Source organism: Staurois parvus, unplaced genomic scaffold, assembly GCF_062004578.1.
Source record: "Staurois parvus isolate SC_StPar_1 unplaced genomic scaffold, SC_StPar_1.0 ptg000154l, whole genome shotgun sequence".
NCBI lineage: Eukaryota > Metazoa > Chordata > Amphibia > Anura > Ranidae > Staurois > Staurois parvus.
In genome coordinates, this window is record NW_028317950.1 from 22289860 (window position 1) to 22430730 (window position 140871).

A 140871-nucleotide genomic window follows, 5' to 3' on the forward strand; every position below is an offset into this window, starting at 1 on the left:
GACTGGGGGATGGGTTAGTGACTACACTCTATTGTTTAGCTGCAGTGAAGAGTAAGGTCGCTGTCCCAGTTGAGCTTGGTGGTGTTCCTGGTTCACAAGATTGACCAAATGTGTTTTTTTATATATCTTTTGACAGATCAAACAATTCATGGATATGTATTTCAGGTGTACATTTAGACATTTACCTGGTGTTCTTTAAGTAATTCAAAATACTACAATAGAGGAAAAAAAGAAAAGGGGGGCACATGCGCGACGAGGGACGATGACGGCTGCATCTTCCTGAGGATCCGTTCATCCCCGACATTAGCAACTCACCCACGGCGCAACGGTAGCCTCCAGGCGTCCCTGGGTGAGTCACACCAGCCCTGCACCCGGCACAGCACAATAAGGGGAGAGATAATGGGGAAGACCGGGCGCTGGAAGCCCCCTTCCCCACCGCCACATGACCCACGGCCCTCCCCGCTGCAGCAGTTCCTCAATAGGCTGCGATCCCGAGGACGAGCTCCGGACCCCCAGCGGCGGCCGGAGTTACTACAGCTACATCCCACACTGTGCAGCCAACATCCCCAACCTCTCCTAACCCCCAGATGGAGGATCCCGAGCCCCTGACATTGGTAGGGGGGGGGGGGCATTAGAACACCCTTCATTGAGTCATCCTCTCTCCACTCCTTCCACTCCGCATGTTTCACCTTCTCTCACGGTATCTGCGTTGGAGGAAAAATTACAAGTATTTTTACGCATATTACTGCCTCTATATCCGCTGAAGTGGGCAAATTGGCTTTGTATCTTAGAGGGGAAATAGCCCAGATTGGTGAATGTGCGGATAAATTGGAGAATAAATTTGACGAATTGGTGCAATACGTCCATGTCTTAGAAGAAGATAACGCGTATCTGAAGCACACCATGTCACAAATCCAGCTCCAACAAGAAGATTTAGAAAATGGAACGCCGGCAGAATATCTGTATTCGCGGTATGTCTGAATCTATTGCCGATTCCCAACTCCACCGACATCTCTTGTCATTCTTCACCGCAACCGCCCCGATGGTTCCAGAAGCAGATTGGTGCCTGAACAGGGCCCACCGATCACTAGGCCCTAGACCTGCTGACGGCACCAGACCACGCGACATCGTCCGCTTTCATTTTTTTTGAGAGCAAAGAAGCCTCTGTACGCAACAAGCCTTCCTTGGAATTTAAAGGGGACAGGCTCCAGCTCTTTTGTGATCTCTCTCCGATTACCCTGGCCAAAGGGCGGGCACTGAAGCCAATCACCACACATCTTCAACATCACCATGTCCCCTATCGTTGGGGTTTTCTCTTCAAGCTGGTCGTCTCGAAAGATAATTCCCAAGCTATCCTACGTGATGTTTTAGAGGCAGACTCATTTCTGAAGCAATTGGGACTACCTCCTTAATCGGAAGACGCCTCATCATTACCACCTACTCCATCTCGTCTTTCCATTACCCCCAAGATTTGGACACCAGTTCATGGGGGCCGGAAGCGTCTTTCCCGTACTCCACAAAGTCCTCGTCCTCCTCGTTCCAGCGATGAGCCTACCTGATGCTCTTCTAGGGTGTTCTTCTGTGGATACTTCAGGGTTGTACCCTTCCCCCCTCCCCTTTCCTTTCCCTCCTCCCCCCTTCCCTCTCCTCCTCCACCCTTTTATCCAGGAGTCCCATTTGAAAACAACAGGCTCCTTTCGTTTTGCCTCAAGGTTTTTTTTCCAAATCCTATTCGGCCTTTGACCCATTTGGGAAGGCTGGAGTGGCAATTCTGATTCGTACACATTGCTCCCTTCGGGTCCTTTTCTCCAGGGTCGATCACCATGGTCCCTTCATTATCTTAGAATGCATGCTTCGTGACACCCCCCTTATCTTGATGAATCTATATGCCCCAAACTCAGGTCAGTTACAGTTTCTTACACAAACACTCACCAAATTAGGTTCCTTCTCTACTCCACACATGATTATAGGGGGTGACTTTAACTTAATCCTCTCACCACACAAAGATAGGAAGGTTCTCTTCGAGTCCACTCCTTCGAAGCGGCAATGCTCCTCCTCGAAATCCTTTTGCAAATTGATCAGGGAACATCATCTCTTTGATGCCTGGTGGATTCGGCACCCTCTCCATACTCCACCCCTCATCGTAGTTACTAACGCCTAGATCGCTTTTTTATTTCAGCCCCACTGATCCCTCTCCTGGTTTCCTCTGACATCAACCCTATCACATGGTCTGATCATGCCTCCTTGACCTTAAGTCTGTTATTCTCTAATGTTATGACAAAGACTGGCCATTGGTGCCTCAATGAAACATGGAACATCTCCGTGCTGACCTCTCACAGGGACTTGACATGTACTTCCACCACAATGTAGGCTCTTTACCATTTACCTCGACCATATGGGAAGCCCACAAAGTGGTATTTTGTGGTCTTTGTATCTCCATGGGTTCTCACTTGAAGATATCCTCAGAGAGTGCCAGGATTACCCTAGTCCGCCAGTTAACCCTGGCTGAACGTAGACGTCTCGCAAAGCCGTCTATTTCTGGGCTGCATAAAGTGACCTCTCTTCATGACCAAATCAAGGCCCTTGTTGCCTGTAAGTCCACAAAATCTCTTCTCTGGGTCAAACAGAAATTCTACGAATTCTCTAACAAACCTCACCGTATGCTCATCAATAAACTCAAAGCAAAATCTCCCTCTACAATGCCAGACCATCTTATCCAGCCGAATGGGGACCCTACTTATGACCCCCATGTAATGGTCTCCCTTTTTGGCTCATATTATGAGTCCCTTTACAACTGTTTGACCCCAGATTTCCATCTTCTCCTCACAGAGACTTCTTTTGATAAGTTTTTTTAATCCTCTACTATTACCGAAGATATCGCCTTCTGACATCTCGGCCCTTAACGCTGACATTTCATCTGAAGAACTATTTGATACAGTCAAACATCTCCCCTCACGCAAAACCCTGGGATAAGATGGACTTCCCTACTCTTATTACAAGACCTTCATTGGTATCCTGGCTCCCCATCTCTCCCCAAGCTGACTTCTCCCGTGCATATATCTCTGTAATTTCCAAACCTGACAAGGATCATTCTATCTTAGATAATTACTGTCCTATCGCTCTACTAAACTCTGATTACAAGACTTTTACTAAGATCCTAGCCAATCGGCTGTCCAGGCTCATCTCCAAGCTCATACAGAGACCAAGTAGGCTTTGTTCCTGCCAGACATGCAGCAGATAATACCAGGAGATCCATTGATCTGGTTGACTTGGTTAACCGGTCTTCCACCCCCACCATTTTATTGAGCTTAGATGCCCAAAAAGCTTTTGACTGGCTCAGCTGGCCTTATATGTTTATGGTCTTGGAGAAGTTTGGCTTCCGTGGCAGCTTTAAAAGCTCTCTACTCTTATCCTTCCTCACAGGTCAGATTGGCCTCTTTTCTTTCACCCCCTTTCCAGATGTTGAATGGTACGCAACAGGGATGCCCACTCTACCCTCTACTGTTTATCCTCTGCTTGGAACCATTGGCTATTGCAGTCCGGTCCCACCCCAACATACAAGGGATAATCTCTCATGGCCATGAGTACAAACTATCCCTGTTTGCGGATGATATCCTCCTTACACTCTCGAATCCCCAAATCTCTCTCCCAGTATTGCATAAAATTTTACGTCAGTTCGGGACCCTCTCAGGTTACAAGGTTAATACCTCCAAAACTGAAGCACTCACACTTGACATCCCACCAGCTGTTCTCTCGTCCCTCCAAGAATCCTCCCCTTATCGATGGTGCACCCATTCTCTAAAATACTTGGGTATTAGCCTTACTTCCTCCTACTGTTCTATCTCCCGCTCCTTGAAATTTTGGAATACTCTACCCATATCATTCCTGGGACGCATCAACGTCATAAAAATGACTGTACTACCCAAACGCCTGTATTTATTTGTGACTCTCCCTGTTCCTATGTCCAAACTACACTCCCTCCAGAAATCCCTTCTACACTTCATTTGGCATAATAAGCGGCATAGAATCCCACTTAGTGTACTACTTTCTCTGCGTTCTAAGGGAGGCCTAGGGGCACCGGATATCGTGACCTATTACTATGCTACCCACCTCCACTTCCTTACATCATGGTCCACCCAATTCCCTCCCACCTGTGGACTGAGATCGAGTCCTTACAACTGACTCCGACTCGTTCTTGTTCTCTCCTCTGGTCGACCTCGGCAGACCTTACCCACATCTGTCGTTTCTTCCTTTGCCCCATGCAATTCTCCATGAGTATTTTGCAGAAATGTAGGACTAGGTTTGCATTGACCTCAGACTGCTTCCCACTGACTAATATCCTCTTTAACCCCAACCTTCCAGATAGTTTGGCCATGCCCCGGGTGCTCCCTTGGGTCACAGCCCAATCTCTTCCAACTATGCCACCTAGTACATCCTGTGACTCAGAAGCTGCAACCATTCTCATACCTCCAGAAAAAAGATCTACCTTCCCAACATTTATATATCTACCTCCAGATACACCACTTTTTCTCTACCATGTCCCCCACATTGACTCTTGGGAAACCCACTCCTTTTGAGCTTCTGTGCATAGAAGGTCCACATCAAAAGGGCATAATTTCTAATACATACAAACTTCTTATGGATGCTTCCCCCCTCTCTAATGACATTCATCATTACATGTGCAAGTGGTCCCAGTTTTTGCAATGTGACATTGATCTGACGCAGTGGAAGAAAATTTGGGAAAACACATCTAAATCTTCTGTCTGTGTGGTTTATAAGGAAAATACATACAAAATTATGATGCTATGGTACAATACTCCCGATGTAATTCATGCCTTTAACCTGAATGCTTCTTCTGCCTGCTGGTGTTGTGAGAGACTTTGGCTCCCTCTTCCACATTTTTTGGACTTGTGGACCCATTGTTCCTTTCTAGGAAGAGGCTTTGTCCTTTTTACAATTGTTATTGCATACCTCTCTCCCCTTTGAGCCTCTGTACTTTTTATTGAGCCTGCCATTCCCAGGTCTTCCCAAAATGGCCAGGAAACTCACCACACATATTCTGACTGCGGCCAGAAGAAGCATTCCTATGTGTTGGCTATTTTCTATACCTCCTTCGATGCCAACTCTGTTTAAAATTATTACTGATGTGAGACAGATGGAATACCTGACTGCTCTACACGCCTGTTCGATTTGCTGTGTTCGAGGCAGTGTGGCACCCATGGGATAATTTCACCTACTCCCACCTTTCTCCAACTGTACAGTTCTGATGGCCTCCCCACTGTTACTATGTGACATTATTATGTTTGTAACCATGCAGCTTTCACCATCGATGTGCTCCCTCTTTCTCCTGTGTTCCTCTTTCAATTTACTGTTTGTATGTATGTATGTATGTGTATATATATATATATATATATATATATATATGTGTGTGTGTGTGTGTGTGTGAAAACCAATAAAAATTGTTAATATTAAAGAAAGAAAAGGTGATGAGAAAAAAAGGACTGGGTTTACATATCTTGTTACATTGCTCATCCCATGCACATTTATCATTTTACATCATCACCCAAATTGTTTATAAGCCATGAAGAGAAAAATCAGTTTCCTTTCTAAATACATTTAATTTTATGTCCTGGTCTCCTTTAGTTTCCAGGGGTCCTCCTACAATTGATTTTTACACCCCCACCCATTTATTGCAGAATGACTAATTCTCTCTGCTTGTAGTGAATGTTTCTTCTTTGGAAGAGGCAGATGTGATTGGCCAAGCTAATTAAATGGACATCTGTCATTCCCTCTGGCAAAGTGATTGGTGTGCAGGACTTGGACAGCGCCATAAGGAAATGTGACTCCTGCATGGGTCACGCTAAGGCCACATCATATAAAATGGAAGCAGAACCAAGATTGACTGAGGCTGATAGTACTGTCAGGACAGTGGGCAAAGTATTGGTGAACCATAATGAGACAGAAAAGGAGACATTGCATATTCCATAACATGGTTTAGGTCCTGGATAGATAGTACACTGCATACATGGGAGATTGGTATAACCTGGGATATACAGAATATGATATATTACATACAGTCATGGCCGAAATTGTTGGCACCCTTGATATTTTTCCTGAAAATCAAGTATTTCACACAAAAAAGGTATTGCATTAACACATGTTTTGCTATACACATGTTTATTCCCTTTGTATGTATTGGAACAAATATAAAACAGAGGCAGAAAAGCAAATATGACATAATGTCACACAAAACCCCAAAAATGGGCTGGACAAAAGTATTGGCACCCTTAACTTAATATTTGGTTGCACACCCTTTGGAAAACATAACTGAAATCAGTCGCTTCCTATAACCATCAATAAGCTTCTGACACCTCTCACCCGGAATTTTGGACCACTCTTCCTTTGCAAACAGCTCCAGGTCTCTCTTATTGGAAGGACACCTTTTCCCAACAGCAATTTTAAGATCTCTCCACAGGTGTTCAATGGGATTTAGATCTGGGCTCATTGCTGGCCACTTCAGAACTCTCCAGCGCTTCTTTGCCATCCATTTCTGAGTGCTTTTTGACGTATGTTTGGGGTCATTGTCCTGCTGGAAGACCCAGGATCTTGGACGCAAACCCAGCTTTCTGACACTGGGCCCTACAGTGCGACCCAAAATCCTTTGGTAATCCTCAGATTTCATGATGCCTTGCACACAGTCAAGGCACCCAGTGCCAGAGGCAGCAAAACAACCCCAAAACATCATTGAACCTCCACCATATTTTACCGTAGGTACTGTGTTTTGTTCTTTGTAGGCCTCATTCCGTTTTCGGTAAACAGTAGAATGATGTGCTTTACCGAAAAGCTCTATCTTGGTCTCATCTGTCCACAAGACGTTTTCCCAGAAGGCTTTTGGCTTACTCAAGTACATTTTGGCAAACTGTAGTCTTGCTTTTTTATGTCTCTGTGTCAGCAGTGGGGTCCTCCTGGGTCTCCTGCCATAGCGTTTCATTTCATTTAAATGTCGACGGATAGTTCGCGCTGACACTGATGCTCCCTGAGCCTGCAGGACAGCTTGAATGTCTTTGGAACATGTTTGGGGCTGCTTATCCACCATCCGGACTATTCTGCGTTGCAATCTTTCATCAATTTTCCTCATCCGTCCACGACCAGGGAGATTAGCTACAGTGCCATGGGTTGCAAACTTCTTGATAATGTTGCGCACTGTGGACAAAGGCAAATCTAGTTCTCTGGAGATGGACTTGTAACCTTGAGATTGTTGATATTTTGCCACAATTTTGGTTCTCAGGTCCTCAGACAGTTCTCGTCTCCTCTTTCTGTTGTCCATGCTTAGTGTGGCACAGACAGACACACAATGCAAAGGTTAAGTGAACGTCTCTCCTTTTTATCTGCTTTCAGGTGTGATTTCTATATTGCCCACACCTGTTACTTGCCCCAGGTGAGTTTACAGGAGCATCACATGCTTGTAACATTCTTATTTATCCGCAGTTGTGAAAGGGTGCCAATACTTTTGTCCAGCCCATTTTTGGAGGTTTGTGTGACATTATGTCGAATTTGCTTTCTTTCCTCCCTTTTTTTGTTTTGTCCCAATACACACAAAGGGAATAAACATGTGTATAGCAAAACATGTGTTAATGCAATACGTTTCGTGAGAAATACATGATTTCCTGGAGAAATATCAAGGGTGCCAACAATTTCGGCCATGACTGTAAGTAATTGCTGTTGGTTTGAATCCCAACCACGGCACCACCTGCCTGGAGTTTGCATGTTTTCCCTGTGCCTTAGATTGTACGACCCTTGAGGATTAGGGACTGATGTGAATGTAAAACATATACACTTGTGTTCAAAATAATAGCAGTGTGTTGAAAAAAGTGAATAAAGCTCAAAATCCTTATAATAGCTTTTATTTCCATACACAAATGCATTGGGAACACTATACATTCTATTCCAAATCAAAACATGAAGAAAAATATATCAAATTTGTGTTGTTCCTCTAAAACAATTGAAGAAAAGTGAATATTAGACTGTTCAAAAAAATAGCAGTGTTTGTATTCTTCTTTACAAACTCAAACATTCCCTATATAAACTGAAAAATGTTTGAAGATTTTGCTTTCCTTTCAATCACTTAATAAATATTTCGTTGTATAAGCACTGTTTCTGAGAACTGCTGTACATCTGTGTTGCATGGAGTCAACCAACTTCTGGCACCTGTGAACAGGTATTCCAGCCCAGGATGATTGGACTACATTCCACAGTTCTTCTCTATTTCTTGGTTTTGCCTCAGAAACTGCATTTTTGATGTCACCCCACAAGTTTTCTATCGGATTAAGATCCGGGGATTGGGCTGGCCACTCCATAACGTCAATCTTGTTGGTCTGGAACCAAGATGTTGCACGTTTACTGGTGTGTTTGGGGTCGTTGTCTTGTTGGAACACCCATTTCAAGGGCATTTCCTCTTCAGCTTAAGGCAGCATGACCTCTTCAAGTATTCTGATGTATTCAAACTGATCCATGATCCCTGGTATGCGATAAATAGGCCCAACACCGTAGTATGAGAAACATCCCCATATCATGATGCTTGCACCACCATGCTTCACTGTCTTCACAGTGTACTGTGGCTTGAATTCAGTGTTTGGGGGTCGTCTGACAAACTGTCTCCGGCCACTAGACCCAAAAAGAACAATCTTACTTTCATCAGTCCACAAAATGTTGCGCCATTTCTATTTAGGCCAGTCAATGTGCTCTTTGGCAAATTGTGACCTCTTCAGCACATTTCTTTTTTTCAACAGTGGGACTTTGCGGGGGCTTCTTGCCGATAGCTTGGCTTCACATAGGCATCTTCTATTTGTAACAGTACTCACAGGTAACTTTACACTTTCTTTCATCTTCCTGGAGCTGATTGTTGGCTGAGTCCTTGCCATTTTGGCTATTCTTCTATCCATTCGAATGGTAGTTTTTCGCTTTCTTCCACATCTTTCAGGTTTTGGGTGCCATTTTAAACCATTTGCGATTATTTTAGCTGAGCAGCCTATCATTTTCTGCACTTCTTTATATGTTTTCCCCTCTCCAATCAACTTTTTAATCAAGGTATGCTGTTCTTCTGAACAATGTCTGGAACGACCCATTTTCCTCAGAATTTCAGAGAGAAATGCACTGTAACCAGCATGTACAACATTTGCTGCCTTCCTTCCTTAAATAAGGGCAATAATTGCCACCTGTTTTTCAAAGAATGAATGACCTCACTAATAGAACTCCACACTGCTATTATTTTGAACATGCCCCTTTCAATTAGTGATTCAATTACACAGAATCAGCAGCATGCATGTCATGACTGTTGGATTTCTATTACTCTAATACACCTGCTAGTAAATTATTTGCCATGTAGAAATATAATTTCTACCAAAAACAGTGATTGATCAGGTTAATGATGTCTGACTGCTATTATTTCGAACACAACTGTATGTAAATTGATGGCGCTATATAAGTACCTGAAATAAATAACCCAGAGTAGCTGGCAGTTATGAAAGAAAGCTATGCAGGACATTGTTTAATTTTGGGAAATATAGGCTATATGGGATGGCAGAACTCTGGTGGGCAAGGGTGCAAAGTGCTGACACATGCACAAGATCACAGGACAGGAAAAAGGAATGCTGCATATGAGATATAAAGGATAAACGGGCCTAATCTGGGGTCTTGAGGGGCAGAAGAAATATTTAGAGAAAAAACTATATATATATATATATACACTATGTGTATATATATATGTGTGTATATATGTGTGTATATATATATATATATATATATACACGTGGGGCGTTCAAGTCAAACCTGGACTTTTAATTTTGCAGGTATAAAAAGGGATGCTAGAGCAGCGGTACTACACGCAGTAGTAAGTGGAAAATGTGACCTGATAGGTGTTGCACATACCGCTTCCCGTCCGCCCTATAGCAGAAGTACAGCTACAGGGCGGCATGCGTGCGCAAATATATACGTGTGTGTATATATATATATGCGATTTTGCATTTCCGGGTAGGGGGCGCATGCGCCCCATCCGTGCCACCATTCGCAGCTACCGGCTGGTGATTACTCGCTGGCATCCAGTAATTGCCGAGCATCTCTGATGGGGGGTTGGGAGAACCATTTGTAAACAAAAGCATGCACACAGCCCCACAGTAAAACAGCACACAGTTAACCCTTTGATTGCCCCACGTTAACCCCTTAATGCCCAGTACCATTAGTACAGTGTCAGTGCTAGTCAGTGTCAGTGACTCCAAGTCAGTTTTCCCCCCAGTGTCAGAGTGCCCGCTGCAGTCCCACTATAAGTCGCTGATCGCTGCCATTACTAGTAAAGATTAAAAAAAAAAATCCCAGTATATATACCGCCATTTGTAAACTCTATCTCTTTCACGTAAACCAATTAATTTATTTGTAAAGCTCTATTCATGAGAAAAAAGGACGTAAATTTCATTTGGGTGCAGCGTTGCATGACCGCAAAATTGTCAAAGTAACGCAGAGCCGTAACATGCAATTGCACAAGAGACTAATCTTTCTTTGGGAACGCTGAACAGAATCATTCACAAACATTTGTATTATCAAAAAGTTAGCGCACATTAGGTATCAAGACATCTTTTCATTTCTGACTGGCACAGAATAGTTGGAAGTCTGAACTGTGTTGAAGGAGTGTTTTGACAAGGAAGGCCAGGATTTTCAGACTTGCATCATTACATGTGACAAAACCTGGGCGCATCATTTCACTTCAGAATCAAAACGAACATCAAAGGAGTGGAAACATGCAAACTCGCCACCAACCAAAAAAAAATTTGAACAATTGCCTCTTCGTAAAGTAATGGGAAGTGTTCTCTGGGACAAACATGGCCTTATTCAAGTGGGTTTTCTACCCCATGGTACCACTATCAACAGCGAATATTAGCATTATATGTTTAAAAATAAGTGCAGTTTCCACTCCTTGAAATTTGATCTTTTATTATTCATAACGTATTTAGACCCTCTTCACTTTTTCAATGTTGTGTTGCAGCCTGATATTACAGTTGTTTAAATTAATTTTTTGTCTCCTTAATCTACACAAAGTACCCCATAATGACAAAGTGAAAACAAAATTTTAGAAATGTCTGTGAATTTTTTTTAAAAAGAAAAAACTGAAATACTGTATCACATTTGCATAAGTATTCAGACCCTTTGCAACAGCATTTGAAATTTAGTTCAGGTGTCTCTCATTTCTCTTCATTGTTGCTGAGATTTCTACACCTTGATTGGAGTCCACCTGTGGTAAAATAAATTGATTGGACATTATCTGGAAAGGCACACACCTCTCTATAAAAGGCCTCACAGCTGATAATGCATACTGTATCTAAGCAAAAGCAATGAGATCAAAAGGAACTGCCTGCAGAGCTCAGAGACAGGATTATTGCAAGGCACAGATCTGAGGAAGGCTACAGAAAATTTCTGCTGCACTGAAGCTTCCCACAGTGACCTCCATAATTATCAAATGGAATAAGTTCGACAAAACCAGGACTTTTCCAAGAGCTGGTCGCCCAGCCAAACTGAGCAATCTGGGGAGAAGGGCCTTAGTAAGATACAGTAAGGTCCATAAATATTGGGACATCGACACAATTCTAACATTTTTGGCTCTATACACCACCACAATGGATTTGAAATGAAACAAACAAGATGTGCTTTAACTGCAGACTGTCAGCTTTAATTTGAGGGTATTTACATCCAAATCAGATGAACGGTGTAGGAATTACAACAGTTTGCATATGTGCCTCCCACTTGTTAAGGGACCAAAAGTAATGGGACAATTGGCTTCTCAGCAGTTCCATGGCCTGGTGTGTGTTATTCCCTCATTATCCCAATTACAATGAGCAGATAAAAGGTCCAGAGTTCATTTCAAGTGTGCTATTTGCATTTGGAATCTGTTGCTGTCAACTCTCAAGATGAGATCCAAAGAGCTGTCACTATCAGTGAAGCAAGCCATCAGTAGGCTGAAAAAACAAAACAAACCCATCAAAGAGATGGCAAAAACATTAGGTGTGGTCAAAACAACTGTTTGGAACATTCTTAAAAAGAAGGAACGCACCGGTGAGCTCAGCAACACCAAAAGACCCGGAAGACCACGGAAAACAACTGTGGTGGATGACCGAAGAATTCTTTCCCTGGTGAAGAAAACACCCTTCACAACAGTTGGCCAGATCAAGAACACTCTCCAGGAGGTAGGTGTATGTGTGTCAAAGTCAACAATCAAGAGAAGACTGCACCAGAGTGAATACAGAGGGTTCACCACAAGATGTAAACCATTGGTGAGCCTCAAAAACAGGAAGGCCAGATTAGAGTTTGCCAAACGACATCTAAAAAAGCCTTCACAGTTCTGGAACAACATCCTATGGACAGATGAGACCAAGATCAACTTGTACCAGAGTGATGGGAAGAGAAGAGTATGGAGAAGGAAAGGAACTGCTCATGATCGTAAGCATACCACCTCATCAGTGAAGCATGGTGGTGGTAGTGTCATGGCGTGGGCATGTATGGCTGCCAATGGAACTGGTTCTTTTGTATTTATTGATGATGTGACTGCTGACAAAAGCAGCAGGATGAATTCTGAAGTGTTTCGGGCAATATTATCTGCTCATATTCAGCCAAATGCTTTAGAACTCATTGGACGCCGCTTCACAGTACAGATGGACAATGACCCAAAGCATACTGCAAAAGCAACCAAAGAGTTTTTTAAGGGAAAGAAGTGGAATGTTATGCAATGGCCAAGTCAATCACCTGACCTGAATCCGATTGAGCATGCATTTCACTTGCTGAAGACAAAACTGAAGGGAAAATGCCCCAAGAACAAGCAGGAACTGAAGACAGTTGCAGTAGAGGCCTGGCAGAGCATCACCAGGGTTGAAACCCAGCATCTGGTGATGTCTATGCGTTCCAGACTTCAGGCTGTAATTGCCTGCAAAGGATTTGCAACCAAATATTCAAAAAAAGTGAAAGTTTGATTTATGATTATTATTCTGTCCCATTACTTTTGGTTCCTTAACAAGTGGGAGGCACATATGCAAACTGTTGTAATTACCTACACCGTTCACCTGATTTGGATGTAAATACCCTCAAATTAAAGCTGACAGTCTGCAGTTAAAGCACATCTTTTTTGTTTCATTTCAAATTCATTCTGGTAGTGTATAGAGCCAAAAATGTTAGAATTGAGTCGATGTCCCAATATTTATGGATCTGACTGTAGGTGACCAAGATCCCAATGGTCAATCTGATTGAGCTCCAGAGATCCTGTGTGGAGATGGGACACAGTTCCAGAAGGACAACCATCACTGCAGCCCCCCACTGATCTGGGGTCACTTGAAGTTAGCAAAATATTTTTACAAACCCTTTCAGTTTTTTGCTAGCTTCCTCGAGGGATGGATATAATTTCTCTGCTTGGAAAAGGCCTATCATGTTTTGTTAGTATGCATGCCTGTGTGTCCCTATTTTTCTCAGTGCTTCTTACACTTTGCTGTGGGTCATCAGTACTTCCAGTTTGTTGTCCTGCCACACGGCCTACCTTCAGCACCCAGGGTGTTTACCAAGGTACTGGCCTTACTGCACTCTCAGGGTATCCCTGTCATGGTGGGATATTTACACAACATCCTATCAGCCTAGGTTCCAGTGGACAAGATAGCCCTAACCGTCCAGACCTTGCAGAGGCTTGAAATGTGAACCTTCAGAACTCAGCACAGGAACCGTCTCTTTGCTTGGAATATCTGGAGGTCTAGTCCTAGGCACCGCTCAAGCCAGAGCTTTTCTCTCCAGGAGTTACTTCAGACTTTCCGCTCTGTTAGTGCAGAGGATTGGGACATTGAGGGTATCTTGTCTACCATTCAACATTCTGGAACTTTAGGTATATTTCGTCATCCCACAGCAACTGGATTCAGGAAGATTCATCCTTGCAGCTGGAGGTGTTCCCAGGACCTGTGTCACAGGTGGACGATGCCAGCTGTGGATCTTCTGGTGACCAGGTTCAACCTTATTAAACTGGACAGGCTTGTCTCCAGGTGGTTTCTTGCCTCCAACCTTTCAGTGTCACTTCACAGATTAACAGGTCTCATTTGAGCCCTTGCCGGTGTTTTAGTTCAATCTTATTGAGATTTTTACATAGAGGTTATAAATACAGAATACAAAAAAAGGAATACAGGTATACAGTGCTTTCAGAACATATTTAGACTTCACTTTTTTACATTTTTTAATGTTGCGGCCTGATACTACAGTTGTTTATTTTTATTTTATACTCAATACCCTATAATGGCATAGTGAAAACAGAATTTTAGAAATATTTGCAAATTTATCTAAAAGGAAAAACAGAAATATCACATTGGCAAAAGTATTCAGACCCTTTGTAACAACACTTAAAGTTTAGCTCAGGCACCTCCCGTTTCTCTTGATTGTTGCTGAGATTGTTCTACACTTTGTTGTAAATTAAATTGATTGGATGTGTCTTGGAAAGGCACACACCTCTCTATAAAAGGCCTCACAGCTGCCACAAAGGAACTGCCTGCAGAACTCAGAGATTCTCAAATGGATAAATTGGATAAATAACTCTCAAATGAAAGTTGGCACAACCAGGACTCTTCCAAGAGTTGGTCGCCCGACCAAAGTAAGCAATCGGGGGATAAATGCCTTAGTATAGGCAGTGACCAAGAACCCCATGGTCACTCTGACTGAGCTCCAGAGATCCTGTGTGGAGATGGGACAACGTTCCAGAAGGACAATCATCACTGCAGCCCTCCACGAATCTGAGCATTATGGCAGAGTGGGTAGACAGAAGCATCTCCTCAGTGCAAAACACATGAAAGCCCACAAGTTTTCTGCAAACTCCAAAGAGGTCCAAGTTTTATTTTAATTTTTTTAACTGCTCTTCTCTGTCATTTTCCTGCGAAAACATATGTTCTAGGTCTCTGATAGAGTCACGTTCACTTGCCTATTCTGCAAGGGAATGTATGGTTGTAGTTTTCCAGTGATGAGGTATAACCAAAAAAAAGGAAAATTGCCCGTGGCACTCGTTCACAAATCAGGTGCTGTTAGTGGATTCAGTGGAATGAATCACTGCTAGTTTTAGTAGCAGCGTGGTCTACTCATTAACTGAACTTTGCAACAACTTAAGAGCAAACACGCATAATACAGTGTAACAGATTCTTCATACTGAGACATGGAAAAATAAACATAATCCCAGAGGGAAGGCTGTATATCTAGAAATATGTACTGGCACTAATGGGACCAGGCTGCTGACTCCATTCTGGTTTGGGAGGACCGATATCTGAAATAAATAAATGGGTGGTGACTCCAGGCTGTCCATCCCTTCCTGCACGGCAGTCCTTTGCAGCGAAACTCTAGTTCCAGAGGTCTTCTGATCCACTGCTTCACTAGTTAATGAGGCGACTGAAGCGCTTGAATGTCTTGCCAGACTTTTGGCTTTGTATTCCGCTCTCCAAAATGTCCATCCTCTCTATAGCTTTAGCCCGCTGCCAGCTGGAAACAGGTCACAGGAGTGCAGAACGAACTGCACTCCTGGGATTCATAGAAGTATAGCCAAAAAAGTTTGGCCATACTACTCCTGTAAGGGAACAGTTGACACTCGGCTCTGTAAAACATTCTGTTGACTGTTCAGATGTTACAGCAATCCTGATGGATCCTGACCCTTCTGAAATTATTGCTGGAGCTGAATCATTGAAGTATGTGGGGTCTAGACCTTGACACAGCTCAGGCCAAAGTGTTCCTACCACAGGCAAAACCTTACAATCTCTGGTCTCAGATTTAAATTTTTCAGTACAGCAGTCATCCAACTCTTTCACTCTTTCTCCACTGCAATCCAAGATTTGTGGGTCAAGTGGATCTGGTCTATTGATTTGTCTGTTGCCAAGAACCAGGCTGTCACTTACTTGGTAGTCTAGAAATCCAGCACTGGAGTCAGAAGGCCTTTCTGCATTCAGAAAGATTCTTGCAATGTATCTCAACAGAGCTGCTATTAGAAACCACGGGGCCCCATACAGCAAACCTGACAGGGCCCTCCCCACCCCCCCAAAAGATGGGAGCATGTTCACCAATCTGTGAAAAGCTGTGTCTAAAAATTGTCATTCAATTTCAGAATAATGTTCCTTAATGTAAAATTGCAAAGACTTTAAATATACATTATATTGCCAAAAGTATTGGTACGCCTGCCTTTACACGCACATGAACTTTAATGGTATCTCAGTCTTAGTCCGTAGGGTTCAATATTGAGTTGGCCCACCCTTTTCAGCTATAACAGCTTCAACTCTTCTGGGAAGGCTGTCCACAAGGTGTAGGAGTGTATCTATGGGAATGTTTGACTATTCTTCCAGAAGTGCATTTGTGAGGTGAGGTTCTGATGTCGGACGAGAAGGCCTGGCTCACAGTCTCCACTCTAATTCATCCCAAAGGTGTTCTGTCGGGTTGAGGTCAGGACTCTGTGCAGGCCAGTCAAGTTCCCCCACCCCAAACTGGCTTATCCATGTCTTTATGGTCCTTGCTTTGTGCACTGGTGTGCAGTCATGTTGGAACAGGAAGGGGACATCCCCAAACTGTTCCCACAAAGTTGGGAGCAAAATGTCTTGGTATGTTGATGCCTTAAGAGTTCCCTTCACTGGAACTAAGGGGCCAAGCCCAACCCCTGGAAAACAACCCCACACCATAATCCCCCTCCACCAAATTTTACACTTGGCACAATGCAGTCAGACAAGTACAGTTCTCCTGGCAGCTGCCAAACCCAGACATGTCCATCAGATTGCCAGAGATGCACAATTCCTCACTCCAGAGAACATGTCTCCATTGCGTCCATTTGCGCATGCTTTACACCACTGCATCTGACACTTTGCATTGCACTTGGTGATGTAAGGCTTGGATGCAGCTGCTCGGCCACGGAAACCCATTCCATAAAGCTCTCTACGCACTGCTGTTGTGCTAATCTGAAGGCCACATGAAGTTTGGAGGTCTTTTGCTATTGACTGTGCAGACAGTTGGCGACTTCTGAGCACTGTGCGCTTCAGCATGCACTGACCCAGCTCTGTCATTAAGTGTTCTTGCATGGCAAGACCACTTACTGTTTTCTCACATATATATTCTTATTATTATAGCCAAATTTACCACTCTAACTCCTCCCACAGTTTTTACACTACATAGACAGTAATATACCGAAACGTGCGAATTGTTCCCGATTGTTGTGCTATTACTTTATGGAACGTTTCGCCGAAGGGTTCACGAAATATCAGCATTTTTGGTGAAATTGGTCCCATAGGAATGAATGGTGGAATGTTCAAAACTAGAGTGGGAGCTGAAAAATCAGGACATGATTTCTAAACTGCCATCACTCCCTCATTTTCAAGCCACTCCACCCAGTTACTCCGCCCACTCCAGTTGTAGACTACTGGTGGAGGCAAGAACACTTCACACAATTTCCCCAGAAATTGTAGCTTTTCTAGTTTTATGTGGCCTACCACTTTGTGGCTGAGTTTCTGATGTTCCCAGTTGCTTCCACTTTGTTATAATACCACTAACAGTTGATTGTGGAATATTTAGTAGCAAACAAATGTCACGGATGGACTTATTGCACAGGTGGCAGCCTATCACGGTACCACGCTTGAATTCACTGAGGTCCTGAGAGCGACCCATTCTTTCACAAATGTTTGTAGAAGCAGTCTGCATGCCTAGGTGCTCACCTGTGGCCATGGAGGTGATTCGAACACCTGAATCGAATACTTTTGGCAATATAGTGTAATATCAGCTACAGTATATAATATCATCAAAAGATTCACAGAATCTGGAGAAATCTCTCTGTGCAAGAGACAAGGCTGAAACACAGTACTGGATGTCTGTGTTCTTCTGGCCCTCAAAAGGCACAGCATTAAAAGCAGGCATGATTCTGTGATGGACATCACGGAGGCTCAGGAATATTTCCAAAATCACTATCTTTGAATACAGTTCACTGTGCTATCCAAAATGCATCATAAAGCTCTATCATCTAAAGAAGAAGCCATATCTGAACATGATCCAGAAACTCTGATGTCTTCTCTAGGCCAAAGCTCATATAAAATGGTCTGCTGCAAACTGGAATACTGTTCTGTGGTCAGATGAATCAAAATTTGACATTCTTTTGGCAACCATGGGCACTGAGTCCTCTGGACTAAAGAAGAGAGGGACCTTCCTGCTTGTTATCAGCACTCAGTTCAAAAGCCTGCATCTCTGATAATATGGGGATGGATTAGTGTGTATGGAATGGACAGCTTACACATCTGGAAAGGCACAATCAATGCTGAAAGATGCATCCAGGTTTCAGAGCAGCATAAGCTCCCATCCAGACAATGTCTTTTTCAGAGAAGGCCTTGCATTTTTCAGCAGAACCATGCTAAACCACATACTGCATCTATGACAACAGCATGGCTTCGTAGATGAAGAGACCAGGTGATTAACTGGCCTGCCAGCAGTCCTGACCACCAATTGGAAATATTTGGTGCATCTTGAAATTAAAAATACGACAAAAAAAAACCCAGAACAGTTGAGCAGTTTGAATCCTACAGTATATTAGGCAAGAATGGGACAACATTCCTCTCCCAAGACTCCAGTAACTGGTCTCCTCAGTTCCCAGACTTTACAGTGTTGTTAAAAGAAGAGGGAATGTTACACCAAGGTGAACATGACCCTGTCTCAACTTTTTTGAGATATGTTGTTGTCATTAATTTCAAAACTATCCTATTTTTTTTCTTAAAATGTTAATTTTGTTAATTTACACATTTCAGATGTTTTCTTTTTTCTATTGTGAATAAAATATGGATTCATGAGATTTGCAAAACATTGCATTCTGTTTTCATGTAAATTTTACAGTGTCCAAACTATTTTAGAATTGGGGTTGTGGATATATGTACATAACCTGTCTCATACAGGATATTTTATGTCACTTATTGGAATATTATACATGCTATGGCACTGAATATCAGGGATAATAACCGTGAGATACACAGAATATAGAGTCCTGGATCCTGATAATTTTGGCATTATGGCCTCATTCATATGGGCAGAAAAAACTGCCGCTGTTAGATGGGTCTGGCATGTTTTATTTGCCTCCTAAACTGGCCATACACATATAGACTTTTGCCCGAAACGTACCGTTTTTGGAAAGTTCATTTGACATTTGTGCCATTAGCGTACTCATGTTTACCGTTTATTTTCATCAGCTATGATTACTTTAGTATCATCAGTATAGCTACCATTAACCCTGCATCCTTAAACATTAGGTTGCTCACTTCACATTTATGATGTCACCCTTAGGCGCATGCGTTCGACCGAATTCCCAGGCACCTGTGTCTATGGGTCCTTCATTGGTCACCCATTTTTCATTCAGTTTCCATATATGTGTGTGTATGTTTATGTATGTATGTTTTTTTACCAGAAAGCAGTTACTCATATGGATGTGTTACACACACATGTGCGCACGCATGTGGTCCAGTGAGCTCTCTCCGAGCACTGCTTTCCTGTCATGCAAGTGCTTGTTCCATAACACCTTTGACATCTATATAATTCATATATATAACACACATTAATATCTTTTATACATTTTTTACATAATTATTTAAAAAAATGTATTTTTCTTTTTATTTCCAATATATTTATATTTCTTATGCTTCCATGTTTATGCATACACACGTATACCATACACTATACCAATTTTATCACATATTATACTATATTGTGACAATACTTATTTCATTTTATTTAAACTTTGTGAACCATATTAAGAAGTTTTTTGTAACATTTTATATCAACATTTATGTTTATACTAGTGATTTATCTCCTTTGTCCCTGTATATAGTATTGCATATGCATATCCATCCATGGTGCACTCCATTGCCACACATATGACTATACTAGAATAATAGTACACACCCTGTAGGCTGCATTTCTATGAATTAATAAGTGTCTCTGCTGGGTTTCAGATCTATTTTCTTCATTAAATCCATGTCCCATGGTTGTCTATGGCAAGCAGAGCACTAGGCAGCTTCGTAGCGTCGTTCATCCATCCATTAATTTAAAGGCGAGCAGTGCAGTGCATCACCAGGGAAGGATTTTTAATATTTAATATATATGTGTAACTTTCTACTTATTTATTTTTAATTTGCACACTTCTGATGGTTCATATGATTTTATGATTGTCACTAGTTTCAATGGTTTTATTTATACATATATATTTATATATGTGTTTATAGATCTTTTGTGTTTACTTATACTATCTCAATTGCCCCTGTGACTCCTCCACCTGCATAGGGGAGTGTCCAGGGCGGCCCATGTGACCTTTGGTTCAACTAGTAGTGAGAATATAAAAGAGGGAGTAGACATTTGGTCAATTGGCTCTGAGGAAGAGGCAAGTCCTCGAAACGCGTCAGACTATTTAATGTCTACACTCCCTATTGCGGACTGTTACTCAGCACGGTGTTGACCCAGCTGTTCTTTATGATGTGCCTTGACTATATTGTCGTTTGTGAGTACAACACCTACTTTATTTTTTATTAAACATTTTTATGGTAATGCACTAGGCCTGTGCGCCCTCTGTTTTTTCTTTCCTCATTCAGTATATTTGGATTCCCCCGGTCTATTTGAGGGCAGCAAGGTGTGCATGTTCCAGGACATTCTTAATGTGGTTGTAGCCTGCATCGAGTCCATCCCCAAGCGCAGGAGCATTTGTGTTTGCTGGTAATAATCCATAGAATGGATCCTGATGATGATGTTGGATATATGGGATGCCCGGTATTGAAGTATGATCTATGGATATCAGAGGTAATATTCCATAGAATGGATCCTGATGATGATGTTGATTATATGGGGTGCCCGGTATTGGAGTATGATCTATGGATATCAGAGGTAATAATCCATAGAATGGATCCTGATGATGATGTTGGTATTATTGGATATATGGGATGCCCGGTATCGGAGTATGATCTATGGATATCAGAGGTAATAATCCATAGAATGGATCCTGATGATTATGTTGGTATTATTGGATATATGGGATGCCCGGTATTGGAGTATGATATATGGATATCAGAGGTAGTAATCCATAGAATGGATCCTAATGATGATGTTGGATATACTGCATGCCCGGTATCGGAGTATGATCTATGGATATCAGAGGTAATAATCCATAGAATGGATCCTAATGATGATGTTGGATATATGAGATGCCCGGTTTCAGAGTATGATCTATGGCTATCAGAGGTAATAATCCATAGAATGGATCCTGATGATGATGTTGGTATAATTGGATATATGGGATGCCCGGTATCGGAGTATGATCTATGGATATCAGAGGTAATAATCCATAGAATGGATCCTGATGATGATGTTGGATATATGGGATGCCCGGTATCGGAGTATGATCTATGGATATCAGAGGTAATAACCCATAGAATGGATCCTAATGATGATGTTGGTATTATTGGATATACCGTATGCCTGGTATCGGAGTATGATCTATGGATATCTATGGATATCACAAATCTACTAAGCGACATATCAGCATGGATGTCACATCACTACCTTAAACTCAATCTTTCAAAAACTGAGCTTGTAATATTTCCTTCTCCCCGATCCCCCACTCACGACTTTACCATTAAGATCAACAGCACAACCATTGGTCCTTCCCCTCATGCCAGGGTGCTAGGCGTAATCCTAGACTCTGACCTCTCCTTTGGGCCCCACATCCACTCACTGGCTAAATCCTGCTGTCTCAACCTACGGAACATTTCCAAAATCTGCCCCTTCCTGACCAATGACACCACAAAACAACTTATCGACACCTTGGTTATATCCCGACTCCATTACTGCAACTCCCTCCTCACTGGTTTACCGTTACACAGGCTATCCCCCCTTCAGTCTATTATGAATGCTGCTGCTAGACTCATACACCTTACCAATCGATCAGCGACTGCTGCCCCTCTCTGCCAATCCCTTCATTGGCTTCCACTAACCCAATGTATAAAATTCAAAATACTAACCACAGCTTACAAAGCCATCCACAACACTCCCCCCAGCTACATCACCAACCTCATCCACAGATACTGCCCAAATCGCCCACTCCACTCCTCCCTTGATATCCTCCTCTCTAGCTCCCTCATCCCCTCCTTCCATGCTCGCCTTCAGGACTTCTCCAGAGCCTCTCCCATTCTCTGGAACTCCCTACCACAGCATGTCCGGTCAGCCCCCACCCCGTGTGCCTTTAGACGATCTTTGAAGACTCACTTCTTCAGGGAAGCCTACCCCACCTCCACCTCCACCTAAGAACTGTACTTGAATCACCTCTGCCAGATCATCCCCCGCAGCTATCACCTTCTGTATCACCTCCCCCTTCCTTTAGATTGTAAGCTCCACAAGCCGGGCCCTCACATTCCTTCTGTACTGAAATGTATTGTAATTGTACTGTCTCCCTTATATTGTAAAGCGCTGCGCAAACTGTTGGCGCTATATAAATCCTGTATAATAATAATAAAATGGATATCAGAGGTAATAATCCATAGAATGGATCCTGATGATGATGTTGGATATATGGGATGCCCGGTATCGGAGTATGATCTATGGATATCAGAGGTAACAATCCATAGAATGGATCCTAATGATGATGTTGGATATATGGGATGCCCGGTATCGGAGTATGATCTATGGCTATCAGAGGTAATAATCCATAGAATGGATCCTGATGATGATGTTGGTATTATTGGATATACTGTATGCCCGGTATTGGAGTATGATCTATGGATATCAGAGGTAATAATCCATAGAATGGATCCTGATGATGATGTTGGATATACTGTATGCCCGGTATCGGAGTATGATCTATGAATATCAGAGGTAATAATCCATAGAATGGATCCTGATGATGATGTTGGTATTATTGGATATATGGGATGCCCGGTATCGGAGTATGATCTATGGATATCAGAGGTAATAATCCATAGAATGGATCCTGATGATTATGTTGGTATTATTGGATATATGGGATGCCCGGTATTGGAGTATGATATATGGATATCAGAGGTAGTAATCCATAGAATGGATCCTAATGATGATGTTGGATATACTGCATGCCCGGTATCGGAGTATGATCTATGGATATCAGAGGTAATAATCCATAGAATGGATCCTAATGATGATGTTGGATATATGAGATGCCCGGTTTCAGAGTATGATCTATGGCTATCAGAGGTAATAATCCATAGAATGGATCCTGATGATGATGTTGGTATAATTGGATATATGGGATCACCTCTGCCAGATCATCCCCCGCAGCTATCACCTTCTGTATCACCTAATGATGATGTTGGATATATGAGATGCCCGGTTTCAGAGTATGATCTATGGCTATCAGAGGTAATAATCCATAGAATGGATCCTGATGATGATGTTGGTATAATTGGATATATGGGATGCCCGGTATCGGAGTATGATCTATGGATATCAGAGGTAATAATCCATAGAATGGATCCTGATGATGATGTTGGATATATGGGATGCCCGGTATCGGAGTATGATCTATGGATATCAGAGGTAATAACCCATAGAATGGATCCAAATGATGATGTTGGTATTATTGGATATACCGTATGCCTGGTATCGGAGTATGATCTATGGATATCTATGGATATCACAAATCTACTAAGCGACATATCAGCATGGATGTCACATCACTACCTTAAACTCAATCTTTCAAAAACTGAGCTTGTAATATTTCCTTCTCCCCGATCCCCCACTCACGACTTTACCATTAAGATCAACAGCACAACCATTGGTCCTTCCCCTCATGCCAGGGTGCTAGGCGTAATCCTAGACTCTGACCTCTCCTTTGGGCCCCACATCCACTCACTGGCTAAATCCTGCTGTCTCAACCTACGGAACATTTCCAAAATCTGCCCCTTCCTGACCAATGACACCACAAAACAACTTATCGACACCTTGGTTATATCCCGACTCCATTACTGCAACTCCCTCCTCACTGGTTTACCGTTACACAGGCTATCCCCCCTTCAGTCTATTATGAATGCTGCTGCTAGACTCATACACCTTACCAATCGATCAGCGACTGCTGCCCCTCTCTGCCAATCCCTTCATTGGCTTCCACTAACCCAATGTATAAAATTCAAAATACTAACCACAGCTTACAAAGCCATCCACAACACTCCCCCCAGCTACATCACCAACCTCATCCACAGATACTGCCCAAATCGCCCACTCCACTCCTCCCTTGATATCCTCCTCTCTAGCTCCCTCATCCCCTCCTTCCATGCTCGCCTTCAGGACTTCTCCAGAGCCTCTCCCATTCTCTGGAACTCCCTACCACAGCATGTCCGGTCAGCCCCCACCCCGTGTGCCTTTAGACGATCTTTGAAGACTCACTTCTTCAGGGAAGCCTACCCCACCTCCACCTCCACCTAAGAACTGTACTTGAATCACCTCTGCCAGATCATCCCCCGCAGCTATCACCTTCTGTATCACCTCCCCCTTCCTTTAGATTGTAAGCTCCACAAGCCGGGCCCTCACATTCCTTCTGTACTGAAATGTATTGTCATTGTACTGTCTCCCTTATATTGTAAAGCGCTGCGCAAACTGTTGGCGCTATATAAATCCTGTATAATAATAATAAAATGGATATCAGAGGTAATAATCCATAGAATGGATCCTGATGATGATGTTGGATATATGGGATGCCCGGTATTGGAGTATGATCTATGGATATCAGAGGTAACAATCCATAGAATGGATCCTAATGATGATGTTGGATATATGGGATGCCCGGTATCGGAGTATGATCTATGGATATCAGAAGTAATAATCCATAGAATGGATCCTGATGATGATGTTGGTATAATTGGATATATGGGATGCCCGGTATCGGAGTATGATCTATGGATATCAGAAGTAATAATCCATAGAATGGATCCTGATGATGATGTTGGATATACTGTATGCCCGGTATCGGAGTATGATCTATGGATATCAGAGGTAACAATCCATAGAATGGATCCTAATGATGATGTTGGATATACTGTATGCCCGGTATCGGAGTATGATCTATGAATATCAGAGGTAATAACCCATAGAATGGATCCTGATGATGATGTTGGTATTATTGGATATACTGTATGCCCGGTATTGGAGTATGATCTATGGATATCAGAGGTAACAATCCATAGAATGGATCCTGATGATGATGTTGGATATACTGTATGCCCGGTATCGGAGTATGATCTATGAATATCAGAGGTAATAACCCATAGAATGGATCCTGATGATGATGTTGGTATTATTGGATATACTGTATGCCCGGTATCGGAGTATGATCTATGGATATCAGAGGTAACAATCCATAGAATGGATCCTGATGATGATGTTGGATATACTGTATGCCCGGTATCGGAGTATGATCTATGAATATCAGAGGTAATAACCCATAGAATGGATCCTGATGATGATGTTGGTATTATTGGATATACTGTATGCCCGGTATCGGAGTATGATCTATGGATATCAGAGGTAATAATCCATAGAATGGATCCTGATGATGATGGATATACGGGGTGCCCGGTATCAGAGTATGATCTATGGATATCAGAGGTAATAATCCATAGATTGGATCCTGATTTTGCTGTTGGCATTACTGGATATATAGGATGCCCGGTATCAGAGTACGATGTATGGTGACACTGGAGAATGATGATGATTGCCCGATCTACACACACACACTGTATACACCAGCCGATAGATGGGTAATGTCATTAGAGCATCTCCAGGGAAGATGATGCAGCGCGGAGGAATCTCCATCTCCAGCCTCATCACCAAGGTCATCCACCCTGTCCATCCTCCGCTGACACAGCCGCCCGTTCCCCGCCCCGCTCAGCCCTAGTCGCTCCGGTCATCTTCCGGTAGCCCTCAGCCCCCTCCCCCCGCCTCTCCCCGCCCTCTGCCTCTCCTCCCGGACTCCTCCTGCCGCCCAGGGCCCCGGCTCTTCTTCGTGAACTACTTGTCGTCGCGGAGGCAGACAGGGCGGTGCTGGTGTGCAGCCATCTTTGGTCCATTTCAGTAGAGCTGTGCTAGAGGCAGAGGAGCTCCCTCCCGGCACCGACACAGGATGGATGAAGAGTACGATGTCATTGTGCTGGGCACCGGCCTGACAGTGAGTATGGGAGGGGGAGGGGGCTTCATTGTCACAGGACTGGCCTCTGCAAGGGGGCTCTGCCATCCTCTGGGGGGGGATTCATGGAAGACTACAAGTACCAGCATGCCCTGATCAGAGGTGCAGTCAGTGGGCTCTTACACCCCCTGTGCCGTCAGCTGGAATGTATTGTCATCAGAGGTGTGCCATATATGCAGGATAGGCCTTGCAGCCATTGAAGAACTACAAGGATCAGTATGCCCTGCTTCCTTGTACAATGACTGGGCACTGCCATAGGCCACCAACACCCCCTGTGCCATCAGATGGGTCATTAGTCATTGTGGGGGTTCCACAGATGGAGGACAGGCCTTGTAACCATTGAAGAACTACAAGTACAAGCATTCCCCGATCAGAGGTGCGATCAGTGGGCTTTGGCACTCCCTGTGTCATCAGCTGGAATGTATTGTCCTCAAGGGGGTTCTGTATATGGAGGACAGGCCTTGTAGCCATTGAACAACTACAAGGATCAGCATGCCCTGCTTCATTGTACAATAACTGGGCACTGCCACCAATACCCCCTGTGCCATCCCATGAGGCATTAGTCATCATGGGGGTACCATAGATGGAGGACAGGCCTTGTATTTATTAAAGAACTACAAGTAACAGCATGCCCTGCTTCATTGTACAATAACTGGGCATTGCAATAGGACATTGACACTCCCTGTGCCACCACATGGGTCATTAGTCACTGTGGGGGTTCCATAGATGGAGGACAGGCCTTGTATCCATGGAAGAACTGCAAGGTTCAGCATGCCCTGCTTCATTGTACAATGACTGGGCAGTATCATAGGCCACCAACACCCCCTGTGCCATCAGATGGGTCATTAGTCATCATGGGGGTTCCATAGATGGAGGACAGGCCTTGTATCCATGGAAGAACTACAAGTACCAGCATGCCCTGCTTCCTTGTACAATGACTGGGCAGTATTATAGGATACTGACACTCCCTGTGCCATCAGATGGGTCATTAGTCACTGTGGGGGTTCCATATATGGAGGACAGGCCTTGTATTCACTGAAGAACTACAAGGTTCAGCATGCCCTGCTTCATTGTACAATGACTGGGCACTGCCATAGGCCACTGACACTCCCTGTGCTATCAGATGGGTCATGTAGTCACCTTGAGTATTCCATATATGGAGGACAGGCCTTGTGTCCTCTGAAGAACTACATGCATCAGCATGCCCTGCTTCATTGTATGATGAGCCCCATCGGCTGGGTGATTTGATGATGGGGGTTCCGGTAATGGAGCAGGCCTTGTACATGGTGGAGGAATGGAGGTATCAGTGTGTCCTGCCTCCATTGTGTTGTACTGAGCTCTGTAACCAGACACTGCTGTCAGCCTCTGTCTGATGGATCATCATGGGTGCTGCATTTATTGGGGCAGAACTACAAGTGTCAGCATGCCCTGGCCTACCGTGGGCTCTGCCATCTCCCATGCAGTCAGTAAACCTCATGGATTGTATAGTCATGGGGCTATACCTGTCCTCAATGAATGGGCACTCCTTTGTTGCCTGCTCTATATGGCCATGTATGGTTGGGGGACTACAAGGCTCAGCCTGCTTTCTGTCAGTGATATACAGATATTTCCATATGCAGCAAAGCTGTAAACATGGCCAGCTGTCAGGGAACTACAAGCACCAGCACGGCCTGATTAGCTGGTCTTCTCTGCGCAATGACTGCCTAGCACTGGGCAGTGCCCTCTTAAAGGCTAAACACATCATCAAGGGGATAGTAAGGTCTCCCTGTTTATTGAAGAACTACAAGCTCCAGCAGGACCTGACACCATCGTAGAACACTAATGTCACCTTTGTGGTCCGTTACAAGTTATTATATACAATGCATTTGTTAATGATTGGAGAACTACCAGTATCAGCATGGCCTAGCAGCTGGGCTGTGCTATCTATTGTGCCGTGCCCTGCCTGTTTATGGAGTCAGCTTAGAAACAAATGAGTCCCATGTAATCTATATATTTACATTTGGGCTTGTGAGGTACTACAAGACACAGCATGACCTGGCAGCCTCCCCTTATTGTGCAATGACTGGCCCCCTAGATTCCACTATTGTCTAAATCAGGGGTCTCCAAACAAGATGTGGTCCTTTACTTGCCTTTATACAGCCCTTTGGGCACTGTTGGGGGCTATTCCTCTCACTGACACCAATGATGGGGCACCATTCCTCCCATGACACCAATGATGGGGCACTGTTCTTCCCACTGACACCAATGATGGGGCACCGTTCCTCCCACTGACACCAATGATGGGGCAATATTTTTCCCACTGACACCAATGATGGGGCACTATTCCTCCCACTGACACCAATGATGGGGCACCATTCCTCCCACTGACACCAATGATGGGGCACCATTCCTCCCACTGACACCAATGATGGGGCATTATTCCTCCCACTGACAACAATGATTGTGCACTATTCCTCCAACTGACACCAGTGATGGGGCACTATTCCTCCCAATGACACCAGTGATGGAACACTTTTCTCTCACTGACACCAATGATGAGGCACCATTCCTCCCAATGACACCAGTAATGGAACACTTTTCTCTCACTGACACCAATGATGAGGCACCATTCCTCCCACTGACACCAATGATGGAGCACCATTCCTCCCACTGACACCAATGATAGGGCACCATTCCTCCCACTGACACCAATGATGGGGCACCATTCCTCCCACTGACACCATTGGTGCGGCACTATTTATCCCCCTGACAACAATGATTGTGCACTATTCCTCCAACTGACACCAGTGATGGAACACTTTTCTCTCACTGACACCAATGATGAGGCACCATTCCTCCCAATGACACGAGTGATGGAACACTTTTCTCTCACTGACACCAATGATGAGGCACTATTTATCCCACTGACACCAATGACGGGGCACTATTCCTCCAACTGACACCAATGATGGGGCACTATTCCTCCCAATGACACCAGTGATGGAACACTTTTCTCTCACTGACACCAATGATGAGGCACCATTCCTCCCAATGACACCAGTGATGGAACACTTTTCTCTCACTGACACCAAGGATGTAATATTTTTTACTCCCACTGACCACCAAGCCTATGGCATTGTTTACTCCCACCAATGCCTTGGCATTTCCCACTCCTGCTGGCCACAGTCCAGCCCCCTAATATTTGAAGCCCTTTGTTTCAAAAGTTTGGAGACCCCATTAGTTGTAGTGTGTATTTGGCCATTATAGGCTCCCAGCTAGGGGGAACTATAAGTCCCAGCCTTTGAGTACTGCTTTCCTGCCATCTTTGTGCCCTTAGTGGATGTTTCAGGGAGGCGCTGTCATTTTCAGTGCAGTTCATGACAACCAACAAACGTGCATGATCATGGTGGTTGGGTGCTGTTATAGAACTAGAAAGCCCAGCATGCCCTGTGAGCACATGCCTTCCCGCTTCATAATATCTTGTGTGATGCAACAAGCTGACATGTTTTGATGACTCCGATTTATTAGACAAAGCAAACAAGATCTGCGGTGCCGGGAAATGTGAATTGCAGTGCAGGGTTCCATATACTGTGGAATAAAGCCGAGTGCTGAGACTGGGGGGTGGTACTGTGCTTTCTCCTGTACAGCGGAGGGGAGCGGCGATAGGCCATGGACTGATGCAAGCTGCTGGCTTTCTGATGACAGCAACTGGCTGATTCAATGTATGAAGCAGTGGTGATGTGTCATGTGCAGTAACCTCTAGCAACCAATCAGACTCCTCATTACTACAGGCAGACGTGAGCAGCGATTGGCTGCTGAGCAACTTTGGAACAAGCCAGCAGTTTGGCTCTCTCCGTGGTGCTGGATGAGTTAATGAGCTGATGGGTGGCTGGCAGATTGCAGCCAGGGAGTCAGTACATTGGTAGTGCTGGTTGTATGTCTACCAAATGATTTCCAACCTGCCTGTGTGTATGGGTGGGGGCCCTTACCCTGCCTGTGTGTACTGGGTGTCTGTGTCTATGGTGGGGGCCCTTACCCTGCCTGTGTGTCTGTGTCTATGGTGGGGGCCCTTACCCTGCCTGTGTGTACCGGGTGTCTGTGTCTATGGTGGGGGCCCTTACCCTGCCTGTGTGTACCGGGTGTCTGTGTCTATGGGTGGGGGGCCCTTACTCTGGCTGTGTGTACCGGGTGTCTGTGTCTATGGGTGGGGGCCCTTACTCTGGCTGTGTGTACTGGGTGTCTGTGTCTATGGGGGCCCTTACCCTGCCTGTGTGTACCGGGTGTCTGTGTCTATGGGTGGGGGCCCTTACCCTGCCTGTGTGTACCGGGTGTCTGTGTCTATGGGTGGGGGCCCTTACCCTGCCTGTGTGTACTGGGTGTCTGTGTCTATGGGTGGGGGCCCTTACCCTGGCTGTGTGTACCGGGTGTCTGTGTCTATGGGTGGGGGCCCTTACCCTGGCTGTGTGTACCGGGTGTCTGTGTCTATGGGTGGGGGGCTCTTACCCTGCCTCTGTGTACCGGGTGTCTGTGTCTATGGGTGGGGGCCCTTACCCTGGCTGTGTGTACCGGGTGTCTGTGTCTATGGGTGGGGGCCCTTACCCTGGCTGTGTGTACCGGGTGTCTGTGTCTATGGGTGGGGGGCTCTTACCCTGCCTCTGTGTACCGGGTGTCTGTGTCTATGGGTGGGGGATCTTACCCTGCCTGTGTGTACTGGGTGTCTGTGTCTATGGGGGGGGGGGCTCTTACCCTGCCTGTGTGTACCGGGTGTCTGTGTCTATGGGTGGGGGATCTTACCCTGCCTGTGTGTACTGGGTGTCTGTGTCTATGGGGGGGGGGGGGGCTCTTACCCTGCCTGTGTGTATCGGGTGTCTGTGTCTATGGGGGGGGCTCTTACCCTGCCTGTGTGTACCGGGTGTCTGTGTCTATGGGTGGGGGATTTTACCCTGCCTCTGTGTACCGGGTGTCTGTGTCTATGGGGGGGGGGGGCTCTTACCCTGCCTGTGTGTACCGGGTGTCTGTGTCTATGGGGGGGGCTCTTACCCTGCCTGTGTGTACCGGGTGTCTGTGTCTATGGGTGGGGGATTTTACCCTGCCTCTGTGTACCGGGTGTCTGTGTCTATGGGGGGGGGGGCTCTTACCCTGCCTGTGTGTACCGGGTGTCTGTGTCTATGGGGGGGGCTCTTACCCTGCCTGTGTGTACCGGGTGTCTGTGTCTATGGGTGGGGGATTTTACCCTGCCTCTGTGTACCGGGTGTCTGTGTCTATGGGTGGGGGATCTTACCCTGCCTGTGTGTACCGGGTGTCTGTGTCTATGGGTGGGGGCTCTTACCCTGCCTGTGTGTACTGGGTGTCTGTGTCTATGGGGGGGGCTCTTACCCTGCCTGTGTGTACTGGGTGTCTGTGTCTATGGGGGGGGCTCTTACCCTGCCTGTGTGTACTGGGTGTCTGTGTCTATGGGTGGGGGATCTTACCCTGCCTGTGTGTACCGGGTGTCTGTGTCTATGGGTGGGGGCTCTTACCCTGCCTGTGTGTACAGGGTGTCTGTGTCTATGGGGGGGGGCTCTTACCCTGCCTGTGTGTACCGGGTGTCTGTGTCTATGGGTGGGGGCTTTTACCCTGGCTGGACACTCACTGATCAGTGTCAGGTTTCTGCCAGCAGAAAGGATCTCCACATCCTGGAAATCCAGCTAAACATAAGCGCTCATGCAAACCTGCCTGCCAGGGTGTCACCAAGCAATACGACACTCTGAGGAGTCACGTGGCATTGTGACACTCTCTATAAGTCTTTGTCACAGAGTAATAGGATGTCCCTGTCTATAGTGTTGGGGTCACACACTAACTGGTTGTCTCTGTAGAGAGTGTTGGGGGTCGCATAGTAACAGGTTGTCTCTGTAGAGAGTGTTGGGGGTCGCATAGTAACAGGATGTCTCTGTAGAGAGTGTTGGGGGTCACATAGTAACAGGATGTCTCTGTAGAGAGTGTTGGGGGTCACATAGTAACAGGATGTCTCTGTAGAGAGTGTTGGGGGTCAAACAGTAGCAGGGTGCCTCTGTGGAGAGTGTTGGAGGTCACATAGTAACAGGATGTCTCTGTGGAAAGTGTTGGGGGTCACACAGTAACAGGATGTCTCTGTAGAGAGTGTTGGGGTTACATAGTAACAGGATGTCTCTGTAGAGAGTGTTGGGGGTCATATAGTAACAGAATGTCTCTGAACAGAGTGTTGGGAATCACATGGTAACAGGATGTCTCTGTAGAGAGTGTTTGGGGGTCACATAGTAACAGGATGTCTCTGTAGAGAGTGTTGGGGTTCACATAGTAACATAATGTCTCTGCAGAGACTGGGGTGGTCACATATTAACAGGATGTCTCTGTAGTGATTGTCGGGGGTCACATAGTAACGGGATGTCTCTGTAGAGTGTTGGGGGTCACATAGTAACGGGATGTCTCTGTAGAGAGTGTTGGGGGTCACATAGTAACGGGATGTCTTTGTAGAGAGTGTTGGGGGGGTCACACAGTAATAGAATGTCTCTGTAGAGAGAGTTTGGCGGGTCACATAGTAAAAGGAAATCTCTGTAGTGAGTGTTGGGGGGATCACATGGTATCAGGATGTCTCTGTAGAGAGTGCTGGGGATCACACAGTAACAGGATGTCTCTGTAGAGAGTGTTGGAGGTCATACAGTAACAGGATGTCTCTGTAGAGAGTGCCGGGGGTCACACAGTAACAGGATGTCTCTGTAGAGAGTGTTGAAGGTCATACAGTAACAGGATGTCTCTGTAGAGAGTGCTGGGGGTCACACAGTAACAGGATGTCTCTGTACAGAGTGTTGGGGGTCACACAGTAACAGGATGTCTCTGTAGAGAGTGTTGGGGGTCACACAGGAACATGATGTCTGTGTAGAGAGTTTTGGGGGTCGCACAGTAATTGGATGTCTCTGTAAAGAGTGTTGGGGGTCACACAGTAACAAGATGTCTGTGTAGAGAGTGCTGGGGGTCACACAGGAACATGATGTCTCTGTAGAGAGTTTTGGGGGTCGCACAGTATAAGGATGTCTCTGTAGAGAGTGTTGGGGGGTCAAACAGTAATCGGATGTCTCTGTAGAGAGTGTTGGGGGTCACACAGTAATAGGATGTCTCTTTAGAGAGTGTTGGGGGGTCACAGTTATAATTTGTATTTCCTCTACAGCTCTAGTTCCTTTCCATACCCCTGATGGAGGATGCCCCATGGTGTGCAGGCTGCTGGATTCTGTAGACATCTTCCTTCAGGGCCGCCCTGTTATAAACCTCCAGTACTGTGGGGGGTTAACAACATCGGGTCTCCCGGCTCAGCTGCACTGAAGATGATCCTACATGGACACGCCCCCTTCTGCCCTCTCCTCCATTGAGGAAAGTTCATTGTCAGTCCATGGCAGCTGGCACTCTTCCTCACCCTCACCGCAGGCCTCACTGCAGGTTCAGGCCAATGTCATCACATATAATGTAGGACCAGAGTTGTCCGCTAGTCCTGCTTTCTATGTGATGGTGGCAGGGGACTGATAAAAAGACTGGAAAAGAGGAATGGCCTCATAGGACCGATCATCCATACCATCCATACCAGAACTATTGAATATTAAGAACCTAGACTAAGGCAGCTCATAGATGAATCCTTTTTTTTTTTTGCTCAACCAGCGGGCTAAACAAAAAAGACTTGACTGGACTAACCCATCCACACACTGATTGTGGATGGGGGAATCCTGCCTGCTGTGTCATTGTATCTGACAGCACGAACACTTCCCCACTGTCAGAATACATTGATCAGAGTTGCAGGCTATAGCTTGACTTCTGTACAATCACAAGTGCCCATACATGGATCGAAATTCAGGTGGCCCCTGTCAAACTTGCTGAATTTTGATCTATGTATGGTCAGCTTACAGGCCCCCTTGACTAAATAAGCATTAGATCCTTAAAGTGGTTGTAAACCCTTACATTTACCCAGTGAAGTGACTGGTCTTGGGTGATACACAGAGATGAAACAAATCCTCCTATATACGTTGTACCTGTTTATCTGCAGTCTCCTCTTCTCTACACCCATTCAAAGTATTGCATTTATAAAGCTTGTCTGAGAGTTCAGAAAAAAAGGGGACAGAGAAGTTACACTTTGCAGATCTCAATGAGGAGAGCTCTGACAGCTGATTGGAGGGAAGAGACCCCCCCCCCCTTCACAAAGCACACAGGAATAGAGCTGAGGCTGTCAATCTGCTGGAGCTCCCTTCCCTGTCACAATTTTCTCTTGGTGTCAGGAAAACTTGTCAGAAGTGATTTATGCTGATAGCAGAGGAACAAAGCAGTAGACAGTAATTCATTCTTAATTGAGACAAACACACACTATAGAGGGATATGCTTTGTTCATATTTCATGTACAAGGTTTACAACCACTTTATATGTAAAAGAACATGCAGTACAACTCTGCAATATGTGCACATGTCCTGATGTTTTATCTCTTTTGAAGACCCTGCAAATGCAGAAAAATATCTGTTATCAATTTGTTCAGCTCCTGAAGCTGATCATACACATATAGATATTTTCCATTCAGCCTGATCTGATTCCTCCATCCACTCTACACAGTGCGGATGGACGAATCTCCCTGCAACTTTTATATTTTGACAGCTGGCCCTGCAGCCGTCAAATTCCCTGAATAACATCTGCATCTGATTGGCTGCAGCTGCTGTTTGTCTGACAGTTTTTAACCCGAATTGTTTGTTTTTGCAGCTGAGAACCACCCACTGAATGACTTTTGGCTGGGTTATCAGAAACTGGCCAAAATGTACTCTTTGTATGGCTAGCCACCCAAAAGGGGAAGTTCTGCTTCAAGCCTTTGTTCCCCGCTCCTCATTCAGGATTGGCACCTTTGGGGCGCGGGGGTAGGAGCGGGTACCCAAATTTGACAGGTACCCGCTCCCACTTCCACTGCGATCACCTAAGGCGATCGGAAACAGAAGTTGTTCTCCCTCCCCATAGTCTTCTGGGACACGTGACAGGTCCCAGAAGACTACGGGGCACATGACAGGTCCCAGAAGACCACGGGGCACGTGACAGGTCCCAGAAGACCACGGGGCACGTGACAGGTCCCAGAAGACTACGGGGTACGTGACAGGTCCCAGAAGACCACGGGGCACGTGACAGGTCCCAGAAGACCACGGGGCACGTGACAGGTCCCAGAAGACCACGGGGCACGTGACAGGTCCCAGAAGACCACGGGGCACGTGACAGGTCCCAGAAGACCACGGGCACGTGACAGGTCCTAGAAGACTACGGAACCATTCACAAAGCGCAGCGCTTCTCGTGCATGCGCAGTGGGCACCCGGCTATGAAGCCGCAAGCTGTCACAGCCGGGTGCCCACACTAAAGATGCCTGCGCCAGGGAGAGAAGATGGTCGGTGAAACCAGCGGTGGTGAGGACACCGCTGGACTGAGGGACAGGTAAGTGTCTGTATGTTAAAAGTCAGCAGCTACAGTTTTTGTAGCTGCTGATATTCATTTATTTTTTTCAACTGGAACTCCGCTTTAAGTCCTGCTGTGGGCTGATAACACATTTTTGTGGACTAAGTGGTGTCATCCATGACCAAGTTCTTGTTTGCTAAACCGTTTCATGACCATTTGTTCATGTTCACAACATAAGTATTAGTTGATGATTAGTCCCAGAACTAGGAGGTCTAATCATGTTCCTCAAGATAACACAGGAAGTGTCCACAGGACACAGGACAGCCCTGAATTCCTGACGAGATCAGCAGGTTTTTTTTTACTTATCAAACAGATATAACAAAACACTTTTAATGGCATTTTAAACAGACCAAAAGGGAATAAATAAAAGATGATTGTCAGAGTTTCCGTCACTTTAATATACAGGGGGCAGCCCACATGGAGTTTTTTTTTATAGCTGACCAAAGTTAAGCTTTCAAATTAATTTCTTGAACCACTTTTCAGCAAGGGTGCTGACTGCACTGTCTGACACACATATATCCACAATAGGGAAAATCTGAGCATAAAGTCTAAACTACAGCAGAGTATTAAAGTGTTACTAAACCCAAGGCCCTGCATTCACTATATCTGTCTCCCACAGTACACACAACATGGAAATGCAGTTATTGTAGTAAATATAACCTGCTAATTACTTTTTCTCATCAGCAGTTAGAGAAGTCTTGTGACTTCAGCAGATCACCGCCGCAGATGTCAGTCGCCGGGTCACAACCGCTCCTTAGTGGCTATGTCCCGGCGATCGGCGGCAAACAGTGACAGAGAGCACAGCTGCAGTAGCTGTGCTGTCTGTCACTTCCCTGTCAGCTCGAGGATGAGCTGATCGAGAAAGAACAGTTTCTCTTTCTCGATCAGCCTTGTCCCACCCAGTACACACTCCCGCCCCCTAGTAAAACACTCCCCTCACTCCTATAACCCTTCCCTGCAAAATAAAGTTAACCCCTTCCTCCCCATTGCCATTAGTACAGTGTCAGTGTTTTTTTTTTTTTGCACTGATCACTGTTTTAGTTTTTTTGGGGATGTCAGTGACCCCAAGTCAGTACCCCCCAATGTCAGAATGTCCGCCGCAGTCCCGCCATAAGTCGCTGGTCGCTGCCATAAGTCCCTGATCGCCGCCATAATTCGCTGATCGCCGCCATTATTAGTATAAATAACCCCTAAAAATCCCAGTATCTTTCCCGCCATTTGTAAACGCTATAACTTTCACGTAAACCAATTAATTTACACGTATTGGTTTTTTTTTTAACAAAGACATGTCGCAGAATGCATTTTGGCAGAAATTTATGACTAAATTTGATTTTTGCATTTTTTTTTACTGGACATGTCTTATAGCAAAAAGTCCAAAATATTGGTTTTTTTCCTCAAAATTTTCAGCCTTTTTTTTTATAGCGCAAAAAATAAAAACCGCACAGGCGATCAAATACCACCGAAAGAAAGCTCAATTTGTGGGGAAAAAAAGGATGTAAATTTCATTTATGTACCGTATTGCATGACCGCGCAATTGTCTGTTAAACTAGCGCAGCGCTGTATAGCAGAAAAATGGCATAAATTGCAGTATTTATACCATAGTTTGTAGACGCTAAAACTTCCACACAAAGCAATCAATATACACTTATTGGGATTTTTTTTACCAAAAACATGTAGCAGAATACATTTTGGCTTAAATTTATAATCAACTTTGAGTTTACTATATATTTTTTATAGCTGAAAGTAAAAAATATTGTTTTTCTTCAAATTTTTGGCTTTTTTATGTTTATAGCGTGAAAAATAAAAAGCGCACAGGTGATCAAACACCACCAAAAGAAAGCTCTATTTGTGTGAAAAAAAGGACGTAAATTTCGTTTGGGTACAGCATTGCATGACCGCGCAATTATCAGTTGAATTAGTGCAGCGCCGAGTAGCAAAAAGAGGCCTGGTCATTAAGGGGGGTAAATCCTCTGGAGCTCAAGTGGTTAATGTACAAATGGAAAGTGTTACAAGAAAATGTACATTCCATAATGTGCACTCATTGAAAATACTGGATGGTAGATAAGACCTTCTCTAACTTATGTGAATCTTGTAATGGAATGATGAGTTGTGTTTAGCTGGCTGACATGGATTCTGTGCATTTCAGGAATGTATTCTGTCCGGTATTATGTCTGTCAATGGAAAGAAGGTCCTGCACATGGATCGGAACCCCTACTATGGCGGAGAGAGCTCTTCCATCACCCCTCTGGAGGAGGTACGCATCCTGTCCACTGATCTCTTCATTGTATGCATTTAAAGAGGACCTGTCACTAACATAACATGAGCAATTGTACAGCAAACGTGAGGATGCCCCTGGGTTGGTTTCTATATGAAAATTCCAGGCCACATCCCTCAGTGCATTGCATATGTCTGTGTATAATTTATTATGGTGCACTGAATTGTTCTAGAGCTGCTAGAGTTCCAGATTGGCATAGCACACAGAATGGTTTTTCATGGGTTGGTTGGTAATAGATATCTATTACCAACCAACCCATGAAAATCATCTGTGAGTGAGATCTTGGTGTATTGGAGACGGCGAGTGTCATTGAATGGGAGGTGATCCTCTTCCTTTAGGATATACATCTTTAAGCTATGTAGCCAACCATGAGAATGGGGGGCATGGCAGTCTGGTGAGTGTACGCCCGAAAGGGGGAACACTGTATCTATTTTGCACACGTGGTGACTTGTGTTGGAGAATTGGAAGACTTTGTGGGCCTATTTAGGTCTTTTTCTGGACTTTTTCACATTAGCCACCTCCCGTCCGGCTGTTGTATATAAACGGCTGGACGGTGGCACTGCAGGGTCAGGTGGCCGTTTATAAATGGCCTCCCCACTCCCTGCTTGTGCACGCTCCCTGGGAGTGTGCAGCACTGCGATCCGGTGCCCGCTGTGTCCTCCAGACACAGTGGAACACCGATCGTCGTACGGGACCTCTGTGCGAGTTCCCGATCATGTGATCACTGATTGGCCAATCAGTGATCACATGCAGAGTAGTAAGCAAGATGTCACTTCTGACATCATTGCTTACTACCTGTGAAATCTGAATGATCACAGAGGTCACAAGGTACAAGGCTTGTACCATGTGACAAGCTGTGACCAATCACAGCTCACACAGTAGTTCTCAATGGCTGCAAGAATGCAGCCAGAGAGAAGGAGAAATGATTGCTTTTACAGCCTTTATGGGTGTAAAAGCAATCAGTGTAAAAAAGCTGTACACTGTACTGCTAAGATACACTGTACTGCTAGGGTTACAGTATGTAAAATAAAACCCATAAATAATAATATAAAAAAAAAAAATGTTTAAAAATTATAATTTTTGGTTATAAACTAATTTGTTTTTTTTTTTACTAAAAAGATAACGGAATAAATTTTGTCCAAGATTTATGATGAAATATTATTTATTTGCAAAATGTTATAAGAAAAACACTTTTTTTCAAAATGTTTGGACTTTTTCATTTACATAGCAAAAAAAATAAAAATCCCAGTGGTGAATAAATACCACCAAAATAAAGCTTTATCTGTCTCAAAAAATGCTAAAAAATTCATATGGGTACAGTGTTGCATGACCGTGCAATTGTCATTCAAAGTGTGATAGCGCTGAAAGCTGAAAATTGGCCTGGACAGGAAGGTGGTAAAAGTGTCCGGACTTGAAGTGGTTAAGAGTTTTATTCTGTGGTCCTATTAAGGACTTTTTCTGAACTTTTTCACATTAAGAGTTTTATTTTTAATGTATGTGTTATTTTGTGCTACTGAATCACTTTGAAGTTTCTGGTTATATTATTTTATTATAAGTGGCAGCAATTATTTGAATATTATTCACATATCTTGTTTGGCACTAATTTCTAGCGCAGTTTTTTGTTTCTTTATGCACGCAGTTATCCAGGATGGTTTGCTAGATACAGTTGCTGTCTGGAGAAAACATTGTGTTGATCTAGACAGGAGGGTACCCCATAGATGGCGGGGGTCTCATCACAGTTACATGGTTTGCAATGACTTTGGCTACAACCTCGGTCACCTTTACACAAACCGAAATTTCTCCCCTGACAGTGACGGTGCTTTAATAGACTTCTCAAGCATTATTGTCAATTCAAATCTGCAAGTTGTCTGGTTGTTATATACACCATATTTCTAATAGTCTCATAGTCCAGGCACTGAGATAGGGTGGAGGCAGTACACAGTGTGGGTGGTGCAAAGATAATGTATAGAGAAATAACTGTTGGCTCAGAAAATGTGCAGAATTATAGGAGAAACTGATAGAAACAATCCATGGGTGCAGAGAAAATTCAGAATATTTACAGGTGGGCTATGCTGTTTTAAAAGAAGTTGGGCTGTTATCAGTTTTGGAGATGGGTTAGAAATTCTGTCATGGCCCCCATTGGGGAGATTCTGATTCACTTCCTGTGCGGTGAGTAGGACAGGAAGTCAGAGGAAAGCTCTTCTACTGGGTTAAGGACAACAATAAAAACTGTCAGAGATTGTGTCCATTATCTACTTAAAAATGAAAGTAAAACAGTTGTAGCCCAAGTTACATTTAACTCTAATCTCCAGGTTTTAGTGAACTAAGGTGGTCCAAACAAACAACAGCAAGTCAGCCATGAAGTGGTAGGCCAGGTGAAATGACAGTGCGGGGTCAGCGCATGCTGAAGCGCACAGTCCTCAGAAGTCGCCAACTGCAGAATTAATAGCTGAAGACCTCCAAACTTCATGTGGCCTTCCAATTAGCACAACAACAGTGTGTAGAGAACTTCATGGAATGAGTTTCTATGGCCGAGCAGCTGCATCCAAGCCTTACATCACCAAGTGCAATGGAAAGCGTCAGATGCAGTGGTGTAAAGCACGCCGCCACTGGACTCTAGAGTAGTGGAGACGTGTTCTCTGGAGTGACAAATCATGCTACTCTGTCTAGCAATCCGACAGACGTGTCTAGGTTTGGCGGTTGCCAGGAGTACGGTACTTGCCTGACTGCATTGTGCCAAGTGTTAAGTTTGGTGGAGGGGGGATTATGGTGGATTTTGGTGGAGGGGGATTATGGTGTGGGGGTGTTTTCCAGGGGTTGGGCTTGGCCCCTTAGTTCCAGTGAAGGGAACGCTTTAGGCATCATCATACCATGACATTTTGGACAATTTCATGCTCCCAACTTTGTGGATGACCCTTCCTGTTCCAACATGACTGCGCACCAGTGCACAGAGCAAGGTCCATAAAGACATGGATGAGTGAGTTTGGGGTGAAGGAACTTGACTGGCCTGCACCTGAACCTCAACCGCATAGAACTGAATGAATGAATTAGAGCAGAGACTGCGAGCCAGGCCTTCTTGCCCAACATCAGTGCCTGACCTCACAAATGTGCTTCTGGAAAGCAATCCCATAGACACACTCCTAAAACTTGTGTACAGCCTTCCCAGAAGAGTTGAAGCTGTTATAGCTGCAAAGGGTGGGCCAACTCAATATTGAACCCTACAGACTAAGATTGAGATCCCATTAAAGTTCATGTGCGTGTAAAGGCAGGCGCCCCAATACGTTTGGCAATATAGTGTATGTCCCCACTGGGGAAATTCATCCTCTTTTTTTTGTGTCCTGTGACCAGTAAAGGAAATAATGGGGAATACAAAATGTTGGGGTTGCCACCAGAACAGTAGCGGAGGGGAAATCTCCTAATAGGGACACCTCTACCTGTAACATCTGTCCAAGATGGGATGTCCCCTAGTTTAGAAACATTTTCTCTTACTCCCTGTTGTGTCCTTGGAACAATGAGTAAAGGGAAATCTCTCCAATTAACAACTGCTAGGTTTTATATAATTTAGACTCGAAAAAATGTTTTGTCTTTAGATACACTTTATAGCCATGTAATAGGTATCACATTCTTGGGCAAGCTTTGCATAAACTACTAGATCCAGCATGGCCAGGTACCTTATCTTGTATATTGTTTATAACCTGCTTTTTTACCTACAGCTTTATAAAAGGTTTGAAATCAATGATGGGCCCCCTGAGAGCATGGGAAGAGGACGGGACTGGAATGTGGACCTGATCCCCAAGTTTCTCATGGCTAATGGTGAGTATATACTGTACTACATCCCATATGCATTGTGGAAAGGAGATCTACTGAAAGGCTTGAATTAAGTGTTTGCACAGAACAGGTGCAGTGTTCAAATTTGTCTCTAACATCAAGGCCCCCCTCCACACCAGTGCATTATGGTAACACGTGCTTTACTGTGCATTGCGTGAGCGAGTGGCACTGTGTGCAGTCTTCATATAGAATGGTATTCCAGTGCCGATTAGAGTAGGTGCAGTTGGGCCCGCACCGCAACGCTTATGGGCTCTTTCACACGGACGTTCCGATCGGTTCTGCCTGCCCGTTTTTTAAAGTGGACCTGATCAGATCCACCATTCTCCTCTATGGAGCAGTGGGTATAAACGGACATGTGTCCATTTACACCCGCCGACATCTGATCCGATCCGCCAAAAAGGGACGGATAGGGATCCAATTCCCCTTCCGTCCATCGGATCGGGTCGGATGAAAGTGGATAGGCGGTCTGTTTTCATCCGACCGCCCATTGAGGAGAGCGAGCATCTCTGTGTCTGTTCTGCAGCAGCGAAGCAGATACAGCGCTGTCATCCGCTTGCTTGGCGAGGATCAGCAAAGAGATCCCTCGCTGAGCAAGTGGATCCGCTAAATGGGTCTGCTTCATGTGACAGGACCCTAAACCACGTGGTGTGGTATGCGGTGTTAAAAGAAAAAATCAGGTCCTGTTTTTGTACCATTGCTGTGCTTGGCAGCACATTCTAAATTAATGGACTGCTTTATATATATGTAAAAAACATTATAGAAAACTTTTTTTCCCCCCTTTTTTTCATAAGTGATCACATACTCTCTCTTCTTAGCTGCATAAGAGCTGGGGGAGGAGAAACAGCTGCAAACCGGTCATCCCAGTGAAAGGATGTGCAGGGGGGAGTTGTGCCAGCAGAAGTCTGATCATTGGAGGAGAGCAGACTTAAGTTTCCAGCAGAGGTAGAGAACTGATCACAGTGTGTTCTACTGCTTAGTGTGGTCAGTTTATAATAGGAAAGCAGAGGGACTGGCAGGAACACAAGGGATTTCACACAAAGGAAGCAATATAAAGAGAACAGGATACTTTTTCATACAAGTACATGGTACAGCAGGCACATAGCAGGAATATTGAAAGTTGGGTTTACATCAGGGGTGTCTAACAGGTCGCCAGCAGCTACACCTGTTTGCGGCTATTTACACAGCCAGTGATTGCCTGCGGTGATAGCTCCTGGATGCAGACAAAGTGCATCCAACAGTGATAACCACAGGTAATTGCTGGCTGTGTAGAGAGCTGCAAATAGCTGCACCTACCTGCTCAGAGCCACAGGATCTCTTAGATTGTAAGCTTCAAGGAGCTGTATTATTATACAGGATTTATATAGCGCCAACAGTTTGCTCAGCACTTTACAATATAACGGGAGACAATACAGCAACAATACAGTTCAATACAAGAGGGATAGGAGGGCCCTGCTCCTTGGAGCTTACAATCTAAGATAATATAATAATAATGAACTGCCGCTAAAAGTTGTGCCAGTTCTAATTGCCAGTGTGAATGTAGCCTAATTGTGTGCTGTATTCGGGGGGATTGTAGGTTGTTGACTTTGGGGGGCAGGGGCCCAATTAAAATCTGGGGGGGCACAGCCCACCCCAGCACCCCCTAGATCCAACAATACAGCATCTACTTACTTGGTGCCCCTGCATTCCCTGCTGCCATTGCAAAAATGGCAGCCCCAGCATCCCTCCAGACAGGCATTTTCCTGGCTTGACAATGTAGGCTGCCTATGTTGCTATGTTTGCATGGCATCCCTAACATCCCTATAGACAGGCTTGCCTGTGTCGGCCACGTTGGCTGCTGTACTTGCATGGTATCCCTAGTGTTCCTCCAGACGGGCCCCAGGTCTCAGGCTAAACTCTCTGGGGCCGTGGGTTGGACACCCATGGTTTACATATTCTTTATTAAACAATCTAATCCAAACTGATTGGCTACAGCTGATTACTGGCTAATTATTGGCTACAATGATTGGCTAATTGAAACTGATTGGCTACAGCTAATTATTGTCTACGATGGTTGGCTAATTGAAACTGATTGGCTACAGCTAATTATTGGCTACGATGATTGGCTAATCGAAACTGATTGGCTACAGCTGCACCAGATGCTGAGTGCTCCAGTTCTGGAAAATCTCCCCCACAGTGTCTTTATTTCTGTCTAAGAAGAAAACAAAGCTGCTAAAAAACATGCCCTTTTGGTCTGCTTTGCAGTTAACCACAATATGAAAAAGTTGAGTAAACCAAAAACAAAAATGATGACTGCACATTGTTGTAAAACAGGAAACAAAATCTGAACACAATGTTGAAACCGAGCCACAGAAGAGGAAGCGCCTGGATTGCAGCTGTGTCAGCTTTGTCAGTGCGGGGCTTCGAAGAATTGTGATGCAAACAATGGTTGCTTTCCTGGGTACTTCTAATCTTCCCCTGTTGGTCTACCACCTAATCCGCCACAAATACTCCTCAGTTGTTCGGCTTCACTTTTACATCTACTTCTCAGAAGTACCCAAATGTTGGCAAAAAGCAATTACCTTAAAACCCCCCCCCCTTCCTGCAGTAGCGAGAAATATTTCTGTGGGCAACAAAGGAACTGTTTTGTTTCCTCTCATTTTTTCAGTTTTTTAAACATGAGATCAGTGTCATCCCAGCATGTGCAAGTACCGTTAGAAGGCTTTCACTAACACATACTGCTCTCGGGGAATAAAAGGGACCATCTTATAGGTTTTTGCACATGCACAGGCATATTAAATAATTCACAGGCAGATGAATGAAAGTGTCTTTTTTATGCTGAGCTTTTATTCCAAAGTTCTTGCTTCATCCTGCCAACTCCATTTATTTTGGGAGGTCTGCAGAACCTCACATCACCATTACATACACAGGTGCAAAAGCAGTAAGTGTCATACCTACTGTTGGGATGACCAACACTCCATGGGTCTGCCGCGCACAAAGTAAAACAACTAGGGTTACCACCTCATCCCTTTAAAACCGAACACATATTAATTACACAGGTTCTGAGGCTAATTTAATGCAGATAAGGCGCTAAGTGGGTTTAATTACCACCTTAATCAGCCACAGAACCTGTGTAATTAACCTCCCTGGCAGTATTCCCAAGTGTAGCTCGGGGTAAAGTTTCAGCACCAAAAGCGGTAACCCCGAGCTACACTCGGGAATACCATGCAGCGCTGCTCTGGGATCTCTTCTTCACTTACCTCTTCCTGCGCTCCCGCGATTTCCCCCCTGCAGCATCCCCGGCAATGTCCTCCGGCCGATGCCGGCATCTGTCTTCTAGGTTTCATTCCCTGCGACGTCAGGACGTACAGGGACGGAACGGTGGGAAATTTGAAAATTGTAGAAGTGACATTCACTAAAATCACATAGTATAACATTACTGTATCAAACCATTTCACATACATTTTGTCCTGAGTGCTTTGTCCTGTGCCCTGCCTGCATTTTTACCGTTGGCGTCCAAAAAGCGCCCTTTAGGTCAAAAGCGGTTTTAGACCAGCTAGAGAACAGCGATAGTAAATCAGAACTACTTGCAGAATTGAGTGATAATGATTCGTGGAGAAATTCGTCATCAGACACTGAAAACGATTTTGCGACTTTTGCTCAGTGATGTGCGAACTTGGCGCTATATTTCAAATTTCAGTGTTTTTGGTTTGATTATATTATTGAATTAAATGTAATATTATTATTTTTATGATTATTTATTAAATTATAATTTATGATTTCGTGTTTCAAATTGTAACATACCTGGGATGTTTACTAGACTCTTGTTCAGACAGATTTCAGTGAGTTATTCCTAAAAATTACAGGCCTACAATACAAAAACAACATATTTACATGCAAAAAAATGTACCGCTTTGAGCACAGAAATATGAACATAATCAGACCGCTAGGGAGGTTAATATGTGTTCTGGTTTGAGGTGGCAACCCTAGTAGCAACCGATTAGCAACCTTTCATCATTTTGACTGCTGGAAACACATTAACCATGATATCTAGGTCAATGCCCTTACACATTATCAATGCATTGAAGTATTAAAAAGGGCAAATTGTATGAAAGGAAACAATCAGTGAGCTCAGTCAACCAATCAAAAGCTGCCTTTCTTTCTCATTCATTGATGGACACAGTCATTCACCGCCTCCAAGTGGATTGAACACTGGGAAACAAAAAACTTTAGGCCAGCATAGAAAAACAACCTCCTACTACCAACATGCCTCAGTTTTTTCACTAGTGTCCTAGGAGGGTGGACCTTTTTTTTCAGCTTTGTTATGTAAAAGATTAATCTATTTTTGCTAGCACATTTTTTCTCACGCTTAATTTACATGGGCGCTGAGGCCTGTCCAGCATGAATGAGCGATTTGTTTATGCAGCTGGAGCTGCGTGCAGGTAGCCTATGTTACTGAATGGTAGTCCAGCAACTGCAGTTGGATAGACCCGCTCTAGCAGCAGTGCAAGGGTGGACCTGCCCATGCATGTATGTCTGATTAGGAAATGGTTGTGTCTGCTGTTCAGGCCTCAGCACTGATGTGAATGAAGCCTTACTCTTTATTTTTTCTTCAGTCAAGACTGTTTTCCACCCTCTTTGTACAGCTTTGCTATAAAACTGAGGTATCCTGGTAGTAAGAGGGGTTATCCTGGGCTGGGATACAATGTTTTTTGCCAGTATTCATTCATCCAGTAGGCAGCAGTGTAACCTGATGTACTGTGAGTATAAAAATGCCTGTTTTACTGGTCTCACTACACTGAACTTCTAAATGTTTGTCATTGAGTTTTTCTTTATTCCACTTTGTATTTCAAAGCAGCAATGGGCATAACATCATGGCTGTAAAATGCAGGGGATGAGACAACCATGTTTCAAGTTTGTTGGCTTCAGAGTCACTACATACATGACTACATGTCAGGATGTGTTGAGGAATAAAACAAACAAACATGTTACCTCTAATCTTAACTAAAGATCACAATCATCATGTCTTACTACAGATTTCCTGGTATTTTGAGGCAAAGCCATGGAAACCTGCTTAGCCGTTAATAAAACTGTGATTTCTTTATAAAAGGAGTAAAAAATGCATCAATACAGGTGCTTCTCAATAAATAGGAATATCATCAAAAAGTTTATTTATTTCAGTAATTCCATTCAGAAAGTTGAAACTCATATATTATATAGATTTATTACACACAGAGTGATATATTTCAAGCATTTCTTTCTTTTAATTTTGATGATTATGGCTTACAGCTAGTGAAAACCCAGAATTCAGTATCTCAAAAAATTTGAATATTACATAAGACCAATAAAAAAAGGATTTTTAATACAGAAATGTCGGCTTAGTGAAAAGTATGTCCATGTACAGTATAGTATGCACTCAATACTTGGTCGGGGCTCCCTTTGCATGTACTACTGCATCAGTGCTGCGTAGCATGGTGGTGATCAGACTGTGGCACTGCTTAGGTGTTATGGAAGCCCAGGTTGCTTTGATAGTGGCCTTCAGCTTGTCTGCATTGTTTCGTCTGGTGTCTCTGATCTTCCTCTTGACAATACCCCACAGATGCTCTATTGGGTTTAGGTCAGGCGAATTTACTGGCCAATTAAGCACAGTGATACCCTGATCATTAAACCAGGTATTGGTACTTTTGGCAGTGTGGGCAGGTACCAAGTCCTGCTGGAAAAGGACATCAGCATCTCCATAAAGCTGGTCAGCAGAGGGAAGCATGAAGTGCTCTGCAATTTCTTGGTAGAGGGCTACACTGACTTTGGACTTGATAAAACACAGTGGACCAACACCAGCAGCTACCCAAATCATCACTGACTGTGGAAACGTCACACTAGACCTCAAGCAACTTGGATTCTGTGCCTCTCCACTCTTTCTCCAGACTCTGGGACCTTGAAACTCACTCTTCCTCTCCAGTTCCTACTATGTTTCCATTGCAGCATTGAAAGTATAACGAGAATATAGTTAATATGGGAACCACAGACCCGAGAGAGACCGTATTCTCAGAACATAGTAAGAATAATCAACTTTCCTAATATAAACAAATAATAGTTCTGTTTTACACTTAATTTTCTAGGCCAGCTGGTAAAGATGCTTCTATACACTGAAGTTACTCGTTATTTGGACTTCAAAGTAGTGGAAGGGAGCTTTGTCTACAAAGGAGGAAAGATCTACAAGGTGCCATCAACCGAGACTGAGGCTCTGGCATCCAGTAAGTGAACATTGGAGTCTTGTTAATACACCTCAGGAAAATTACTGGAACTGTAATTATATCCCAAAATCTCTATTATAGCAGAGCCACATACAGCTTTCTTTTATGGGGTGATCGTAAAATATAGAAAGGTTAACATATGTCAGATTATATTGGATTAAAGATGGGGTTGGGACTTGGGTTTAATTCCATTCCACCAACTTGATTTTCTGCAGACCTCATGGGCATGTTTGAGAAGCGACGCTTCCGCAAGTTCCTCGTTTTTGTGGCCAATTTTGATGAGAATGACTCAAAGACATTCGAAGGAGTGGATCCCAAGAGTACAACCATGAGAGACGTCTACAAAAAATTTGACTTAGGCCAGGACGTCATTGACTTTACAGGACACGCTCTGGCTCTATATCGAACTGATGAGTAGGTAGATTTATTAAAATGCATTTGCATGGTGTCTTGTCCTGTTTAATCTTTGAGTCAGACCTTTCCTTGGGGGGGATGAAATGTCCAATAAATATAATTTGTGTTTGGGTCATTGCTAATCTGTATTTTTTCTATTTCAGCTACCTGGATCAGCCATGCCTGGAAACTATAAATCGTATCAAACTATACAGTGAGTCTTTGGCGAGATATGGAAAGAGCCCCTACCTGTACCCTTTGTATGGACTTGGTGAACTGCCACAAGGGTTTGCTAGGTGAGGTGACATTGGGTCTAATAAATGTAAATGCAGATCAAACATTTAGGGGGGTTTTAAGTTGCTCTAAGCAACTAGTCAGTTGTTTGGGTCATTGTTTATTCTGTAATACCTGGACATTTCATTGCTTCCCTTAGACATCAAATAAGTCTTTGACTGTGTTTATTCTCACAGGCTGAGCGCGATCTATGGTGGAACATACATGTTAAACAAGAGTGTAGATGAGATTGTAATGGAGAAAGGAAAGGTGGTGGGAGTAAAGTCAGAGGGAGAGGTAAGTTCTGAACCAGTGACTGGAGGATATCAAAATGTAGTGTTTTAATGTTTGGGCTAATGGTGGATTTTCAAAGTCTGTGAGTTTCTTAAATGTTTATAAAGAGTACAAGACCTGGGTTGCTGAATTGTAAATAGATTTCAGTAAAATTACTGTTGGAGTCTAGACATCCGGTGAATCTCTAAACAGTGCCTGTAGGCCTGTTGGAACATTGAGCTGTGACGGAATATCTGGCTGGTTTCAAATCAGTGGCTGAAAGTTTTAAAGGTTTTTAAGAAGTATAATGGAACCTTAAATTCAGCAGTATCTAGATAAATATTAGATACCGAACATTAGATGCAAGTTCCTAAATAGTAATACCATATGGTATATATAAAGATAGGCACTTGCTATATTCCTAGTAATACATCAAAAATTCATGTGCACATATTTGTACAAAATGAATTCACTTAAAAGCCCACCAGAGTGCATAGCCCAATACCAAACAATGATGTAAGTCTTTCAGTGGATGTGGGATAAAACCAATCTCCCAAACTTTTCACAACTTGTGGCCATAAAAAAAAGTGCGCACTCACCAGAGGGTTTTGACCCCTTTTTACAGGTAGGTAAAACTGAGTATGATCTCCCAAGGGTGCCTAATACAAGAAGTGGATTCCAGATCCTTCTTCAGACCATCAGCTTCATATAGCACACTCAGTAATGAAGCAGGGAACAATCATTAACAGCGCCTAAGTGTAGTATTTATTGAAGGCCTCACACATACAAAAGTAAAAAATAATATACACTCACATTGCAAAGTGCTTAAAATACAGGCACCAGTGTATACAGCCTCTATTAGAGGTTAGTCACTGTGACACGACGTCATACGTGACCTGGAAGTGACGTCTGACCTGCGGAATAGAGGATTGGAACACATGGCGGCCAACGGAGTAGGTGCGGTGACTAACATCTAATAGAGGCTGTATATACTGATATAAGCTATATGTACGTTACCATAAATAAATACTACACTTAGATGCTGTTAATGGATGTTCCTTGCTTCATTACTGAGTGTGCTATATTAAGCTGATCGTCTGAAGAAGGATCTGGATCTTCTTGACTTAAGCACCCTTGGGAGATCATACACAGTTTGACCTACCTGTAAGAAGTGTCACAACCCTCTGGTGAGTGCGCACTTTTTCATGGACACAAGTGGTGAAGAGTTTAGGAGATTGGTTTGATCCCACATCCATTGAAGGACTTACATCATTGTGTGGTGTTGGGTTATACACTCTGGAGGACTTTTAGTTTATTTTAACACCTTCCCAATCTGCTATAGGCCGGGCGGGATACTCCTCCTTCTGACTGGGCATCATATGACGTCCTGTCAGAAGGAGCCACTCACATGGCCGCGCAGCGGCACAATCTGTCACCGGCTGTGACACGGGACACAGCCGATGACATATCACTACACCAGCCCATTGCCAGTGTCATTTGACCTCTGTGACCAATCACAGCAGATCACATGTCAATTGTATACAATGGATGGCTTTCTGTCATGCCATCCATTGTATACAATTATGTTGTTAGCTGTGATTGGTCAAAGCAATCACATGGTACAGACAGGCCCAATCACAGCCCATCTGTATCATGTGATCAGCTTTGCCCAATCACAGCTAATCACAACAAAAGGCTGAATGAAAAAGTTTCATTCAGTAACAATGATTGCAAATATCAATGAAATACATTGATATTAGCAATCATAATATGTAAAAAAAAAAAGAAAAATCCTGATCACTTGCCCAGAGTAGTTCAATGTTACTATGGTTACATTGTATTGCTTTGGTCACAGTGTGCTAAAAAAAACGAAGAAAAGTGTGTTTTTTTTTTCAAAAGTTTCAGAAATTTTTGTTTTATTTAGCAAAAAATAAAAAACTCAGTGGTGATTAAATACCACCAAAAGAAAGCTCTATTTGTGTAAAAAAGATGATAAAAATTTCATATGGGTACAGTGTTGCATGACCGCGCAATTGTCATTCAAAGTGCGACAGTGCTGAAAGCTGAAAATTGGAAGGGGGTAAAAGTGCCTGGTATTGATGTGGTTAAACAATGGGTTGCATTTTAGATAAATTTAAAAAAAATGCTGTATTGAGCTTTTTCAAGCTGCGGTGTGCAAGAGGCCTAACCCCCCCCCCCTCCCCCAATGTACATGGTCTTTTTTTCAGATTAAAAGTGAGAAAGGCTGCTGGGAGGGGAGAGCAGGATGAGCTAAGCTGCTGAGAGAACTAGTTAGACAAGTGCTTTTGCTGTAAACTTTAAGGATCAATTGCTGGAGTGCTTATTTACTGCATCTTAAAAAGTAGTACACACAAATGTCCATAACCTAGCCAGAAATTCACGTCAAGGTCTGGTGAGTTTTTGAGCATCGTCCGAATGAGTCTTGAGCTCTTAGTGTTTGGACATGTGGTGAAGTTCCTGAGCAGTACTTAGATGTCTGGGGGGTTTCTGGGCAGTGTGTAGACATCTGGTGAGATCTGAAACTCTTACTTCTTTCAAGAATAAGGGAACATAACTATCACGTTATGCCTGTATCATGTAGGTGGCACGTTGCAAGCAGCTGATATGCGACCCCAGCTACATTTCCGACCGAGTGCGCAAGGCTGGTCAGGTCATACGCGTCATTTGCGTCTTGAGTCATCCTATCAAGAACACCAATGATGCCAACTCTTGCCAAATCATCATTCCACAGAACCAGGTCAACAGGAAATCAGGTGAGACCAATAAAACAACGATGGAGTTGTTAATTGTACAGACTCATGAGGATTCGATCATCAATAACAAGGAAACTTTGCACTTATGTTCCAATGCAGACATCTATGTGTGTATGATCTCCTACGCACACAATGTGGCCGCACAAGGAAAGTACATTGCTATTGTCAGCACCACAGTGGAGACACAGGAGCCCGAGAAGGAAATCGAGCCAGCCCTAGAACTGCTGGAGCCTATAGACCAAAAGTAAGACTCTTCATGACATCTGCTAAGATCTTTTCCTGAAATCTGTGATTTTCACTGTGAAATGTGCATGGATAAACTTGCGGAAATATATCTTGCCTGATCACTACATACAATCAATGAGTACTCCGACCTCCTTTGTTATGATAGGGATCAGCTAGTATTCAAAGTCATAGCTGCCCAGTAACTGACAACTTCACAGTCTATATAATCTATGTCTGCTCTCTTCAAATACTAAATGACAGTACATCTCATGTGCTAATGGAGCAGGGAAGCCTTACTAAGGGCTTGTGCTGTTAATGAGCAGATGCAGTTTGCTTTCAGGTGCATTCAGCCTGCATTTGACAGCAATTTGAGATGCATTTGAGATCAGATTTCATTGACAGGTGCATTTGACCTGTAGTTGATCTCTTTCTGACCTGCATTTGACCTTCTAAGCTGGATCACTTTCCTTCAAGCTGCTTTTGCATCCCATTCACTTCTACAGTAAGAGCAGCAGTTCTGATGCAGTACCGCCGACACATGCCCTAATAGAGTTAAAGCGGAGCTCCACTTAAATTTAAATAAATAAAAGTCAGCAGCTACAACAACAGTGTGATGAGTAATTAGCAAGCAATCAGGATTCCAATGGGGTCAGCAGCATGTGCACTAAAAAGGAACCCAAAGACCTTATATAACATAAACAAACAAGTGCAGCGTTAAAAAATTAATATATAAATTGTATGTAAAAAATGTAAAAATGGTGGTTCAAATAAATAAACACAAGTGATAAATTGAAAGTGCTTCGCTATAATAAGCGCAGATAAATACGGGCAACTGTGAAAATCAATAAACAAACAAAAAATGTTCATATAATGGTGAAAGTCTGACAGATATCGGTCAGAGAATTGTGCAGTATAAAGATCCTGTTGCACAGGTGATAGCAAAGGATTTCATGTGACTAATCCATGTGACTTTAAATCGTGCAGGGGATATGATAAAAATGCGCACTCACAAGATGCTCATAGTAAAAGCGCAATACGTTGAATCATATAATGATTGTTAGGTCTGCAGGAAGCCCCCTTTAAGTGGTCCAGACAAGCAGCATAGGAAGAGACTCCCTCCTCTGGATCTGAGACTGCTCTGCAGCTGTTCTCCAGATAGAGTCCTGGAAATTGTTTAGATCGATTCAGAGCCAAGAAAGAAGGTGCCCATAGTGTAGTAATTGAATCTAATTTATTATGGTATAAAACAATATATCCACGTGGAGAAAAAGCACCAAAAAGCAGAGTTTAAAATCAATTAAAGTGATCAGCCACTCTCTAAGATGGCCGCCGGACCTTCGCGAGGCTCTGGCGGCGTGACATCACGACTTACAGCTCCTCCTTAAAACTGTAGCTGCTGACTTCTTAAAAAAAGACACTCACCTGACCCTTGATCCAGTGGTGTCCTCACCACAACCGGGTTCATCAGCTGCCCTGTGTCCCCGGCTTGCGGCTCCACAGCCGGGTGCCCACTGCGCGAGTAGCACTGCGCTTTGTGAATCGTCTTGTAGTCTTCTGGGACCTGTCACGTGTCCCAGAAGACTACGGGGAGGACAACAACTTTCACTTCCGATCGCCTAGGTGGAAGTGGGAGCAGGTACCTGTCAAATTTGGGTACCCCTGTTCCCCAAAGGTGCCAATCCTTAACGGGAAGCAGGGGACGAGGCCTAAAGTGGATGTTCCCCTTTTCGGTGGAGCTCTGCTTTAAATAATAAAACATAGATCTGCTGCCCTGCAGCTTCTAAGTAACTTCTGAGCTGCTTTCTGCAAGAAAATAAAGGCTGGCTTAGGATTTTGTCAAGTGAAATGCATGCATTGTTAGAATGTATAGTTTTAGTGACACGCTGAACTGAGATGTGTTGGCAAAGCCTTTTTCCTACTGCATCTCATGTGCTAAAATTTTTGTTTACTGAATAGAGCCCTTAATGAAAAGTGTTAAAAATGCATCCAAGCTTGCACATTAAACCATTTGCATCTACTGTAAACGTACCCTAAAAGTGCAATGCAAGCCAAAATCTTAATCCTAAAGTATAGAACACCAGTGATCATCGTCAAGCATGGCTCATTCATGAACCATGTGTTATATTTTATTTATTTCAGGTACTTATATAGCGCTGTCAATTTACGCAGTCCTTTTACATATATATTGTATATTCACATTAGTCCCTAACCCTCAAGGAGCTTACAATATAAGATCCCTAACTCACATTTATACATACACATACTAGGGCCAATTTAGACAGGATCCAATTAACCTACCAGCATGTCTTTGGAGTGTGGGAGGAAACTAGAGTACCTGGAGGAAACCCACGCAGGCATAGGGAGAACATGCAAACTCCAGGCAGGAGGTGCCGTGGCTGGGATTTGAACCAACGACCCTAGTACTGCCAGGCGGAAGTGCTAACCATTTAGCCACTGTGCTGCCCATATATGTTGCTACCTTCAGGTGATTGCACACTGACAAATGCATTGCACCCATATAACCCCACCTACTTTTGTGAGACTCCATTTTTCTCCTGCTAAAGAAGAGTTTTGTCTATTTTTCCAAAATTTAATTCTCCTTCTTAAACTGGCACTTCTATCAAGATCTGACTACTTATTGCCTTGTGGCTCACCAGCAGTTTCCAGACTGGTTACCCTCAATGTATTCCATTGAGAACCATACCCAGACCCTGCAGGATCAGACCAGCCGGTCGTTTTTGCTTTAGGCATGGATCCTGTGTTTGGAGCTTACCTTGACACTTGATGCAACTACTGGGTTAGCCACAGGATGATATACAGGTCCAGGGCTGTGGCGCTTTTCCATGGCACCCTGAAGACCCCTTTTGGGTATGCCCACCATGACGGGCAAAGCCTAGATCCTGGACAGGAACATTGAAGTAGATAAGATAAGAGTTTCCCTGTAACTTTACATTCTGGTTCCTGACTATACATGGCTTGTTTGAACATCACCTGGATCTGTAGTACACACTACATCATATCCTTTCATCCTACAAGACATACTGTGCTGCTAGGCACACAAGCAGTTTTGAAAGCACAGGTGATAATCTACACTTTGAGTATGTTCTCCCTAGTTTTTATTGTCTTTATTTGACACTGTAGGTGTCTTTATTGTATCAATTTGGCGGTCTTTTCTGCCCCCTAACTACCGGAAAATCTCCGCTAGCTAGTGACGTAGTGCTTATAAGAATTCTAACTGTGCACTTATGGGATACAATTTCCTTTGATGACGCAAGCTAATCATTCGCTGTTGCACCTGTTGCCAGATACATTAATGACACAGTTACTGGAACTCAGTTAGCACCTGGGTTATTGCAATTCCTTCACACCAGACACGCTGAATCCCCTCAGTTCATATTCATTCCTTAAGTACCCCACATGGAAAGATCCTCACTTAGTCATGGCGGTTTATAGGAGCTTGGAAATGGGAGTACATGGAACAAATAATTACAATTATTTGCCCTGAAGAAACTACAAATTCCTCCCAGGTTGGTAGCTGTTCCCTTGTTTCGGTGCCAAGTCTTATACTGACACCGGTCTATTTTCCAGAATCAGGCTCCCTCGCAGACACACAACACATAGCCTATCTGAATTAAATAAAATTCATTGTTAGTATGTCTGATCTATTCCAAAGGCTATCACCACTTTTGGAAACGGCTGATGTCAGCAGCTGTAAACATCATTCTACCTCTCCTCCCCTTGACTATATTTATGGGTTATAACCTGATTTGACTGGCACACTTACACAATGAACAAGGGAGATTCAGACATCTTTGCAGAGTCTGTTAAAGATTTTTCACCACCAACATTTTGTGAAGTTAATTCTTTAGCTTCTCACTACATGCTGGTCATAGTGGACTCATTGATTGAGGCAGTGTGTTCTAGTCTCTGGCTAGACACAGCTTGTTCTACACTGCCTCCTCATATTCTAGAAAAGGGGTTACCAAACTTTCTAAACAAAGGGCGAGATGACTGTCCTTCGAACTTTAGGAGGGCCGGACTGTGGCCAGTGGGAGTAGAAACTGTCTTGGGTCAGTGGGAGGAATAGTGCCCCATCGTTGGTGTCAGTGGAAGGAATAGTGCCCCATTGTTGGTGTCAGTGGGAGGAATAGTGCCCCATCGGTGGTCTCAGTGGGCTGAATGTTGACCCATCGTTGGTGTCAGTGGGAGGAATAGTGCCTCATCAGTGGTCTCAGTGGGAGGAATAGTGCCCCATCATTGGTATCAGTGTGAGGAATAGTGCCCTATCGGTGGTCTCAGTGGGTGGAATGTTGCCCCATCTTTGGTGTCAGTGGGAGGAATAGTGCCCCATCCTTGGTGTCAGTTGGGAGGAATAGTGCCTCATCATTGGTGTCAGTGGGAGGAATAGTGCCCCATCACTGGTGTCAGTGGGAGGAATAGTGCCCAATCGGTGGTCTTATTGGGAGGAATAGTTCCCAATTGGTGGTGTCAGTGGGAGGAATAGTGCCCAATCGTTGGTGTCAGTGGGAGGAATAGTGTCTCGTTATCAGTGGCAGGAACTATGTCCCACTGTTACTGACAAAGGGGGAATAATAGCCCAAGAGCTGGATAAAAGGAAGCAAGGGGCCGCATCCAGCGCCCAGGCTGTAGTTTGGAGACCACTATTCTAATAAATACAAAAAAAGAAAGTAATTCCTAGAAAGTCTTTTCCTATTCTTGAGCAAGCTGATTGGGCTTTACATAATGATTGGCCACTCCTCTGGGCATTTTTGCTGTCTATGTCTATTTGCTGGCTATGGGAGAAGAATTCAAAAAGAAATCGACTGTTCCCACTGTGGCTATTCTTGCCTTAACCATCAATCTACTGTTTCTACTGAGAGTATTCTCTTATTTTAGAATTCAGTTGATAGGTGTAGGTATCATGGCAATAGAGGTTCCATGGTTAGCTTCGGGCAACATGCCAGAGGGGTTGTTGCCCCCCTGTTGAGGTCAGTGGGAGTAGACAATAAAAGGGAAGGAATAGGCAATAGTATTTCAGTATATGGGTAAGAGGGTAGAGAGGAAGACTGAGGGTGAGGGGGTAGAATAGAAAGATGGAAGAGAGCACAACACCTAGCCAGTATCTGTTTCTGGGATATGTCTCTGGTATATATTCTGCAAAGAGGTGCCAAAGTAGACTCAGTCATTCCACACCCATTCAAAAGCAGTGAGAGTTTTGTTCATTCTTGCTGTAAGAACTTTCATGAGTTTGACTTCTTGAATGTGAGAGTATAAGTCAGTATATTGTCAGCCCATGTGTCCCCTTCCAATGAGAAGTGATCAGGCATCTAATGGCAGTAAGTACATGCAAAAGTAACTTACTGGCATCTTTAGAGGTTGCAGATGGAGGAAGACCCTCCAAGTGAATGGACGGATCAAGTGAACTTTTAATTGAGGGATTCTACCCTTTGCCAAAATGGCCTTTATCTTTGAGCGAAGAGGGTTCCTTCTCCAATATCCACAATCACACCCTATTTAGCTGTCCTCCTCTACCTTACATGTATTTTGTGTTTGCGTCATGCAGGCATCATTATCTACTACAGGTTCATCCTTTTCATGGCAGCCCTTTCACTTCTAAGCCCACTGGACCTGCTCAGGAGCCTTCTTCCCATTGAAGGTTTGCCCCGCCTGAAACATAGACATCCCAATCAACCTGTTTTGGAGAGATACACAGTCCCAGAGAGTCCCTATTGCTGTTCTCTTTCTGTTGCTTTCATGCTTTTAAAACACTCGTCCTAGCTACTACAGCTGCTATACTTCTGCATGGTCTCCTGTAGACCTGCTACTATGTCTATCTGCCTATAATAGCAGACACAAAGTGATGGGTTGTACTCCCTATCTATTCCATATCAATGTAGTTCATTCAGTTTAAAATAGAAATACAAGCAAACCACGCGTGTGTGTGTGTGCGTGCGTGTGGGTTAATGTGTCATATAAGCGACTATGAGGCTAAGAGAGAAGAGGGCGGAGACTCCTTGTGACGATAGGGTTGGGCGTGACAGAAGCAGAAGATTGAACCAAGCATAGGTTAAGCACAGTACAGTGTAAAATGTAAACAGAAATAGGCAGAGAAACAGAACTACACTGATCTTCCCATTGCAACGTTGTACAGGGGGGCGTGTCAGCACAAGTCTGTCCACTGCAGTACATATAGGCTGTGCTCACAAAGACACAAGCTGACCACACTGCAATAGACTTGCTTCCATGACCTGGAGTGGTCACTTTGAAATAGGAAAGCAGGGGGACTGGCAGGATCACCACGTATTTCATACAAAGGAAACAATAAAAAAAAAACAGGATACTGTTTATTAAAAGTAGATGACAACATAGGCACATATTGGAAATATGAAATGTTGAGGTAACACACTTTAATCACACCCTGAGCATATATTTCCTGGTGTGTTTTGCAGACTGTTTACTAAAAGGCTCCTGACCCTAATTCCTTGAGCCATGGGCAGCACAGTGGCTAAATTGTTAGCACTTCCGCCTGGCAGTACTAGAGTCGTCGGTTCAAATCCCAACCACGACACCACCTGACTGGAGTTTGCATGTTCTCCCTGTGCCTGCGTGGGTTTCCTCCGGGTACTCCGGTTTCCTCCCACACTCCAAAGACATGCTGGTAGTTTTATTGACTCCTGTCTAAATTGTCCCTAGTATGTGTATGTATGAATGTGAGTTAGGGACCTTAGATTGTACACCCCTTGAGGGTTAGGGACTGATGTGAATGTACAATATATATGTAAAGCGCTGCGTAAATTGACAGCGCTATATAAGTACCTGAAATAAATAAATAGTGTGCCCAAATGCTGATGCTGAAGCATCTCCTTTTGAATGATGCCACATCTACCCTAGATAAATCTCCCTAGTGGGTACACAGACCTGGACAGGGGTTTTAACCATTTCCTAAAACTGGAAAAACTGTTTTGGCCATAGTGCAATTTTAAATGGAATCTGTAAAAATCGGGCTATAGGAGCTACAATTGCTGACCTAATTTAGATGTTCAGTTGTCATCTTCTCTTTTTGCTTCACTAGTTAAACACAGAATGGAACAAGAATGCAGATCATTAGTTGTCAGGCTTTCTTATATGCACCCACTTGTTTCAGGACATTTACTAAACCAAGAATACAAGTGACAGCCATGTAACTAATTTTCATTTGACAAGTTTTCATTTAAACAAGAGGCACTGGAATCACTAATGTTCACTGCTGAATGCTTGGGAATGACAGTGTGAATGAAAAAAAAAAGGTTTCTGCAGTGTTTTAACCAGGAGCTATACAGGAGCCACAGTGCTTGGTTATTCGTAAACCAGTAGCTTGATCAGTACATTTTAAAACACAATAATGTTCCCAAGGCAATGTTAACGTTCATGTTTTTTTAATTTTTGTTACAGGTTTGTTGCAATCAGTGACTTGTATGAACCTACTGAAGATGGATCAGAAAGCCAGGTAAGCCTCGTGGGAGGAAATTATCCTCTGTGTCCCTGATATTGTAGAACAGCAGACATCACAAACCATGTGACAAGCCTGGCTTAAAGGTTTACTGTCTCTTTACTTGTCTTTCTACTTGCCATTTATAATACCAGTGTCTTCCATAGAACAGCAGACATCACAAACCACGTGACAAGCCTGGCCTAAAGCTGGCCATACATGTATAGATTTTCGTTCAAGAATTTTTGTTTCAAAAATATTTGTTTGATTTTCTAATTGTTAATGGGGTTAGATCCATGTTTGTTTTCGACTGCAGTGATGGGAAAATTCGAAGGAGCAGGAAGGAAAACTTTTCTCGATCAAATGAATTTTCAGCCAGTATATGTGGTTATCATTCAGAAATGACATTCATTTTAAAGTCGAATGTTAAAAGCAAAAGACAATGTTTGAAATAAAAATAATAAAGCGAGCGCTTACTGGAAAAAATATTAAAATATAAAGCTGCTAGCATAAAGGAAAAACCTCTAAAATCCTCAAACATATAATATAATCAAAATGCAGTGCTACAATAAATAAATATAGTGAAATATAGGTGAAGATTGCGCAGAATAGTGCGATAGCCAGTGATACAGCACTGATGTCTTAATGAAGACAGCAAATAATTTATAAAGTGACAGCAATAACATATAAATACATTATATGTCATAAAATGATAAAAAGATCAATAAAGGTCGATAAAATCATTCAAAAGCTGCGTCAGCTTTCCCAAATAAGGAAGATGTCAAACAATCTCGGTAAACTTCCATCGTACAATCATAAGGTGCACGTTGCTTCCGTGATGAGAAAGAAAGGGGTGTGCTTGCACTCACCATACGTAAAATGATTTTACGCATGTAGTATAAGGGACACTGGTGGTCATCTGGAACCTGGTTGGAATGTGGCACTCCGATGGCGCTTGGTATACCCAGGGACAATACTCCAGACCTCTCAGTGGACCCTCTCCGATGGTGGAAACTGCTCGCAGGTTTTACTTACACCCAGCAATAGGTAAGTACAGCAACAATAGGAGAGCCACCTTAAGTAGCTCAAAAAAAGCCACCAGGACAAAAAAGCTGATATAGTGTAGTAGTTTATTCAGCCCAATGATGGTAATCACATATTGAAGTAACAGGTGTGTTAACAAACATGTAGCAGCAGGTGGCAACAGCTACAGTTAGTGAATGCAAACAGCACATACACATAAATGGTAGCAGATCGCAAATAGCTATTAGTGTTTCAGATATGGTGGATACATCTCATGCATGAAGAAAAAATTGTCCAAATTTCAAGATGGCTGCTGGGCAAACACGTGTCCCCAGCAGCTAGGATTGGCGTCGGCACGGCAGGCTGGTCCCCTGACGTGGTTCGTGCAATGGCACGTTGTCAAAGGGTGACCTGCTGCCGCCGCCGTCCGTTTAAATACCCCCCACGCATGCGCAAACCGGATGCCATTTTAAGAGGTCCGGCACATGCGCGGGACGGGCGCCATTTTCCCGAAGCCCCAAAAAGACAATATTTGAACGACATTCGTCCATTCATCGAATGTTCAAAGAATTTTCGCACAACTTTTCTTACGAATATTCTTGGCGAAAAATCTACACGTGTATGGCCAGCTTTAAGGTTTACTGTCTCTTTATTTGTCTTTGTACTTGCCATTTATAATACCAGTACCTTGCATATTCAGAAATCTACAGTAACCAAATTTCATGCACTGGCATGGTAACAAATAGAAACAAAATGGTAGTGCAGTTTATCCTTTTCCACTAAACCTGGATGTCAAGACCAAATTTAAGCAGCTTCAGTTATCTTGACAATAACTCTTTGACAAACTTACCTACCTGGAAAAAAAACACATTTATTTTTTTACTTTTGTTTTTTTCTTTGTAAATGTCACTTGTTGCTTGTATACATCCTACAGTTGTGCAACTTTACAGGCAGGATTCATGCGTGCCTAAGCATGGTATTTAAATAAATTGTGTAATATTGTCATATAAGCCTCAATAAAACAGCTGCTCTGATCCCTGCCATAGTATTTTTCATGTCCCCCAGGGCAGTGCTCAGCTCCCCATGTCCTTTGATTGGGGGGGTCCTCCATGCCTTTTTTTTCTTACAACAATAAAACCAGCTTGAAAAAATTTTATTAGGCAGCAAATGGTGTTTAATTTTATCATACAGTACACAACACAGGAAGCAATTCATAGTCCAGGTAATTAGTCATGGGAAAAAGCCTTGCTGGGTCTGCCGTGTAGTGTCCACCGTAACCCCACCCACTCTATGAGGCTCGAATTTTATGCCTTTGGAGAGGATTTTTCTTTTATCTGATTGAATTACCCCCTTCACTGTCACTTCTATCAAGATCCTACAGCATACTGCCTTTATAGCTTATTATCAGTTTTCAGATTGCTGACCCTGAAGTATGTCTTGGGAAACGCACATACACCCCACAATTGCGCAGCTGGCCTGTAACGTTTGCCTCGAGCATTGGATCCTACTTTAACTGCTCACCTTGGCATGTAGTGCAACGAGTGTAGTTAGCCCCAGGGTACTATACAGGTCTAGGGCTGTGGTCCATTTCTATAGCACCCAGACCTTTGAAGGTGAACCACCATGACAGACATGACTGGACAGTACCAGCAATGTTTACAAATAAGACAGGGCCTTCTTGTACCTTTTTACAGTGTCCTGATTCTGGATATACCACTGTATATCCTTTTTCTACAAGATATACTACAGTGCTTTGCATGCCGGTGGCTCTAAGGCAGGGGTGTCAAACTAGTGGCCCTCCAGCTGTTCCAAAACTACAAGTCCCATCATGCCTCTGCCTTTGGGAGTCATGCTTGTAACTGTCAATCTTGTAATGCCTCATGGGACTTGTAGTTTGGAAACAGCTGGACGGCTGCCAGTTTGACACCCGTGCTCTAAGGGAACAGGTACAGCGTGTAAAAGAAGTATTGAGCACATCACCATTTTGCTCAGTAAATATATTTCTAATGGTGCTATTGACATGCAAATTTCACCACATGCCCGTAACAAATCATGCAATCCATACATACAAGGAACACAAAACAAATAAGTTCAGAAATTAAGTTATATGTAATAAAATTAAACAACACAGGGAAAAAGTATTGAACATGCTAACTGAAATTTATTTAATACTTCATACAAAATCCTTTGTTGGTAATGACAGCTTCAAGATTCCTCCTGTATGGAGAAACTAGTTCCATGCATTGCGGGATTTTGGTGTGATTTTGACCTATTCATCCACACAGTCTTCAAATCTTGAAGGTTCTGTGTCTCTTCTATGAACTCTGATCTTTAGTTCTTTCCATATATTTTCTATTGGATTCAAGTCAGATGATTGGCTGGGCCATTCTAGCAGCTTTATTTTCTTTCTTTGAAACCAATTGAGATTTTCCTTGGCTTTGTGTTTGGGATCATTATCTTGCTGAAATGTCCACCTTCTTTTCATCTTCATCATCTTGGTTGATGGCAGCAGATTTTTTATCAAGAATGTCTCTACATTTTTCTATCCATCCTTTCTTCAGTGTTATGAAGTTTCCCAGTACCGTATGCTGAAAAACAGTCCCACATCATGATGTTCCCACCTCCAAACTTCACTGTTTGTATGGTGTTTTTGGGGTGATGTGCAGTGCCATTTGACCTCCAAACATGGTGTTTATTATGGCATCCAAAGAGTTCAATTTTGGTCTCATCTGACCAGACAATATTCTCCCAGTATTTCACAGGCTTTTCTAAATGTTGTACAGCAAACTTTAAATGAGCTTCAACATGCTTTTTCTCAGCAATGGAGTCTTGTGTGGTGAGCTTGCATACAGGCCATGGCGGATGAGTGCATGGCTCTCCACAAGTGGTCCTTGGCTCTTGGGCAACTCAACTGATAATTCTTTTCACACCTCTTTCTGAAATCTTGCGAAGAGCATCTGGTCCTGGCCAGTTTATGGTGAAATGATGTTTCCACTTTTGGATTATGGCCCCAACAGTGCTCACTGGAACATTCAGAAGTTTAGAAATCCTTCTGTAACCAACAGAAAAAGAAAGGGGTATAATACAAGAAGTGCCATCATCCCTAAAGGTACAGTGGAGAGGTCCTCTTGTTAATGGGACTTTAAAGGCACTGATTTATCAGATAGTAAGCTAACAGTTCAACAGTTTAAAAAGCAAACAATTTTTATTTTTACAATTTTTAAAAAAGACATATGAATTACAATACAGAATATGGCGCTATCGTCAAAGGCTGATATTCCAGTGAAAATGTAGAGATAAGTCATGCATGAGTTGTACTTGACGTGTTTCGAGACCAATCACAATCTCTTCTTCAGAAGTGCTCAAAGAGTCATGACACCTACGACAATCATATATAACAATATATGTTTGTTGTAGGCATCATGCCTACATTTTCACTGGAATATCAGCCTTTGACGATACCGCCAAATTCTGTATTGTAATTCATATGTCTTTTTTTAAGATTGTAAAAATAAAAATTGTTTGCTTTTTAAACTGTTGAACTGTAAGCTTACTATCTGATAAATCAGTGCCTTTAAAGTCCCATTAACAAGAGGACCTCTCCACTGTCCTGTAATCAATGCCATCAGTATGTTTTGCAACAATAAGGTTACGAAGGTCTTGACAGAGCTCCTTGCTTTTACCCATCATGAGATGTTTCTTGTGTGACACCTTGGTAATGAGACACCTTTTTTAGGCCATCAGATGAGACTGATATTAATTTGCATTGACAAGGGGCAGGATTGTTTTTTAATTACTGATAGATTGTAACTGGTGTCTTGACTTCCCATGCCTTTTTGCGTCTCCCTTTCTTTGTGTGCTCAATACTTTTTCCCTGTATCATTCCGTTTTATTACACATAACTTAATTTCTAAACTTAATTGTTTTGGTTTCTTTGTATGTATGGATTTCATGGGTGGTTATAGAAATGTGGTGAAAGTTTAGTGTCAATAGCACCTTTAGAAATGTATTTACCTAGAAAAATGGTGATGTGTTCAATATTTATTTGACCCTCTGTATAAGAACTTTTATATAGTCTAAGTCTAATACTGTAGTCTAACACCTGCAGGATAAGGTGTGCTTTCTCACCATTTGGCCTAACGTGTAACGTTTTTAGAACGTTTACCTATTAAAGTTTTGCAGATCTTGTCTGCCTCTCAACTAGAAGTTTCTTTCCAGCTAGTGATGTTCTGATTGTAAGACTCTTATATGTGCACTTTCAGCCGACATTTTCTACCGACAACACAAGCTGACCGTTTGCCATATGCCCTAATACCTTGCTAAAGAAAGGAAGCCTTTGTAACTCCATTGTTAACACCTAGATTACATCAACTCCTGTATGCGGCCCCCTGAACTCCATTAATGCATGTTCAGTCTGTGAGTACCCTCACTTAGCAATGGAGGATTATAAATGATTAGGTGTAGGAACAGAAGGGAAAGACAGCAGTGAGTCTGCTGCAGTCCCAGAGGAGACTTCAAGTTCCCTGGCTCTGGGGCAATGTCTAAACCCGATACCTCTCCATCCACATAACTCTAGATCCTGTACAGTTACCCTACATGTGACCTGTTTGACTTAGACAGAAATCACAGCTGCTATGTCTAACCAGTTCCAGAAGCTATTGCCATATCTGCAACCGGAGGAGACTAACAACTGCATAAACTTTTCTGATTCACCCCGCCCTTATTATACTTTTACCCAAAAATTAGAATTTCCTAACACACTCGCTGCAGCACAAACCAAAGAGGATGTGGACTTGCTACAAGAGGCACCTCGAAGTTTCTGTCCTCACTATTTAAAGTGGTTGTAAACTCTTACATATAGTACACCCAGTGAGATTAAAAAAATCTTCCTACATACCGTAAGTTGTACCTGTTTATCTATAGCGATCTTTCCCCTACATCCATTCAATGTGCAGAACTTACACAGGATCTCTCAGCTCTGAAAAGCAGAGAGTGGGGAGCTGAAGTTACATCAGTGAGGAGAGCTCTGAGAGCTGATTGGAGGGAAGGGACACCCCTCCACCCTTCACACAGCACACTGGAATAGAGCTGGGGCTGTCAATCAGCTGGAGGTCCTTCCCCTGTCACCATTTTGCTCTTGGTATTAGGAAAATTTGTCAGAAGTGACTCCAGCTGCTGACATTTTCATGAGGTTGGCCCCTGGGTCTCATTTGCCAGCTGGAGATGATGTCACTCCCGTGCATGCGTGGGAGTTAAGTCAAATTTGGCATTTCTGAATTTGGACAGTGAGCTGTACATTCGCAGCTTTCTGTACAAGGGCAGATAGGTAGGTAAGTAACTTTAATGCAGAAAAGACAAAGCTTGTCACTACTGCATTAAAATTCCTGCCTGTTCGCCCTTTTTAATTTTTTTACCTAAAGTTCCACTTTAAGAAGAGGGCCTGATTCTACACGTGTTCTGGTTGGCTGCTTCATGCTTCTTACAGAGTCGTAAGATCTTCTTGTTGTACCCCTTGTTATACATTTTGACAAAACTGTGTAATAAGATCTCTGTACTAATGCTTTATGGTAAATAAAGAATTAATGTGGATCAGGCAAGGGCCTTTTACAATGATCAGCCAAACTATTTCCCGCTCTTGATCATTTTGAAGCCTTGTGGACGCAGAATTTAGCAAAAATGGGTCCTTTCCCACTGTGGACCTGGCCATCCTTGGACTTGATCCTAACTCTACCATACCTGCTGAGGTAATCCCCTCCTTTAAAGATTTGTTTGTAGCCTCTTTTATAACCCTCCATTGCTCTAGCAGGTCCTGCCCTACAGCCAGCTATTGTCACCTTAGCAATTGCCTAAACAATGGCTAACTGAGCAAGAGAAATTCATGAAGATCTCTCTTGAGATAGACAACCCAAATCTTTATTCAAAGTTGCCTCTTTTACCTTCATGATTTGTTTAGATGTCATGAAGAACCTCATTAGTCATATCTAGAGAACGTTTTTACTTTCTGTGCATGTGTACAGAATCTTATGGTGTAAAACCTGGATAACAATTGCCTCTCGGGGGAGCAAGAAGGAATTTTTTTCCCTGTAGGAGCAAATTGGATCATGCTTTGCTGGGTTTTTTTGCCTTCCTCTGAATCAACTGTGGGTATAGGATTATAGCTTTTTTTTTTTTTTTTTTTTAATGGTTGAACTGGATGGACTTTTGTCTTTTTTCCGCCATACTATATAACTGATCTGGAGTGGGAAAGATGCCTTTCATGCATGTCCTTCAAGGGAGGCTTCTCATTGGCAATTCCCTCAATGAATACATTGAAGCAGCTACTGATCGGTGAGGGTCCAGCCCTCTTTATCCCAGATCACAGTTCTATCTGCAATATGTACCTCCTACTGTGCAGTTCTCAGCCATGCACCCTTCCCAGACACAATCATCATTTACTATGGGTCTTTCTGGTTGTGGCAAATGTTTACTTCTCTAAGGTCACCAGAGCTTCTAACTGGCCTTCCTCACACTAAAGGGTCACCCTCTCTTGGGGAGGCGATCAGGCAGTGTATGTACACTTACCCCAATTTAAAAAAGAGGTATAAAAATATTTCTGTCTACCTTTTCCTACAAGTATTTCCAATTGCTCTCCTCTCCTTACCTCTCTAGTTCTCCTCCGCTTCTACTTACTTGGGAAAAGAACAAGATTTCTTAACCCCATTCATATCTTATCATTACAATGGGTGTTAACCTCCTTTTCCCACCAAGGAATAGATTTCAGGGCTTACCAACCCCTACATAAGAACACCTGTCCTTGAAGGTCGTCATACTGCGCTGCACTAGATACATTGGTATGATTGGTATGGTCAGAGGTGCTCCATGAGAAAACCATTTGTCTAATCCTTAGTTATACTTGATATTATGTACTTCTGCATCCAAATCTCTGATGGCAAAGAAATGATTACCCTTGGTTGAGGGCATTTTGTGGGTTAATTTTTTTTCTTGTCTGCTTTTCCATGTTTTTTTTACTGACGTAAATGACTAATTCCATTCACATTGTCCTGGGCAGGTAGTTTTTCTAATATCCTTACTCCCTGGATATTCCATATATTAGTGCAATCCATTCTCATGTTGGATGCCTCCTTTACAGCCCTATTTAGGCCCAAGATTCTCATGCTTGGTAATCTTCTGGAAAAACAGCTCCACCTAGTGAGCTAATCGAAACAAATATAATACTGAGGGCCTTGTGCCGACCATGCTTCCTGCTGAACCGGCCGAATTTTGATCCATGTATGGCCATGTATGGGCACCCTGGTTCTACATAAGTTGGCCACAGCTAATCACATGGTACAGATGAACTATGATTGGCCCTGTCTGTACCATGTGATCACTGTGACCACTCAGAGATTAACACAATAGTACACAATGAATGGAAGCCATCTATTCTGTACAATTGTCATGTAATCTGTTTTAATTGGTCACAGCGATCACATGGTACCGGTAGCAGGGCAGTACACTGATCTGTCATCCACTGTGTCGGGTGGACACAGCGGGTGACAGATTGCACTGGGTCCCGATCCAGGGAGGACTTCATTATGACCTCCACCTGGATCTAGAGTTGTCCTGCTTGGCCATCATTTGACTATAGGCTGGGCAGGAACTGGTTAAGGTTCTAAAGGCTTAAGGTTTTTTATCTTTATGCATCTTTTGCATGAAGGTAAAAAACCTTCTGTGTGCAGATTTACCCACAGTTCCCCACCAATACTTACTTGAGCCTGATCATGGTCCAGCGCTGTGTATGAGAGAAGTATCTCTGACCCCTCATTGGTTGAGACACAGCAGCTCCCGTTGATATCAATCACAGCCAGTGAGGAGGGAACAGGGGGAAAGGCTGAGCTGCGCTTTGTGTGTCTCATAGACACACGGAGGCGGCTCTGAAGCGAGCACGTACAAGTGCCCCCAGAACAAGCAGCTTGTCCTGGGGCTCTCAGCTGGAAGGGGGGGGGTGTCCAGTAGCGCCAGTGGGGGACCCGGGAAGAGGAGAATCAGGGCTGCTCTGTGCAAAACCATTTTACAGAGCAGGTAAATATGACTTGTTTGTTTATTTAAAAAAAAACCTTTATTATAACTTTAAGGCGTATTAAAATAGCTGCACCTTGCAAAACAGTGTTGTTATTATTTATTTTATTTTTTTTTACCATCCGACACACCTGACCCCTTATGAATAACAAGATATGAGGTAGTGCTGTGGTCAGATACATTCAAATTACATAAATATAATGCAACAAGTCGATAAAACTATAATTGCAGTCAACTCACCAGCATTAAATATCCAATTAGCCTTTTGTAAACTCAGTTCATAAATTTCTCATCCACATGACGTAGTTCACTCCACCTCGTGGTAAGTGCACTCCATAAAACTCACTGACTCACATTGCCTGTCATTTTACTGATAGACAATAGTGCATTCAAGATATAATCACTCCACTCTTGCAAAGTTCAAGTTATACGGTCGTTTTCCCCTTTAAAGGGTCTCTGTAAAACCATTAACCCATTAACTTTTTTCAAATTCCAGTTTAAATCCTACTCACAAGCATCACAAGCATAGCGCTCATCAAAATATTGCATAAAGTGCATTGGCAGTCAGGTACAGCCTCGCCTGTACGCTGAGTGATTGGCGTCTTACCGGGCCGTTCCTCTGTGACTTCCACCGGGCATTGATGTCACTTCCATCTGCCATGCAGTCCGACCCCAACTTTTTTAAAGGGTTGGGATCAGTTCACTTCCAGTTGCCATGTGGTCCACCCCGAACGTGTTTTGTCTGCCAACTTTTTTAAAGGGTTGGGATCGATTCCTGTGTCCTGTACTGCACTCAGGTACATCAAAATTCTTGTTTTTTCTTTATTAGTGTCACTTTTTCTTTATTACATTGTACAGATGTGCCACTTCACAGGCAGGTTTAAGGCATCCCCCAAATTGTTCTTTAAAGGAGTTGTACATTTTAAATGTTGCTCTTCAAGGCATAAGGATCCATGCACACTGGGCATTTTAATAACGCTAGTAACGTTAGCTGTGTAAAGTCACATTAAAATGTGAGTTTTTCAGCGTTTTTTAGTGTTTTTGCATTAGCATGGTGAAAAAAAGGTCCAAAAACACCGGTTTGCTGCAATTTACCATGTTTTGTCACGTTTTTCAGCATTAAAGTGTTTTTACAGCTAAAAAACTTCTCTAGAAACCCACTAGTCCTGGGGTTTTTTTCCAGCCAAAAAATGCCCTGCCAAAAAACACTGATTATAGTCTATGTGTGCATGGACACATAGGATAACATGCTGGGGGGTTTACTGGCTGTAGAAAAAAAACATCAAAAGCCAAAAACAGCCGCTGTAAAAACGTCCAGTGTGCATGAGGACTCAAAAAGAGCTGCTCTCTGCCAAACAGTATTTTTTTTTTCATTGGTACTTCTACTCTGTCACAGATGCTTAGCTCAAGATGCCATTTGTTTGACAATTCCTATTAGCCTTGAAAATTAAAAAGTTGATTTTCAAGTTTCGCCCCTTATTTACTTCAATAGTAATCAAACCCAAGCAGATTTGCTTATTACTAGCAATAAGCCAATATGGCTGCCCTTGTATATGTACAGTATATCAGGGGTGTGGAAATTTAAAAAAAAACTACTTGTCCAGGGACTAAATCGGTGTCCAAATTAGCTGTCCCTCATGACAACCTAGTTGTACTGACAAAAAATTTTTTTTTTACCAAAACCCTATTTAAACCCCCAAACATTATATATTTTCTGAAAGCAGTGACGTTCGAGAATAAAATAGTGGTAGTTCCAATTTATGTCACACGACATTACCACAAAGGTCTAGGAAACACAAAATTTCAGAAAAAATACACTTAATTTTAATGCACAAAACACAAAAGAAATTTGCCCTTTTTTTTGTAATGAGGTTGCACCGAGTTTCACGTGTGTTTGTGAAATGGTGACAAACTTTAGTACCCTATATTTTCTATAGGTGACACTTTTAAAGCCCATTCTAGGTCACCATTTTGTGTTATAGAGGAGGTCTGGTGATAGAATTATTGCTCTCATTCTGGCGTGCGTCACGATATGTAACATTTGTATTGCAATCTACATTTTCATGTGTGAGTGCCCCAATATGTGTTTTTACATTTGTATGTATGTGCGTATATGTGGAGTTAGGATACCTCAAAAAAAAAATTTTTTTTTTTTGGGGGGGGGTGGGGTCTGGGGTTTTATATGCTTGGGTGTTAAAAATTAAAAAAAAAACTTCTTTTTTTTCAAACTTTTATTTTTTTCTTCATCGCATAGGGGACAAAAAGTCCCATATGTGATGATTTCTGGTGACAGGTTTTCTTCATTGAGACATCTAGGGTCTAATAGACCCTGCATGTCTCCCCTGTACTCAACTGGATGTAATGCAGTGCACATCACACTACATTACATTCTTTTCCAGCCTCGATGGCCAGGAAATCTGTCAACGGGGACCCGGAAGTGACATTATAATGTCAATTCCAGGTCAGGCGAAGAAGAAGAGGGGAGTGGACGTGTCCCCTCTACACACTAGCACCCGCTGAACTGGTCCCGGGCCCGTAGATGGGAGGTATGCGGGAAGGCTGGCACTGTGGGCTATGTGGAAGCAATCGGCAGAAGCGCTGCCGCCCGAATCCTTCCACCTGACAGGTGAGCCCTGCTGCTTGCCATATGTGCATTTAAAGCTAACAGTTTAAAAGACTACCTGCCCGGTGCCCGGAACTACATGTCCCGGGCGTCGGGCGATACAAATTGAACATCCCTGTATATATTCACAGACTTTACTTAGAAACAATAGTTTTTTAGAACTCCTAACACATTTATAATTTTTACATTACATTGATTTTTACACCTGTATCTAAAATAATACCTGAATGACAGAAAAAGTTGGAAGGTAACCACACCCCCACAGTAGTAGTGATGTTCTCATTATAAGTGTTGTTATATTACCTGTTCAATTAAATAACAGAAAAGTAAGCATTTGTGGATGCCTCACACAAAGTCTTTACAAGCAAATTAGATCTGAAACGACCTTTCTTGGTCAACTATGGTCTGTGAAATGCTGACTCTGTTTTTCACAGTGGAACTAAATTTTTAAATTAAGTCTACCTGTGTGTCTACCCAAATGTTCATCTGATAGTCTTCTCTATCCTGCAGGTGTTCTGTTCACGTTCCTATGATGCCACCACACATTTTGAGACCACATGCAATGACATCAAAGACATCTACAAGAGAATGACTGGAACAGACTTTGACTTCGAGAACATGAAACGCAAGCAGAATGATGTTTACGGGGAGGAAGAACAGTGAATTGGGCATTTGCTTGGGGTCGGGAGGGATAGCAATGAGTTGAAATGGAAAAACAACTACTTTTTTTTTCCCGAAAAGAGGGTTGGTCTGAAACTTTAGAACGAGCATGTGGGGGGAATCATGTTATGTGATGAAGCTGGGAATGGAGGTTACCTAGTTGTTGTAAGCAAAGAAACATAGCTAAAGCTTCCATTCTTACTTTTGTCCTCATGATTCCAGTTTAACTTTTTAAGCCTTGGGCTAACACTGTGGTGGAGCTTCAACCTCTTGGTTCCTCTTCGATTCAGTTCTCAAAATGTTATCTCAGCTGTACAAGCAGCCACACACTTGTTTTACATTTTTAGCACACTTAGCCCAGGTTTCCCCTCATCTCACAACCAGTTGCGAACATATATGTATAAAGTGCTTACTGATTCAATTGTTACTTAATCTTGCCCTACTTACTTTGACATATTCATGGTCAGAGTAGCTTGCAGACGTTTCTTCTGGTGATTGGCAAAGGCTTATCTTAACAAATAGATCAGCAGGATATTTAGATTTTTTTGTGTTGTCAAACTTTCACTATGCCTCATACCATGTCACTTAACATTCGAACATTGTGTCAGGATTGCAGTATCCTAAGTCATTGAGTCCCTACTTTTAAGGTCCAAAAGCAACATAAAGCCATGCTGGTCTGGAGGACCTATGTACTGTACATCTACATATTTTTTTTAGTTCTTATAGTAGGATATTTCCACCGAATGTGGAGGTCCTATATCCTGTTGATTTTGTTTCCATGGCTTGTCTCCTTGTGAAGATCTTTCCAACAAAAACTAGGATTTAAGTCTTTCCCAGACAGTTCAATGAAGTTTGTGTATAATGTTGGCTTCAGAGACTTCGATGCCATATGTCTTCAAGTCATAATTATTATGTCCCCAGCTAGTTGCGGACTATTTGGCCAGCAATTATCATGCAACATGGCCATTTTTCCAGTTGGCAGTTGGCCCCATATCACACAAAGGTTCCCTATCCTGTTGGCTTTTAAGATAATCAATTGCAGATTGGTTGCATACTGAGCAAAGCTTTTTTTCTTGTGATATAGAAGTCTTATACCCACTTATTTCTTCTTAGCCAGGTGATTCCACATCATAACAAGCCTTAGTAGAAAATGACTAAGGCCAGACTAGAGGACTGGAATGTGGCATTACATTTCATGTTGAGTGCCTTCAGAAGAAATTTCTTAATATGTTCATTTAAAGAATTATGTTTAATAGAGTTCCACAAAAGAAAGGTTCATCATCTAGAGTCATTCCAACTTCCTGGGGTATCATAGGTAAGAACATTTTTAATGTGAAAGCCCACACTTCGATATTTCAGCAGACTATCAAGCTATGTTTTGCCTACAGAGTCCAAGGACTTGGGCACACCTTTCCATATCAAGGTCTTACAACTAATCCAAAAAGTTGATTGATTACATTACATCAAGTATACAACTCATATCATCGATACCATAAGCTGAGTTGGCTTCCATCCCCAGTGTTTTCTCTAACAAGTGGCTTAAAAAGTTACATTAACATTATTATTTCCCTAACCTAATTTATTTAACTTATTAGCAAACAGGTCTTAAAGCCATGAGTTTCAAAAACAGTATGTTCATTTTCTGAGGGAATACACTAAAAGAGAGAAGAACAATAAACATCCTAGTTTGCTGGTAACTGTGTAGTGGCTGAAGTACAGACTATATAAAATATTTTATTCAATTAAAAATGTCTTAGAACATGAGATCAAAAGAAAAAAAAATAAAACTTTGAATAGCCTAGACTTAATCACTGAAGACAAGGGACCAATTTCATCACTCATGCTCGATTTCTCGTAAACCAATAGGCTGCATTTATTTGATGGTTGAATGGCCTCCATGGCTTTGGCAACAAGAACACTATAAAGGTAGGCCAAGCAACCATATTGAAGTCTTCTGTACTTCAGTCACCACTATGGTTACAAAAAAAACAAAAAAAAAAACACTACAGGCTACATTATAACTATGTTAAGCTCTACTTAGGTCCTTGTGTTTTTATTTCAAGCATATTTCCTTTCACAAAAAAGGGCAGCGTAGAGTATTGATCTGTTTGATCAACAAGTCACCATGTAGTAGATTCATTCCAGTGAGATCAGATCCAGTTTGTCAATTAATATACTTAATTGTAAGAGATCCTTTTATACAGACTTACTGTATGCAGGAAATCCTGCGGTGATCACTATGTACAGGTAATTTGGTGTCTCCTGAAGGTCAGTGATGAAATATTCCTCTGGTGCCATACAGTATGTCTTCTGTGTTGGTGACAGTGGTTTATGGAACGTGCCTCTTGCAGTACCATTTGCATGGCTCGGTTTCTGGACCTAGGATAAAGTACCGCATTGAATACTTTAATTATTTTAAATCCTATGTAGTCTGTTAAATTTAACCCACAATATAATTTTGCAGTTATGGTAAATGCCAAAAAAAATGTTTATAAAATAAAAAAAAAAATCCGTAGAACATTTTAAACAAAGGGATATATTATAAAAATAAAGTGTGGTACTTGAAACGTGGTGTAGAAACCCTTCCATCAATAATGTTATTAGTGATCTATAAGGAATTTATTTTTTTTACCCGTTAATCTGTTTCTGAAATTTACCTTATTAGGTGGTTACTGACAATGACGACTCTCCTCTATGCTGGTCATCACTGAAAATTTCTCTTGTCTTGTTTGGTGGTCGTCATCCAACATTGTGGTGACTTCCAACTTTAAATCTCCTTTTCTGTGGTGGTCACCCTAGAATACGGATCTTTTCTTTTCTTGCTGGTTAAACACAGAATGTTAATGATCATTTTGGTGATCACCAAAGAACTGCATCTTTCTACAATGTTGGTGACCATCCAAATATTCCTTGTCTTTGGTTGTCTTCATTTTGAAGATGGATCTCTTCTCTTGTAGTAGTCCTTCTACCCCTTGTAGTGGACACCATGAAGTTTGGACCTTGTCTCTTTGGGTGGTCACTGTACATACTATGGATCTCTCGTGTTGTGGGTTTCTTCCAAATACAGCTTAATCCACATTGCTGTCTATATAATTTCTTTCTTTGAAATGTTGATTGTCTTTTTTTCTCTCAAAATATTTATCAGCTACTTTGCATTGTCTGCCCCCTATAAAAAGATCTTCTTACTAGTAGATATTATTAATTTACTGTGTTTGACAAAAACAATATCAAGTAAAAATGTTGTGGAAACTCTGTGTCTTGTTTTAGGTTTTACCAGCTCAATAAACCACACACACACACCTAAACAGGTTTGCCTTCATGTAGGAATAAAGTACAGTAAAATGATTCTAAAGTCATTAAATAAAAAAGGCAGACACTACCAGACTATGCTAATGATGTTTACTAAATGAAGCTCAAGATGTGATACAAACTTGAGGATCAGTTACTGTTGTCTGCAGTCTTGGACCCAGCAAGTAAGTTCTTCACCAGCTTGCAGTTAGATTTTTATTTAAACTGTAAAGTAATTTCTGGCTGTTTGATAAAAGAAAATTATACAAAAGAAAATGAGTTATGGGATCTTGAAGGTGCATGACAATAATCCAACTAATTTTTGTAAAAAGTTTTTTACCAATTTATTACAATAAAGTTACATTGGATACAAGTAGTTACAATGAACTTGACAATCACAGCATGCTTGACTGTTTCCTGCGGGGCACAAATGGTGCTTCCCTACATGTTTCGCCCATCCTGGGCTTCCTCTGGGAAAGAGACAGGCTATCTGCAATACAGTGTACAGTTATTTGAAAACATTGATCAATCAGACATAATTATACCATATACATCAGACTAGAACATTTAGATATTCCAAAAGGATTCATTGTAAATTTATATGTATACTGTATTGCGGATAGCCTGTCTCTTCCCCTGAGGAAGCCCAGAATGGGCGAAACATGTAGGGAAGCCCCATCTGTGCACTGCGGGAAACAGTCAAGCATGCTGTGATTGTCAAGTTCATTGTAACTACTTGTATCCAATGTAACTTTCTTGTAATAAATTGGTAAAAAACGTTTTACAAAAATTTGTTGGATTATTGGCATGCACCTTCAAAATCCCATAACTCATTTTCTTTTGTATAACTATATTAGGGATGTGGTGCAATATATTGATGGCCAAACATTCGTAATTTTTTAAATTTTTTGGTAAAGGAAAACCTAACAGTTGCTCGAGTGTTTGAGAACGGGTTAGTAAGTCTCTAAAAAGCCCTGACCAGTGACCTGCAGAAGGTAAACACATCAAACCTGCCCATTAGCAAAGGGGACACACACAATGTATGTGGGGTATTGATAGGACTGTGATAGGATGAAAACAGGAATTGTGCAGGAACTGACAGTTTAATCTTTTGAAAAAAGAATGGGTAAATCAACAAATATTGGGGGAACACCTCTTAAAACCTGTACTGAGAAACACCTGTAGCTGTAGACTCCCTTTGCTGACCTCTCCTTATGAAAACTGCCTATCTGTCATGCTATATCCCAGTAGCAAGCATTCAGTTTAAGAGTTCTGACCTCATCAGGTGCATACTCAGTGGTGTATTCAGTACATGTGCTGCCTTGGCAACACTAAAATCCGGCTGCCCTAGGCAAACGCCTTGTTTGCCTCACGGTAAATATGCTGCTGTTTCAGTTCAGTGACTCAGCCAGACAGATAGCATTTTTGGGTGAAGGTGTAATGGAGCCAGACAGACAGCATTTTTATACTTCAATATTTTTATTGAAAGATTGGTATACAACAGTATCCATAGAAATAGAGACAATATGCACCGACATGGTGAGATGGAGTATATAAACATATACTTAGAACATAACAGCACATGAGAAATATAGAAAAGATATTCCTAGTCAACCACATTGTATACAAAGGACATCATCACCACCAGATGGGAAACTTTATATCTATCATTGAACATAGGTAAGTGCCATAGAGATTTACCAAAAGTATCAAAGACCAATTTAGAGAAAGAAAAGAAATAAGGATTAAGACTAGAAAAGTCAGAAAAAGATCTAAGGTGAGATAGAAAGAGTAGAGAAAGAGGAGAAAAAAAAAGGGGGGGGGGGGGGTCAGCTGCAGCACTATTAACTAACAGAGATATATCTGATCCATGGTTCCCACGTCACCTAAAATCTGGCCACGTCATTATTGACAATACTTGTGAGTTTATCATTTACCATTATCCAATTGATTTTTTGTTTAACCCCATCCAATGGGATCAGTGATTGTCTCCAACTTCTAGCTATGGTAATGCGAGCTGCCAATAAGAGGTAGAGAATCAATTTAGTCTATTTTTTGGGAACATCAGTAGGTAGCAAGTGAAATAACGCCACTTCAGTTGATCGTCGGATATTAACTCCTGTTACCGAATAGATAAAATTAAACATACAGATCCAAAACCTATTCACTACCGGACATTTCTACCATATATGGAAAAGTGCCTTCTTGTCTACAATGTCGAAAGCAAGTAGGTGACACTGAAGGGTACATTTTAGCCAGGCGTGTAGGAACCAGATACCAACGAAGTAGCGTTTTATAGTTGGATTCGATAAGAACAGTATTAATCGAGATCTTTGATAAAGAATGGGCCACATCTCGCCAAGTATCCAAGTCTAATGAGTTATTCAAATCCCGTTCCCATTGAGTCATATAAGATAATTTAGTGAGTGGATCAACAAGGGAAGCATAGACAATGGATAAACGACCCCTCATCATCCCAGTTGCTCCACAGGAGACCTCCAACGGACTGAGTGTGCAAGGTTCTGTGATTAATTCGAGTTTACTACCGATAAATGAGATAAGTTGATAATAATGAAATAATTCCCCAGGAGACAATTGATATTTTGTCAAGAAACATTGGAGAGAACGGGGACGAAGCCCATCCAGGTAGTCCCCAATACGCAGCAACCCCTTATTTATCCACAATTGAAACACCGACGGTGATAAGCCAGGTATAAACTCGGGATTGCAAAAAAACTGGAGCTAGTGGGGTATGCGGGGAGAATAAATGTTTGCGAGCTCGCCATCTAACCCACACCGTTAACAAATAGGACAATGTAGGACACAGAACAGGAGGACACAAGCGACTGGGAAGCCACATAAGAGCCCCAATAGTGTAAGGATAGCAAGATAAGGCCTCAATGCCAACCCACTGGGGGACATAACTCCTGGCCATAGTACACGATAATTGTGCTATCTGAGCCACCTGAAAATAGTCAAAAAGATTAGGAAGTCCCAAACCGCCATGCTTCTTTAAGGAGAATAGGGTTGACTGGTTAACCCGAGGACGTTTTCCCCTCCAAATGAATCTAGAGACTGCTGCTTGCAACAGTAACAGGTCCCGTTTGGGAACCATGATCGGTAACGTCCTAAAGTAATATAATAATCTCGGCAAAAAGGTCATTTTAATAGAGTTAATTCTGCCAAACCAGAAAAGTGAAAGATCCTGCCATTCTAATAAGTCAGATCTAAGGCGTTGAAAAAGTGGAGGATAGTTTGCCTTATACAACAATGAAATAGATTTAGTGAGATGGATCCCCAAAATAAGGAAGAGAACGAGAAGCCCACTGGAAGTCAAAATTATCCAGGAGATGATCAACCTCCGAATAAGGTAATGAAATATTTAAGGCAATTGTTTTAGAGGAATTAAGCGTGAGCCCAGAGGACTCAGAGAAATGATGAAACAGGTGGAGGAGACCAGGTAAAGAGATCCGAGGATTAGATACATACATAAGGACATCGTCTGCAAATAGGACACATTTATGGTCCCGTTGGCCACAGCGGATGCCTAAAATGGTGGGATCAGAACGGATAGCAATCGCAAGTGGTTCCAATGCCAACGCAAATAATAGCGGAGAAAGAGGACACCCCTGTCTAGTTCCTCGCTCTATCACAAGGGGGGCTGATTTATATCCACGAATGGAAACTTGAGCTGACGGGTTAGAATATAAAGCCCGTAATAATGTCGTAAAATAAGGGCCAAAACCAAACCTATCCAACATCTGAAATTAATAATCCCAGGATAGACTGTCAAATGCTTTATGAATATCCAAGGATAACAATAGGATTTCCCTTGTGGGGATTTGTCCCAGTTGGATTGCACGGTTGATAGCAGGGCCAATGTCTGACAAATTTGGTTAGAAGTTTGTGGACCGCTTATGATCATCATGAATATACAGGGCCAGGAATTTATGGAGATGCAAGGCAAGGATTTTAGTAAGAATCTTCAGATCATAATTAATTAAGGAGATAGGCTGATAATAATTAGAGACTATAGACGCATCCTTGAGGGGTTTGGGGATGACACTGTCAGGAATGGACTGGCCAGCAATAGTGGGACTCACCTGCCTTATAAGCTGCAGTACCAGGGCTGGCCAGCGGGTGCTCCCAGCAATCAGAGACTCAACCTTGCAGCCAGTCAAACACCTGGAACTAATTATACTGGTGTATTTAAGGGATGGCCAAACCTGCAGACTCTGCCTTGGTGTGTGTTTTTCCTGGGCCCTGTATCTTGTAAACCTGCGTTCCTGTTCCTGTCTTGTTGCTGACCCTGCTTGATTCTGACCTCTGCTGACTTCTCCTGTTCTGATCCCTGGCTTGTGACCCTGACCATCCCTCTGCCTGATCCTCTTTACCACGCTGCCCGCTACCTGCTGAACCTGGCCTGTGACCCTGACCATTCTCCGCTTGCTCCCCCTGTACCTACCTGCCCGATTGATATTGACCCGGCCTGCCTGACGACGCTTGCATTGTATGTACTGTTATCTGTGGGTGGTTGGTTTGGTTTGTTTGCACTGTGTTATGTTTTAGTATTGCATTGCGTTTATGTTTGTATTGTTAGTGTTAATAAATTATAGTGTTTATAACATATCTGAAGTCTGCGTTTCCCTGCGTCAGTCACATACCTCTGGTCACACCCGGGAGCCCTGACATTACACCAAGGCCAATCCTGACCAGAAGTGGCTGCACAGGGAAGCCATCTTGGCTTGTTGATGGGAAGGATGGATCTTGATGAGGTTGTGTATTTATATCTGCTAGTGTTTGATGACAGAGAGTATGCTTATCAAACTCTGAAGGAGTATACCCGGGATGAACTGCTAGAATGTATACGGCTCGCTCATGTTCTAGTAGATCAGGGCACAGAGTTCTCTGAGGTGCAGCCATTGATTCAGGTTTGTGCGGAGTTGGTTTAATCTGGTACCCCCGAATGCAGGGATGAATTTTTGCCGCCATTTAGTGCTGACCAGGTAGAGTCCCTGGTGTGGTTATTAGAGGATGATGTGGATTGCTTCTTGGAGCATTATGCTGCATGTTCACCACAGATACTAAGAGATTGTATAAACGCAGTGCAGTCTTTGGTCAGACAGGCTTTGTGTAAGCTCAGCTTTGTTCAACCCATACTGCAGACATGGACAGACTTGTTGCACCCAGCCTCAGTCAGCTTACAAAGACCCAGTCCTGCTTCTAATCTATTTCCTCAAAGCTCTATTCCTGCATTCCCAACAGCTCCTCCTGCCCTGCTATCTACCGCATGTCAGTACCCTGTTCCCACTCGCTGCACCTATCCTGCCTTTAACCCTGTAAAAAAGCCCTCTGTAGCAACTGCTCCCTCCTCTGTTCCATCCTCCAGCTCTTCTCTGTCTCCAGCTGCTCCATTCGTTTGCAGACCTGCGTTTACTTGCAGTGCTCCAGTAGTTAAAACCAGAAAAAAGCGAAAATTCTTTCCAACCAGTACCATCCTGCCAGTATCCAAACCGGTAAGCCTGCCGTCTGAGAACCTGCCTTCCGTGGTTCAGCCTGATGCCTCTCTTCAGCCTGATGCCTCTCTTCGGCCTGATGCCTCTACTCAGCCTGAAGCCTCTACTCAGCCTGAAGCCTCTACTCATCCTGAAGCCTCTACTCAGCCGTATGCCTCTACTCAGCCGGATGCCTCTACTCAGCCGGATGCTTCTACCCAGCATAATGAACTGATCCAGCCTGATGATCCTATTAGGCCAGTTGACTCGATGCCCGCTGTTGATCCAGATGATCCGGTACCTGATCCGGTGCCCGCTGTCGTGCCAATTGACTCAGAGCCCGCTGTCGTACCTGGTGACTCGGTGCCCACTGCCTTGCCAGATGACGCGGTGCCCGCTGGCGAGCCAAATGACCTGATCCCTGGTGACCCAGTGCCCGCTGTCATACCTGGTGACCCGATGCCCGCTGTCGAGCCAGACGATCCAATGCCAGACGACTCGGTGCCCACAGTCTTGCCAGACGACTCGGTGCCCGCAGTCTTGCCAGACGACTCGGTGCCCGCAGTCTTGCCAGACGACTCGGTGCCCGCAGTCTTGCCAGACGACTCGGTGCCCGCAGTCTTGCCAGACGACTCGGTGCCCGCAGTCTTGCCAGACGACTCGGTGCCCGCTGTTCCGCCAGTTGACTCGATGCCCGCTGTTCCGCAAGACGACTCGGTGCCCGCAGTCTTGCCAGACGACTCGGTGCCCGCAGTCCTGCCAGACGACTCGGTGCCCGCTGTCTTGCCAGACGACTCGAAGCCCGCTGTTCCGCCAGTTGACTCGATGCCCGCTGTTCCGCCAGTTGACTCGGTGCCCGCAGTCTTGCCAGACGACTCGGTGCCCGCTGTTCCGCCAGACGACTCGGTGCCCGCAGTCTTGCCAGACGACTCGGTGCCCGCAGTCTTGCCAGACGACTCGGTGCCCGCAGTCCTGCCAGATGACTCGGTGCCCGCAGTCTTGCCAGACGACTCGAAGCCCGCTGTTCCGCCAGTTGACTCGATGCCCGCTGTTCCGCCAGTTGACTCGGTGCCCGCAGTCTTGCCAGACGACTCGGTGCCCGCAGTCTTGCCAGATGACTCGGTGCCTGCAGTCTTGCCAGACGACTCGGTGCCCGCAGTCTTGCCAGACGACTCGGTGCCCACAGTCTTGCCAGGCGACTCGGTGCCCGCAGTCTTGCCAGACGACTCGAAGCCCGCTGTTCCGCCAGTTGGTTCGGTGCCCGCAGTCTTGCCAGTTGACTCGGTGCCCGCAGTCTTGCCAGTTGACTCGGAGCCCACTGTCATGCCTGGTGACTCGCCAGGACCCGCCGCTCCGCCTGGGGGCCCGAGACCTGTCGCTCCGCCTGGGGGCCCGATGCCTGTCGCCCCTCCTGGGGGTCCGGCGCCCGCCGCTCCGCTTGGGGGCCCGATCCCTGTCGCCCCGCCGGGGGGCCCGATGCCTGTCGCCCCGCCTGGGGGCCCGGCGCCCGCAGCTTCGCTTAGGGGCCCGATGCCTGTCGCCCCGCCTGGGGGCCGATGTCTGTCGCCCCGCCTGGGGGCCCGATGTCTGTCGCCCCGCCTGGGGGCCCGATGCCTGTCGCCCCGCCTGGGGGCCCGATGCCTGTCGCCCCTCCTGGGGGCCCGATGCCTGTCGCCCCGCCGGGGGGCCCGATGCCTGTCGCCCCTCCTGGGGGCCCGGCGCCCGCAGCTCCGCTTGGGGGCCCGATGCCTGTCGCCCTGCCTGGGGGCCCGATGCCTGTCGCCCCGCCTGGTGGTCCGCTGCCTGCTGCTCCGCCTGGTGGCCCGGTGCCTGCTGCTCCGCCCGGTGGCTCGCTGCCTGCTGCTTTGCCTGCTAACCCGATGTGCCTCTGCCCGGAATCCAGCCCGATGTGCCTCTGCCCGGAGTGCCTCTGCCCGGTGTGCCGCTGCCCGGAGTGCCTCTGCCCGGAGTCCAGCCCGATGTGCCTCTGCCCGGAGTCCAGCCCGATGTGCCTCTGCCCGGAGTCCAGCCCGATGTGCCTCTGCCCGGAGTCCAGCCCGATGTGCCTCTGCCCGGAGTCCAGCCCGATGTGCCTCTGCCCGGTGTGCCTCTGCTCGGTGTGCCTCTGCCCGGTGTGCCCCTGCCTGGTGTGCCTCTGCCCGGTGTGCCGCTGCCCGGAGTCCTGCCCTGTGTGCCAGTCTTTGATATCCCGCCAGTTACCAGACCCGGGCGGTGGAACATTTTGCCCAGCTAGGACTGTTTGGAGCGTCCTGAGGCTGCTCCTTGAGGGGGGGGTACTGTCAGGAATGGACTGGCCAGCAATAGTGGGACTCACCTGCCTTATGAGCTGCAGTACCAGGGCTGGCCAGCGGGTGCTCCCAGCAATCAGAGACTCAACCTTGCAGCCAGTCAAACACCTGGAACTAATTATACTGGTGTATTTAAGGGATGGCCAGACCTGCAGACTCTGCCTTGGTGTGTGTTTTTCCTGGGCCCTGTATCTTGTAAACCTGCGTTCCTGTTCCTGTCTTGTTGCTGACCCTGCTTGATTCTGACCTCTGCTGACTTCTCCTGTTCTGATCCCTGGCTTGTGACCCTGACCATCCCTCTGCCTGATCCTCTTTACCACGCTGCCCGCTACCTGCTGAACCTGGCCTGTGACCCTGACCATTCTCCGCTTGCTCCCCCTGTACCTACCTGCCCGATTGATATTGACCCGGCCTGCCTGACGACGCTTGCATTGTATGTACTGTTATCTGTGGGTGGTTGGTTTGGTTTGTTTGCACTGTGTTATGTTTTAGTATTGCACTGCGTTTATGTTTGTATTGTTAGTGTTAATAAATTATATTGTTTATAACATATCTGAAGTCTGCGTTTCCCTGCGTCAGTCACATACCTCTGGTCACACCCGGGAGCCCTGACAGACACTGATAAATGCCTTGTTTTCGTCAGGGAGCACCAGTCCCCCATCTCGTAAATAGTTAAAATAAAGAGCCATATGGGGAATCAAGATATCAGGAAAAACTTTATAGTAGTTATGAGGAAGACCATCAGGCCCAAGGGCTTTATGAGAGGCAAGAGATTTCAAAGCGTTCCTAATTTCTTCACAAGAAATAGGCTGTTCCATAGACTCCCTATGGGTTTTCTGAAGAGAGGGGAGAGAAATAGAGCTCAAAAACGCATTGATAGGTGAGGAAGTAATCCCTGGAGATGAGCTATAAAGTTCAGTGTAAAAAGAATGAAATTTTTGGAGGATTTTACCAGGATCTTGGGACAACGTTCCATCATTCAGTCTAAGTATAGGAAGAGCCGTTTGGGAATGTCTAGGAGCCAACTTACAGGCCAACAGGGTGCCAGGCCTATCCCTCCAAGTAAAACATTTACGGTTAGACCATCGTAGCTGTTTGTCAGCAGTGGTAGTGAGATATAGGTTCAATTCCAATCGAACCTGATCAAGCTTGAGTAACAAGTCTGGGCTGGGGCTTTGCTTATGCTGGGCAACCAAGTCAGTATAAACTTGAGTTTTGACGGCTAGTAAGTCATTACGGGCTCTTTTAATTCGTGAGGAGAGTTGAACAAAAAACCCCCTAACCAAAGCCTTATGGGCTGCCCAATTAATCGCCGGGTTTGTGTCCTCTGCTTTATTAAGGTCAAAATATGCTTGTAAGTGTAAGGAGACGTCTTGGCAATATGAGGGGTTACCCAAAATCGATTCATTAAGGCGCCAACTAAAAGCAGTCTTGCCAAATGTCCAGGATGACAATGTTATAGAAATCTGGTCATGGTCAGACCACGGCGTGGAGAGAATTTTGGCAGTGTGGAGTCTGGGAAGTGAGAGTGTATGAAGAAATATATGGTCAATCTGAGAATAACAGTTATGGGCCCTAGAATAATGGGAGTAATCTCGAGAAGTTGGGTTAGCTTCCCTCCAAGCATCGACCAGATCGTAGAGAAACAATAGCTGGGCGAACTTACGGCTCTGTCTAGGAGGGGGCTGAAGCACAGCGGTTTGGGAACGGTCCAAAATCTGATCCAACGCCAAATTAGAGTCCCCAGTCAGGATAACATCCCCCTCAAATTCCTTAGCCATAGAGCTCAGCAACGACTGAAAACATTCAACCTGATTGGTATTCGGGGTGTAGTAGATTACGAAAGTAACTAAATGACCCCCCAAGTGGCCCTTCACCAGAAGATACCGTCCCTCTCTGTCCCGGACGATTTTAGATTCGGTGAACGACAGACGGCGAGACAAGCAAAGGGCAACCCCCCGCTTCCTTTCTGTAGCGCTAGCAAAATAACAAACAGGGTAGTCCTTATGAACATATCTTGGGGAGAAGGAGGAGGGAAAATGGGTCTCCTGTAAAGCAACTATATCCGCTCCAAAAGAGCGGTATGTATTAAAGGCTTTTATACGTTTAGAGGGGGAATTGAGCCCCTGAACATTGTGAGAGAGTAGACGGATAGTTCCTCTAGTAGGGTGTCGAGACTACATAATCGACAATTAAATAACTATAGAAGCTGCGAACCACCCCCCCCTTGGGGCAAGAAAATGGCCCAACGAATCCAAGTGTGCTGACAGCTGACCCTGGAGAGAGGAGAGAGAGAAGAAAAAAAAAAAATCTTGCTGGGGAGTGGGATGTAGGACTGCTGGAGATAATACCCAATTGAAGCATTAGGTCCTCGCGATCCTGGAATGTGGAGAATCCATACGGCTCGCCATTAAAATTCAATTGTAAGCAAAACAGGTAGGCCAATCGATACCGGATATCCTTCTGCACTAGGTAAGAAAGTAGAGGCTTAAGAGATCGCCGTTGCTGGATGGTGGTCAGAGAGACATCAGCAAAAATTTGTATCTTATGTCCCGCAAACTCCAGGTCTGGAGTCTCTCTGCTATACTTCATAATCGCTTCCAAGCATGGACACCCTCAATGAGGAACGCGCAGTTCTGAGCCTGCACCCAAAGTAAGAGAGCTTTCTTCTCTGAAGACTGAAGATTAAGAATCCAACCAAATCCCTGCAGGACCTGTATCATATTTCTGAGGTTTCCCCTTTAAGGTAATAGACCGCTCTCACAGAAAAAGGTTGTTCAGATAGCCCAGGATGTGGAGCCCTTGGGAAAGCAACATGGCCAGCATTAGAGCAAGGACCAAACTGAAAATCATGATCCTCACTGCAAAGCACAGTTTATGCTGGTTTGGAGGGAAAATCAGGATGCGTAAGTAGGCATCCTTTATGGCAATCAATGCCAAGAATTCCCCCAACTGGAGGGCTTCTATAACTGATCTCAATTCCACCTGGATCTTTGTGGCCTCCAGAAAAGGTTTCAGATATTTGAAGTCCAGGACTGGTCCAACATCCCTGTACAGCTAGAACCCCTGAAATTTATTTCCCTCTGGGACTTCGGTTACAACCACCATTTCCAAAAACTGGGACTCCGGGAAGTGTCCAAGATTGCGACCGGAGTGGCTGCTTGCTCGTGAGGTCTGGCGCCCTACAGTACAATCCGCTGCCATCCGGGCGGTAGCGGGTTCTAATAGGCCACCGGTGGTCCTGCGGCTTCTGCCTGACACCTGAGGAGGGGTGCTGGGCGCTTTTGACCATCCCACGGAGCTCCGGGAGTTTGCGGCCTACCGCGGTCTGCAAAGCCGCTGTCTTTCCAGCTGTCGCGGCCAGAGCGAGACGCCAGCGCTCCGCCCCCCGGCCCCCTGCTGTCGGGTCCGCTCCTGGGATGGTCTGTGTGTGGCCTCCTGGCCTCTCCACTGGATCACACCAGGACTGGGCATTCTATAATAAAGCCTGGGGGCTCACCATGGTGGATGAGTGGCCCCCGACAGGTCTGGAGGCCTATCCCATCTGCCCCCTTTCCTTAGGGGGTGAACTGGAGGCTCCTGTGCCCTCTCTGGCGGGCCTTCATTGCTGCCGTCCGCCCAATCTGGCTGTCGCAGATCCAAACGCCCCATCTGATGCTGAGACCCTGGGGCCTACGCTCACTCTGCTTAGGAATTCATCACCCTAAGGAAGGTATCTTTCAAGTTACCATTGCAGCTTATACCTACTCCTCCCCCTCCATTGTGACAATCTTTTCTACAATTTATTGGCTATGGCGGGACGCATGAGGAACTCCGCAGCAATCGTTCTTATGTAAACGCAACCCCGCTTTGGGACACGCACACGTAGCCAGGGAAGATGACCATTTGATCTCCCTGCGCCACGCCACCAGAACATCTACCTCGGCAATAGGGCTTCTACACCCCTGCGTATAATCTCTACCGGTTGTAGGTGCTTGTGAAATACCTGGGCTTCACCTAAAAATGCATCGTATGCCACGCACCAAACCCAAACACTGGGCCCAGCAGCAATCTCCTACGCATGGCCATACAGCCAAGATAACGCGCAGCCCCCCAGAGCCTGACGACGCCACTCAGCTTACTGGGGATCCGGAGTCTGATGGCGATAGTCAGCAGCAATTCCCCTCGGGACTGACCGGCTCCCTTGAACAAAACCCTGAAGCCTTGCTATACAAATTTTGTGCCATAGTGCGAGAGGAGATCACAGTTGCCTCTCGTAAATTATCTTCTGATCTGGTAAGAGGCCTAAAAGAATTGTGCCACCATGCCCATCAACTAGAACAATGTATGGATCTGGCGACTACAGTCTTGGAGGGCCATGAACAGGAGGTAGATGATTTGCATTCTGAGCTGGACACTTTAAAAGATAAATTGGAAGATGCTGAAAATAGAGCCCACAGAGACAACCTCTGCATCCGCGGGGTCCCTGAGGTTATCACTGATCTAAAGGGTACGGCTACCGCTCTCTTCCAGGAACTGGCTCCTGAGATCCCTTTGGAGCGACTGGAATTTGACCGTATCCATAGAGCCTTAACTCCTAAACCCTCGGAGGGCCCTCCCAGGGACATAATCATTAAATTCCACTTTTAACGCCAAAGAGCATCTACTACAGGCTGCTCGGAAACGCCAGGCTCTGGAATTTCAGGGTAACTCCATCCAGCTGTTTGCGTATTTGTCTCCAGTCACGATTGCGAAACGTCGTACCCTGAGACCCTATCTTCAGATTCTACAATCAGCTGATATCAAATACAGATGGGGTTTCCCTTTCAAGCTCTCTTTCCCCTTTCAAGCTCTCTTTCTCCTTTCAAGGTTGTCAGTTCCAAGCTTCTTCACCTGCGGATCTTCGCCGCCACTTTCAGGAACTGAAACTGGAATTACCACGTTCCCAGACTGAGGAGGCTACAGTTTCCACATGCCCGCGGGGCTCCCAGTCTTCACGTAAATCATCTCCTCCAAGCCAGAGTAGCTCTCAGGCTTTTCGATCTTTACAGGCCCAGCGTTTCCAGGAGGTTTCTGCGAGTTGACATTCTGTGTCCGGTTGGGTATTCACATTTGTGTTTTTTTATACTTTTTGAGAAGCGGGCGACACTGCCCACAGGTGTTCCTCCGCAGCTATGCAATGTAGCACTTTTTTCGCTGCAGCCAACTCCTAAATAACCATGTTATTTCTGTATAGATGCTCTATTTATGTTATTGTTGATAGGCAGAACTGGCGGTGGATCTCAGGCCGCGGGTGTGACTCTGCTCACTGGGCAGGCCTGTGAGCGGCCTCACTCCTCAGATTATTTTGGAGTTTCCTCATTTTTGAGGTGCTAGCTGACTGAGATTCCTATTGCCTTATGAGTCACTTATAGACCACTTATTCGTGGGTATATTAGAATAAGTTGTTTGCTTAGTATTTTTTTTTTGTCTTCACTAAGTCGAGTTGTTCCGGTGGACTATTGTGTCCCCCTCCGAACTGGCCAGTGGTCTGGATTGGTGTTCTGCCCACAATCCAGCCTCTTTGTGGGTATATCACCCACAGTTGATTATTACGATGATTGTACTAATCTTACTGTTTCACATGCATATTGCTCATATACAAGATGGTTTCTTGTTTTCTTCCTTCTTTTCCACCTTCTTTTCTTTGTCCTTTGTCATGTGTGTTTTTGTGTTTTTATAAAAAAAATTCAGGGCTCTCGGGGATCGTAGTGGATTTGATCTTTTTTTCCTCCAGATCGCCATGTCGTTGAACTGGTTATCTTTGAATGTTCAGGGAATGAACTCTCCACAAAAACGGGTAAAGATATTTAAATTTCTCTGGGCTCGCCATGTAGATATTGCCTGTCTGCAGGAAACTCATTTCTCAACTACCTCCACCCCAAAATATTTTGATGCACGCTACCCTTAGGTATTTCAGGCTACTGGCCCTACTAAACAAAGGGGAGTTCTTGTTGCTTTTCACAGCAAAACCCCATTTGTTTGTGTGAAGCGTATTGCTGACCCCAGTGGCAGGTATCTTTTACTACAGGGCACGATTCAGGGTATAGATGTCACAATAATGTCATACTACGCTCCCAATGTTAACCCTGGACCCTTTCTGACACATATCTGCTCTCTACTGGCTGTCCATCAACAGGGTACCCTTTTGTTGGCAGTAGATTCTAACTTAGTATTAAATCCCTCCCTAGATAAATACCCTGCAGAGAATTCTAATTCTTCTGCGTCAGCCAAATCCTTTACCCGTACGTTAAGTACCCATGACCTGGTCGATCTATGGCGTGAATTCCACCCCCAGGGGAAAGACTATACTTACTACTCTCACCCTCATCATTCTCATTCTAGAATTGACCATGCTTTTGTATTGCGCAAACATCTCCCTTTGGTTCGCTCCGTCTCTATCCTCATGGTTCCATGGTCTGATCATGACCCCATTTTGGTGGTTTGTCGATTTCTCCTCTGTAAGATAGCCTACTCCTCTTGGATTATGAATGACTCCCTACTTTCGCTGAAGGAGATTCAGGCGGAACTACAGCGCAAATCTCAAGAATATTTTCAGCTAAACTCGGGTTCTGTCTCCTCTTCGGTGACGTTATGGGAAGCTTACAAGGCTGTTCTTAGGGGCCATATTATTCAGATTGCTTCGAGGCGGAAGAGGGATAGACAACATAAACAGTGTCAGCTGGAATCAAATCTAGCTTCCGCGTCGGCTCAATTTAAGCAGGTGCCTACCCTATCGAACCGTAGACTGCTAGATCAGGCCCGCCTGGAACTGGATCTCTGTTTGACGGATGAGGCTGAGCACTCATTGCACTGGATGCGCCAGAAGTGGTATAGTAAAGCAAATAAACCAGATTCCATGTTAGCATGTAGATTACGCTCTTTTGCACATCACCCCAAACCGATTTCTCTACGCACTCGACAGAATGCTCTTACAAGTAATCCTGTAGTGGTACTGGAGGAGTTCCGGCATCAACTTGCCAGACTTTATACGGATCCTACACGGGCTGACCCTCAGTCTGTTTTTTACTTTTTATCCCATCTGTCCTTGCCTACTTTGACTCAGGCTCATAAGAACCTGATGGATCGTGATATCCAAATATCAGAAGTTCTGCAATGCATTGCAGATCTGAAGATGGCAAATGCCCAGGTCCAGATGGATACACGGCTTTATATTACAAGAAATTGGCTGATGTGCTTGCCCCTCACCTTGCCGCTATGTTCAATGCAGTGAAGGGAGGTTCGAACTTTTCCCCTGACTCTTTGACTGCTAATGTGGTTATGATCCCAAAACCGGATCGTGATCATTCTTCTTGGGCAAATTGTATTCTCTTATTAATAAATTCTGTTATTAACATTGACATGAAAATCCTCACCAAGATCTTAGCCACTCGTTTGAACTCTTTCCTTTCTTGTCTGATAAAAAAGAACCAGGTGGGTTTCGTCCCCCACAGACAAGCCGGAGATGCCGTCAGACGCATTTTACAGCTACAACATTTAGCTCATGTTCGCAAAATTGATATGATGCTCCTATCACTAGATATCAACAAGGCCTTTGACACTTTGTCCTGGCCTTATCTTATGTCGGTCCTTCACCGTTTTTGGCTTTGGTCCCTCGTGCTTACGTTGGATCTCCTCACTATATACGTCCCCTCAAGCAAAACTCAAATATTATGGCTTTGAGTCCTCAACGTTCCCGATTGGCAGAGGTACTAGACAAGGGTGCCCACTTTCTCCTATACTATTTATCTTGGCTTTGGAACCTTTGGCAGAAGCCATTTGTATGCATCTTGATATTAAGGAAATAGATGTAGCTGGTTCTCAGCATAAGTTGTCTCTGTTCGCTGACGATATATTGTTGTCGGTCACAAACCCAGGAGTTACTTTGCCAAATTTACTTGCAGTTTTGGACTCCTTTGCAGTTCCCTCAGGCCTCCATATTAACCCTGCCAAATCTAAGGCTATATCAATTACCCTCTCACCATCACTTTTGGCTACCCTGAAACATTTGTTCCCTTTTCAATGGCTCTCGGCCTTGCCGTATTTAGGAATCAAGCTCACCCTGACTTATGAAGGACTATAGCGGGCCAATTTCCCCGCCCTCTTTAATGAACTGACAGAACTGTTGTCCTCCTGGTCTCATTATCCGCTATCATGGTTCGGTAGAATCAATGCGATCCGTATGACCTATCTTTCCAAATTATTGTATGTGTTTCGAGTTCTACCTGTCCCTGTTCCCTCGCATATATTGTGTATTCATCAGCGAAAACTCCTGTCTTTCATTTGGAGTTCTTCTTGACTCAGAATTAGTAAACAAATTTTATATGCTCGTAAGACCGCTTGTGGGTTATCTGTCCCAAATCTTCAGTCTTACTATCTGGCGGCCAATATTGCCCCCTTAGCCCATCTCCATGCATCTCACAACTTTCCCTTATGGGCTTCTATAGACTTGATGGACTCCCACCTGATACCACTCTCTTCTTTGCCGTGGCTTCCTTCTAGTCATCGACCTTCATCCCTTAGCCCGACGCTGATGCTAACGCTTCATCTTTGGGATTCTATTAAATATTCTGCAGGCCTCATCTCTGCCCACCTACCGCTTCTACGTTTGCTATATAACCCATTATTCCCCCCAGGTCATGATAATCCTGGACAGTTTGCTTGGTGGCAAGCAAATGGCTTCCATGATGTACATTCGATGCTATCTTCCACTTGAATACTCACCTTTGAAACCCTGCGCTCCTCTCATGATATCCCATTGCGGGAACATTTTGGCTACCTTCAACTCCACCACTTTATAAATACATTAATACGGAAGCACTCGGGACCCTACAGGTTGTCCCCCTTTGAAAGTCAATGTAGACATAGACCCCATGCTCCGGGCTTAATCTCTCTAGTCTACTCTTCCATTATATATTATAGAACTCCTCTAGTCCATTCTTATCATCAGCGTTGGCAGTCGGAACTCGGGGGCACTCTAGATCAACAGGATTGGGGGACCATGACCCAAGCGTTATCTAAATGCTCTAGGAATGTTATCATTCTAGAAAATGCCTGTAAGGTTTTTTATAGATGGTATTACACGCCTGCTCGTCTGGCTCGTTTTATCCCTACATATTCCCCGACTTGCTTTCGGGGCTGTCAACAGATGGGTACTATGGTCCATATTTGGTGGACTTGCCCTAAGGTTTGCAGATTGTAGATCAGAGTATATGCCCTCCTCCGTACTATGTTTCACATAGACATTAAGCGCAACCCATATGAAGCGCTTTTATTTAAACCATTAGTGGGCCTACTTCGTCCCGAACGGCAGCTGGCATCACACCTGATTATGGCTACCAAGTGGACAATCGCGAGGGCTTGGAAGACTTCCCTCCTCAGCTATGAGGCTGTCAAAAACCGGATGAACTTCATAATGGTTAACGAAAAACTGACGGCTATACTGCTAGACATCCACACAAAATTCCTGCAGACATGGCGTCCCTGGCTTGATATAGCCCAACCATCAAGATTCGACCAGTCCCTTTTGTCGATATAAAATTTACATATTAGTTTATTTTATTTTTTTCTGTTGCGATCCCCCTGGAGCCCTTTTTGTTTTTGTTTTCGTCTCCTTATTCATCGTTCCTCTCTTTCCTTTGGTCTAGTCTGTTTTTCTGCTATTTGTACTTGATTGTGATTATTGCTTTGAGTGCCGCACCAGCAATACTATATCCATACGCTGGACTCCATCGGGAGCCATGCGTGTGGAATGCCTATCTGCGTTTAGAGAGGCTCCATCTCATATCTTCTTCGCTTTCTGTATGCTGATATAGTGACAATTTTTCCTTAGAGTTTATATTGACATTGGTCTTTAAATGTTTACCATTTTTGCAACTTATTGTTCCCTTTTTTTTTGTGTTCTCTTTTTTCTGTACCCGGCACTTAAGTATGCAGTTTATTTCTATGTCTCTCCATCAGTACATATTCTGTAATATTCGTCGAATACCCTGTATGTTTTATTCCTGTTGATCAATGCATCTGTTTTTGACTGTTTTTCTGCTCCTATCTATTCTATAATAAAATTCTTTGTAAAGTAAAAACTGGGACTCCAACTTTGTGCAAATCAGCTCTGCACAAACTGGATGAAAGCACATAAGAAAGCAAAAAATGAGGCAGAGTTTGAAACTCTAGTTTGTAACCAGAGGACATGACCTTCAGTTCCAAGGTGTTCAAAATCTCCCAACACCAGACGGTCGAAAAGACCAGCAGACATCAACCTGCTGACAGCAGTGCCTTGGAAGTGGATGCCTGAAGAGAATGAAAGGGCAACTTTTTCTGACCTGTGAGACCCAGCTTACCCAGAGAGACCCTCATCATCATACCGGGGCAAAAAGAGTATTTTTACTACCCACCACCTTCTTGATGTACTCATCCAAAGGCTCCCCAAAGAGGCATTCACCTTCAAAAAAATATCTGTTTCAATCCTTTCTTACCAGTGGATTCAGACGACCAGCATTTCAGCCAGAGGATCCTTTTCATCTACACAGAAGTACTATGCAAGAGACATGATACAACATATTGTTCATCCAATCCATGTAGCAGCATAGGGAACAGTTCCAGTTGATGCCGAGTTGAGCAACTGGCTGCAATACCACCAGGATTCCTGGCCATTTGTCTAGACCAGGCACTATTATTATTATACAGGATTTATATAGCGCCAACAGATATATAAGGGAGACAGTACAATTACAATACATTTCAGTACAGAAGGAATAGGAGGGCCCAGCTCATGGAGCTTACAATCTAAAGGAACGGGAGGCCCTAAATGTCTGACACACCTCCATCACAACCAATACTAACTGTGCATTTGGATCAGATATGGCAAAATAAGCTTTGAGAAAGGCTTCAAAACGCTTATCTACAGTAGAGTTGAAAAGAAAAGTTGACAGTTCCTGAACTGTGAGAGTCTTACTGAGACAAGAGATAGCTGGACTGACCTCTGGAAGAACATATTTTTAAGATAATTCCTTATCAAAATACTGGGATACTGTTGTGGTTAGGAAGAACATAAACCTTTTCTGGATGCTTCCATTCTTCATACAAAAAAAATATTATTAACACAGGCATGTGCAGGAAACACATTAGGAGGCTTTTTTGATGGTCACTTTTGGGCCCATTAGCACAGCTGGATCCAGTTGAGACATTTGTGCACCTTCTCCATAAGCACTGTAAAGACATCTTTCAATTTTTGGGACACTGTGGCAGAGGGTCCTTCTTCCTTGGATGACTCATCTAAATCTGAGAAGCAAATATTCCTGTTATGCAACCTCCTTTTTCAAGTCCAACCAACAAGAAGAATCTGAATTGGAAAGTTGCGTGAAAACTGAAGGCTTGATGGTCTGTGCTTTTTTTGCTGATCTTTTGAAAAATGTTGCCATTTTCTATCAAAGCAAGGACATTTGAGTAGAAAATTCTTCTCTGCTTACAGTAGAACTATAAGCAAAGCTTTTTTTTTCTCTTCATTTTGGATAGAGTAAAGGAGGGTTATAACCCATGTCAATTTTTTTGCAATCTCTGTCCCATTCGAGAGAGTTACCGTCACTTCCTGTCCAATAGCCAAAACAGGAAGTGAGAGGAAATCCCTGTAAATTAAGGGAATCTATTGGGGCCCCCCAGGTTACCAGAACTAGTATCCTCATTGTAGGATTTCCCCTCTATTACTGTTCTGGGGACAAACCAAAATTTCATTTTTTTTTTACTTTTACTTTTGATGAGAACAGTAAAATAGGACAAATAGGGTGGAATAATCTCCCTAACGGGGGCAGAGGTAGCAATAAGAATCTAACAGATGCTCAAATCAATTTCTGCTCTATCCAAAACAAAAAAATAGTTTTGCTTTTAGTCATACTTTAAGCAAGAAGAAAGCTGTAACTCAGCCAACGCTGCCCCCAAGTCTTAGCACAGGGAAAGTCCCGACTGTCTGATAAGGGGAAACATTTCAGATCCCGGTCCCCTGTTGGAAACAGTATAATGCCTGGGACAATAGGAAGTGACCATACATCTGCCAAACTGCCCTTATCCCCCCATTGTGTTTGGATTTCTCCATAGAATATGCCGCTTCCCCTATGGGGTACTCATCAATGAAGGTATCTGAGACCACCTGCAAAATACCCGCTCCCTGGCCTGAAGGTACAATGCCCTTCAGGCAATAACCACACCTCTGGGATGTCTACTTGCATTGTAGTTGTCTGCTGGGCAGTGGAGACCAGTGTAGGAAGCCACCTGCTTCATGTGTCCTGTTGCAAAGTGCTCATATAGAAAATGCCACCCTCTACTTGCCTTTATCCGGCTCTTGGGTTGCAATTCCTCCTACTGACACCAACGATGAGGCACCATTCCTTCCACTGACACCAATGATGGGGCACTATTTCTCTTCCTACTGACCACAGCCACTATGTAATATTTTTACTCTCACTGACCACCAAGCCTGAAGCTACTGTATTTTTACTCCCCCAGACCACAGTTCACCCCCTACTCCTCCTAAAGTCTGCAAGATTGTAAACTGGCCCTTTGTTTAGAAAGTTTGGAGACCCCTGCTATAGGACATGGGTTATTGTGACAAACCTTTTCACATCTTCCAGCATTCCCTTTCTTTCAGACTCTTGGCATTCCATCACATGACAAGTACAAAGGAAGATTTTTCTCTGCCAGACGTCATCACTGGTATGGCAAGAAAGCATCTAGCTATATGATGACGAACATGTTACTTACTACAAGTCCTCTTCTGAATGATGTCAGAATGATGTAGGGCCACCAGCACACCATATCTTATCAGTCTGGTCCACATGGTAAATGCCCCCCACTCTGGCATGCATTATAAAGTACTCTATATGTTATATTGAGAAGCTATACATTATATAGAACATGCATTATATTGGGTATTAATACATTATATAGAACCTCATGTACTATACATCAGGCATCTATACATAATACAGCACCCCATGCATTTTATTGGGCTCTTATAAGTGGCCTATGCATTATGTTGAGCCTATGCATAATATAGCACAAAATGTATTATAATGAGAATCAATACATTATATAAAATCTTGTGTATTACATCAGACATCTATATATCAAACAATACCCCATGCATTATAGTTACCAGGTCATCATACCATCCATTATAGTGAGCTTTTTAACATCACATAATGATCACCTGTACATTATGTAGCCCCTGTATGTATTATAATGATCACCTGTACATTATATAGCCCCTGTATGTATTATAATGATCACTTATACACTATATTATTATTATTATACAGTATTTATAAAGCGCCAATGGTTCGCTCAGCGCTGTACATTACAAAGGGGGACAGAACATGTGACAGAACAATACCAATACAATGCAAAACATGAGGGGATTGAGGGCCCTGCTCTTTCGAGCTTACTATATAGCCTTTGTACTGTATGTATTATAATGATCACCTGTTCATTATATAGCCCCTGTGTGTATTATAATGATCACTTGTACATTATATAGCCCCTGTGCGTATTATAATGACCACCTGTACATTATATAGCCCCTGTGCGTATTATAATGACCACCTGTACATTATATAGCCCCTGTGCGTATTATAATGATCACCTGTACATTATATAGCCCCTGTGCGTATTATAATGATCACCTGTACATTATATAGCCCCTGTACGTATTATAATGATCACCTGTACATTATATAGCCCCTGTGCGTATTATAATGATCACCTGTTATATAGCCCCTGTGCGTATTATAATGATCACCTGTACATTATATAGCCTCCTATGTATTATAATGATCACCTGTACATTATATAGCCGCCTATGTATTATAATGATCACCTATACATTATATAGCCTTCTATGTATTATAATGACCACCTGTACATTATATAGCCTCCTATGTATTATAATGATCACCTGTACGTTATATAGCCTCCTATGTATTATAATGATCACCTATACATTATATAGCCCCTGTGCGTATTATAATGATCACTTGTACATTATATAGCCTCCTATATTATAATGATCACCTATACATTATATAGCCTCCTATGTATTATAATGATCACGTGTACATTATATAGCCTCCTATGTATTATAATGATCACCTGTACGTTATATAGCCTCCTATGTATTATAATGATCACCTGTACATTATATAGCCCCTGTGCGTATTATAATGATCACCTGTACATTATATAGCCCCTGTGCGTATTATAACGATCACCTGTACATTATATAGCCTCCTATGTATTATAACGATCACCTATACATTATATAGCCTTCTATGTATTATAATGACCACCTGTACATTATATAGCCTTCTATGTATTATAATGATCACCTATACATTATATAGCCCCTGCATGTATTATATTGATCACCTGTACATTATTTAGCCTTCTATGTATTATAATGATCACCTGTACATTATATAGCCTCCTATGTATTATAATGATCACCTGTACATTATATATCCCCTGTATGTATTATAATGATCACCTATACATTATATATCCCCTGTATGTATTATAATGATCACCTGTACATTATATAGCCCCTGTATGTATTATAATGATCACCTGTACATTATATAGCCTCCTATGTATTATAATGATCACCTGTATGTTATATAGCCCCTGTACGTATTATAATGATCACCTGTACATTATATAGCCCCTGTACATATTATAATGATCACCTGTACATTATAAAGCCCCTTTGTGTATTATAATGATCACCTGTACATTATATAGCCCCTGTGCGTATTATAATGATCACTTGTACATTATATAGCCCCTGTGCGTATTATAACGATCACCTGTACATTATATAGCCTCCTATGTATTATAATGACCGCCTGTACATTATATAGTCTTCTATGTATTATAATGATCACCTATACATTATATAGCCCCTGCATGTATTATATTGATCACCTGTACATTATATAGCCTTCTATGTATTATAATGACCACCTGTACATTATATAGCCTCCTATGTATTATAATGATCACCTGTGCGTTATATAGCCCCTGTACGTATTATAATGATCACCTGTACATTATATAGCCCCTGTATGTATTATAATGCTCACCTGTATGTTATATAGCCCCTGTATGTATTACAATGATCACCTATACATTATATAGCCCCTGTATGTATTATAATGCTCACCTGTATGTTATATAGCCCCTGTATGTATTACAATGATCACCTATACATTATATAGCCCGTGTGTATTATAATGATCACCTGTACATTATATAGCCCCTGTGTGTATTATAATGATCACTTGTACATTATATATCCCCTGTATGTATTATAATGATCACCTGTACATTATATAGCCCCTGTATGTATTATAATGATCACTTGTACATTATATAGCCCCTGTATGTATTATAATGATCACCTGTACATTATATAGCCCCTGTATGTATTATAATGATCACTTGTACATTATATAGCCTCCTTCTATCACACACCAGACATTGCATTACATCTGTACAGCCAACACACTGCCCTCCCTCTCCCTCTCGAAGCCCCACCTCCGACCCGGTCACATGGCCTTGACGTCACGCCTCCTCTAAACCCCCTTACCTTGTTGTCCCTGCTGGTCTCGCCGTCCCCCCTGTACTCCTCAGACTCCGCCCCCTCCAGGGCCCCTGTATGCAGGGAGAGGCAATCACAGGGGCCCCCGTCCTTCTCCTGGAGCCGGCTAGGCAGGTAAGACGTGCAGAGAACGGCCTGATGTGTTTGTGTGTTGCCTGGTTACATCCACTGACACTGGCTCATGTAGTGGGGAAGATTCCTTTGGGCAGGCATTTCACTCCAGCTGGGCAGGACTACAAATCTCAGCATGTCCTGATGGAGGCCAACAAATCATTCTGAGGATTTATATATTTCTGGGGTGATCAAAGGTGCCTGTAGATATCTTAAAGGGGCTGTCCACCTTTTATCAAGAGTGTGCCCCCATCTGTCATCAGGTCAGAGGTCAGTGTGTGCCTTCTGTGACCACTTACCTCCCCACACTTTTTATATATATAATTATTATTATGTCCTAGTATGGGGTTATTTAATACATTGGATTATCATGTGTTGTACATAGATCTTCATACGTGTCCACTTAAACCACAAGGTGATGTCTGTATTGTAGAGTAAATGTAGTCCCCGGACCCACTCATGACATGGGAGAGTCAGGGCTTATGAATGTGTTGTGCCGCAACATAGTAAATGTTAGTATTTTTTATATGTCTGTGTATGTATATATATATATAAATATTTATCTTTCTGCTGTGATCTGACTTCCTGTTAGAGGGTGGCTACATTCATCCTCCATGGTCCCAATGTATGTAGAAACGTAGTCACTCTCTCTTTCTTGCTCCTGAGATGTACTATGGGATTTGCAGTGTGCATAGAGCAATGCACATGACCACAACTAAGTCTCATTTTTCAAACAGTAGTACACCGCAGTGCAGGGATCTGAACCACCTCACTGAATAACATTGCTTCTTATGACACATTGGTTATTTAGCTTTACAACTCATGTAAAAACCCAAAAGTGTGAAGAAGGCCTTAACATGCAGTACTCCATCAAATGGGGGGCACTCTTTATGTCTGGAGGAAAAGAGATTTTATCTCCAGATACGGAAAGGTTTCTTCACAGTAAGAGCTGGGAAAATGTGGAGTAGACTCCCTCAAGAGTTGGTTCTGGCCAGCTCAGTAGACTGCTTTAAAAAAAGGTCTGGATTCTTTCCTAAATGTACAGAATATAACTGGATACTAATATTTATAGATAAAGTTAATCCAGGGAATAACCAATTGCCTCTCAGGGTGTTAGGAAGGAGTTTTTTCTCCTGCTGGAGCAAATTGGATCATGCTTTGCTGGGTATATATATATATATATATATATATATATATATATATATATATATATATATGTGTGTGTATTTATTTCAGGTACTTTATATAGCGCCGTCAATTTACGCAGCACTTTACATATATGTATTGTACATTCACATTGGTCCCTAACCCTCAAGGGGCGTACAATCGAAGATATATATATATATATGATTGTATAATTTTTTGTTTCCCTTTTAAGCCCAGGTTCACACTGATGTGGTGCGGAATTTGCAGCGGTTTCCACACCGCATCATGATCGCACCCCGTTCCTGCGAACTGCTGCAGGTGTGTATGTTAAGTTGATGACACCCTGAAATCTGTTCGCAAAACGCGGTGCGATGTGCAGAATCGGATCACATAGGTGTGAATACCCATGCGATCCGATTCTGGTGCAGACAACAAAAAAGGGTCCTGCACTATATTGGTGTGATCTGAGCCATGCAAAATGGCTCAAATTTCACCGCACAGAAATTGCATGTGATTCACACAGGAATGCAGTGCTGTTCCTGTGCGAATCACATGCGATGTGCCGCCCCACATTAGTGTGAACCCAGGCTAATGGTTGAACTACATGGATGTGTCTTTTTTTTTTTTTAAACTGAACTATGTAAATGGAAGTGAGGGGGAAAATGAGAGGTGTGTGAGCTTGCAGAGGATGTTTCAAGGAGGTAGAAAAACACAGCAAGAAACAGATTACTGGGTCATTAAGTAGTGGATGTGTATGGATTATTTTTGGAGAATGAGGATATTTTTTAGTGTCCATACGAGCACTCTGGCACTGCCCGAGGGCCCGGCGTCAGTAGGGGGCTCCATGAAATGCATTAAAGATAGTTATTAAGAGGTTGTCAAATGAATTATCATGTCACCCAATATTTGGTCTCCATTCAGTAGCCAAAAGAGGCATTCAAAAAAAGGGGATTTGTGAAAAGAAATTCACAGAGAAAGCGGCTACATTATGAACAGAACGTGACACTCAGAAAAATTTCCAAAAATTATGCTTTATTACACATATATAAATATGACATATGGGCGTTCGCCCTGGTTTACCATCACCTCAGTATGAGACAATACACACAGACCTAAAACCATCTAAAATAACACCAAGACCGGTCTGAATGCATGTGCAACAGAAAAAATGACTGCAGGAGTCTAATGTCCCTGTAGCACAGACACATAGGTGAACACTTCCCAAAAGAGGTGTATCCAAAAATTATACCATAGGCATACCATAATGTTGAATATTATATGTAGAACAATACCATTATGGTGAATCCCAATCAGGGAATCCAAAAATTGTACTATGGAAAAGTATCACATGTATACAATGCAGCAAGCACAATAGGCGTCAAGAAGAGAACAACAAGCCTCAGGCCTGTATGGGGGGAGACATAAATGTCAAATATATGATGCAATACATTCCTGTGCCGGCACAAGTGGTTGGGGCCCATTCATCTGTAATATAAACAGCTGTATCCTAGAGCTCTTGAATGAAAAAATGCCCCATTTATTCCCAGGGTGGAAGAAAAGATGCAAAAAGCAGCACTCTGCTTGAAATGGTATCTTCACCACTATATGTGGACTACACACCACCTTTCGTAGGGAAAACAGGACATATCCCAAAAGATCTTCTGCCCGTTGAGATATATGTGGTATATCCTGTATCCTATACAAAGCACCATGATGTCCCCATCCTGTAGTAAGATAAATGATATGTGGGAAGTCACTGACAGAGTATACACTCAATAAGATATATAGGTCATATAGATCACAGAGGACCATATATCTAATGTCCTGTAACAGTCCACTCACCACCTGTGCTGTGGGTATTAGGAATGAAAGAGATGTCCTTCATGGGTACTGCCATACACGGCCACAGAGGCCTAGGAACCACCGCTGACATCCGCCGATATACCGCGGGTTCCAGCCCCTTCTTGGCGCTTGTGCTGCTCACACTTGCCTCATGGCATGTAAAGATGGCTTCCTCCTTATGGGTCAGCGTGCGTTCCACCTAATGCGCATGACCGGAAGTGACGTATCTGACGTATGACGTCAACGCGTTTCGCCGATGGGCGTATCTCACTCAGCTTCGTCAGGACCAATGAAACAACTGCATTTCAATTTCCTATTTATAGTGGGTAAAGACCCACCCATTTATGCAAAAAAGCTAACCTGCAATTGTTCCAAATGGAAGAAAAAAAGGGGGGCTAAATACTTAGCACAACTGCTGGTCTTTGTTGAATATAATTAAAAAGACAGACGGCTGGAGACAACAGAGAGGAGAGAGGCTTAGCAATTTTAACAATGCATATATTGATCAAAAGATCATGAATTAAATATACCAGTCAATTAACGCTTTTATCACATTTTAACCAGAAGATGGCGATATAAATCAGAGAATCAACAATTCTATTCATTGAATCAGGTTTTTTAGGAAACAATGTAAATTACCAAAGGACACCACAAGATGGCAATATAACCTGAGAGTTCTCATAAGGGTCATTACAACAAAAATACCCCAATTCTCAGGCAACCATCCTATGGTGTGGTTATTATTTAAAAAGAGGAGGTACTAAGGGACAATTAACCAGACAATCAATCCTTTTACATTTTTTAGAGCTATATTGAAGCTCATACCATAAGATCATCCATACTTTTGTTAATATTCCCAATATATATAGGTTTATTTTGGGGTTATTTAATCTGAAGTCCAACCCTTTATAAAGACAAAAAAATGCCATAGATTGCCCACCGCATGGCAATAAACAGGTACATAGTCCTATAAACCTATTTTTCCAAAAACACTTGGAGGTCACATTCCACATTTAACCCCTTAGGGTACAGTGTATCAAGTTTATATATCCAATGTTTCTCCTTTTTAAGCAGTTCTCTGTCAAAATCACCTCTCCTTTGTGGGAAGTACAGTGCATAGAAACCTTTTACTTTTGTACCGTCCAGTTTACCTCCATGATATTTAGCGTAATGTTGGGCAAGATTACTGTCAGGGTCATTTGATCTAATGTCTCTAAGATGTTCACCTATTCGTACTTTAAGTTGTCTTTTAGTCTTACCAACATACATCTTTTTACAGGGACAGGTTAAGATATATAATACTCTCACTGTGGAGCAGTTTATGAGACTCTGAATCTTATAATGAGTGTTATTTCCTGAGTCATAAAAGGAATCCGTACGATCCACATATTTGCAGATTTGACATTTTCCACATTTAAACATCCCCTTGGTACGTGATTTTAACCATGAAATGCCCCTGGTACCTTTTTATAGGCTTTTTTGGGTGTATTTTGAGTGTGGGCAAGGACACAGGGGCCCCATGATCCCCTATTGCCCGGGGACCCCATGAGTTATCAGTCCGTCACTTTATTGTCCATAATGAGCAGCACAGTGGTTAAATGGTTAGCACTTCCGCTTGGCAGTACTAGGGTCGTTAGTTCGAATCCCAACCACGGCACCTCCTGCCTGGAGTTTGCATGTTCTCCCGGCGCCTGCGTGGGTTTCCTCCGGGTACTCCAGTTTCCTCCCACACTCCAAAGACATGCTGGTAGGTTAATTGGATCCTGTCTAAATTGGCCCTTGTATATGAATGTGAGTTAGGGACCTTATATTGTACGCTCCTTGAGGGTTAGGGACTGATGTGAATGTACAATATATATGTAAAGCGCTGTGTAATTGACGGCGCTATATAATCACCTGAAATAAATAAATAAATAATAAAAAACATGGCCAGAAGCCGCTAAAGTGCCTGGAAGTCCCGAGACATTCTCCAGCCTTTGACAGGATAGATGGCAGTACAGTGTACTTGTTTACACAACATGCTCACCATGGGTGACAGTCACACTACAAACATGTAGAGATTTCCTTCATCCAGATCAATGTCTTTGATGGTGACAATACCTGTACAGGGGTCTGTTCTTAAAAATGCTTGATCTCTTTTTTTTTTTACACCATCATCATTTTAAATTTCAGCTGCTTTCACACTGATCAGGTTTTCTATATGTTAAAAAAAAGAAAAAAACAGAATAAAAATGCATGGAGAGCACCTCCATTGTATTATTCCTGGTTTAAAGTGTTTATCTCCTTTTATTTTGCAGACAAATTCAGTTGACAGTTTGATGCTCTTCCCATCCTCTGTCTTCAAGATAATAAAACATCTGAATTAGAGGAACCTGGACGGTGTTGCAGACGATTCAGGATGTTGGAGCCTTCATAAAAACAAAAACTCCATTTATTATCGTTGACTCCCATTCTGGATTTCCTATGTTCAGCCTCATGGCCAATTGCTGTCGGGATTTATTCAAACGATGGCGTCAACCAGTAAGGTAAGATAACGCATTAATGGTGATCTGCTGGTAAATTTTAACACCTACCTCCAGCCAAAATGTTTTGTTTTGCTTTGGGTGAAGGTAGGGGTGACCCTATTGGAGAGGTATCCCTTCATTTCTTGTAAGGGCAGTATGTGATGGGAAATCTCACTAAAGCCCCATTCACAAGGGTTTACACTCACCTCTAAAAAGTAATCTGTGGTGAGTCACCTTTTTGAGGTGGTTTAGAGTTGGTTCTCAGGAGTTGATACTGCTGCCTTTTGAATTGCTTGGGGGGGTTCAATCCCAAGGGATATTTTACATTGAAATACTGTACATGAAATACTTTAGAGGGCACATTTGCAAACAGAACCACATACCAAATGTGACATGCCTTAAAACTTTTTTCACAAAGTGTTGCGGTGGCAACTATGTATACCTCCCCAAGTGGCCACCATGTAAAAACGTAGGTTGGGGGGCAGTAAAAACACAGATCATCCTTCTGTTTTACTGTACCTTTGCTGCCTACATTAACTGCTTCCGTGCCGCCCTATAGCAGAAATACTGCTACAGGTGCGCAAAATCATGTATATTGCCATTCGCAGCCTTGGCTGTCAATCACCAGGCCCTGGCTGGTGATTCCCCGCCAGCACTCGGAGATCTCCGAGGATTTCCGACAGGGGAGAGACCTGTATATAAACAATACAGATCTCTCCCCTTTCAGCCCCTGCACACTGCTTTGTATAGCTCTACATAGCAGACCCATGCAAAGCAGTGTGCTTACAGTGAAACACACACAGCCCACATTGTAAAACAGCACACAACCCTTTGCTCGATCCACATGTTAACCCCTTCCTGCCCAGTGCCATTAGTACAGCATCAGTCCTTTTTATTAGCACTGATCGCTGTATTGGTGTCACTGAGGATGTCAGTGACAAGAAGTCAGTCCCCCCCCCCCAGTGTCAGAATGCCCACCACAATTGCTGATCGCCGCCATTACTAGTAAAAAAAAAAATAAACAAATTCCAGTATATATACTGCCATTTGTAGACGCTCTAACTTTCACATAAACCAATTAATTTACACGTATTGAGATTTTTTTTGTTAGCAAAGACATGGAGCAGAATACATTTTGGCCTAAATTTATGACAAAATTAGATTTTTAATTTTTTTTACTGGACAATAGCAAAAAGTAAAAAATATAGGTTTTTTTTTTTTTGTTTTTTTCCATAATTGACGGTCTTTTTTTTGTTTATAGCGCAAAAAAATAAAAACTATACAAGTGATCAAATACCACCGTAAGAAAGCTATATTTGTGGGAAAAATAGGAAGTAAATTTCATTTGGGTGCAGCGTTGCATGACCGCGCAGTTGTCAGTTAAAGTAACGCAGTGCTGTGTCGCACAAAACGGCATGGTCAGGAAGGGGGGTAAATCTTCTGGAGGGCAAGTGGTTAAAGAGCACTAACAGAGACACAGATTGAAACAAAGACACATTTTCTCCTCCACGTTTTGAATTAGGGTTAGAACTTTTGACATTCTTTGCCCATGCCAATATATTTGCAGTATTTCTATAGCCCTGGCTGCTCATGGTGCAGTCACGCTTGCCAGGTAACCCCATGCTACGTACACCTATACACACCTTTTGTATGACAGGTTGCTGAATTTTCCCTGGCCTTCTGCGGAGCCACAGCTCATAAGCTAAAGCTTTCCTAATCTGTATGATCCTGAGTATTAGTTCTCTTAGATGTGATATAAGCTGCAACTCGGGTATCTGAAATCACATGACTGGGGAGGCAGAAATAAGACAGATCTACTTTTGTCTGTTTGGAAAGAGAAGGATAACATCAGCAAAGCATATGTAGATGTGTACTGAAATATTTCTTAGACAGACCATACATTATACATTTATTTTCATTCAACCAGCGGGTTGATGAGGGAGTTCCTCCCGCAGAGCTATTGTATTCTGACAGCGAGGAGGGTTTCCTGACGCCAGATTACCGCGATCAGTGTTGCTGGCTATAGCCTGCGGCGCTGATCAAATTAAAAAAAAAAAACTACAGGCTGGTTGTACACAAGTTGATCGAGAGATCGACTTGTACAACCAATCTGCTCATAGTGTGAAATTTGGCCAGTCCATGCCGAACTGGTGAATTTCGATCCATCTATGGCTGGCTTTAGGATGACCATATGCTATACAATCTGATTGTACAATCTTCTTTAGATCCACTATCAACTTGTGCTGCAAGGACCTGTCTGATTTTTTTTTTTTTTTTATACTGGATTTTAGTTAACTAAAGAGTAAATGCAGCATGCACAGCATGAATAGTACAAAGTATACTCTCAAATGGACAATCCTCCACCACCATGAAAGTGAGATTTACAAAAGAATCGGAGCATCAGTCAACATCACATAGCCAACAATAGGATAGTGCGCTGCATGACAATTCCAGATCCTAAAAACAAAACAACAGGTTCTGTTATCCAGGGGAATAACCATTAAAGCATGTCACATTATCCCACATTTATACAAAAGAAAATAGGTAAGTCTATCTCTGTAATAGAAAGCAAGATGCCAAGAAGGGACCTTGGATCATTGAAGTATTGTGGACCTTAGTTCTGCTTTAAGCTGGCCATACACTTATTTTTTATATTTTTTTATTCAGCCAGTGGGCTGACCGTAAAAAAAACGTAACAGATCTCTCCTTCCACACAAACTGGGTGGCTGGAGGAGTCCTGTCTCCTGCTGGAACATTGTATTCTGACAGCTGACAGTCGCAATATACTGATGAGTGGCTACAGCTGGTGATCAAGAAAAAAATTCCAGCATGTCTCTTTGATAGATGTTGACCAAAGGTTTGACTTCCAGGATGACCACACACAGTGTATGGCCAGCTTACATATTCTTCAGCTACTGTATAAAGTACTAAACCAACTTCTCTCTGGTCTAAGAGATCACAGGACAGTAGGCGTCAGAAACAAAGAATGGCCACTGTCTATGCTGTGAATGCTATGCAGACATGAGTAAGGCCAAGAACTATTGTTGTGTATGGTAGGAAGCCCATTGCTGTGGAGAAACAATAAATTTCCATGTATAGCTTCAGTCGCTCATAGCTTTTATAGGAAAAGTTCACAGGCTGCTTCCTGCATATGTCTTAGTAAGAACTGATACACTAAACCTCATATGACCTTTCACAGCCAATCAGTTGTTAGGAACTCTTTATATACTGCTGTGTGACCATCTGCAGTCTTGTGACTTTTCATAACACAAGACACCTTAACAAAATGTAGACACATTTAAATACTGTTCTTTTATATCAGCTTCTGCTGTCCATTTATCTCTTCTAATTGGTTTCCTTTTGTGACTTGCAGGAAGGTGACTTTGGTCATGGTAGGGCTGGACAACGCTGGCAAGACCGCAACTGTGAAAGGCATCCAGGGAGGTGAGTGACAGTCCTGGTCCGACCCTGATTGGGGGACATTTGTTCTACTCTGTCCCACTGTATCACTGAGCAACGGAGTTCAGAAATACAGAACAGTAAACCAGAAGCTCTGCTAAACAAGAGCAGAGTATGTAACAAACAAATGTAGAGGAATGCATACCACTGTCGTATGCAGTGAACATCTAATCCAAGTTCATGGAACAAATAAACGTGACCATTCAACAACAAGGAGGAAAGTGCTACATTTTTTTACATTTCAGGATATAGTTACATAGTTAGTCTGGCTGAAAAAAGGCAAACACATACAGTTCAACCATAAAAAAAAAAAAAGTTATAATCCTATACCCACAGTTGATCCAGAGGAAGGCAAAAAAACCCAGCAAAGCACGATCCAATTTTTTTTCTGCTGGAAAAATGGTCCCAAAAACCCTATACAAACTATTTTGTTTCTGCTCCTAAACACTGAAGCTTGAAAAATGGTACTAGCCTAAAATAATTTGCATGGACACATAGGATAACACTATTTACGAGCAGAAAAAAATGCTGATGGCAGCTTCTAGGAACTTAAAAAAAACTCTAGTGTGCATGGAGCCTAATACAGTAACTTACTGTACTAATGACACTGGCTGGGAAGGGGTTAACATCTACGGGAAATCAAGGGGTTAATTGTGTCTAGCAAGTGGTAATGTGCTTACTGTGTGCTGCGTTGTACTACAGATCGATTTATTTCTTTTCCCTAGCAAGCGATCACTTCCTCTGAATAGAGCTCTGTGCTGTTTACCAACACAGACCTTTAGGCTGTGATTTGATCATGAATCATTGGCTGGCAACTCCTACTGTGTCCAATCACAGAGGAGTAGGCTGGAGGGGGACGTGCGCGTGCACCCCAAACCCAGGAACAGGCAGCAATGTACCAGTACATCGTGGTGCCTGTAGCTGCCACCCTGCCGCAGTAAAAGTACTGTGGTGGGTTGGCAAAATATATGTAAAGCCAAGAATTTTTCTATTGTGTATGAAAGGGTTGGAACCTCTGTATTGTCATCTGCGGCCCTGCTGAGGTGATTCACCTTTACTGTTGGTTCTGGTAACTGTTGTCTCTGGTACAGAAAGGAATGGGACATCCAAACTTTGAGTTGTCATGAGAAATCTCCCAATGAGAATCCTGTTCTAGTGAAAACTATGGGTCACCATTCATGGTACAATCTGTCTGTACAATCATGTTTAGATTTACCAATGTAATACCAACCTAGTCTAACCAATCAAATCAGGCAGGCCCTTGTAGTACATAGTTTGATAGGAGGAGATTGTACAATCAGATTGTATGGTGAGCTTAAGAGTGAGTATCTCCTTACTTTGGAGAGATTGCCTTTTAACCTACTACTAAAATATCACTTTGGGGTGGACTAGTGGTTTTAGCTGGGGAAAAATAGATTCTAAAAAAAACAGAAATCCTTTTTAACTAATAATCTCACATTGCATATGATTGAATAAAATATTATCAGTGTCTGTATGCACAGTATCAGGTTCATGGTTGGTGGGATGTTTGGGGCCCATGTGGGTCTCTTGTTTACAGGCTTTAGAAATCAATTTTACACCCATAGCTCAGACATTGTTTTCTGTTCTGTTTTATTAAATGACGTACCCCAAACCTTTGGCTCTTTTGTAACAGAATCTCCAGAAGATGTGGCTCCAACAGTAGGATTCTCCAAAGCAGACATTAAGCAGGGGAGGTTTGACATCACGATATTTGACCTGGGCGGTGGGAAGCAGATCCGAGGTATCTGGAAGAACTACTATGCCGAGTCCTATGGAGTGGTGTTTGTTATCGATTCCAGTGATGTGGATAGAATGGAGGAGACCAAGGAGACAGTTGCTGAAGTTCTGCGGCATCCCAGGATCGCTGGAAAGCCAGTTTTGGTGTAAGTACGGCCACAGGTTAAAGAAGCTGGCTACTGATGTTAAGGTTGTAGATGGATTCTGATGGGCAGAGTCACCTATTTATTTCATTTCAGGTACTTATATAGCGCCGTCAATTTACGCAGCACTTTACATATTTATTGTACATTCACATCAGTCCCTAACCCTCAAGGGGCGTACAATCTAAGGTCCCTAACTCACATTCATACATACAAATACTAGGGACAATTTAGACAGGAGCCAATTAACCTACCAGCATGTCTTTGGAGTGTGGGAGGAAATCGGAGTACCGGGAGGAAATCGGAGTACCCGGAGGAAACCCACGCAGTCACAGGGAGAACATGCAAACTCCAGGCAGGTGGTGCCGGGGTTGGGATTTGAACCAGCGACCCTAGTACTGCCAGGCGGAAGTGCTAACCATTTAGCCACTGTGCTGCCCTATTGGCTCCCACTGAGGTGATCTGACAGTTTCTGACTTTGCCCCCTTCCCGCTTGGAGGTTTAGATGTTCACACCTACCTCTGGGTGTTCCATCTCCTTGCATTATTCATGATACTGCATGTTAAAGAAAAAAAAATCCAGCGCCATTGGTGGGAATCTCTCATAGTGACCACAGCAGGTGTGCATACCTTAGAACCCAGCTCAGCGATCTCACCAACAAGGTCTTAGAGAGATGAAATTGTCACGTGGTTTTTTAACCACTTAAATACCCTTCCTGCCTAGGCCAAATTTCAGCTTTCAGCGCTGTCGCACTTTGAATGACAGTTGCACGGTCATGCAACATTGTAGCCATACGCAATTTTTATCATTTTTTTCACACAAATAGAGCTTTCTTTTGGTGGTATTTATTACCACTGAGTTTTTTATTTTTTGCTAAATAAAAAACACCTGAAACTTTTGAAAACAAACACACTTTTCTTCATTTCTGTTATAAAATTTTGCAAATAACATTTCTTCATAAATTTAGGTCAAAATGTATTCTGCTACATTTCTTTGGTGAAAACAATAATAATAATTGAATTTGTATTTTTTTTCAAATGTTTCTATTTTATTTTTTATTAAATTTTTTCTTTTTTTTACTATTTTATTTTTCATCACACTGTGACCAAAGCAATACAATCTTACCATAGTAACACTGAAATACTCTGGGCAAGTGATCAGGTTTTTTTTTTAACACGTTATGATTGCTAATACTAATGTATTTCATTGATATTTGCAATCATTGTTACTGAATGAAACTGATTCATTCAGTCTTTTGTTGTGATTAGCTGTGATTGGGCAAAGCTGATCACATGATACAGATGGGCTGTGATTGGCCCTGTCTGTATCATGTGGCTGCCTTGACCAGTCACAACTAACAACATAATTGTATATAATGGATGGCATGACAGGAAGCCATCCATTGTATACAATTGACTTGTGATCTGCTGTGATTGGTCAACGGGCCGATGTAGTGATATGTCATTGGCTGTGTCCTGGGGACACAGCCGGTAACAGATCGCACCGCCCCGCGGCTCGTTTTGACAGGATGTCATAATGGTGAATGTCCCGCCCGGCCGTCAATCTGCTATAGGCTGGGCGGGAAGGTGTTAATTTCCAGTATCTAGCAAATGCTGAGATATCCGTTTTGGAAGGAAAGAATCCTTAAAGATCCCACTATGCCCAAGCTATAACCAAAAAGTCAGCTTTGTCATTTAAAAATGGAAAATGTCACATTTGTTTTTGAGAAGTTTCTACCACTGGAGTCAAAACTAGTCCACCTCCCCTTTAATTACTCCTCTCCATCCTCTTCTGCTTTATACACTTCTAGTGTTCACATTTCATTGGCTAAAGGAATACTTTTATCATTAAAAAATGCCTGAAAAATGTGGCAACCAGTTTTTTTTCGGTAGCAAGAAAGAATGAATCATTACTGTGACCCAAAATGTTCTACTTTTATACCAAGAAATATTTTCAGCAGATGAACATAGTGGACCATAGAAGACCAATAACTATGTACACATATTTGTTTCCTCTTAACAATACAGCTTGGCAAATAAACAGGACCGCGAGGGGGCCATGGCTGAAGCTGATATCATCGAATATCTTTCGCTGGAGAAGCTGGTCAATGAACACAAGTGTCTATGTCAAATTGTGAGTAAGAGTCATCTCCTAGCTGTATATCTGTAGTGCTGTCTGCTCGATGATGGGCGGCATGTTTAGCTAAATTATTCCCTGCATGTAAATCCGGCCATGTATGTCAGAGGATGGTTGGATGTGGGATCACCATCCAGATGTCCAAAGGTATCTCTCAGTCCAGCTACAGGAACAAACATGAGCAAATGGATTTCTGAGAGTTCATGTTTATCTCTGGAGAAAGGACTAGAAAGGTGCATCCAGACACAAGGAATGGAAATGATAGTTTTGGGTAAATTTTTCTTTAACCCTTTGAGGAACAAGGGACGTATTTGTCCCATGTTTTCAATTGCGTGTATCGTCTGATTAAGAACTTAAAACTCTTTTTTTTTTTTTTTTTTGGGTTTGAGTCAAAATATTAGTTCTTATCAACAAACAACAAATGGATCTAGCTTTTTGCCAATTATTTCATGAAATGGCTTAGTTACAGCAACTGAATTGTACAAACTTTAAAAACAAAAAAATTGATTTTTTTGCCGTTCCAAAATCTTACGGTCCTCAAAGGGTTAACCCCTTCATGCCGACTGTATGCAAATATGTGGGCCGACTGGACTGGGCTTTTTTCCATGGGGCTGCTTATTTGTGTACCTGTCTTTGTGTTGGGAGCATGCTGCATGGCACGCTCCAAAGACAGAGACCTGGGTCTCACTGAAAGCCCTGGGTCCCGTTCTAACGATCGGGACCCGGAACTCCTGATTTCGAGTCACCTGATCACTGTGATAGCTTCCAATTGGCTATCACAGTGATCAGTCACTGTGAAACCCGTCCTTGTGTTTTCTCTCTCTGAATGGAGGAGAGAGATACATTGTATCTGTAAAACAAAAAAAAGTGTTTGTAAAATATATAAATAAAAATATTTAAAATGAAAAAAAAAAAAAAAAAGTACTTAGATCAATGTTTGATCTAGGTCAGTGCCAGTGTTAGTGTTTGGGTCAAGGTCAGTTTTTTTTTTTTGTTTCTTTTTATTAATCTTTAAATTAGTATCACTGTCAAAAAAAAAAAAAAAAAAACTAAAATGCGCACTATTGTTTCTGAGCCATACTCTGGGTACAAACAACAGCTAACATACACATATGTGGTATCGCTGAGATTGTCAGGAGCAGGAGAAATTATTTTGGCTTATTTGGTGGTGGGTTATGGTAGTAGCAAGACATATACAGCTAAATGGAAAACATTTTTTTTTTTACTATTTTTCTGGTATTAAGGTGGCTTCTTTCTTTTGTAGCACCCTATAAGGCCACCCTATCGTGCAGATTCTCAGGCTGGGGCTACATCTTGGCGTGAGCACGCACATGCAGCCTGAGATGTATACATTCAGAAGACCCACCTCTGCTCCTTCCCTGGAAACTGCCTTGGGATCGGCTGTCATTCACTACCCAGAAAGGCAGAGGAGAGCCTTCTCTATATCATCTTCTCAAGCTGATTGTGCATATCAGCATCCTGCTTTGCAATTAAAAATAAAAAAATAATTTAAACAAAGATGGTAATGCATGATTGGTAGTGCAACAGCTTATGGGACATGTAGTCCTGAATACTATGATTTGGTGGCTTGTCCAATGCTCCCCGGCCAGAAGTTACTAGTGTGTGACTTTAAACTGTTTGGACAATAGTTCCTTATGACTCAGTACTACATTTAATTATTTTTTGTAAAAATTGCAAGGCTTTAGTATTTCTGAAGGGTGGTACTGCTGACTTGTCCTCCTGTAAAAGCTAGTTCTCTGGCTGTCTGTCATCAATCCAGGGAACTAGTAAACCAATGTCTGGAAAATTTGTGAACAGCCAATCACTACAGTCATTATTGGTTATTCCACAATTAGGCTGGCATCAGGACTACTGGATCTCCTCATGCCTCAATGTACATTCACTCTGTACAGCGCATATCCTTCTGTTAGGGTCTGTTTTAAAAGTTTTACTATACTTTTAGAGTGGAACTTCCCATTTTTTTTTTTTGGCTTATGACGCTTTCTTTGCATCACATACACCTAAATGATAATCTTTTTATCACTTTTTAGGAACCGTGTTCAGCAGCCCTTGGCTACGGGAAGAAAATCGATAATCACATTAGGAAAGGACTGAACTGGTTATTAGGAGTCATAGCAAAGGACTTTGAAGCATTACACGAGCGCATTCAGAGAGAAACAGCAGAGCAGAAAGCCCAGGAGGAGCAAGATAAACAGAAGATTGCGGAGAGGGTGAAAAGACTGAGAGAGGAACGGTAATCGTGGAGTCCAGCTATAATCCCTTCCCAAGGAGAAACCCAACTACAACCTAAAAACACACAGCATCCTGACAAGCCTCTGAAAAAGGCCAGCCAGTCGCAACCTATTCAGACACACTTCCACAAAACCTATAGCCAATCATCACACATTCTTCCCATTCATAGTTACATAGTTAGTCTGGCTGAAAAAAGATAAAAGTCCATCCAGTTCAACCATAGAAAAAAAAGTTATAATCCTATACTCACAGTTGATCCAGAGGAAGGAAAAAAAAACCCAGCAAAGCATGATCCAATTTGCTCCTGCTGGGAAAAAAATTCCTTCCTGATCCCCCGAGAGGCAATCGGATATTTCCTGGATCAACTTTGCCTATAAATGTTAGTATCCAATTATATTCTGTGTATCTAAGAAAGAATCCAGGTCTTTTTTGAAGCAATCCACTGAGCTGACTAGAACCAACTCTTGAGGAAGTCTATTCCACATTTTCACCGTTCTCACTGTGAAGAAACCTTTCCGTGTTTGGAGATTACATTTCTTTTCCTCCAGACGTAAAGAGTGTTCCCTTGTCCTCTGATGACCTCAGGGTGAATCGCTCTACACTGAGTTCACTATATGAACCACTGATGTATTTATACATGTTGATCATATCCTCCCTTAATCTCCTCTTCTCAAGACAATAAATTCAGTTCCTCTAATCTTTCCTCATAGCTGATCTCCTCCATGCCTCTTATCAGTTTGGTTGCCCTTCTCTGTACTTTTTCCAGTTCCCCAATGTTCTTTTTGTGAATTGGTGCCCAAAACTGAACTGCATATTCCAGATGAGGTGTTACTAATGATTTGTACCGGGGTAATATGATATGTCTCTCTCTGGAGTCTATACCTCTTTTAATACAAGACAGGATTTTGCTCACTTTAAAAACCGCAGCTTGTCATTGCATGCCATTATTAAGCTTGTGATCTACCAGAACTCCCAGATCCTTCTCCACCATTCACAACACACCTCTACATGCTTACATGTCCTGCTAAGCCCATGGGCTTTTAATGAAAAGCTCCAAGTCTGTTTTTGTGGGCCAGATTGGGTGACAACCATGACAACACACTACAGCCCCAATTAAGCCTTCTTGGGCAATGTCTAGTTATACAATTTTAAAATGTGCGTCCTTTGGAGAGAAGCAAGGAACCTTTCATTAGGGGGGGCTTTTTTATTGGTTTTATTTTTTTCAGCATTATCATTTTTATCGTTTTGACATCACGTTTACTTTTCAAACTCCTATAAATAAGGTGTAAAATTGGGAAGTAATGAGCGATTATTTTTCCACTCTTTATAAATAAGCCACTGCATCAAGCACTGATTGACCTCTGATTGAACATGGAGCAGTTTGATTCTCATCCTCCAGTTATATTCTTGTTCCTGCAGCATGTTAGAATAGAGGGGTGGCTGAGGCAGAAAGCTAATTATTTTTACAACTGATTAATACAAGCTGTGTTTAATGCTGCTATTTTTAGAGAAGAGAGGGAGCGAGAAGAAGCGGAGCGGGAGGGACGAAAACTTGTGGAAGAAGACACATCTATTCCTATGGTCAACCCATTCCAACCCATTACTGCCGTTATCAAGGAGGTATTATCATTAAATCATCTATTTACAGTCTCAGCAAAATGATATGCTGTAAAGTTACACACAGACAGGACACAGTGATCTCAGGTCAATAATATGGCTTTCTAAAAAAAAGAAAAAAAAAAAAAAGAACTGAAGAAGCTTTTTGCCTTTCGGTCTTTTTTCTTCAATTGAATATTTGTACAGAGCCCTCTAAACAGATCAGTGGTGGAGACAAAGTGCTGGCTGATTCAGCTGTATGTGTTAATTTCAGTTTGAGCTGTTGAACTCTGTAATCAGCTGGCGTTTGTGATCCTCAAAGCATAGTGATGTTGGGGTATATTCAGTCAAATGGTTTTTCCTTCACTCCACCATCAAAGACACTCTCTTAACTGGACAGTGTTAAATGAAACTTGTGTGAGAAACAGGCAAGCTTTCATTACTGACCTCTCCTTCTAAAATTGCTACTTGCCTGGCTGTTCAAATATGAACATAGCATAACCCTCTATTGTGTGTACTTGTCTCAATTAAGAGCATAAAGTGTCATTCTATCTTCTGCCTCATTCCTCCACCAGGAGAAAGAGGGCCTCCAGCAGATTGACAACCTCAGCTCTGTTCCTGTGTGCTGTGTGAAGGGGAGGGGTGTCCCTTCCATCCAATCAGATCTCAGAACTCTCCTCACAGAGCTCTGCAGTGTGTAATTTCAACTCCCCCCCCCCCCCCCCTGTTTTCTGAACTCTCAGACAGTACTTTGAATGGGTGTAGAGAAGAGAAGGCTGCAGATAAGTAGGTATAACTTATGTAGGAGGAATTTGTTTAATTTCTGTTTATCACCTGAGCCCAATCACTTGGGTGTATATTAGGATTTACAACCACCTTAACTCACTACTTAACTCACAAACTTTGTTTCAGAAAGAGGTGAATTCCAGCAGCCCCTGTGTTTCCTTCTGAAAGACTATAATCAAACAGACCATGCTCCACAAATGTAGGGTCTGCTTTTTTTTTCACTGCGCCCCCCCCCCCCATGCCAAAAGACTACAGCAAAGGGTGACTTTGCCACCCTTTCTGTAAGATCCTGGGCATTGCTGAGTATCCAGAATATATCTAGAAGACATTACTGTTCTGTAATTCTTGGGTACTGCTGAGGATCACTCTGAAAGGATGAGAATGTCACACCCTGTAGTACAGACTCAATAAATGAAGTAACTATATTTCGTAACTATAATTACTAACCACCTTTCCAACTGGACGTTTTTCATCTTTCCACAATGTTTTGCCCGGGGTAGCACTGAAGAAATAGTGAATTTTGCTTAGTAATACAAGAACTGATTTAAGTTGCATGATATACATTGCCAATTGAATTTTTGAATTTATGATTAATCTACAAGACCAGTGAGAGCTGATGGATGATCATTATTTAGTGCATTTAGCTCCTTTTTCTCTGCTGAACTTCATAATATACAATATTTAGAAAGAATTACTCTTCCCTTATCTGACCTTCCAAATCCACAAGTTCTCTAGTGCTTGAACACTCCCAACTGGTTCACTCTCTTTTTCTGCTGCTTTTTTTAGAATGAAGAAAAAATCAGGAAAGAAAAAGAAAAAAAGAAACAAAAAATGCAGAATGGAAAAGTTGGAGCTGAAATCCCCCTCGAGTCGAAGACTGATGAGGAGGCAGAGTCAGACAGTGAGGGTGGTGACAGCAGCCCAACATCACAAGATGAATGTTTAATGGACTCGTACAAAGATGCTTTAAGCCAGAAGCTGGAGCAGGATGACAAGAGAGAGACAGGTATTCTCTTCGAAACAAGCTGCTTTTGTATGCAAAAATATTGTTCATTTATGTACTTTTTTTCTTGCTTGCCTCCATGTCTAGTGCCACCCGCCATTGTCCGGTATGGTCACAATCAGATGTCTGGAACTCGAAAGTACAATTTCCTATTTATTGATCACTGCCAGTGGCAGAGCAACATCTGCGTATTACTGTCTGATCTCTCTGCTTGTTCCCGTGATGCAGACAAACTGCACTAAAAGGAATACACTATATTGGCAAAAGTATTGGGACTCCCCTCCAAATCATTGGGTTCAGGTGTTCCAATCACCTCCATGGCCACAGGTGTATAAAATGCAGACATGAATGTATATATCAAATACAAAAAATGCAGCGCTTGAGTGTATAATACAGGGAATTCGCATGAATAGCAGATTAAATGTTCATATTTCAACATGCACCAGATTCCACATTCTTAAATTGTTAAAACAATCATCAGATGAGTAATGCAGATCTATCCGACTAATCAAGGTGCATATAGTGATGGTGATGCTAAAATCCTAAGTTCTGTGATGTATCCAAAGAAATCCGTGACTTCCGTGATAGGGGAATAACTGTATAATGCACTAACCAGATAGCGCAAGTACATGCGCATTGGAGTATAATGACCTACTCCTGGTCACAGCCAGATGGTCCTCAGCGTGAAGCCCTCAGGAACACCAGTGCACCACTCTTGCCGTCTCCTACCACCAGGGGGGGTGCGCCTCTTTACAGTAACACGAAATCACTTTATATCCTCTATCGCCAGGGTTGGTGTACTCTCTTATCAGGAGATCATCTCGGGCTCAGCAATAAGACCCAAAAGAAAGAAATCTTGATAGTGTAGTATTTTATTCAAAGGTAAAAAGTAAGTAATACACTTACATGGTAATGTCCAAAAAGCTGATGCATAGAATCCAAAAAGATGGCCGACAGTCAGATGCATGAAACCAGTGGATAATAAATGGTGTGAGAGGTGTCCTTATCCCTAACGCGTTTCGTGGCAATGGCACATTATCAAAGGGAATGTGACATTCCCTTTGATAATGTGCCATTGCCACGAAACGCGTTAGGGATAAGGACACCTCTCACACCATTTATTATCCACTGGTTTCATGCATCTGGCTGTCGGCCATCTTTTTGGATTCTATGCATCAGCTTTTTGGACATTACCATGTAAGTGTATTACTTACTTTTTACCTTTTGAATAAAATACTACACTATCAAGATTTCTTTCTTTTGGGTCTTATTGCTGAGCCCCTGAGATGATCTCCTGATAAGAGAGTACACCAACCCTGGCGATAGAGGATATAAAGTGATTTCGTGTTACTGTAAAGAGGCGCACCCCCCCTGGTGGTAGGAGACGGCAAGAGTGGTGCACTGGTGTTCCTGAGGGCTTCACGCTGAGGACCATCTGGCTGTGACCAGGAGTAGGTCATTATACTCCAATGCGCATGTACTTGCGCTATCTGGTTAGTGCATTATACAGTTATTCCCCTATCACGGAAGTCACGGATTTCTTTGGATACATCACAGAACTTAGGATTTTAGCATCACCATCACTATATGCACCTTGATTAGTCGGATAGATCTGCATTACTCATCTGATGATTGTTTTAAGAATGTGGAATCTGGTGCATGTTGAAATATGAACATTTAATCTGCTATTCATGCGAATTCCCTGTATTATACACTCAAGCGCTGCATTTTTTGTATTTGACTTTTGATGAAGGGGGTATACGAGGTTTACCTATATGCTAGCAGCTTGAATCCCATCATATCCAGCGCTCGTCCCTCTCTTCATATTATGAATGTATATATGACTGCGACAGCAAGTCCAGTATGGCGCGGCAAGTTGGTAAAGCCACGTGGGGGAGCCAGTCATATATACATTCATCTCTGCATGGAGTGTGAGGCCAGCAGATCGGGATTCATCGGAACCAGTGACTGCTCTTGGAGTGGTGAGCCTAGACAATTGGACCTGGTTGTGTTTATATTGGGATTTATCCCCTGGATGACGACTTCTCGGTTGAGCACTACACACCTGGTGACTCTCTTGACTTACAAGCAGCAAGAGGCTGTGCTCCACTATCATTCCCTTCCATAGGTCACTGTTATCTGTAGCTGCTGTTTATCAGTGTTGGAATCACTGCCAAGTTTACAGTGACATTTCATCTGCAGCTGTCAGTGATATCACCATTATCTTGTACATGCTCTGACTGCCAGTGGAGACGGTCCACACAGGACTATATGTGTCAGCACTGAGCTTATACATCTTACGTGGACTGCCATGTTACTATTTTTCAGATCGCACACGCTGATATATGATCTTCCTGTGTGCTTTAAGGGGCTCCTTTTACTTTTTTGTATTTGCTTATCTAATTGCAGCATTGCTGCACTTGACATTGCAATCAGCCACAATTCATGAGGCCTTGTGTCTTTCTAGCCCAAATTCCATGTCATGCATAATCCAGTGTGTATGGGGGGTATATCTGAGTGCCCGGGCGGGTGTTTTTAAGATATGGCAACGTTGTCGTGTTTTGATCACTTGATTATGTTCAATAAAGATTTTTCAAGCCGCAGATTGTTCTCTTTGGGCTTCTTTTTTTTTTGGGCCTTTCACCCACAGATTGGCGCTTTTGAGTGAACTGACCCTTTTTAACATGGTTTTTTGTTTTTGTTTTTTTTTTAGATAATGCCAAAAAGAAGTTGAAGAAACTAAAGTTAAAAAGAAATAACAGAATAGAGCCTCTTGGCCCCCAAGAGGCAGAGACAAAGAGTCCAGCTACACCTCCCCCACAGTTACCTGGTAAGTAGAGGCTTGAGTTGCTCAAAAGATGCTTTGAACTGAAAGCAGTCCATTTTATACTGGACCCTGCAGAAGAAATATGTTACTGAACCTTATTCTCCATCCAATACAGAACACACAGGCGAAACCTCTGAACATGTTTTGAGACCTAGCATGGAGAAAAATTAGCACTTATTAAAATGATTTCAATTAATCCATTTGCTCATGAATGGAGCGCCTCCTAAAAATTGCCGTAATATTGACATCTTCTTTTTTCTGTAGTACAGAAATCTCTGGAAATTGCATCTATTTATTACTCTGTTTTATTAGTTTGTATGTAAATTGTGTAATATTGTACCATATACCAGTATTTATGCCTGTAAATAGTTTTTAAACTGGGAGATGAAATTTTGAACCATAAAATGATTGCTATCACTTATAATTGCTTGAAATGTTATAGATTGCATGTGGTATAATTTTAAAGGTAGAAGGTATTTTTGCTTTCATCCAAAAGCAGGCCGCTGTATCAGACCAGTGGAGCCGGGGTCTGCTTTTGTGTTTAAACGTGAAAAACCCCTTTAAAGTGTTCACTTTCCACAAGGATCACCTTTTGGTGCCTTGATTTGTTATATTGAGCAAAATTGTGTTTTGTTTTCCCTGTAGTTGGCTGGGGAACCCCAAAAGTTACTAGACTTCCAAAACTTGAGCCTCTGGGAGAGACCCATCATAATGGTAATTGTACAAAGCTTTCGCCTTCAGCTTCTTCGCATGCAAAACCATTTTCTTTGGTATTAACAGCACTGTCTCATTATTAACACCTGGCTCATGCATGGCTCTTTTCATATGGAAATTGGGTATAAAGAGTGGGGTTTGTGTCATCTCTGATCCATGGCAAACATAAATTCCAGAGGACCTTTTTTCAGTCCAGCCCAAACTAAACTGTTTACTTAATTTTGAGTGGTGTAGAGAAATTAGAACTCTTGTTAGGTATGAATTGATAATCAGCATGGAAGCCAGCACACTAGACTTTAAGAGTTCATAAAAAGCTTACTGGAGTCCAGTGTAAGAAGAAAAGACACCAATGTTTGCAGCACGGCGGCTCATTGTATCAAAGTGACAGATAAAGATGGACTTGACCATCTCGGTTTGTCTCCTTGACAAAGAGGACGACTGTGCCCTGGAAATGTCACTGTTCTTTCTTCTTCAGACATGGAGCTTCAGTAAACCTCATCTGGATTTTTCAAGTCTGGTGTGCTGGCTTTCCTTTCCGATTGGATTTACACAGCACCACTGTTTAGCTGTGCACCCACCCTCCTTGAAGGATTTCGAGAAAGTTTGTGGTATGCAATTACTTGACAGAGGTTCTATAATTATCCCACTTCAATTAACAAAAAATGATTTTGCTGTAGGCTGTGTCCCCATTGGAGAGATTGGGATTTTAGATTTAGGGCTCATGTACACTGCAGCTGATAAACTCACGTTTTAGGAGCTTTTGTTCGTTTTTTTTTTCAGCAGCCCCTGAACTCACCCTATGGCTTTCATATGTGTCCATGTACACTATGTTGTTTACAGGCAGTTGAGTTTACAGTCATTTTTTTGAACGCAATAAACTTGCGTTCTGGAGTAGATTTTATCAGCGTTTCAAACTCCAAGCGCTTGTAAACGCAGCTAACCGCGTTTATAAGCGTTTGCGTTTAGAACTGTTTTTTAACTGTTCCATTTCTAGATGCTGTCCAGATCCTTTTTTCATCATATGGACAAAACACTGAGCACAGGATGTTCCTACCGAGCTTGTCACACATTGTAATGACCAGTTCACACCTCAGACCTCTCCCACCCTTGGAAAAAAAAGATATGTTAATGACCATTCACACCTCAAATTCCTCAGGAAGACCCCCTGCCAGGTGGACTTAATGACTCATTCCACCAGACACCTTTTCCACACTTGGAAACAAAATAAATGTTAATGAACAACTTACACCTAAGCTAATCTCAACACATACTGCTCTCTCAGCTTCTACTCTCTATTTATCTGAAACAGTCTGAAATAGTTAATAATTTACCACTTTCCAGTGCATTCTGGGCATTTGGGTGGTTCTCCTGTGCTTATCTTTAAAAAACTCTCCTAAATGCAAACGCACATAAACGTGGTATGCAAACATCAAAACTGACATTTTTTAACCTGCGTTTACCTGCTATCAATTTCCAGTGTTCAAACGTGAGTTTATGAGCTTCAGTGTACATGAACCCTTAGCATGACTTCCAACCCCTCTGATGGACCTGACACTAGGAAAGGAAGTGATGGGTAATCCTACAAATGAGGACATATATAGCAGAGAAAAACCTAGTTCTAATGTCTACCTGCAATTAAACAAAAATAGCCTGGGCTGGGGTTGAGATGCAGTGAAGTGATGCTGATGGTATGTATAGGTCTTGTTGCCATGATCCCTGTTGCCATGATCCCTGTTGATCAAAGTTTCATCTGTGGATTTAAAGAGCACCTCCAGCACAACTACCCATGACACACTGTTCACTGCATCTGTGCCTGCAACGTTATTGCCAGCACCGCTAGTGTCCCTTCCATATGTCAGACTACCATACTATTATCCCTAAAGGGTAACTCCACTTTTTTCAGAAAAAATAATAAAGCATATACAATTGCTACACAAACCATATTGCAAATGCAAATGTTATTAAAATTACCTTTCCTTTTTTTAATCCCCAGTGCTCTGATTTTCTGTAAAATTCAATGCAGTATGACAACCTGGAGGTATTCTGTATAGAATTGGTGTACAGAACACCCCCAGAAATTTAATTTTCCATGTGATTGGCTCACTGATTTTCCCAGAAGTCTGGACCAAGATATAAGTCAGATTTTAGGCATTCTCTTCAACAAAAATTTTATTTTTGGTGAGATACTCCTAAAGGGTTAACCACTTATACAGGGATACAGACCCTGAAACTTTCCTCATTAGAATACTGCAGGTGCATCAACTGATTATTAATGAAATAGTCACTCCCATTCAGATTCTCACAATGAAACAGATTTTTCTGCAGAGCAGAAGCCAGTAGGAATCTGCAACAAAGTTTGTTAAAAATCCTTGCAATGTGTGTAGATCACCCAGAGGGGATTGTTGTGTTTTTTGATTGTTTTTTTTTTTAACAAAAATGGAGGTGCTCTTTAAAGTAAATATCACTTAAAAAAACGCAGTTATTTACCTGTTAACTGTATTTCCAGGAATCTTCTAGGACAGCTCACTTGAGAGATAGGGCTCCTCCCAGGAAACACCCGCTCCACCTTTTTTTCCCTTTATAGGCATCCTCTCTCCCATTGGCCCCCAGTATAAGAATATGACCGAAGGCCTAGGAGAAAACAAAGAAGAAAACCGGTAATAAAGACATCCCCCATAGGTTTGCAACATACCTGCACATAATTGTGTGATCAAACAGTAATCGGGGGGGAGTTACGCTGTCCTAGAAGATTCCTGGAAATACAGTTAACAGGTAAATAACTGCGTTTTCCCGAGTCATCTTCTAGGACAGCTCACTTGAGAGGAGTAGAATAGAAATACGTACAGTAGGGCGGGCACCCTGCTTGTAGGACCTTCCTGCCAAATGCCTGGTCCTTGCTGCCGATCAGATCCAGCCTGTAATGCTTAGTGAAGGTGGCGAAACTGGACCACGTTGCGGCTCTGCAGATCTGTCCGGGGGAGGCCCCCCCTTTTTCCGCCCAGGAGGCCGCAGTGGCCCTCGTGGAGTGGGCCTTTAGGCCGGGCGGTGGTGACAGGCCTGCCGACTTGTAACCTTCCGAAACTGCCTCCCTGATCCATCTGGCGATGGTGCCCTTGGAGGCACCGTCCCCCTTCCTTGGCCCCTGGAATAGGACGAAAAGCCGGGACGAGTGTCTCCATGTCTTTGTGCGTTCGATGTACGTGATCAAACACCGTCTTACGTCTAACCTGCTACAGTCCTCCGCGCTGCCCGGATCGGCCTCCAGGGAAGGTATTACTATTTCCTGAGATCTATGGAAGTGTGACGCGACCTTAGGTAGGAAGGCCGCGTCCGTGCGGAGGATGATTCTATCCAATAAGATGGTGCAGTACGGCTCGATCACTGAAAGGGCATGCAACTCGCTGACCCTGCGGGCAGAAACTAGTGCCGTGAGGAGGATGGTTTTAAGAGTCAAAGATCTGAGCGAACACTCCTCCAGCGGTTCGAAAGGCCCCCGCTGAAAGCTCTTCAGGACTGTGCCCAGGTCCCATGTTGGAAGTTTTGGCAAGGACGGGGCACGGCGCCTGGAGATAGCCTTCAGGAATCTGATTACTAATGGGTCTGCCGCCAACCTCAGCTCGAGAAAGTTCGACAGAGCCGCTACCTGTACTTTGAGGGTATTGGCGGCCAGATTCTTATCCGCCCCGGCTTGAAGGAATTCAAGAACTGTATGCAAAATGGGCGTGCCCGGTGCTTCGTTTCTGACCTTCCAGGCGGAAAACTTCTTCCAGACCTTGTCGTACAAGGCGTTCGTCGACCTCTTCCGGCCATCCAAGAGGGTGGCGACCACTCTTGCCGAGAGCCCCTTTTCTGCTAGCCTGTCCCGCTCAGAAGCCACGCCGCTAAGGACAGCCTTTCTGGATGAGGATGCATCACCCTCCCCTGGGTGAGTAAATCGCGTGTGGGTGGCATCATCCAAGGGTCTGCTAAACTGAGCTCCTTCAACCGGGAGAACCAAGATCTCTTGGGCCAGAATGGCGCGATCAGAATAACTTTGGCTTGAGACAACTGGATCTTCTGTATCACCTTCGGCAGTAGTCTGAATGGAGGGAAGGCATAAAGGAGGTCTCCTTCCCACTGCTGGGCTAGCGCATCTATCCCCTCGCTTTTGGGGTCCTTCTGCAGGCAGAAGTACCTTTCCCGCTTTGTGTTCTGGCCGTTGCCAAATAGATCGATAGAGGGGGAGCCCCACCTGGCGCAAATCTGATCGAACGCTGACTGGCTGAGGCACCATTCTGTCTGGATGACCTCTCTTCGGCTCAGCTGATCCGCCAACTGGTTCAGGTCCCCTTTCAGATGTACTGCCGTGATGAACTCCAGGTTTTCCTCCGCCCAGCTCAGGAGGGATCCGGCCAACTCCATCAGCCTTGGGGACCTTGTGCCTCCCTGCCTGTTCAAATACGCCACTGTAGTGGTATTGTCGGAGAGAATCTGGACACCTCTCCCCCTTATCTTTTCCTGAAAGGTCGTAAGCGCCTTGAAAACTGCCAACAGCTCCCTGTAATTTGACGACCTGTTGGAGTCTACTGCACCCCACGTGCCCTGGGCCAGGCCGTCTTCCATATGGGTGCCCCAACCAGTCATGCTTGCATCCGTGGTGATCCGCACTGGGCTGGCCAGCCTCCAACTTCTTCCTCGTTCCAAGGTGAGGATGCTTCCCCACCACCTTAGCGATTCCTTCACTTCGTGCGTGATGCGGATCCTGGAACTCAGACCTGCTCGGCTGCCGTCCCAGTGGGAAAGGGTGTGATTTTGCAGAACCCTGGAGTGAAGTTGCGCCCATTGCACCCCTGGTATTGCCGCTGTCATCCGCCCGATTATTCTCATCGCGGTCCTGACCGTGCAGGTCGACATCCTCCGGATGGCCCTTGTGTCCTGCCGCAGGTTGAGGGCTTTTTCTGATGTTAGGTACGATCGGGCCTGTGCGGAGTCCAGGACGTACCCCAAGTACGTAATCCTCTTGGAGGGGGTTAGCTGTGACTTCTCCTTGTTGATAAGCCACCCCAAACTTTCCAGAAAAGATATCGTACGTTCGATGTGCGATCTCAGGCCTCCTTCTGTGTCCGCAAATAAAAGCAGGTCGTCCAAATAGGGGATGATGTTTATCCCTTCCAGTCTCAAAACTCTTAAAGGCTCCGCTAAAATCTTGGTGAATATCCTCGGGGCCGACGACAGGCCGAAGGGGAGTGTGTTGAACTGAAATAGCACCGGACCCTTTTCTCCTTCCAGCGCAAACCTCAGGAATCTCCTGGAATCTTCTCTTATCGGGACATGCAGGTATGCGTCTTGCAGATCTATCGAGGCCATGAACACCCCAGGTGAAAGGAGTTCCTTCACCGTGTATATGGATTCCATACGGAATTTGCTGGGCCTCACGAACTCGTTCACCTTCCGCAGATTCAATATCATCCTGTAAGTACCTGACGGTTTTTTCCTTAGAAAGAAATGGGAGAAGAATCCACTTCCCCTTTCCTCTTCTCTCAACTGGCAGATAACGTTCTGACTGAGCATATCTTGTAGGAGGTCCATCAGCGCATCCGCCATGGCCCTGTCCTTTGGCAGGGGTGTTGCAAAGAATCTCTGAGGGGGGGCCCTTGTGAACTCTATTCTGTACCCCCTGTGGATGGCCTCCAGAATGTAGGTGTTCTGGGTTATCCTTAGCCATTGTGCGTGGAAGCGCCCCAGCCTCGCTCCCACCTGGCCTCTCCAGTCACTTCGGCTGGGTTTTGGGTCTATTCTGGCTGGGGTTGAAAAGGAAACCTCCCCTGCCTCTCGGCTCGTTCCTGCCTCTTCTCGCGCCCCAGCCTGGGCGCTGGGTTTGGAACCTAGCTTCCCTCGACGCGTATCGCCTGGATGGGCGAAACCCCTTCCGTCCAACCTGCCTGCTGGGGACCGGGAAGCTTTTTCCTGTCGGCCGACCTTTCCAGGACTGAATTCAGCTCCGGGCCGAAAAGGAGTTTTCCTTCAAACGGCAGGCCACAGAGTTTAGACTTGGAGGCCAGATCCCCCTGCCAAGATTTCAGCCAGATAGCCCTCCTTGCCGTGTTTATGAGCGCTGTAGATCTAGCAGAGAGTCTGATGGTCTCTGCTGATGCGTCCGCGATGAAGGCTACCGCTTTCTCCAGCACCGGAAGGGACTTCAGAATCTCTTCCCCCGGGGTGCCTTGTTCCAGATGCGAACGGAGCTGCCCCAACCACACATCCAGGGTTCTGAACACACAGGTCGTTGCCACTGCAGGTTTAAAATTCACTGCGGACGCTTCCCATGCCCTCTTCAGGAAGGCATCCGCTTTCCGATCCATCGGGTCTTTTAGGGACCCACCGTCTTCGAAGGACAGGTCCGTGTCCTTCGAGATCCTCGAGAGAGGGGCGTCTGGCTTTGGGCAAGTCTCCCAAACCGAGGCATCTTCCTCCTTAAAGGGGAAACGTCTCTTGAGGTTCTTAGGAAGGAAAGCCTTCTTCTCTGGCTCTTCCCATTCTCTCCTGATCGTGGACCATAGGGCAGGGTGTACTGGGAATGTACGGCTGCCTGTAGCCCTGCGTACAGTTGGTCGTGGAGAGAGAGGTCCTGCTGTTCCTCCTCCAGATCCAGGGTCTCATAGATCACCTTTAACAGGTCCTCCGTGTCTTCCACCTGAAAAAGGAACCTGTCTGCCTTTGGGCCCTGAGCCTCAATCTCACCCTCCTCCGAGTCTGAGGTGTCCGACTGTTCGGCCTCTTCCCAGTCCCTTACCGGCGCTACCTTGTCCAGCTTCCTCTTTTTCCCCCCTTGGGTGCCAGAAGTGCCCGGTTGGGGCTCATCCTGGGCCGGTCCCGACTTCTGTTCCCTGAAGCTTTGAAATGTCTTGGACATCTCTTGTGTCATATTCTGTAGGAAGTCTTTAAAAAGAGATCCAGACTCCTTCTTGATGAGCTTGTCTATGCACCCCTGGCAGAGCTGCTTCCTCCAGGAGCTCGCCAGTTTCTTCCTACAAGTGGCACACTTCTTTTTCTGCTCACAAGGAGCTTCTTTCTCCCCTCTATCCTCCTCCTGTGGGCCCATCTGGGGACAAGGAGATACACGCGTTCATGCGTTTGTAACAGCAACGCCTCCCCCCCTGTGCCACTGTGAAAGCTCCAGCCGTGGGCCTGGGGGGGGGAGAGGGGGGCTGTGTGTGCGTGGGGGGTACCCAATCATCCCGGGAGGGGGGGGGTAAAAACAAAAGAGAGTTGCCAAACAAAGGCCCTTACCTTACTGCAGGCCTCCCCCGCTCCTGACAGATCTGCCTCCATGCTGCCGCAGACTCTGCCTCGGTGCGGCGGTTTTTCAGGGGCTGGTGGGCTCCGCCCCCCCCCCCCTGCGATCCCCCCTCGCCGACCCCCCTCTCACGGCCGCCGGTGGAGAAGCGGTCCGCCGCCCATTTCCAAGATGGCAGCGGCCGTTCCCTGCTCCTGCGCCGGAAGTGACGACACCCGGCGCCCGGAAGTGACGCGATCGCAGCGTCCAGACCTTCCGCAGCCGAGCCTCCTGGCCATGCTGCCGGGATCCTAGGAGCAGGTAAGACTTACCTGAAACCCCGCAGGGAAAGGCACCAATGCCTCGGTCGGCGGAGCGGGCTCTACCCCCCTGGAGAGCCCCGCTGGGACCATCTGGGGCCGACGCCCCCACCCTACAACGGGCATTCCAGAGTGAAACTGGCTGAAAGGTCCCCCCCCTCACAAGGCCCCTGCCTCGCTTGGAGGAAGGGGGGGCCTCAGCCAGGGACCCTCTGTACTCCGCCAGAGAGCCCAGACAAAAATAAAAAAACGGGCGTAGCTCCTTCCTGGCCGGAGGAAACACTAAAACTGGGGGCCAATGGGAGAGAGGACGCCTATAAAGGGAAAAAAAGGTGGAGCGGGTGTTTCCTGGGAGGAGCCCTATCTCTCAAGTGAGCTGTCCTAGAAGATGACTCGGGAAATTAAAATGAGCTACTAGTCTGTATAGAGTACAGACACCTAGAGATGAAGATACTGAACTCGCAGCAGATCTTATTCACCTCTGCTAAAGCTCAATGTTGGCTGCTCTTAAAAGCAGTCTTAGGGCTTCATTCTGAATGGCACCCCCATGCATCTCATCCCACAACGCGATCACAGATGCAGGAACCGCGCAGAAACCGCATGGTCAAAAAGACCATGCAGTTTCCATGCCGATAAGTTTTGGAAAAGGGTCATGCACCTTTTCCTTGTGTGAACTGCGGGCACAGCAGCCCATTCAATTGAATGGGCTGCCTTGCCTGCAGAAACGTGGGCCACACAGCCCGCACTAGTGTGAACTGGGCCTTGTATGCACTTTTATAAGTCGTCCTCATGAGATTTGGAAAGATCAATGGGGTTGATTTACTAAAACTGGAGACTGCTAAATCTGATGCAGCTGTGCATGATAGCCAATCGGCTTCTAACGTCAGCGTGTTCAGTTAAGCTTTGACAAAAAAAAACTGGAAGCTGATTGGTTTCTAGGCAGAGCTTCGCCAGATTTGTATTCTCCAGTTTTGATAAATCAACCCCAATGATTGTCTAAAAGCTTGCTATGTTGACCATAATTACTCGTCAGATGTTCCTTTTTTTTTTTTTTTTTTTTTTTCAATCTGAGCTGGATACATGAATATGGTAACTATGGCAACAACACAACCTCTCATTTTCAGACATTATTTTAAATTATTATTATTATACAGGATTTATATAGCGCCAACAGTTTGCTCAGCGCTTTACAATATAAAGAGAGACAATACAGCAACAATACAGTTCAATACAAGAGGGTTAGGAGGGCCTGATCCTTGGAGCTTACAATCTAAGAATAAAATAAAATGTAGCTACTACTTAACTAACTTCCAGTGCACTTATCAACTAACATCTCTTCATCATCCCATCTAGAGCCGGCATCTGGCCTAATGAGCATTCCCTTCCATCTTCGCTCATATTGTTACCTGTCCCTTTGCCATCAGCTGTACTAATAAGTCCATTTTATCTGTTTTGTTTGCTATTTTTATTCTGAAATAGATTTTTATGGAAAACCACTTCCGCCACTGACGATACGGCAAAGACCCAACAGCGACGCTCATGATGTCATTTCTTGAGATGCACAGTCCACTTTCCCCCATACCCCCTTTGTGTCCTTGCACTGATGGTTAGTTGGGAACACTAATTTGAAAAAAAAACAAAACATCAGGCAAGTATTGTGAGCTACAGGCATAGGAAACATTTTCACCAGCCACTGGGGTCAGGCTATTGTCAGTTTAGAGCTACCGGGTATCTAATACAGATTAAAGAGCAACTGTACCTCTAAAGGAGTGGCTTTAGGACAGGGTGAAATCTTCCATTGGGTCTTCAGTGCTGTCTGGACCCCTACAAGGAAGCTATCTTCTCACCCTTGGCCTGGCTGTGGATTCCCTATCTATTCTTAGATGGGAAATTCATGTAATTCAGTAAGTCAACGTAGATAGCCCGCTAGTGGAGTCACTGAAGCTATGGAAAACTCACTAAGGCCAATGACATAAGTAGCATACTTGAAAAACAAGCTTGGCCTGTCCTAGCCCTTTCAGGGTTTGATGAGACTCTTTTGCCTACACAGTCTACAGTGAAGTTGATTGCACACTGCCCTACTCCACCCAAAACGGAGAGATCTATTTCTCTTTAAACAATGACGCCTAACTTGTGACTGATATGTGAACATCACTGTTTTCCTGACTTTTAATTTTTATTAATCTGACATCTTGTCTACAAAAGAGGATGATTGAATGGCAAGTTAAGAAAATAAAGAATGGATGGCCTGTAGTTTTTTTTTTTTTTTTGGTCTGTATAACAGGAAATTGAACACATATATTTTGTCTCAGTATTAAACATTTCTATCAATTTTAAACTTCATAATATATGTGTACAGATTTTAAATATGTTTTTTATAATGTAATTCTGGGAAGCAAATCGTTTGCGGAATATTTTAATGCTGTAAAAATATCACTGTTTAAAGTATTTTACTGACTTTATTACTTTCATGTCTGTAAACTTTGGCCCATTGATGTATTCTCTATTGGGTCATGGATAAACTGAATACGGTTCATTCAGGTGAAGGGGCACTGAAATGAGGAGTTGCATTTACTGTGATTTGACCAATAGGGAGCCTAAGTTATTGTGAATTTAGCTGATCTCTACAGTGACTACCATTGTCAGGCTGGTTGCTTTCCAAGGGCTGGACACAGTTTAGAATTTGCATTATTTATTCATAAGGTCTAAAAAATTTTTACACGCATCTCCTGATCCTGATGATCCTGGATCATTGTAGCCACTCTCACTTTCTCTAAAGACCCACCCCTGCTGAACTCTGAACCCGCCCCTGGAGAGACCTATATATGCCCAAACTTTGGAAAAGCCTCAAACAATGCTGGTTCCTGTACTCCTGGTAGAGATCAATGTTCTCCACAGTTATTTGTGCACCCTACAGTCACTGTGCTTTGAATGCAGCCTTCTGCAGGCATCCAACGCCGTTTTAATTTGCTGTTCAATATAACCTTCCATAATATCATATAGGTCATTGTATATATTGTATCACAGTCTTGAAACCTTTTGAACACAAAATAAATTTATGTATATACAACAACTAGTCTATATGTGTTTTTTTTTTTATAACTCTAGTCAGGTATAAAAAACACAAATTATTGCATCCCTGTAGTCAATAAATAAATGAATTTTTTTAAATGCATGCAGTGTAAGTACTTGAATCTGCCCGGTATCAGCCTCTTACAGTCCCTACATAGCAGGGGCTGTTGGTTGAATCAGTTCATGTGCTGACAAGCAGAATGTTGATAGGAGGAGAAAGCAGAGTGACGAGCTCATCACAATGCTGTTTCTCCTTTCATGCTCCATTAACTGGCTGGAGTAGGTCCAGGATGGATTAGGCTCAGAAGAAGCTGACTGAATGATGCTGGCCATCAGATCTAGCATTAGAAAAAAAATACTGCAGGAGGAACCTCTGGATTGACACTGATTATTGTTAGCCTATTTTGCCTTGTAATGGACTATGCAACTTTATTTTGTCCGGAGTTATAGTAAATATAGTAATAAACACACATTTTAGCAGGGGAAAAAAAAGTGCATTTATTATTTTTTTCCACAGGAGCTTGCAAAGTACTACACCTGAGATTAGTGGGTGGTAAGTGGGTACTTAGGAACGTGTTACATCTCCCAATATAAATACTGGTATAACCTATTTCTAAAGGTGAATTTAGCCTTTAAGTTGTTATCTGCTAGTGTATCTAACATTATTCTGTTCACAGAATGACAACGGTGGAGACACCATAATACAGAAATGTGTTAACTGGCAAGATCCCCAGATAAAATAAAAGAAAAAAGCCTACAAAAGGAAAACTAATGCAGCCACCACACAAGGATTTGTAAGCTGCAAAAAAAATTAAATTTTATAGGGGTTTACTACCACTTTAAGTGTAGTTAAAGCTAAATTCTATGCAAACTGCTAAATACACAGAGGAAATATACATGGAAGCTGACAAAAGATTTTGTATTTCTGTCCATACAGTCCAGAAATTACACAGCCCTGCCAAACAGAGGAGCCAGCCTGGAAACTTGATTTCCTCTACTGCAGCTAACAATACAGCTTAGCCAGCTGCCTGCCCACAGCTAGAGATTGGATAGTGAAGGAGTAGCAGCAAACTACTGAGGTCATCTATCTTCTCCATTTAGCACACAGAGAAAAAAAAACCAACAAAGTTTAAAGCTTCCTCCCTCTAACCCAAAAAAGAAATCTGGAATAGTGCTTAAAAGTATGTCTAAAGCCCATTGATTATTTTTCTATATGGATAGAGTAGCAGAAGATTAAAATTGATGTCATATTTTTTTTTTTGCCATCTGTGTCACATTAGGTAGATCTCCCTTCACTTCTTGCCCTGAAGACAGATAAACCGTTTAAACAAGCAGCATGGCTAAGGCTCCATACACACTGGGCGTTTTTGCATTAGCGTTTAGCCATGATTAGCAGTGTTTTTTTTTTTTTGGTCAAAAAATGGTTTGCAGCGTTTTTACCACGTTTTTCAGCTAAAAACCTCCCCTAGAAACCCACTGGTCCTGGGTTTTTTTTCCAGCCAAAAAATGGTCCAGCCAAAAAACGCTGACACTAATGCCAACCAACACACCTATAGCAATAACGTGGTTTTTTTTATGTGTTTAATTTGCGTTTTAAAAAACCGCACACCAGGCACCTTCCAAGTGTTTTTTTTTCTTAAAGTATAACTAAAGGCAACATTTTTTTTTTTTTTTAACATTTTTGATAGAGTGGAGAGGGATTAGAACCCCTGGCAATTTTTATTGCTGTCTGTGCCCCCATTAGGGAGATTCACCCTCTCTATTTGTCCTGTTTACCATTATCATTGAAAATGAAAGTAAAAGAAAATCCCAAATTTTGGATTGTCCCCAGAAAAGTAATAGAGGAGAAATCTTCCAATGGGAACACTAGTTCTGGTGACCTGGGGGTCCCCAAGGGATTTCCTCTCACTTTCTGTTTGGATATGAGACAGGAAGTGATGGGAAATCTTAGCAATGGGACACAGATGGCAAAAAAAATGACATTGTAGCCAAAATGAAAAAATATGTTTTACCTATAGTTCTACTTTAGGTCTCGGTTCACACCACTACGACCTGAAAGTCATGCAACTAACAGTGCAACTTTGCCAGGCAAATTGAGTACTACTTTGAAGCAACTTTCAGGGAATGCCTGGGTAATTGTCCTGTAATGTCGGATCCAAATCACATCAATGTAGATGAGGACCCAACTTGGAGGCGACTTCCATTAAAGTTTATGGGTAGAAGTCGCCTTGAAGCAGTACAGGAAGCTTTTCTAAAGTTGGAACAACTTCCATTAAAGTCTATGGGTAGAAGTCGCCTTGAAGTAGTACAGGAACCTTTTTTAAAGTCGGAATGCTAATTAAGACAGCTCTCATTGACTAACATGGGATTTCACATGTCATATGACTTGGGGTCTCACAAGTTGGATCCCAAGTTGTGGCAGTGTGAACCGAGCCTAAGTGGGAAGTGATTTCTTTCCACTCACTAATATTTGATAAACATTTGTCAAACATGCTGTAAACACTACAGGCACGTTTATGGCATGTTACCATGGACTTGAATGGAAGGAGTTGACAAGCTTCAACTTCTCCCACCCTAGACATGTAGCTTTGTTTTTGCCGCACAGTCAGGGGTGTATTTACCACAAGGCAAACAAGGCATTTGCCTAGGGCAGCATTTTTTAAGGGGGCAGCACTACCACCTGGAAGAAGGGACATATGCAGTGTGGGGACCAGGTGGGATCTGAGAGGGGCTGCTCAATGGTGTCTGCAGAGCCCAGTTGTCGTTCCTGGGGATGTTCAGAGCTGGTGAGTGTCTTTCTATCTGCTGCCGGGGGGGTGGGTGTTAGGGAAAGGCTCTCTCAGGTGGGGGGGGATGATGGGGCAGGGGTGTTGGTCACTGTCAGGCTCTCTCCGGGGGAAGGGGGGGGGGGGAGAAGGGAGTCTGGTGTTGGTCGGTGTCAAGCTCTGATGCAAATGCTACGTTTTACATATGTGAACAGCTCTGTCCACTGTCCATTGTAGGCTGCTTTACTAGGAATTTGACGAGCAGCACAAACACCCTGCAAATGCCTGTTTTTATTGCCAGTGTGAAAAGGGCCCAAAGGAGGACAAATGCACACAGAAGACCGATATTAAGCAGACACTAGAAGTTGTGCTGTACAGATTGCAACAATCGCTTCCAGTATGCAAGTGAAGAGGTACTATGCACTGAACATACAGACATAGCCGAAAAATTATATCCAGCTTACAAGAAAAGTGCTACAGTCCATACACAGTCTATGCATATAGAATAAATAAATGCTGCAAATTGCCTTCTGTGTTCAGACATTTCCATCCAAAGAACAAAACCATAGAATTATATTCAGTGTGTTCTGTAAGCACAGCTACCTTGTACACATTTGAAACAGAATAAAGGGAAAGAAGCCCTAGAAAAGAAGGTAAGGCCCCATGTACACAGGACACGTCTGAACGATGGAAACTGACTGCTGGAAAACGGTTAAAAAATGTCTGTTTAGACACGTTTGCATATCGCGTTTATGCGCATTCATGAGCATTTGCGTTTACAAGCATTTTTTAAAGATAAACTCGGGAGACCTTCCAGAATGCACTGAAAAACAGTAAAAAATTAACTATTTCAGACATTTTGAGAGAAATGGAGATTAGCTGTCTTTTTTTTTGTGGTGTTTGGATGTGTTCCAGCTCATTTCTGTGCATAAATTTTTGCAGCAGTGTCTAACATATTTTCTTTCATGCAAAACCTCAAAGTATGGTGTACCAGGTCACTTTGAGTACCAGGAAAACGCTTTGCATGCATTTTTCATGATGAAAAAGGCTCCAGACAGCATCTGGAAATGGAAGTGTTGAAAAAAATTTGCAAATGCTTATAAACGCGGTTAGCCATGTTTACAAGTAGTTGGCTTTTGAAATGCTGATAAAATCTACTGCTGAACGCAGGTTTTCTGCGTTCAAAAAACAATTGTAAACTCAACTGCCTGTAAACGACGATGTGTACATGGACACATAGGAAAATATTAAGGTGAGTTCAGGGGCTGCTGAAAAAAAATGCTGAACAGCTCCTAAACGTGAGGTTATCAGCTGCAGTGTACATGAGCCCTTACTGTAGTGATACAAGCTGTTTGACTTAGTAACAAATGTTATTGCAGAACCATGAAAAAATCAACAAAATGAAAAATATTTTCAGTACAAAAAGATATACCTCCACCCTCCACAACGTTATCAATTAAAACCAAAGAGTGCGGACTGAAAGTGACTTAGGAGCGATGTCTGACCATCACTTATATTTGGTCCTATATCATAAACCTCCACCCAAAAACTGAGCATAAAAAGATTAAACAATGTACTAACTTGAAGAGAGGTTGATAATAGGACCTAATACTGATGATCACAGCTCCTTTGCAACACTGTATAAACCTATCTTACATAAATGTAAAACACCTGACATAATGTAGTCAAACAGTGATTGGAAAAACTTGTGAATGGCCAGAGCAGGATAAAGAGCTGGGTAGAAGAGCTCGACACGCAGCTGTTTGCTGATTAAAGTATCAAACTGACACATATATTATGGCAGTTAGCTTAGACCACATGTAGTGTAAGGTTTTTCTTTGTATTGTTTGACACAAAAAAGTGGTGAAACAAAAAACACCTTCAATTTAATATTTGGTAGCACATCCCTTGGAAAAAATAACTGAAAATCATTCCGTCCTGTAACCATCAATGAGTTTCTTCCACCTCTCTACTGGAATTTTGGACCATTCTTTTTTCACCAACTGCTCCAGGTCTCTCAGATTGGAAGGGCTCCTTTTCTCAACTGCTGTTTTGAGATCTCTCCACAGGTGCTCTATGGGATTGAGATCTGGACTCATTGCTGGCCAGTTCAGTCCTCTCTAACGCTTTGTCTGATACCATTTCTGAATGCTTTTTGACATGTGCTTTGGGTCATTGTCCTGCTGTAAGACCCATGACCTCTGAAGTGTTGTCTTATATTACAGCAAATATAGCGTTTCTTTTCCAGAGAGATGCGTTTAATTAGCTCATAAACAGATAATCTGTTATATTCAACACAGACAGGCAGATCTGTTGTTTTATATCATGTAGAGCAGGGGTGTAAAACTGGTGGCCATCCAGCTGTTGCAAAACTACAAGTCATATCATGCCTCTGCATTTGGGAGTCATGCTTGTATCTGTCAATATTGCAATGCCTCATGGGACTTGTAGTGTGGCAACAGCTGGAGGGCCGCCAGTTTGACACCCGTGATGTAGAGGATGATAAGTGTATTTATAAATGTATTTTCCCACAGCAACAAGTCCAACAGTCCTTTTCCAGAGAGAGATTTAATGGGCTCAGCAACAATCCATAAGACAGAGGTACAGACAAAGCAGATGACAGGATACTTAGAATATTCATGTAATCATCAGAGACCTTCAGAGGACCCACTTTCTCCTGTCCCAACTCAACCAAAAAACCTTCCCTAATATACACCTTTTCCCATTGACCAAAGTGTCGAGCAATCTGGTTGGTTTTATGACCATGTTTGATCTTATGTGTTACAAACAATGTATCTAGACCTAGAACAGCTGCATGCATAGATTTTAAATAAAAAGTTAAATAGATACTCCTTGTCTTGTTTATGGCAAAACTGCAATCTTTAACATCCTTGTACAAAGGTGGACACGACACACCCACGACACCCCTGTTGAAATTCTCTTCACCATAAACAAGTACACTATGAATATTTAAGACGCCTCAAACCCATTTACCATATACTTCTCATAGTGTTTAAGGGTTAATTTACTTTTTTTTTTTTTACTTTTCTTGCATAGGTAAAGACTACCTCTTTAAAAAGGCTATTTCTCATAAACAAGGGCCTCATGAATATTTAAGATATTTCCGAATCTAATCAGATAAACTTCCATTTTACAATGCTGATAGATTTGCAAATAACCTGCTCTGAAACTCCCCACATATTTATCCAAAAACAGGTTAGCCCAACATAGCAAAGATAAAGTAATTACCTCATGCATAAATTAATATTGAAAGGAGATATATATATATATATATATATATATATATATATATATATATATAGATATATATATATACAGTTGTGTTCAAAATAATAGCAGTGTGTTGAAAAAAGTGAACAAAGCTCAAAATCCTTCTAATAGCTTTTATTTCCATACACACAAATGCATTGGGAACACTACACATTCTATTCCAAATCAAAACATGAAGGAAAATATATCAAATTTGTGTTGTTCCTCTAAAGAAAATTGAAGAAAAGTGAATATTAGACTGTTCAAAAAAATAGCAGTGTTTGTATTCTTCTTTACAAACTCAAACATTCACTATATAAAGTGAAAAATGTTTGAAGATTTTGCTTTCCTTTGAATCACTTAATGAATATTTAGTTGTATAAGCACTGTTTCTGAGAACTGCTGTACATCTGTGTTGCATGGAGTCAACCAACTCCTGGCACCTGTGAACAGGTATTCCAGCCCAGGATGATTGGACTACATTCCACAGTTCTTCTCTATTTCTTGGTTTTGCCTCAGAAACTGCATTTTTGATGTCACCCCACAAGTTTTCTATTGGATTAAGATCCGGGGATTGGGCTGGCCACTCCATAACGTCAATCTTGTTGGTCTGGAACCAAGATATTGCATGTTTTCTGGTGTGTTTGGGGTCGTTGTCTTGTTGGAACACCCATTTCAAGGGCATTTCCTCTTCAGTATAAAGCAGCATGACCTCTTCAAGTATTCTGATGTATTCAAACTGATCCATGATCCCTGGTTTGTGATAAATAGGCCCAACACCATAGTATGAGAAACATCCCCATATCATGATGCTTGCACCACCATGCTTCACTGTCTTCACAGTGTACTGTGGCTTGAATTCAGTGTTTGGGGGTCGTCTGACAAACTGTCTCCGGCCACTAGACCCAAAAAGAATAATCTTACTTTCATCAGAATGTTGCGCCGTTTCTCTTTAGGCCAGTCAATGTGCTCTTTGGCAAATTGTAACCTCTTTAGCACATATCTTTTTTTCAACAGTGGGACTTTGCCCCCCTTCTTGCAGATAGCTTGGCTTCACATAGGCGTCTTCTAATTGTAACAGTACTCACGGGTAACTTTAGACCTTTAATCTTCCTGGAGCTGATTGTTGGCTGAGTCCTTGCCATTTTGGCTATTCTTCTATCCATTCAAATGATAGTTTTTCGCTTTCTTCCACGTCTTTCAGGTTTTGGTTGCCATTTTAAAGCATTTGCGATCATTTTAGCTGAGCAGCCTATCATTTTCTGCACTTCTTTATATGTTTTCCCCTCTCCAATCAACATTTTAATCAAGGTATGCTGTTCTTCTGAACAATGTCTGGAACGACCCATTTTCCTCAGAATTTCAGAGAGAAATGCACTGTAACCAGCATGTACAACATTTGCTGCCTTCCTTCCTTAAATAAGGGCAATAATTGCCACCTGTTTTTCAAAGACTGAATGACCTCACTAATAGAACTCCACACTGCTATTATTTTGAACATGCCCCTTTCAATTAGTGATCCAATTACACAGAATCAGCAGCATGCATGTCATGACTGTTGGGTCTGTTGGATTTCTATTACTCTACTACACCTGCTAATAAATTATTTGCCATGTAGAAATATCATTTCTACTAAAAACAGTGATTGATCAGGTTAGTGATGTCTGACTGCTATTATTTTGAACACAACTGTATATATATATACACACACGTGTGTATATATATATATATATATACACAATACTTTCTGGAAGCCCCTTTAGCACCAGTTACAGCCTCAAGTAATTTTGAGTATGATGCTGCAAGCTTGGCACACCTATTTATGGGCAATTTTTCCCATTCTTCTTTGCAGTACCTCTCACGCTCCATCAGGTTGGAAGGACAGCGTCTGTATGCAACCATTTTCAGATCTCTCCAGAGATGTTCAATTGGGTTCAAGTCTGGGCTCTGGCTGGGCCACTCCAGGACATTCACAGAGTTGGCCCGTAGCCACTCCTTCGTTATGTGGGCTGTGTGCTTAGGGTCGTTGTCCTGTTGCAAGATGAACTGTCACCCCAGTCTAAGGTCCGGAGCGCTCTGGAACAGGTTTTCATCAAGGATGTCTCTGTACATTGCTGTATTCATCTTTCCTTCGATCCTGACTAGTCTCCCAGTTCCTGCCACTGAAAAACATCCCCACAGCATGTTGCTGCCACCACCAGGCTTCACTGTAGGGATGGTATTGGCCAGGTGGTGAGCGGTGCCTGGTCTCCTCCAGACATGACGTTTGGCATTCAGGCCAAAGAGTTCAATGTTTGTTCATCAGACCAGAGAGTTTTGTTTCTCATGGTCTGAGAGTCCCTCAGGTGCCTTTTAGCAAATTCCAGGTGGGCTACAATTTGCATTTTACTGAGGAGTGGCTTCTGTCTGGCCACTCTACCATACAGGCCTGATTGGTGGAGTACCGCAGAGATGGTTGTTCTTCTGGAAGGTTCTCCTCTCTCCACTGAGAAATGCTGGAACTCTTTCAGAGTGACCATCTGGTGCTTGATTACCTCCCTGGCTAAGGCCCTTCTCCCTCGATTGCTCATTTTGGCTGGGCGGCCCACTTTAGGAACATTCCTGGTGGTTCCAAACTTCTTCCATTTAAAGATGATGGAGGCCACTGTGCTCATTGGGACCTTCAATGCTGCAGAAATGTTTCTGTTTGTAGAATGTTGAGGAAAAAAATTCATTTAACCCATTTTGGAATAAAGCTATATATATATATATTTATAAAATTACAATATCCTACATGACAGAGACCCAACGTTCTGACACTCTGCCTTACATTTCATTCCAGAATTCTTTGATAACCTCCAGATTTTATAATGCCATGCACACAGTCAAGACATCCAGTGGCTGAAGCATCGAAGCGACCCAAAAACATCAGTGAACCCCCACCATGGTTGACTGTAGGGACTGTATTCTTTTCTTTGAAGGCCTCATTGCTTTTTCTGAAAACAGCAGAATGATGGGCTTTACCAAAAGCTGTAATTGTGTTTCGTTTGTACACAGCACATCCTACCAAAAGAATTTTGTCTTCCTCAGGTAAGTTTTGGCAAACTCCAATCTGGCTTTTTTTATGTTTCTGTGTCAGCAGTACGGTCCTCCTGGGTCTCCTACCATAGCATCCACTTTAATTCCGATGGCCATGTATAGTGCGAGCTGACACAGTTGTACCTGAAGGTCAGCTTAAATTTGTCTGGAAGTTGATGGAGGTTCTTTAGCCACCATTCGAACAATCCTTTGTTGCAATCCTTCATTAATTTTTCGCTTTCTTTCACGTCCAGGGAGATTAGCTACAGTGCCATGGGCTGTAAACTTCTTGAC

At 43.3% G+C, this 140871-nt stretch overlaps 2 protein-coding genes across 2 annotated transcripts; both read left to right on the forward strand.

Annotated features, from left to right (window-relative positions):
• Nucleotides 1-25968: 25968 nt before the first annotated feature.
• On the forward strand, nt 25969-75053 carry GDI1 (GDP dissociation inhibitor 1). Its single transcript, XM_089675231.1, has 11 exons — nt 25969-26227; nt 37848-37955; nt 41690-41789; nt 47900-48034; nt 48250-48448; nt 48592-48723; nt 48898-48997; nt 51576-51747; nt 51847-51991; nt 59404-59458; nt 71655-75053. The coding sequence occupies exons 1-11, from the start codon at nt 26183-26185 to the stop codon at nt 71805-71807; spliced, it is 1344 nt and encodes a 447-aa protein (XP_089531357.1). The 5' UTR covers nt 25969-26182; the 3' UTR covers nt 71808-75053.
• A 23465-nt stretch (nt 75054-98518) lies between these two features.
• Nucleotides 98519-131486, forward strand: ARL13B (ARF like GTPase 13B). The gene is made up of 11 exons (XM_089675232.1): nt 98519-98674; nt 103957-104184; nt 107537-107607; nt 109277-109526; nt 111551-111656; nt 113711-113913; nt 115421-115532; nt 117081-117300; nt 120011-120127; nt 120770-120838; nt 129893-131486. Exons 2-11 carry the CDS (start codon nt 104123-104125, stop codon nt 129967-129969), a joined length of 1287 nt encoding a protein of 428 aa, XP_089531358.1. The 5' UTR covers nt 98519-98674; nt 103957-104122; the 3' UTR covers nt 129970-131486.
• Nucleotides 131487-140871: the final 9385 nt, after the last annotated feature.

Bases quoted from the DNA above. Each gene is read 5' to 3' on its own strand.
- ARL13B (XM_089675232.1), top strand. From the start codon at position 104,123: ATGTTCAGCCTCATGGCCAATTGCTGTCGGGATTTATTCAAACGATGG. The intron at 120,128-120,769 runs GTAAGTAGAGGC...TTTTCCCTGTAG, and splicing joins ACCTCCCCCACAGTTACCTG to TTGGCTGGGGAACCCCAAAA. The intron at 120,839-129,892 runs GTAATTGTACAA...ATTCTGAAATAG, and splicing joins GGGAGAGACCCATCATAATG to ATTTTTATGGAAAACCACTT.
- GDI1 (XM_089675231.1), top strand. From the start codon at position 26,183: ATGGATGAAGAGTACGATGTCATTGTGCTGGGCACCGGCCTGACA. The intron at 48,035-48,249 runs GTAAGTGAACAT...GATTTTCTGCAG, and splicing joins GACTGAGGCTCTGGCATCCA to ACCTCATGGGCATGTTTGAG. The intron at 48,724-48,897 runs GTGAGGTGACAT...TTATTCTCACAG, and splicing joins CTGCCACAAGGGTTTGCTAG to GCTGAGCGCGATCTATGGTG.